Source organism: Mytilus galloprovincialis, chromosome 5 (assembly GCF_965363235.1).
Source record: "Mytilus galloprovincialis chromosome 5, xbMytGall1.hap1.1, whole genome shotgun sequence".
Lineage (NCBI taxonomy): Eukaryota > Metazoa > Mollusca > Bivalvia > Mytilida > Mytilidae > Mytilus > Mytilus galloprovincialis.
The window spans coordinates 54722222-54844117 of NC_134842.1; the positions used below are offsets into that span (position 1 = coordinate 54722222).

The 121896-nt window shown below is 32.4% G+C and overlaps 3 protein-coding genes across 3 annotated transcripts; all 3 read right to left on the bottom strand.

Annotated features, from left to right (window-relative positions):
• Nucleotides 1-56857: 56857 nt before the first annotated feature.
• Nucleotides 56858-70297, bottom strand: LOC143076052 (large ribosomal subunit protein uL10-like; the record flags this gene model as incomplete). Its single annotated transcript, XM_076251680.1, has 9 exons — nucleotides 56858-57111; nucleotides 58756-58896; nucleotides 59613-59689; nucleotides 60065-60173; nucleotides 62084-62230; nucleotides 64478-64565; nucleotides 65311-65386; nucleotides 66493-66592; nucleotides 70214-70297. Coding segments are annotated over 9 exons (978 nt in total), but the record flags the coding sequence as incomplete, so codon positions are not given.
• A 17103-nt stretch (nucleotides 70298-87400) lies between these two features.
• Nucleotides 87401-94628, bottom strand: LOC143074610 (uncharacterized). Its single transcript, XM_076249985.1, has 6 exons — nucleotides 94505-94628; nucleotides 93859-93908; nucleotides 93177-93282; nucleotides 91510-91589; nucleotides 90147-90236; nucleotides 87401-88486 (listed from the first exon to the last, which is right to left on the bottom strand). The coding sequence occupies exons 1-6, from the start codon at nucleotides 94603-94605 to the stop codon at nucleotides 87450-87452; spliced, it is 1464 nt and encodes a 487-aa protein (XP_076106100.1). The 5' UTR covers nucleotides 94606-94628; the 3' UTR covers nucleotides 87401-87449.
• Nucleotides 94629-99782: 5154 nt separating this feature from the next.
• On the bottom strand, nucleotides 99783-116174 carry LOC143074082 (uncharacterized). The gene is made up of 4 exons (XM_076249629.1): nucleotides 116068-116174; nucleotides 109847-109926; nucleotides 109380-109445; nucleotides 99783-100852 (listed from the first exon to the last, which is right to left on the bottom strand). Exons 1-4 carry the CDS (start codon nucleotides 116133-116135, stop codon nucleotides 99783-99785), a joined length of 1284 nt encoding a protein of 427 aa, XP_076105744.1. The 5' UTR covers nucleotides 116136-116174.
• Nucleotides 116175-121896: the final 5722 nt, after the last annotated feature.

The following is a 121896-nucleotide window of genomic DNA, read 5'->3' on the forward strand; positions in this document are numbered from 1 at the left end:
TGTAAACTGTACAATCATTATTAGGGGATCTGTTATGATTAAATCTATTTTTTCATGATTTCCTAAACCAAAGTAGAATCAGGTTAGCGACACGGGCTATTGAGAGCCTCCGATTATTAATGTTTTCAATTTACCACGACTTTGAAAAAGAAAAAAACAACAAAAATGTATCAAAGATTATCTGATATTGTAATGACTAAACTTAATTCTGTATTAAACAATTCGAACACTTATCGTTTTTTAGATTTTCTTTTTGCTGATTCCGCCCTTTCTACAGTCGATTGTGAGTTTGGTTAACCGTTTATCATGTTCATTTTGGTATTGCTCTATTCGATAGTTAGGGTTACATGCAACAATAAGTACTGTCACAATACATATATCTTGTTAAAATGTATGTTACCAGTTTACTCTCCTAGTATTTTGATTGAACAGACATGGGGCCTTATATACTTCAAAACATGCAACATACTACATACCACGAGAAACTTCTACAAGTGAATTGTCGGATACAACATCAGATGTAGTGTATATAAATATCAAACAGTTTAAGTACAAAAAACCCTTACCCATCACTCTCAGAATAATGGGTCTTTTTGAATATGAAACATCGGACATACTTTATTTCGGAATACATCAATAAAACATATTTATCTAGATTGGATGTCTTTGCAAAAACAGGTCTGACAATTCTATTTTTGCTTTTTATATACATCTAGCGGTTGGCTGGTCATTTTAGGGCTCATTTATAGCTGAGTTTGCGGTGTGAGTAAAGGCTCCTTGTTGAAAACATATAAATGCTTATTGACGACATTTGGTCTTGGATTGATAGTTGACTAATTGGCAATGATACCATATCTTCTTATTCTTATACTGAAGAACTTTACTACTGAGTTGATCGGCGACTGCTGACCAATTTTGTGGCGGAAATTGCAGACTCCTTTCCTTTTAAATAGTTTTCAAAGTGAGCATAAAAATATACTTGCTTATATAATGACAAAAAATATGAACATATGGGGAAAAACTAAATTAAATGCAATCTATCAGGCAAAAAAGTGTATCACATTGATCCCGTATACATTTTGCATCCTATGGACCATTTAAGGGTGGCAACTATGATTATTTGTCAACTTACTATTCTTCTGCAACGTCAGGTTTATCCTCATGATTGCCATATTGTGCAGATTACTACATGCAATGATTATTCGACAAGCTATATCTGGTTTCAACCGTATCTGGAATACGTTCTTTAAACATTTAAGTCAACTTTTCAACTGTGAAAGGTGTTATATATTATTTGTAACTACGGTTATGCTATATTATTCATGAATAAGACTATAAGACTATAAAAATAAAAGATGTGGTATAATTGTCAATAAGACAACTCTTCACCAGAGCCAAATGACGTAGAAGTTCACCGTACGGCCTTGAACAATATTGAGCAAAACCCATATGGCATAGTCAGCAACAAAATGTCCCGAAATGACGAATGTAAAATAATTTAAACGATAAAACTAACGGCTTGATTTATGTTAAAAAAAAATGAATGAAATAATGATGTGATATGCAACAAAAAAATCTAGTATGCAAAATGTCCTCCTTTTCTTGAAAGAGGAACATAATGTGACATGTGCCTATTAAAAATGTTTTTAATGACAAAAAGTATCAAATCAGAGAAGTAGCTGAAAAAATAGTTAAACTGATGATATACTGTGTCATTCACCATTTATAAAATTTTAGAAATAAAAAAAAGAAAAATCTACTCGAACCTGACCCCCTACTTCACTGAACTCATATCATAAACTTTCCAACGGGGTCCCTATTAATTGTCTAATTTTAGGGTCAGTTTGGGGTTGTGATCCGTATGAATGTCAGTTGTAGATCATGTTTTTGTCCCGGCTTGATATTTTACATGGTTCCAAGCATCTATACAGGCCCTTATAGAATTGAATTTTCTGTTTTTACGATTTTCTTATGCATCATTTATATTCATATACATATGTATGAAGAATTATTTGTACCTCTGATCCTAAAATATGACACCGCTTCTTTTAAATTCCAAAAGTCCGTTTTATTGTTGATCTTGTTGAGTCATGCCTTTTGTAAACATGGTTAAATCTTGCTTGCTTGAAATATCGTCTTTGGGGATTTTAACTGTGCTTTTATAAAACATTCAAATCGAAAGCTGGTGCATTTTCGAGACGACATAGGAGAGGGACGAAAGATACCAGAGGGACAGTCGAACTCATAGATCGAAAACAAACCGACAACGCCATGGCTAAAAATAAAAAGACAAACAGACAAACAATAACACTAAAGACACAACATATATAAAACTAAAGGCTAAGCAACACGAACCCCACCAAAAAGTGGGGGTGATATCAGGTGCTCTGGAAGGGTAAGCAGATCCTGCTCCACATGATAGATCACATGAGTTAAAAACATATATCGAGAATAGCGAGTTAATATACGTGTGGAGACAGCGATACCTTAAAGACAAACAAAATCCTTTTGTCGGGATAACTCAAGGTCACGAATTGATTATATTTGTATAAGTAGTGAGCTTCAATATAAATCGCAACAGGTAAACATAGTTGATATTCCGTTCAAGAACCACGACGGTGTGTTCATGAAATAAAAAAAATAATGAACCAGAGCGCGGTCCCGAAACGTTGAACATGAATTTTTGGGGAAACTGGATATTTAAAAAAAATCAGTTTGAAAATAATCTTGAATGGTGGGAGGAAACTAGGATAAAAATAAAAATAAAAAAAGCAACTAAATGTAACAGAAACACAAACTTTGGATGGAATAGTGAGGCCGTTAAAATGTTGAAACTTGATAAATATCATGGGGAAGACGGAATGAAACGTATTGGTATTTGATAAGCGACGTCTTTGTGGCGGTTATTAAGGAAATTTTCAACAAAAAAACTCTGTGAATCTCAATGCAGATGTATGATAACGCTTATATTTAAAACTGGGGAGAGAGAGAGGACATACAAAATAGCCGTCCTATGACGCTCTTGAACACAGACTATACAATCATATCTAAAGTACTTGCGGAAAGTTAAAAAGGCGTACTACCGCAAATCATTGATATGGAGCAAAAAGGGTTTGTCAAAGGGCGCAACATTCTTCAAGGCAATATATTACTGCAAGATTCAAAATTTTGTTGTTAATTAGAAAATGAGGAGGTTGCAATCTTATTTTTGGACCATCCAAAAGCACTTGATAGGGCGGAGTGGAAACGGAGAGATTTTTGTTTGTTAAAATTTGGGTTTGGGGAAATATTCAGGAGTTGGGTGAACATGCTTTTCATTAACGCTAAGACGTGTTTCCAAACGATTTGGTTTACTTCTAGATTTGTAAGCATACCTCGTTCAATTCGTCAAGGACGCCCACTGGCTCCCATGTTATATATTCTGCAAGCAGAACTACTTGCAGCTTCAATTAGAAACAACCCGAATATAGAAGAAATACAACTTCCAACTAGAACCGGGGACTATAATGAAACAAAGCAAAATATGTTTGCTGACGATACTCTACTCTATGATAAAAATGAGGAGTCTATCGAAGAAATATTTAAAACTTTAAAACTGTACGAAAACGCTCTAGGGGCTAGAATGAATATTGCAAAGACTGTGGGTATGTATTAATGCAGGCGGCGAAATAAAAAAAATAACCAAATAAAATCGTCTAAGCGGCCTGTGAAAGCATTAGTGGGTTCTACACGGGTATGGGGGGACTTAAATCAAATTTGGTTAGAAAAAATAAATAAAATAAAAAGCTGTATGGAGTTTTGGAAATCAAGAGACCTCACATTTACGGGAACAGTTTTAATTATTAAATCATTTGTACTGTCTATGATTGGATACGAAATTGAAATGTGAGGTATTCCAGAAACATAAATAATATAATATGGTGATTTTTATGGGACAGGAAAACAAACTCACAAGAACAGTGTGCTGTCTACCGAAAGAATAAGGGAGAATATGAATGATAAACTCAAGGGACTTTATTTAATCAAAACAGGTATATGGAGTATTGTAAATTCAGAAACACATTTAATTTAATGGAATGCAATAGGTAAATACTGGCTAAAGTCACTAGACGAAACATATGATACAAACTTTTTATACGTTCTTGTTCGGACACTAGAAGTTTTGGGCAAATAAAAATATCTAAATATTATAAACAAAATTTGACTTCCTGGACTGACATTACATTTTGGATAGCACAATATAGCTGCATTAAAGCATCATTAACGCCTGAACAAATTTACCTTTTAAGAAACGACACTATAGTGCAAAGTCATTCTGATAGACCTATGAAAATAATAAATTCTTGTCAATTTAGAAAAAAATGGAGTTGTCGTTGAATCCAAACAATAGTGCCTTAAAAATATTCGATACTTATATGAAAATAATATAACTCCAAATAGTCAGTTTAAGTGGAATTTACATTTTGGGAAGGAACTGTTTTGGGAATATATTTGGGACAATTTAAATAAGAATTAAGCTAACAGGAAAGCGAAACAACTTCAATGGAAGGTACTTCATAATGTAATTTACACAGAAGAAATATTACAAAAAATGAATCGCTCAAACGGAAAGTGTAACTTTTGTAATGTAAAAGATCACTATTTCATCTGTTTATATACTGTAAACTGGTGGAAGAAGTTTGGCGGGAAATTTTTGAGAAAATATGGGAATTTTGTTCACTATCTAGTATCGGAAAATGCTAAAAATCGGAAATGAGCATAATTTTGGGTGTCATAAATACAGATACATCTTATTTTCAAACTCTAAGTACGGTGAATATTATCAAGAAATGGGTTATTCGGAATACTAAAAACATCGCAAAATATCAAAAAGAAAGGGATAACTAAATCAAGGATTTTGTATATGATAAAACATGAAATGGAATGTTTGTTCAAATCTGTTAAACAAAATACGAACAATGAAGCCTTTTCTACTATGTGTGAGTTTTTTTGTTTATAACTATATGTTTTTGCGTGGCCAGGCCAGTATAATGACCACTTTAGTACCGAATAAATTATCATATACATTGCAATCAGCTCCTTCTATGTACTATGCATTTTCTATTGTGTATATACACTATGTCTATCAAATACGTGTAACAAGGACAAGTTGTATCAACAGGTACATGTTATCAGCAAATATTTATTCACTATATCTTTGAAATAACATCTTCTTGGGAAACAAAATAATAAATCCTACTTTTTATGAATGAATTACACATTTCCTTTCAAAAAATATTAAACAAGTAGCACGTGGCAAAGGATTACACGACCAGAAATTATAGGTAATATAAATTAACATAACAAAAGAACGAAGTGAAATGCTATAAAATCAAAACTGCTTAATATAAACAGGTATAGATGATAATTATAAAGATAGATTTTTTTTAATTGGATTTCCCCCTCCCCAAGAACAAATGAGACTGTAAAAATGCGACTCCCCCCTGAGATGATTCCCTGGGCAACTTAGGGTTGATGTAACATGTGATAACTAATACAATATGTTTAAAAGTTAATAAAAACAAATAAACATCTTGCTTGACCTCGACCAACTGTTTGTATGTATGGTATCAATAAAGCTGTCTGCATGGATAGCCACTGTACACTAACATCATATCGTGGCCAATTCCTTCATATTCATTCTCAAGATGCTTTTCTATGATTTAAGATCTGAGAAAATGAGATCCATATATTGAACCTGACCAACAAGGACTGATGTTGGTACAACTACTTTTAAACAAAAATATAATAAGTTAAAAAGGGGAAAAGGTAGGTCCGTTATGAATTGAGTTGGTCATGTTTATCTTCTCATTATTGTCCAAGTCATGAAAATATTTGCCGAATTTGCAATGTGATGAAAAAAGGATATTTATATTAACAATTCAAATACAAAAATACATCGAAACGACGAGATGCCCACTTGATAAGAAGAAATGTTTATTAAACACTGATTGGCTAAGAACATGCAGGGGGTAATTTTCAGACTTGCAATTCTAGAAAATAGTGTACACTGCTATTTCAATTAAAAAAAATATCATCAAACTTACAGAGTTGGTTATTTTTAGAACTAAGGGTAACCTTTAATTAGTTTTGTATTCAGTTCCTGTAACCAGTTGTTTTAATTAAGACCTGTCTGCAAATTGGAGTATATAAGGAAATAATTGTAAAGGTTTTATTTTTTTTAAATATTATTTTGCTACGTTCTTTAAAGTACCGATTATCTTAATAATCTTATCTGAAACAACATATACTCAATTAAGTACATGTTATACACAGGTTAATTATTCAGTAAGCATGGTAAGTTCTGACTGGATTTATAGCTTTTTGAAAAGACAAAAATCATATGCATAAGTAGGTATCAAATTGTGAAATTGTAAGACACTACATTAAAATACATAACAAAAAAGGATCATCAAACTCATTAGTTGAAAACAAATTGACAAATGCTCGTTTAAAGGGAACGATGATATTTAATAGGAGTTTTATCCCCTCTTATTTTTGAGATTAGAATTATGGTGATCTAAATCATGCATATATTGTGAAGACATAGTGTCCACTTTATTTTTTAGGTCCTTGCTTGATGAACTTGCAGTGTATGTCGAGGTCAAAGGCAAACTTCATGTTTCAGATTTTGACCTTTGCATTAATACCACACTGTTTCACCGAACAATTTTCTTTTTAAGAGTTATATTTCCAAACACTGTTTTCCTGGTGATTGATACTCCTTCGCAACCGTAAACGAATCCGACAAAATTATTTCACCTAATTGCTCACTTCATGCTCAGGTTGTCGGAAATAATTTTGACCGATTCGATCAAGAGACTTCATGAGAGTTATTACTCCTTTCCTTATTGATATAGACGAAATGTAATAGTAAGTCATAAACCAGAAGTGATTTGAGATCAAGGATTTTGGTGCACCAAAATGAAAATAAGGTTAAGTCAAAGGTCAAGGTCAAATTCTATGTTTGATTTCGTCTATTTTTTACTTTTCCTCAGAAACCATATAAGATATCGACAAAACGTTTGATCGTATTGTTATTTAGGACATGTTGTAATAAATTGAAATGGTACGTACACAAATTAAAATGAGTTTTCTCCCCTCTTATGTCTACAATTAGTTGAATGGTGATATAGATCATCAACCATATACAGAGGAGACCAAGGGTCTTTTGATTTTAGGTCCTTGTTTTAAGACCTTAAATTTAAGTTAAGGTCAAGGTCAAATGTAAATTTATGTTCTAAATTTTGATCTTTGCATTAATATCATACTTAAGCAAGATAGAGCTATGGGGTCTCGACGACGAGGGTGGTTTAACGATCCTGACTACTCTTGGGGTCTTCTGCATTAGGCTGGTCGATATATGATCTTGAAGATAAGTCAGAAGTGCACTTTTATAAATCGGGAGTAGTCATTTCCTGTTTTGATTTAACTTAGAATTATCTAAAACCATAATTTTCCTTTGGAATCAGTGTGAAGTGACCAATCCGATTGTTCCGGAAGTGAAATTCTTCAAACCAGAAGTACAATTTATCTCCTTATTTCCAGCAAAAGTATATAAAAGCCCTATGTTTTGGAATCATTGGGACTAAAACTATGAAAATAGAAGTGACATTTTCTAAGCCTGAAGTAGTAAATTATTTCCTTTTGTCAGAAAAAAATACATAGAAAACCATATTTGTTGGTGGACGTTTCGTCCCCGAGGGTATCAACAGCCCAGTAGTTAACACTTCGGTGTTGACATGACTATCAATAATGATGGGGTCATTTTTTTAAATAATTTTCCTGTTTACAAAATGGTTGAATTTTTCGAAAAAACTAAGGATTTTCTTATCCCAGGCATAGATTACCTTAGCCGTATTCGGCACAACTTTTTAGAATCCACAATGCTCTTCAACTTTGTACTTGTTTGGCTTTAAAACATTTTGATACGAGCGTCACTGATGAGTCTTATGTAGACGAAACGCGCGTCTGGCGTACTAAATTATAATCCTGGTACCTTTGATAACTATTAATCACCATTAAAAAATGTTGATTGGACACTAGCTTCGAGTAAACCTTAGCGTAGCTTCTTATGAATTATTTAGCAATTTAATTTAAGAAGACCCTTCAACTGTTCTCTGAACAATTGGGGTTTAATCTTTTTTTTAATTTTCAATCTATTTTAAATTTGAAACAATATTTAAACAAATCAAACAGATTGAATAATAGGAGCAACTAGTAGTTTCAGTCTACACATACTCTAAACTAATTGAGTATTTGTATCATCATTTTTTTTCAACGTTTTGTTTAGTTTTTAAACTTTAAAAGTGACATTAGTGAAAACAAATTTGCATATATTGCTTAACTTAAATCAACTAATACAGATCATATGTTGTAAGCAAATCAGTACATATCTAATACTTGTATACACAATTCTTTTTGTAAACTTAAAAAAAAAAAAGAATTATACAGAAAAAAAAATATGAAAATTAGTTGACAAAAGTTATTTACAATCAAATTCAAAATTTGAACATCAAGTTCACATTTTATGAATGAATGTTCTACTTACCACCTAAAACTTTACATATAGGATGTGCCTCCCTTTGACTGATCAGACTCGCAATAAATTAAAACGTCTCGATGACTCTCATCTCAATCATATAATCAGCGTCACCCTACCAAATCAGTTTTATTTTCTATTATACTAAATAACCATAGAACAATATAAGTTTGGAGGTAGGGCGGGCAATTACCCAGGTGGTAAGTAGAAAATTCATTCATAAAATATCAACCTGATGTTCAAATTTTGAATTTCATTTCATTCATTTCTACTTACCACCTGATACTTTACATATAGGATTAGATTACAAAGCCTTACCTTCCATTGGAGGTCGGATAATTTTTCCATGGCTCTGCATATCTTTTCTTCTCTCTCCTTATCTCAGTAGATGTTCAATTTTCTATTTACAAATGTACATATTTACAATGTTTTTTTTCACTGCTTCCAAGCAGGAACCATACATTTTAAATTGTCCTTTTACAATGTTTTACTAAAACTTTCAAATCCACATTTCTAAAATAAATCTTGGTAAATGTTGTATGCGTCGACCAATCTGCCGATTCTAGAATACTTTTCATGCTTGCTCCATTACATAGAGCCCATGATGGTCCAATCGCTCTAGTGGAATGTGCATTAACTTTAAAATCATCTTCTCCATAGGCCATTTTAATAGTATTTACCAGTCATCTTGCAATGGTCTGTAAAGAAACAGCTTAAAAAGGTTTCACCAGGGATAACAAAATTTTGCCTTCATCTTTTCTAACTTTCTCAGTTCTCTTTAAATAGATGAGGTAGAAAATGATGTACTGTGCAATGTACTGCCTCTTACTCTAGAACATTGATGTCCTTTTGCCCTGAAAAATCTGACCCTTCATGCGACCCCTAAAACCTGTTTTGGAAGCATCTGTGGTTATTGTTATATTTGCTGACCACTGGTGAAGTGATCTGCCCTTGGCTGTGTTGGCTCTGTTTAACCACCATATATCAAATGACTTTTTAGGTGTAATGTAAATGGTATTTAACAAAATAGGTCTTTTGACGAGGGTTTCCTGTAATGTAGTAAATGTTACAGGATAGGCCTCATAAAGAGTCGCGCTTTTGGGATCATTTATATGCATGATGCTATTAAAATCAATAGAACCAATTAATCCCTTACTGTGTTGTGCCCTGTCATTAAATTTTGTATTGACATTTCTAATTTGGTCAGTCTCTCTGAAGTTGGAGATACAATTTCCCTTTTAAAGATGAAAAGTGCTCCTATGTATGTTATCGACTGAGCTGGGATCAAGGGTGAGTTTTCTTAGATTGACAATGAACCCCAATTTCGTTAAAAGATTGAGTGTTTTCTCTAGATCTTATACAAGACTGTATTTCTGTATATTTACTAGTAACCAGTCGTATCGATATGTCGCCAGCCTTTCTTTCTGAATTCTTAAATGAGCGGCTATTACTGTTACAACCTTTGTAAACACCTTAGGGGCTCTCGATTGGCCGAAACATTATGCTTCAAACGGATACATTTTGCCCTGTATACAGACGCGTGGGTACATGTTAATATGCATCCTTCAGATCGAGAGACAAAACCCAATGTTGATTTTTTCTAAATTTCGGACTTTTGTCAAAGTGTCCATTTTGAAGTAATGCTTCACTAGATACCGGTTGAGGGGTTTCAGGTTGATTAAAGTCTCAAGTCTCCTGTTGTCTTGGGGACTAGAAAAAGCGTACTAAAAAAACCTTGACCTATTTCGGATTGCGGTAATGTCTCTATTGAACCCTTTTCTACCAATGCGTCTACCTCTGATAAAATAACAGAAAGACTCTCTGCCTTGACTTGTGACTGCTTTATACCTGTCCAATGAGGTTCTGTCTGAAATTCCAATTTGAGACCTTCTTTTTAGATTTTTGAAATCCATTTGTCGTCTGGTATTTTTTCCCATTCTTTTACAAAAAACCTAAACCGTCCCCCCACCGGTGTCTGGGGAAGCAGTGCTAAAATCTTGGCGTCAGGAACAATACTTATTTTTTGGCATTTGAAGAAAAACTTACCCAAGGTTTATTTTTTGAGTTCTGCTTTGCCGTAGCCTCTGACTTAAAATCAGCCGCTGGTTTCTTTGGTATCTTGAACCCATTGTCAAATTTACCTTTCTTAAAACCATTGCCAGTTGTTTCATTAGTACTGGTTACTGTCTTCTTAATAGGAAGAGAGCTAGGTACCATTTTTAAATTCGGTAAACACTCAGCAAGTTGTATGTTTCTCTATGTGTATTCCTTAAGTTTCTCGTCAAATTGAGAACCAAATATTCCCTCAGAAGTTAAAGGTTAACACATCACAGTATAAGCATAATGTTTCAAATCACTAAGTCCTGTGTCATACAGTGTTGCTCTTCGCCTTTCCATATGGTGAAAAGCACAAGTCCTAGACATTTGATCGAATGTCTTTGTTGATAATGCAAATATGTCTCTCACATTTTGCACAGCACAATCTAAAATTGGTGTATCAGAATTTAAATTGTCCAATAAAATACAAAGTTACTGTTGTAAGTAGCAAGACGCTATCAATCCTATTATTTCGGCTAATTGTTCTGATATGCAATTTTCTCTTAAGACTTTAACTCTTTACTGAACATGCTGAATAAACAAGGAATTCTACCGTACGCCGCTTTAGGTCCAAATCTCTTGACCAACAAACTCTCTACGGTATTGTCAGGAGTAGGAACATTGAAATAATTTTCACAGCTAGAGAATGCAGGAAAACTTTGTCTGTAAAACTAGTTACCTTCTGAGGTGTATCTTATTTTCATGCCCCTTTGTTCTAATTTAAAACTAGTCTTATCTTTAGAGCGATATGCGCATCTTTTCCAAATTTTTCTCCTGGAAAATTATATCTTGCGTTCAGATTTGAGTTTGATGTACTAGTAGCTGTACTTGTATTCTCAGGTTTGTTACCTAAATAGCTTTGAAACCTTTCAGCAGGTTTTACACCTTCAAGATCCAGTAATGATCTATTGGCTATACTAGATGCATATTCTGAATGTTCAGATGCATTTTCATTGAACATAAAACCACTATTTTGTCTTTCATTGTCTGACATCCAATTTGACAAAGTATCTAAATTCACGTGATTTGGCTGCTATTCAGCAGATATCAGGGTTAATATTGGCGAGCTTCACGACATGCCTCGTCTATGACCGTTACAGTTTCTGACCTAGCAATCTCCGCTTCGAGTTCTGTACGTCTTTCAACTGCAAAAGTGTCACTAATTGACAACTTTTCATTCAAAGATGAATACTATTGATCTTGCTCTGTTAACCTTGCATTGATACGACCTTCTTAATCATGAAAATCGTCTTTTTTCTTGGATGACCTTTTCTTACGGCTACGATTTTGTTTCTTTTCGTCCGCCATGTTAGAAGTTTCTGACATAACAGACGCGCTTTATTTCTCTGCTACAATATCAGAACCTTCACTTTTCATTCTGCAACGTTTGAACATGAAGTTATAAATCAAAAACTTGAAACAACAGAAGTTGTTCAAAAACGTCTGAACTCTCTCGCGCAGAAAATAAAACTGATTTAGCGTCTTGGTGACAATGATCATATGATTGAGTTGAGAGTCATCGAGACATTTAATTTTCCCGAGTCTGAACAGTCAAAGGGAGATAAATCCTATATGTAAAGTGTGGTAAGTAGAAAACGAATGAAATGAAATCGAAATTATTCGATCGGAAACAAAACACTTTTTGAAGAAACTTGATGCAAACCTTCTTATCCAAAAGATGAGGAACATAATCTCTTTACAGCTAAACCTGACAGACAACAGATTAATTCATGTGAGGGATAAATAATCTTACTTGAATGCCTTGTTGCCCTGAAAAGTATGAAAAAAATCAGTCACCAGTCAGATACCAAAACAGTTGTTATGAGGTTATTTTTCACGAAAAACAGTTTAATCAGTTTGCTTTTAAGAAGGACTTTTTTTAATAGTTGTTATTGAATTTGAACTAACTGCAAGTAACTGCGAGTAATCTCCGAGTTGTGTCCTCTTTCTTGTTAGAGATGAGTTATGGATAAATACCCTGTCACACCAGGTCTTTGTAAATGTTAAATGTTTTCTGCTTTGTATTAGTCCGACGGTTTATGCCTTTTTAACAAATGTGTCTAGTTATCAGCGGTTTCAACGTTCATAAAGATGTTTAATCCTGACAAATTCTGTATGTGCCTGTCCAAAGTCAGGAGCTTGTAGTTCAGTGGTTATCTTTTGTTAATGTCTGTCACATTTGATTTTCGTAATTTTTTTTATTATAAATTAGGCCCTAGGTTTTCTGAATTGAATTGTTTCCCTTTTTCGGGCCTTTTATAGCCGACTATACGGTTTGGTTTTTCAATGTTGAGGGCCGTACGGTTGCCTACATGTAATGGTGGAAGGTTTGGAGCAGCACCTAAATTCACCCCAAGTTTTTGGTGGGGTTCGTGTTGTGTAGTCTTTAGTTTTCTATGCTGTGTCTTGTGTACTATTATGTGTAAGTTTGTCTTTTTTTTTTGGCAATGGCGTTGTAAGTTTATTTTCGATCTATGAGTTTGACAGTCCCTTCGGTACCTTACGCTCCTCTTGGACTCACTGGCAATCATACCTCATCTTTTATTCAGTGGTAGGTGGTATTTTACATTAATATAGGTACCGTAAATACATGTTCAGATCTATTTTCGTAATACTCTTTTTTAATAGTAACGACCTTGAATTGTCTCGAAATGGTAATAAAAGGGTTGTAATGCACTGTCAATTAAGATCAACAGGACTTTATATACTTTCCGTGTAGATATGTGGAGTTGAAGATGGTCCTCAAACAATTCGGGAGCCTGTACCAAATCTTCCAACAATTGACTAAGGACTTTTCAAAGCCATTATAGCAAACATTTAAGTTCAACTCACACCAATTTTTACATTCATTGAGTTTATACAGAAAGTCAAGACGACTACTCACATTACAATTGGAGTAGTGATACCCAGTCTTTAAAAAGGCACGACAAAGAAAAAAATCACTGCATTGTAAAACAAGCGTAGCAGGTTCAAACTGGTGAAATTTCGCGCCTATGTTGTCTAAAATCTCTGAGGTAAAAGTGCCAAGCAAGGTCTGATTGATAGTTCTCTGTATAGAGCATTCTTTGAAAGTTCCTCTTCAAGAAATCGATACTGTACTTTATTGTATTCACATTCAATATAATCATCCTTTTTTTTTACAATATTGCATAAGATTTAGGTTCTCTGAGTATTAAAGCATCGGTGGACTAAACGTAAAGTAGTATTACATGTTAAAATTCAAACTCACGAAAATGAAAATCCGTTCAGTTGAGCAAGACGTATTAACAAAAATTAGTTTGTCCCATTTCTATGTTCAGATTTCAAGTTTTTAATTTTATTTCTTGAGGCTTGGTTCCAATAGGAAGATAGAAATAGTTTATTTTTTTTTATATTTGGAATAATTGTTGACTCGGTCTTTGGTTTGGTCGGTCCATCTTCATGTTTTTTCTACTTATAGATTATAACATGCCCTTTTCCATATTGGTCCTGGTATCATCCTGAGATTCCCATATATCAACGCGCTGCTTTAACCGAGGTCTGTTAAGGTTCGAGGAATTATACCAGGGCCAATATGGAAAACACATGTTATAATCTCTTTATCACATATTTAATTTCAATTATAATATCAGATTATTACATGGCTTTTTTCATATCGCATGTATTATCAGCCTTAGGTTCAATATCAGCCCAAGAGCCGCATGTTATGATCTTTTTATCATATGCTTCAACAGTGGAGAAAAAAACAGATTCATATATTGATCCTTTAACATGGTTCCCAAATAGGAGTTCAAAGAGTGAAAAGTTCACTGACGTCGGACCCCAAATTTAGTACATTCAATATGGAATCTTTCTATCATATGAATAAACAGAGAAGAACAATATTTAAATATGGACGAATCGACAAAAATATACATAATAAACATGTTTGGAAAATCAACTTTTTAAAAGTAATTTTCTAAATATTGTTTGAAACTTTAAAAATGCATTAATTAATAATTTGTTTGTTTGTTTGTTTTTTATTTTATTATTATTGTACACAATTAACTTTCTGATATCCAAATAATTGTTTTGTACACTACTTTGTAATGTTTTTCATTGAAAACGTAGCATTGAGGTGTATTTTCCGGAATTTGCCGAGTATCACCGGAATGTCATGCGATAACGTTACGGAAAGGCATGTGATAACAATCGAAACATGTGATAAACTTTCATATCAGCCCGCTAAGCACCAATTCGAAAAATAGGGAATTTACGTTCATTTAATGCTATTATCGTACAGTAAAAATCATATGTTATTTGGTCTAAGTATATGATAAAACGATTTATCACATTTCTTTAATGATTTTTATCATTTACTGCATTCACATTTATTGTTACAGTTTCCCCTTTTTTAAAATACGGTAATACACAAAGGCGATGATTTGACATAACTCATTAATAGTTGGTTGACATTGTTATTAGGGGCCATTAAAGCAGAATTATCATAATTTTCAATACAAACACCGTCATTGTTCGCCACTTTTAAAAAGTTGATTTTCCAAACATGTTTATTATGTATATTTTTGTCGATTCGTCCATATTTAAATATTGTTCTTCTCTGTTTATTCATATGATAGAAAGATTCCATATTGAATGTACTAAATTTGGGGTCCGACGTCAGTGAACTTTTCACTCTTTGAACTCCTATTTGGGAACCATTTTAAAGGATCAATATATGAATCTGTTTTTTTCTCCACTGTTGAAGCATATGATAAAAAGATCATAACATGCGGCTCTTGGGCTGATATTGAACCTAAGGCTGATAATACATGCGATATGAAAAAAGCCATGTAATAATCTGATATTATAATTGAAATTAAATATGTGATAAAGAGATTATAACATGTGTTTTCCATATTGGCCCTGGTATAATTCCTCGAACCTTAACAGACCTCGGTTAAAGCAGCCCGTTGATATATGGGAATCTCAGGATGATACCAGGACCAATATGGAAAAGGGCATGTTATAATCTATAAGTAGAAAAAACATGAAGATGGACCGACCAAACCAAAGACCGAGTCAACAATTATTCCAAATATAAAAAAAAATAAACTATTTCTATCTTCCTATTGGAACCAAGCCTCAAGAAATAAAATTAAAAACTTGAAATCTGAACATAGAAATGGGACAAACTAATTTTTGTTAATACGTCTTGCTCAACTGAACGGATTTTCATTTTCGTGAGTTTGAATTTTAACATGTAATACTACTTTACGTTTAGTCCACCGATGCTTTAATACTCAGAGAACCTAAATCTTATGCAATATTGTAAAAAAAAAAGGATGATTATATTGAATGTGAATACAATAAAGTACAGTATCGATTTCTTGAAGAGGAACTTTCAAAGAATGCTCTATACAGAGAACTATCAATCAGACCTTGCTTGGCACTTTTACCTCAGAGATTTTAGACAACATAGGCGCGAAATTTCACCAGTTTGAACCTGCCTCGCTTGTTTTACAATGAAGTGATTTTTGTCTTTGTCGTGCTTTTTTAAAGACTGGGTATCACTACTCCAATTGTAATGTGAGTAGTCGTCTTGACTTTCTGTATAAACTCAATGAATGTAAAAATTGGTGTGAGTTGAACTTAAATGTTTGCTATAATGGCTTTGAAAAGTCCTTAGTCAATTGTTGGAAGATTTGGTACAGCCTCCCGAATTGTTTGAGGACCATCTTCAACTCCACATGTCTACACGGAAAGTATATAAAGTCCTGTTGATCTTAATTGACAGTGCATTACAACCCTTTTATTACCATTTCGAGACAATTTAAGGTCGTTACTATGAAAAAAGATTATTACGAAAATAGATCTGGACATGTATTTACGGTACCTATATTAATGTAAAATACCACCTATTGCCGAATAAAAGATGAGGTATGATTGCCAGTGAGTCCAAGAGGAGCGTAAGGTACCAAAGGGACTGTCAAACTCATAGATCGAAAATAAACTTACAACGCCATTGCCAAAAAAAAAGACAAACTTACACATAATAGTACACAAGACACAGCATAGTAAACTAAAGACTTCACAACACGAACCCCACCAAAAACTTGGGGTGAATTTAGGTGCTACTCCAAACCTTCCACCATTACATGTAGGCAACCGTACGGCCCTCAACATTGAAAAACCAAACCGTATAGTCGGCTATAAAAGACCCGAAAAAGGGAAACAATTCAATTCAGAAAACCTAGGGCCTAATTTATAATAAAAAAAATTACGAAAATCAAATATGACAGACATTAACAAAAGATAACCAATGAACTACAAGCTCCTGACTTGGGACAGGCACATACAGAATTTGTCAGGATTAAACATCTTTATGAACGTTGAAACCTCCGATAACTAGACACAATTGTTAAAAAGGCATAAACCGTCGGACTAATACAAAGCAGAAAACATTTAACATTTACAAAGACCTGGTGTGACAGGGTATTTATCCATAACTCATCTCTAACAAGAAAGAGGACACAACTCGGAGATTACTCGCAGTTACTTGCAGTTAGTTCAAATTCAATAACAACTATTAAAAAAAGTCCTTCTTAAAAGCAAACTGATTAAACTGTTTTTCGTGAAAAATAACCTCATAACAACTGTTTTGGTATCTGACTTACAATATTTTGTAGCACAGTTTTCAAACTTGATTTCCAAGCAGATGTGTATGTATAGCCCATAAACAAAATGACAAAGTAAAGTACTTTTAGTAATTGGATGCAAATTGTTTATGAAATATTATTCATTTCTTTCTGTTGGTAGGCATTCTATTAGGCATACTATTAGTCCTTGTCGCTGATTTTTTGAAAATCTCCATTTCTCAAGGCTCTCATTCAGCTAGTTGGCCAATAGAAATTTAAGGTCAATCCTAATGAATTGATAAAATTCTGCAGTAAAACCATTTATCCCTGGTGACTGATTTTTTTCATACTTTTCAGGGCAACAAGGCATTCAAGTAAGATTATTTATCCCTCACATGGATTAATCTGTTGTCTGTCAGGTTTAGCTGTAAAGAGATTATTTTCCTCATTTTTTGGGTAAGAAGGTTTGCATCAAGTTTCTTCAAAAAGTGTTTTGTTTTCGATCGAATAATTTCGATTTCATTTCATTCGTTTTCTACTTACCACACTTTACATATAGGATTTATCTCCCTTTGACTGTTCAGACTCGGAAAAAATTAAATGTCTCCATGACTCTCAACTCAATCATATAATCATTGTCACCAAGACGCCAAATCAGTTTTATTTTCTGCGCGAGAGAGTTCAGACGTTTTTGAACAACTTTTGTTGTTTCAAGTTTTTGATTTATAACTTCATGTTCAAACGTTGCAGAATGAAAAGTGAAGGTTCTGATATTGTAGCAGAGAAATAAAGCGCGTCTGTTATGTCAGCAACTTCTAACATGGCGGACGAAAAGAAACAAAACCGTAGCCGTAAGAAAAGGTCATCGAAGAAAAAAGACGATTTTCATGATTAAGAAGGTCGTATCAATGCAAGGTTAACATAGCAAGATCAACAGTATTCATCTTTGAATGAAAAGTTGTCAATTAGTGACTCTTTTGCAGTTGAAAGACGTACAGAACTCGAAGCGGGGGTTGCTAGGTCAGAAACTGTAACGGTCATAGACGAGGCATGTCGTGAAGCTCGCCAATATTAACCCTGATATCTGCTGAATAGCAGCCAAATCACGTGAATTTAGATACTTTGTCAAATTGGATGTCAGACAATGAAAGACAAAATAGTGGTTTAATGTTCAATGAAAATGCATCTGAACATTCAGAATATGCATCTAGTATAGCCAATAGATCATTACTGGATCTTGAAGGTGTAAAACCTGCTGAAAGGTTTCAAAGCTATTTAGGTAACAAACCTGAGAATACAAGTACAGCTACTAGTACATCAAACTCAAATCTGAACGCAAGATATAATTTTCCAGGAGAAAAATTTGGAAAAGATGCGCATATCGCTCTAAAGATAAGACTAGTTTTAAATTAGAACAAAATCAAATTGTTATTTTGAAAGGGGCATGAAAATAAGATACACCTCAGAAGGTAACTTGTTTTACAGACAAAGTTTTCCTGTATACTCTAGCTTTGAAACTTATTTCAATGTTCCTACTCCTGACAATACCGTAGAGAGTTTGTTGGTCAAGAGATTTGGACCTAAAGCGGCGTACGGTAGAATTCCTTGTTTATTCAGCATGTTCAGTAAAGAGTTAAAGTCTTAAGAGAAAATTGCATATCAGAACAATTAGTCGAAATAATAGGATTGATAACGTCTTGCTACTTACAACAGTAACTTTGTATTTTATTGGACAATTTAAATTCTGATACACCAATTTTAGATGGTGCTGTGCAAAATGTGAGAGACATATTTGCATTATCAACAAAGACATTCGATCAAATGTCTAGGACTTGTGCTTTTCACCATATGGAAAGGCGAAGAGCAACACTGTATGACACAGGACTTAGTGATTTGAAACATTATGCTTATACTGTGATGTGTTAACCTTTAACTTCCGAGGGAATATTTGGTTCTCAATTTGACGAGAAGCTTAAGGAATACACATAGAGAAACAAACAACTTGCTGAGTGTTTACCGAATTTAAAAATGGTACCTAGCTATCTTCCTATTAAGAAGAAAGTAACCAGTACTAATGAAACAAATGGCAATGGTTTTAAGAAAGGTAAATTTGACAATGGGTTCAAGATACCAAAGAAACCAGCGGCTGATTTTGAGTCAGAGGCTACGGCAAAGCAGAACTCAAAAAATAAACCTTGGGTAAGTTTTTCTTCAAATGCCAAAAAATAAGTATTGTTCCTGACGCCAAGATTTTAGCACTATTTCCCCAGACACCGGTGGGGGACGGTTTAGGTTTTTTGTAAAAGAATGGGAAAAAATACCAGACGACAAATGGATTTCAAAAATCTAAAAAGAAGGTCTCAAATTGGAATTTCAGACAGAACCTCATTGGACAGGTATAAAGCAGACACAAGTCAAGGCAGAGAGTCTTTCTGTTATTTTATCAGAGGTAGACGCATTGGTAGAAAAGGGTTCAATAGAGACATTACCGCAATCCGAAATAGGTCAAGGTTTTTTTAGTACGCTTTTTCTAGTCCCCAAGACAACGGGAGACTTGAGACCAGTAATTAACCTGAAGACCCTCAACCGGTATCTAGTGAAGCAGTACTTCAAAATGGACACTTTGACAAAAGTCCTAAATTTAGAAAAAATCAACATTGGGTTTTGTCTCTCGATCTGAAGGATGCATATGAACATGTACCCACGCGTCTGCATACAGGGCAAAATGTATCCGTTTGAAGCATAATGTTTCGGCCAATCGAAAGCCCCTAAGGTGTTTACAAAGGTTGTAACAGTAATAGCCGCTCATTTAAGAATTCAGAAAGAAAGGCTGGCGACATATCGATACGACTGGTTACTAGTAAATATACAGAAATACAGTCTTGTATAAAATCTAGAGAAAACACTCAATCTTTTAACGAAATTGGGGTTCATTGTCAATCTAAGAAAACTCACCCTTGATCCCAGCTCAGTCGATAACATACATAGGAGCACTTTTCATCTTTAAAAGGGAAATTGTATCTCCAACTTCAGAGAGACTGACCAAATTAGAAATGTCAATACAAAATTTAATGACAGGGCACAACACAGTAAGGGATTAATTGGTTCTATTGATTTTAATAGCATCATGCATATAAATGATCCCAAAAGCGCGACTCTTTATGAGGCCTATCCTGTAACATTTACTACATTACAGGAAACCCTCGTCAAAAGACCTATTTTGTTAAATACCATTTACATTACACCTAAAAAGTCATTTGATATATGGTGGTTAAACAGAGCCAACACAGCCAAGGGCAGATCACTTCACCAGTGGTCAGCAAATATAACAATAACCACAGATGCTTCCAAAACAGGTATTAGGGGTCGCATGAAGGGTCAGATTTTTCAGGGCAAAAGGACATCAATGTTCTAGAGTAAGAGGCAGTACATTGCACAGTACATCATTTTCTACCTCATCTATTTAAAGAGAACTGAGAAAGTTAGAAAAGATGAAGGCAAAATTTTGTTATCCCTGGTGAAACCTTTTTAAGCTGTTTCTTTACAGACCATTGCAAGATGACTGGTAAATACTATTAAAATGGCCTATGGAGAAGATGATTTTAAAGTTAATGCACATTCCACTAGAGCGATTGGACCATCATGGGCTCTATGTAATGGAGCAAGCATGAAAAGTATTCTAGAATCGGCAGATTGGTCGACGCATACAACATTTACCAAGATTTATTTTAGAAATGTGGATTTGAAAGTTTTAGTAAAACATTGTAAAAGGACAATTTAAAATGTATGGTTCCTGCTTGGAAGCAGTGAAAAAAAACATTGTAAATATGTACATTTGTAAATAGAAAATTGAACATCTACTGAGATAAGGAGAGAGAAGAAAAGATATGCAGAGCCATGGAAAAATTATCCGACCTCCAATGGAAGGTAAGGCTTTGTAATCTAATCCTATATGTAAAGTATCAGGTGGTAAGTAGAAATGAATGAAATGAAATTCAAAATTTGAACATCAGGTTGATATTTTATGAATGAATTTTCTACTTACCACCTGGGTAATTGCCCGCCCTACCTCCAAACTTATATTGTTCTATGGTTATTTAGTATAATAGAAAATAAAACTGATTTGGTAGGGTGACGCTGATTATATGATTGAGATGAGAGTCATCGAGACGTTTTAATTTATCTGATCAGTCAAAGGGAGGCACATCCTATATGTAAAGTTTTAGGTGGTAAGTAGAACATTCATTCATAAAATGTGAACTTGATGTTCAAATTTTGAATTTGATTGTAAATAACTTTTGTCAACTAATTTTCATATTTTTTTTTCTGTATAATTCTTTTTTTTTTTTAAGTTTACAAAAAGAATTGTGTATACAAGTATTAGATATGTACTGATTTGCTTACAACATATGATCTGTATTAGTTGATTTAAGTTAAGCAATATATGCAAATTTGTTTTCACTAATGTCACTTTTAAAGTTTAAAAACTAAACAAAACGTTGAAAAAAAATGATGATACAAATACTCAATTAGTTTAGAGTATGTGTAGACTGAAACTACTAGTTGCTCCTATTATTCAATCTGTTTGATTTGTTTAAATATTGTTTCAAATTTAAAATAGATTGAAAATTAAAAAAAAGATTAAACCCCAATTGTTCAGAGAACAGTTGAAGGGTCTTCTTAAATTAAATTGCTAAATAATTCATAAGAAGCTACGCTAAGGTTTACTCGAAGCTAGTGTCCAATCAACATTTTTTAATGGTGATTAATAGTTATCAAAGGTACCAGGATTATAATTTAGTACGCCAGACGCGCGTTTCGTCTACATAAGACTCATCAGTGACGCTCGTATCAAAATGTTTTAAAGCCAAACAAGTACAAAGTTGAAGAGCATTGTGGATTCTAAAAAGTTGTGCCGAATACGGCTAAGGTAATCTATGCCTGGGATAAGAAAATCCTTAGTTTTTTCGAAAAATTCAACCATTTTGTAAACAGGAAAATCATTTAAAAAAATGACCCCATCATTATTGATAGTCATGTCAACACCGAAGTGTTAACTACTGGGCTGTTGATACCCTCGGGGATGAAACGTCCACCAACAAATATGGTTTTCTATGTATTTTTTTCTGACAAAAGGAAATAATTTACTACTTCAGGCTTAGAAAATGTCACTTCTATTTTCATAGTTTTAGTCCCAATGATTCCAAAACATAGGGCTTTTATATACTTTTGCTGGAAATAAGGAGATAAATTGTACTTCTGGTTTGAAGAATTTCACTTCCGGAACAATCGGATTGGTCACTTCACACTGATTCCAAAGGAAAATTATGGTTTTAGATAATTCTAAGTTAAATCAAAACAGGAAATGACTACTCCCGATTTATAAAAGTGCACTTCTGACTTATCTTCAAGATCATATATCGACCAGCCTAATGCAGAAGACCCCAAGAGTAGTCAGGATCGTTAAACCACCCTCGTCGTCGAGACCCCATAGCTCTATCTTGCTTAAGTATGATATTAATGCAAATATCAAAATTTAGAACATAAATTTACATTAGACCTTGACCTTAACTTAAATTTAAGGTCTTAAAACAAGGACCTAAAATCAAAAGACCCTTGGTCTCCTCTGTATATGGTTGATGATCTATATCACCATTCAACTAATTGTAGACATAAGAGGGGAGAAAACTCATTTTAATTTGTGTACGTACCACTTCAATTTATTACAACATGTCCTAAATAACAATACGATCAAACGTTTTGTCGATATCTTATATGGTTTCTGAGGAAAAGTAAAAAATAGACGAAATCAAACATAGAATTTGACCTTGACCTTTGACTTAACCTTATTTTCATTTTGGTGCACCAAAATCCTTGATCTCAAATCACTTCTGGTTTATGACTTACTATTACATTTCGTCTATATCAATAAGGAAAGGAGTAATAACTCTCATGAAGTCTCTTGATCGAATCGGTCAAAATTATTTCCGACAACCTGAGCATGAAGTGAGCAATTAGGTGAAATAATTTTGTCGGATTCGTTTACGGTTGCGAAGGAGTATCAATCACCAGGAAAACAGTGTTTGGAAATATAACTCTTAAAAAGAAAATTGTTCGGTGAAACAGTGTGGTATTAATGCAAAGGTCAAAATCTGAAACATGAAGTTTAATTTGCCTTTGACCTCGACATACACTGCAAGTTCATCAAGCAAGGACCTAAAAAATAAAGTGGACACTATGTCTTCACAATATATGCATGATTTAGATCACCATAATTCTAATCTCAAAAATAAGAGGGGATAAAACTCCTATTAAATATCATCGTTCCCTTTAAACGAGCATTTGTCAATTTGTTTTCAACTAATGAGTTTGATGATCCTTTTTTGTTATGTATTTTAATGTAGTGTCTTACAATTTCACAATTTGATACCTACTTATGCATATGATTTTTGTCTTTTCAAAAAGCTATAAATCCAGTCAGAACTTACTGAATAATTAACCTGTGTATAACATGTACTTAATTGAGTATATGTTGTTTCAGATAAGATTATTAAGATAATCGGTACTTTAAAGAACGTAGCAAAATAATATTTAAAAAAAATAAAACCTTTACAATTATTTCCTTATATACTCCAATTTGCAGACAGGTCTTAATTAAAACAACTGGTTACAGGAACTGAATACAAAACTAATTAAAGGTTACCCTTAGTTCTAAAAATAACCAACTCTGTAAGTTTGATGATATTTTTTTTAATTGAAATAGCAGTGTACACTATTTTCTAGAATTGCAAGTCTGAAAATTACCCCCTGCATGTTCTTAGCCAATCAGTGTTCAATAAACATTTCATCTTATCAAGTGGGCATCTCGTCGTTTCGATGTATTTTTGTATTTGAATTGTTAATATAAATATCCTTTTTTCATCACATTGCAAATTCGGCAAATATTTTCATGACTTGGACAATAATGAGAAGATAAACATGACCAACTCAATTCATAACGGACCTACCTTTTCCCCTTTTTAACTTATTATTTTTTTGTTTAAAAGTAGTTGTACCAACATCAGTCCTTGTTGGTCAGGTTCAATATATGGATCTCATTTTCTCAGATCTTAAATCATAGAAAAGCATCTTGAGAATGGATATGAAGGAATTGGCCACGATATGATGTTAGTGTACAGTGGCTATCCATGCAGACAGCTTTATTGATACCATACATACAAACAGTTGGTCGAGGTCAAGCAAGATGTTTATTTGTTTTTATTAACTTTTAAACATATTGTATTAGTTATCACATGTTACATCAACCCTAAGTTGCCCAGGGAATCATCTCAGGGGGGAGTCGCATTTTTACAGTCTCATTTGTTCTTGGGGAGGGGGAAATCCAATTAAAAAAAATCTATCTTTATAATTATCATCTATACCTGTTTATATTAAGCAGTTTTGATTTTATAGCATTTCACTTCGTTCTTTTGTTATGTTAATTTATATTACCTATAATTTCTGGTCGTGTAATCCTTTGCCACGTGCTACTTGTTTAATATTTTTTGAAAGGAAATGTGTAATTCATTCATAAAAAGTAGGATTTATTATTTTGTTTCCCAAGAAGATGTTATTTCAAAGATATAGTGAATAAATATTTGCTGATAACATGTACCTGTTGATACAACTTGTCCTTGTTACACGTATTTGATAGAAATAGTGTATATACACAATAGAAAATGCATAGTACATAGAAGGAGCTGATTGCAATGTATATGATAATTTATTCGGTACTAAAGTGGTCATTATACTGGCCTGGCCACGCAAAAACATATAGTTATAAACAAAAAAACTCACACATAGTAGAAAAGGCTTCATTGTTCGTATTTTGTTTAACAGATTTGAACAAACATTCCATTTCATGTTTTATCATATACAAAATCCTTGATTTAGTTATCCCTTTCTTTTTGATATTTTGCGATGTTTTTAGTATTCCGAATAACCCATTTCTTGATAATATTCACCGTACTTAGAGTTTGAAAATAAGATGTATCTGTATTTATGACACCCAAAATTATGCTCATTTCCGATTTTTAGCATTTTCCGATACTAGATAGTGAACAAAATTCCCATATTTTCTCAAAAATTTCTTGCCAAACTTCTTCCACCAGTTTACAGTATATAAACAGATGAAATAGTGATCTTTTACATTACAAAAGTTACACTTTCCGTTTGAGCGATTCATTTTTTGTAATATTTCTTCTGTGTAAATTACATTATGAAGTACCTTCCATTGAAGTTGTTTCGCTTTCCTGTTAGCTTAATTCTTATTTAAATTGTCCCAAATATATTCCCAAAAACAGTTCCTTCCCAAAATGTAAATTCCACTTAAACTGACTATTTGGAGTTATATTATTTTCATATAAGTATCGAATATTTTTAAGGCACTATTGTTTGGATTCAACGACAACTCCATTTTTTTCTAAATTGACAAGAATTTATTATTTTCATAGGTCTATCAGAATGACTTTGCACTATAGTGTCGTTTCTTAAAAGGTAAATTTGTTCAGGCGTTAATGATGCTTTAATGCAGCTATATTGTGCTATCCAAAATGTAATGTCAGTCCAGGAAGTCAAATTTTGTTTATAATATTTAGATATTTTTATTTGCCCAAAACTTCTAGTGTCCGAACAAGAACGTATAAAAAGTTTGTATCATATGTTTCGTCTAGTGACTTTAGCCAGTATTTACCTATTGCATTCCATTAAATTAAATGTGTTTCTGAATTTACAATACTCCATATACCTGTTTTGATTAAATAAAGTCCCTTGAGTTTATCATTCATATTCTCCCTTATTCTTTCGGTAGACAGCACACTGTTCTTGTGAGTTTGTTTTCCTGTCCCATAAAAATCACCATATTATATTATTCATGTTTCTGGAATACCTCACATTTCAATTTCGTATCCAATCATAGACAGTACAAATGATTTAATAATTAAAACTGTTCCCGTAAATGTGAGGTCTCTTGATTTCCAAAACTCCATACAGCTTTTTATTTTATTTATTTTTTCTAACCAAATTTGATTTAAGTCCCCCCATACCCGTGTAGAACCCACTAATGCTTTCACAGGCCGCTTAGACGATTTTATTTGGTTATTTTTTTTATTTCGCCGCCTGCATTAATACATACCCACAGTCTTTGCAATATTCATTCTAGCCCCTAGAGCGTTTTCGTACAGTTTTAAAGTTTTAAATATTTCTTCGATAGACTCCTCATTTTTATCATAGAGTAGAGTATCGTCAGCAAACATATTTTGCTTTGTTTCATTATAGTCCCCGGTTCTAGTTGGAAGTTGTATTTCTTCTATATTCGGGTTGTTTCTAATTGAAGCTGCAAGTAGTTCTGCTTGCAGAATATATAACATGGGAGCCAGTGGGCGTCCTTGACGAATTGAACGAGGTATGCTTACAAATCTAGAAGTAAACCAAATCGTTTGGAAACACGTCTTAGCGTTAATGAAAAGCATGTTCACCCAACTCCTGAATATTTCCCCAAACACAAATTTTAACAAACAAAAATCTCTCCGTTCCCACTCCGCCCTATCAAGTGCTTTTGGTTGGTCCAAAAATAAGATTGCAACCTCCTCATTTTCTAATTAACACAAATCTTTTGAATCTTGCAGTAATATATTGCCTTGAAGAATGTTGCGCCCTTTGACAAACCCTTTTTGATCCATATCAATGATTTGCGGTAGTACGCCTTTTTAACTTTCCGCAAGTACTTTAGATATGATTTTATAGTCTGTGTTCAAGAGCGTCATAGGACGGCTATTTTGTATGTCCTCTCTCTCTCCCCAGTTTTAAATATAAGCGTAATCATACATCTGCATTGAGATTCACAGAGTTTTTTTGTTGAAAATTTCCTTAATAACCGCCACAAAGACGTCGCTTATCAAATACCAATACGTTTCATTCCGTCTTCCCCATGATATTTATCAAGTTTCAACATTTTAACGGCCTCACTATTCCATCCAAAGTTTGTGTTTCTGTTACATTTAGTTGCTTTTTTTATTTTTATTTTTATCCTAGTTTCCTCCCACCATTCAAGATTATTTTCAAACTGATTTTTTTTAAATATCCAGTTTCCCCAAAAATTCATGTTCAACGTTTCGGGACCGCGCTCTGGTTCATTATTTTTTTTATTTCATGAACACACCGTCGTGGTCCTTGAACGGAATATAAACTATATTTACCTGTTGCGATTTATATTGAAGCTCACTACTTATACAAATATAGTCAATTCGTGACCTTGAGTTATCCCGACAAAAGGATATTGTTTGTCTTTAGGGTATCGCTGTCTCCACACGTATATTAACTCGCTATTCTCGACATATGTTTTTAACTCATGTGATCTATCATGTGGAGCAGGATCTGCTTACCCTTCCAGAGCACCTGATATCACCCCCACTTTTTGGTGGGGTTCGTGTTGCTTAGCCTTTAGTTTTATATATGTTGTGTCTTTATTGTTATTGTTTGTCTGTTTGTCTTTTTATTTTTAGCCATGGCGTTGTCGGTTTGTTTTCGATCTATGAGTTCGACTGTCCCTCTGGTATCTTTCGTCCCTCTCCTATGTCGTCTCGAAAATGCACCAGCTTTCGATTTGAATGTTTTATAAGAGCACAGTTAAAATCCCCAAAGACGATATTTCAAGCAAGCAAGATTTAACCATGTTTACAAAAGGCATGACTCAACAAGGTCAACAATAAAACGGACTTTTGGAATTTAAAAGAAGCGGTGTCATATTTTAGGATCAGAGGTACAAATAATTCTTCATACATATGTATATGAATATAAATGATGCATAAGAAAATCGTAAAAACAGAAAATTCAATTCTAGAAGGGCCTGTATAGATGCTTGGAACCATGTAAAATATCAAGCCGGGACAAAAACATGATCTACAACTGACATTCATACGGATCACAACCCCAAACTGACCCTAAAATTAGACAATTAACAGGGACCCCGCTGGAAAATTTATGATATGAGTTCAGTGAAGTAGGGGGTCAGGTTCGAGTAGATTTTTCTTTTTTTTATTTCTAAAACTTTTATAAATGGTGAATGACACAGTATATCATCAGTTTAACTCTTTTTTCAGCTACATCTCTGATTTGATACTTTTTGTCATTAAAAACATTTTTAATAGGCACATGTCACATTATGTTCCTCTTTCAAGAAAAGGAGGACATTTTACATGCTAGTTTTTTTTGTTGTATATCACATCATTATTTTTTCATTTTTTTAATATAAATCAAGCCGTTAGTTTTATCGCTTAAATTATTTTACATTCGTCATTTCGGGACATTTTGTTGCTGACTATGCCATATGGGTTTTGCTCAATATTGTTCAAGGCCGTACGGTGAACTTCTACGTCATTTGGCTCTGGTGAAGAGTTGTCTTATTGACATTTATACCACATCTTTTATTTTTATAGTCTTATAGTCTTATTCATGAATAATATAGCATAACCGTAGTTACAAATAATATATAACACCTTTCACAGTTGAAAAGTTGACATAAATGTTTTAAGAACGTATTCCAGATACGGTTGAAACCAGATATAGCTTGTCGAATAATCATTGCATGTAGTAATCTGCACAATATGGCAATCATGAGGATAAATCTGACGTTGCAGAAGAATAGTAAGTTGACAAATAACCATAGTTGCCACCCTTAAATGGTCCATAGGATGCAAAATGTATACGGGATCAATGTGATACACTTTTTTGCCTGATAGATTGCATTTAATTTAGTTTTTCTCCATATGTTCATATTTTTTGTCATTATATAAGCACATATATTTTTATGCTCACTTTGAAAACTATTTAAAAGGTAAAGAGTCTGCAATTTCCGCCACAAAATTGGTCAGCAGTCGCCGATCAACTCAGTAGTAAAGTTCTTCAGTTTAAGAATAAGAAGATATGGTATCATTGCCAATTAGTCAACTATAAATCCAAGAACAAATGTCGACAATAAGCATTTATATGTTTTCAACAAGGAGCCTTTACTCACACCGCAAACTCAGCTATAAATGAGCCCTAAAATGACCAGCCAACCGCTAGATGTATATAAAAAGCAAAAATAGAATTGTCAGACCTGTTTTTGCAAAGACATCCAATCTAGATAAATATGTTTTATTGATGTATGTCCGATGTTTCATATTCAAAAAGACCCATTATTCTGAAAGTGATGGGTAAGGGTTTTCTTTGTACTTAAACTGTTTTATATACACTACATCTGATGTTGTATCCGACAAATTCACTTGTAGAAGTTTCTCGTGGTATGTAGTATGTTGCATGTTTTGAAGTATATAAGGCCCCATGTCTGTTCAATCAAAATACTATGAGAGTAAACTGGTAACATACATTTTAACAAGATATATGTATTGTGACAGTACTTATTGTTGCATGTAACCCTAACTATCGAATAGAGCAATACCAAAATGAACATGATAAACGGTTAACCAAACTCACAATCGACTGTAGAAAGGGCGGAATCAGCAAAAAGAAAATCTAAAAAACGATAAGTGTTCGAATTGTTTAATACAGAATTAAGTTTAGTCATTACAATATCAGATAATCTTTGATACATTTTTGTTGTTTTTTCTTTTTCAAAGTCGTGGTAAATTGAAAACATTAATAATCGGAGGCTCTCAATAGCCCGTGTCGCTAACCTGATTCTACTTTGGTTTAGGAAATCATGAAAAAATAGATTTAATCATAACAGATCCCCTAATAATGATTGTACAGTTTACAGAAATTTCCAATACATTCATTAAAATTGTAGACAATTACTTTATAAGGAAAATTACAAATCAGCTACAGACTAACAAAACTTGGTCAATACACCAAAAGAAACATTCATACCATGCATGGATTCAATCCACAAAGCAGTTTTCTCAGAAGAAGAAATTTGTATATATTTCCCTTAGAGTCCTTTGTTAAACTAACTTCCCCGTTGGCAGCCATCTTTGTTGATGAATTTGCTACAAAGAAACAACATTTGGTCAGCACCTCATAAGTAACATACATGCCATGTTTGGTTTCATTCCATCCAGTGGTTCTTCAAAAACAGAGTTTTGTATGTATTTCACATAGGGTTCTCTGTAAAACTAAGTTCCCCTCTGGCATCCATCTTGGATGATTGATGGCTAATTGTAACAACACTTTTTCAGCACCCCATAAGGAACATGCATGCCATGTTTGGTTTTATTCCTTTCAGTTGTATTTGTATGTATTTCACTTCAACGAAGTTCCCCGCTGGCAGCCAGCTTGGGTGATGGATCGGCTACAAAGTAGCCACATTTGGACAGCAACTCATAAGGAACATTCATGCCATGTTTGGTTTCATTCCATTCAGTGGTTCTATAATAGAAAACATTTGTATGCATTGTCCATAGGTCCTATGTTAAACGAAGTCCCCCGCTAGCAGCCATCTTGGATGATGGATCAGCTACAAAGTATTCACACTTGGTCAGCACACCATAAGGAATATTCATGCAATGTTTGGTTTTATTCCCTTCAGTGATTCTCTAGAAGAAGTTCAATAATATATAATTATATCAGAAATAGTTGATAAATAGTTTTCAACTGAGTTTGTTCTAAAACCATGTCAAATCTAATTATTTAACTTAAACCATCAAGAGTTTAAACCGAATATTTATAAATTTAACATTAAAAAAATAAAACGCATTTTCCATTTACAGTAGTTGCTCTTCCTTTAAAAAACATGTTTGTTCCATGAATCATGTATTTTCTCATTGTGTTTATATATATACATTAAATAATAATAAATGAAATATACATATAGTATAGCAAAAGTTAGTAATACTATATGTTACTTTTTGTTTATTTATTTATATATTTATTTGTCTAATTATTTTTTCCCTCGTTTTTTTTCATATATGATAATCAAATGTTATAATGTGAATAATATAAATCATACGATATAAACATGAGTTAACAACATGAATAATAAATGATTTCATATAATATATAATTGATATTCTTAAACAATAAACTGATAAAAGGCCTTCATTATTTACAATTGTACATATTGAAAATTTCTTATTATCATTGATCAAATGACCACTTTAAAATATACGATAATCGTTATTTAAACGATAATCAATCAAGGTTAAAATGCATTTATATCAAGTTTTTTTTCTATTATTCATGATTTGTTCTGGAATAACAAAGCAAGGAACATGATTTTCCTCATGAACAGGTGCTTCCTGATCATACCATGATAAATCATGTCTGAATTGTGTACATTTAAAGCAACATCACCAAGCTGAAATGTTGACTTTATATTCATGCAAGTATTTTGCGTTTCTATACAAATGCTTAAATTTGATGTAGAAAATTAGAGGATCACTAAATACTGATCAGGGAAGCCTTCCTCTAATTGCTCAACCTTTTGCAATATTTGGATACTGAAAAATTAGATAGCAATGAATAAAGGGTAAAAACGATTGGATATTTTGTATGGAAATATTAAGAAATGGTAAGAATTGCATGAAATTGTCTTCAGAAATGTTTCGAAAAGACTAATTTTTTGAACCGTTAATTCAAATATCTTTATCGGGATGAATATCAAAAATTGTGTAATACATTTTCTCTGAAAATTGAAAGGCATAAAATAAAGATAATTCTACTTTTCTTCGTTAAAGTGCTTCATAGCTTTGAAATATTCAGATAAGTTGATAAACTTATCATCCTAATGAAGTTAAAAGTATTATACTGTTTTAAAATTAACAGCTGATTTCCATTTGATTAATGGAAATATTAATTTGAATTTGAAATGTATAATTGTTTTTATTCATGAAAATAAACAATGTGTGAGCAAATGTCAGAGGATACATCAGGAATATATACTAGGATTATTATAAAAGGTAGTAGGCCCGGGTCCTCCATTATTCTAATGTGACTATACGCATTGTTGCATGTACCCCTAATTATCGTATTGACTTATTCCACAACAAAGGGGTGCGAGGGAGGGGGAACTCACAATCGATTGTAGAAAGGACGGAATCCGCAACAGGAAAGTCTAAAAAACAATAACTATTCGAGTTGTTTTATACAGATTACAATATTAGACAATATTTGATATCTTTTTTTCAAAGTAATTGTAAATAAATAAACAGTTTACAACCTAGTTTGTCCGAAAGTCATGTCAACTCTACTTATATAACTTAAAGCATCAAGAATTTATACCTACTATTTATAAATTCAACATTAACAAAATGAAACACAATGTTTGCATTACAGTATGTAGTTGCTCTATCTTTAAAAAGATGATTGTTCCATCAATCATGCAATTACACATAGTTTTAATATACATCCATCAAATAAAAATAAAGGAAATATAAATATAATATATCATAAAAATTAGTAGTTATATATATATAACCAACAAAAAATCATAACATTTTTTTTTTTATTTATTTATTCATTTATTTTTCTATTTTTTTCATATATGATGATAAAATGATAAAATGCGAATAATATAGATCATACGATATAAACATGAGCAAACAACATGAGTTATAAATGGTATCATTGACATATAATTGATATACTTAAACAATAAAAGGCTTTACTATTTACAATTGTACATATTGAAAATTTCTGATGTACCTTGATCAAATGAATACTTTAAAACAAACGTTTATCGAATTGACCATTTTATTTAATCAATGTTAATATGCATGTATTTCAAGTTGCTGTTCCAAAGTTAATTAACTTTCATCGCATAGCAAAGTAAAGAACATAATTTTCCTCATGAAACGTTGCTTTTTGTTCATACCATGATATATTATGTCTGAATTGAATACATTGAGGGAACGGCAGCGAGCTGAAATGTTAACTTTGTGTTCATGCAAGCATTTTGCGTTTCTATACACATGATTAATTTGAGGTAGGAAATTAGAGGATCAATTCATAACGATAAGTGAAGCCTACCTCTGATTGTTCAATCTTTTGCAATATGTGGATCAGATAATTTTAGTAAACAATGAATAAATTGTAAAAACAATAGGATATTGTGTATCGAAATATGAGAAAATTGTAATAATTGATGGACATTTGTCTTCAGAAATGTTTGGAAAAGATATAATTTCTACAATTTTAATTAAAATGTCTTTATGAAGAGAAATATTAGAAATATATATTACCTTTTCTCTAAGAATTTGAAAGTCAAACACTTCAAACAAAGTTAAGACTACTTCTTTTTCATTAAAGTGTTCTTAAGCTTTAAAATATTCAGATGACTAAAAAAGCTTGTCATCCTCATCAGATAAAAGTTTGTATTGTTTTTTAAGTTATGGCTGATATCCATATGATAAATGGTAATATTCCTTAGAATTGGAAATGCAGGATTGTTTAAATTCATAAAAAAATCAATGTGTATCTAAATGTGATTGGGTACACCAGGAATGTATATACTCGGGTTATTATAAATGGTAGGTCTGCCCAAGTCCCCCACCATTTTATTGTGAAAATACGTATTGTTGCATGTAAACCTAATGATCGTGTTGAACTATGCCACAATAAAGGGGGAAACACTCACAATCGATTGTAGAAAGGTCGGAATCAGCAACAGGAAAATCTAGAAAACAATACGTGTTCGAATTGTTTAATTCAGAATGAAGTGAAGTCATTACAGTATTAGACAATATTTGATATGTTGGTTTTTTTCAAAGTAATTGGTAATTGGTAATTCAAAATATTAATAAAAATGAAACATACATTTTAATTATTCCCTATATAATAAACTATTTATAGTTATTACAATACTTTTGATCTTAAACTTTCCTTAATATGCAATTCATTATTTTAACTACGAAAATTATTTTAAAGATAAAAACGGTTTGTTATTATTTCATTCTTATCTGGAATACAATAAGTGTTCGAATTGAACACATATTATAAACATAGGCTTAATCAGGGTGTCCCTTGGGTCACTTTTCTTTTTCGCCACCACTTTGCCATGCAATACATTGTCCACACTTTCATTTTTTTTTAGCTAACTAACAACTTACATAAACTTAGTTTTCTTTAAGATTTTCCTTCTTTCTAACAAAAAAAAAATAGTTTGCCCAATTGTTGTCTATGGTAATTCTGCAATTTTTTTTTTAATCTACATTGTAATGAATAAACAGTAAACATCAATTTTTTAAAAGATTTCTTCGTCTTCTTCCAAATACTGTCCACATTCAAAATGAAGAATATTCTGGCAAGATACTGTAGTATTGAAATATAGATCATGAAATCATAATTTTTGACTTCTGGAAACACGAAAATAATCTTAAATAAGTTTATCGGATATATATTTTCCCGTCTAGTTGAAGGATAAAGACTAAAGTCAGAGATTTTTTCTGCAGTTTAATTAATTTTTTCGTAGCAACAGTTTTCTTTTCCGGACGAAAAGTCGAGACGTGAAACTATGCTTGAAACACTTGCGTCGCCACAACGGTTGTTAAGTACTGGTACTCACTTCAAATCAATTATTTTAATCAAAGTGGTTTTCATAACAACAGTTTTCTTTTCCGGACCATCGTTGAAATGAAAACGACGAGACGTCAATTTTTGCTTCAAACACGTGCGTTGCAAATTTGTAAATAAATCCTTTGGTGACATGTGACGCCATTTAACAACATCATTTCGTAAAATAGTACAATGAACATCTTTATTAATTAGGCCATTGTTTCCTACAGCTGTATAATGCACTCAGCTAATTATTGATTTTCTGTCAAAGTCGTAACGAGTTCAGGGTGAATTCCGAATATTGTCTGATCAGGAAAAGTCCGAGAAACCCGAAAAAAATCAAACAAGATTCATGAAATCCAATTGGTATATTTTTTTCGCCAAAATCTAATAATGAAATTTATGCGCCGCAATATATTTATTTTCGCAAAATTTGAAAATGGCGACCACCTGCGGTAGCCCTGGCTTGTTATGGACGTTGACGTCTTACCCACTAATGATTGAATATTAAAGTCTATACATAACAAACACCTGTCTACGATAGTTGATTAATTATTATTAAAATTATCTGTGTACTATTTATGATTGTCCGTTAAACAGAAAATAATTAGTTTTGACCATGCAGCATTTGCAATTTGAAGAAATTAGGGATTTTTATTATGATAGAAATTGTCATAAATTCATTTATGTTTTACTTATACTAAATAAGAATTTATTTAACATTCTTTGTGGAACTGTGCAACTCAATTTCCATCCTTAATAAAAGCATATTGATATCAATAATTAATAATTATATCAGAAAAAGTTAGATAAAAAGTTGTCATCCTATGGCATTTAATAATAAACAGGTGGTCTTATGATTTGAAAGATCTACATTGATCCGTGTCTATAAAAGAAATGAATTTCTTTAAAGCGATTTCAGATTTCGAAGATCTACAATTAAAAACACATTTCCAAAAGTGACAAAATCACAAAAGATCTGCATATATACTCCTCATCCTTTTTTTAATTTATGTTACATATAACATCAAATTAAATGCTTTGTGGTTTAACATTTAGTAAAGGGGCATAATCTGTCAAATTAATGTTCACCGATTTGACTCAAAATCTCACATTTGTGTAATAACATACTAAAACTTAAATCAAAATTACAATTAGTCTGAAATAAATAATTAACAATGCATAGACTTGTTAATATATATCAGAATTTCGTGAGGATTTAAAACTAGATGTCATATAATTAACATCCACAGACTGCCGACGGTCACATAACCCGATGTTAACATAAACATAAACATAAAAAGATTGCAACCACGTGCAATTGGATTTTTCTAGATCTGTTTGAGTTCATGTTAAATGCCTAACAAAAATAATGTTATCATCGATTTTAACTTTATAAGTATGTTTTTTGTGGATCGAATCAGTCAACGAAATAGTTCACATTTGTTTCACTTTCAATGTTGACATTCCTTTTATTGGCTGAACACGCATAAGACATGCGTATATAATCTCTAGCTAAGGTGAAAAATTGAAAGTCACATAAATACGGATTCAATGAGGTCGAATTATTTACTTGCAAGTTAATAATTCATCAGCGATGTTTCTTAGCTTATTTTGACAGAATTAAACTAAACTGGCTGCAAAAAGAGAATTATTATTTCACTATTGCACTTCCAGTAATGATCAAACAAAAAAAAGTTTTGTATATCTCGTAGCTATTGCCCCTTTAAGAACTAAATAAATGTCAATAATTGCTTATACGTGTTCATGGTAAAGGAACATTGCTTATAGTTTAAGTCGACTTGTTACATTCTAAGTATTGTATATGTTCTCAAAAGTATTTCTATCATTATCAATTTCGCTGTACATTTTTCAGACCCATATTTTAAACACAACTGAAGAATTTCCAAAATATATAACTATTATAAAAAAAAGTCAAACCTCAAAAAGAATGTGTTTCCCTCATATCTGTATTAAAATTATTTAACACATTAACGATCCAAATCAAAGTTATCGAAAAAGTAATACAATGGTTTGATAAACTAATAGTTTATCTCATCCATATGGCGGAAGGAAAATATAGTCTAAATAATATAGTAATTTCGATATTTGAATATGTAGTTATAAAACTAGTCAACAGAGGATATCATTTCGCCACTAATTAATTGTACATGGAGTGGTCTGCACTACATGTAATCAATGCATTACTCCTTAGCACTGACATGTTTGATTCAAGTAACTTCTGAATGTGTTTTTCTCAATAAAAGATCTTTGAAGAGATTTTACAAAATGCTATACTCTCACGTTGAGCTAGTACGAAAACAACTAATATAGTCATTGTCGAAAATTAACATTGACAAAATGTTATCACTATTAAAATCACTAGTTTCTTCTTCAGAAGCAGAGACTTTAGCCAGGTTAGGCAGAATTATTTTCATTTTGTTTTTTGTTGTTTTAGAAATGTTCAACTTGGTTAGCACCATAGCTGATTTTTATGTATACGAAATTCGCGTCCTTCGTTCTGAAATTGGGAAGTTTGGTTTTTGATATGATTATAATGGCTATGATTCGAGTTTGAGACGATATGCTATGTATGTCAAATATCTTGATGCAAACACATAATATATTCCAGATGATATATTGTTCATTTTCGTATGCATGTACAACACATATATACGCCAACAACACTTATACGAGTAATTATATTTAACTTCTTGTAATTATTCTCGACGAATGGCCAGATAAATGATTCCATTAAATATTCCTCCAAAACAGGTAGCATAAGCGTTGGTTTCATACAATACCCTTGGTGGTTCGGCAATAAATACCCATAATGCATGAATGGCTGGTGTTAAAAACCTAAGAATGCTTACCAAAACGAAGAAAGACATATTTCGAGTGGCAACAACTATTTGTTTTGATGCCATACTTTGGTTTCCTAGGGTTTTCTTTATTTGTTTAACTTCTACATATAGTTTGTACCAGATTAGGAAGTATAATATAGATATTACTGTTATCAATATGACGATAGGTATGAAGATAATCAAAAAGTTCCACAACAGTCCTTTTCCTTCTTTCAGTCCACAGCTAAAATAAAAATTCGTATGTTCTTTAATTACAGAATAGCAAATTTGAATTTTATTTAAGAACACAAATAAAAGGTTATTTGTATATAAAAAATATCGTTGCCAATATTTTACGAAAACAAGGAAAAAATTTGATTAAAAATATTCATTTTCCTGGTTATTTTTGAGACCATTTGCTGTACTGAAATTTTGTATTCGACTCATAAATGCCCTTTAGCAACTTGACATGGTTACGTTTGTGTGAATCGGACATATTTTGGCGATGAACACGTTTGGGGGAAAGACACGTTTGAGGGATGGACACGTTTTGGGGAAGGACACGTTTCTGAGTGTATATTTACGGTGAAAAATTCAAAATTATGTTCATTTTCTTCATAATTATACACCTCATTTCAAACTTAGATTAAGATACATTTCATATTTTACTGGGTACTGCATACAAAATGTTGATGTGTGTTTACATTTCTATAAACAGAGCGAGGTCCTTACAGAATATTACATGAATGCATATGATAGCGACAAATAAACTTACTATACACCATTATAAGCCATTCCTCCATTAAAACTTGCTGTGCCCAATAGAATAGCTGGGTACACAAACATGAATGAAAACATCTTCCAATCATACTTTCCTAAATCAATTTCAGCTTGTTTTAGAATATAATAGCAAGCTGTTGCTGCCGCAATTATGCTCAAGTTGCTCTGAGCATACGCGAATTCTAGTAAAAAAAAACCATAAACTGAACAAATATCGGGCGAAGGCACAAGTCCTGATATCTGAGTATCAATATTCAATATGAATTGTACTCCGTAAAACAACAAATCGCAGACTGATGTTATTACAACGAAACGCTGAGCCCTTTTCCATTTGAAAAATGCTTTCCCGTTTTTCTTAAATGCAAAAATTATTATTAGCACACACACTGAAATGCTACATGTCGCAAGAACAATTGAAACAATATCAAACGGTAGCCAAACTTTTAAATCATCATGGAATTCAATGTCATTTCTTGAAGTAATGTTAAAATATTCCACTCTTGTCGCGTTTTCAGATGTAGATACATTTGTTTGGTTATGACTACTACTCAAATGAGTTTCGTTACCATTAAACATTGTCATTTAACATGGTAATGTTTTTTTTTCGCAGTAAATAAGCTGGTCAATAGCTTGCTGTTGAAGCAAAAAAGTAAACGCAATAATTACAAGCTTGCGGAATCGCCGAAGAGTCACAAACAGATTGCTTCAATACATGTCATAGGTATATTCTACAATTATTAAAAGAACAACCAATGAATATAAACTTATATTTATTGATTGATTTTGTCTGTAATTAACCCAAACAGTGGTCAAATCGAGTATAATTGATAAAAGTGAAAACTACGGACACGAACAATCTTTCACAAACATTTTAACCCCGCAACATTCTATATTTACATGTGCCTGTCACAAGTCAGGAGCTTTCTGTGTTGTAGTTGTCGTTGGTTCATGTCGGTCATATATGTTTTTCGTACATTGTTTAATTACAAATTAGGCAGTTAGTTTTCTCAATTAAATGTTTTCATGAAGTGTCCTTCTATTGCCGACTATACGGTATGGGGTTTTCGCATTGTTGAAGGCCGTATGGTTGCCTGTAATTGCTTACTTTCACTGCATCTAAACTTGGTGGATAGTTGTCTCATTCGAAAACATAGCACATCTCCTTTTTTTAATTTCGAACCTTTTGAAAGAAGAGACAATTGCCCGATGGGTATAATAAGGGAATTATTAAATTATATTATTTCATGCAGTATCGAAGTACTGGTTGCTAGACTAGTAATTCAACAAGTGCTATACATTGTTGTAGTTCAAAGATATTTTCTAACACCATGAAAGAGCAGGGACGTAAAATATCACAAACATTGCGCTCAGACGGAAGAAAATACAATTATCAGACACCGAGACAAAACTCGTGGCAAGTGAATAGTTATCATTTTTTCGGATAAAATAGTTATTTTGAAAAATAAAAACGATAATCATTCATTAAAGTTTTGTATGCATATACACGATTTGCATACCTCTCCAGTTAAATCTAGAATTAATCCTATAGAAATATACGACTGCATTATTTTCTCAATACTTTCACAAATAATAAACCTATTTTTAACTTAATCGGCATTTCCATATTTACATTGTAATGTTTTTAAAAACAGCTGATTTTACGTTACGGTTGACTATGACGTCACTTATTTCATGAATATTTATGACGTAAAGATCACAGATAATGAAATTTTTATCACGTGATATATACCTACCTGAGTAACGGAAGCGTGGACATTTTGTACACCTACCAAGACATATTTCTGCTAGATTTAGTAATTATGATTTAAAAAACTGTCCAAAACAAAAGTTTTTTAAACAGAACTTCACCTGGGGAATTCGATTTTGATCTTATTTTTTTTTTTAATTTTTAGGCTATTTTCGTTTTTAACTTATTGGCGCGACCAATCCCTATATACTAGTATTGTGTATAGTTTCCTGTACTTTTTATGGGGTCCGCTAAAGTAGAAGTAATTCCATAAATGCAACTCAACAACGTGGAATGCAAAATCCAACGTCTAACAATGGTCGCCATTACATGTTGACAACGTCGTCTAGAGAACCGTATCACAAAGCACCGAAATCCTGAGGGAGCTACCATTTGATATCTAGGGGTGGGGCTAGGATGGAATTTGAAAAAAATAAGCAGGACAGGAGTTTTGAGTTAAAAAAAAAAAGGCAGGATCAGAGACACTTTGCCAAAAAATGCAGGATGACAATTTAGGTAAAAAAAAAAGGCAGGACCGGATAGAGTGAAAAAATAAAAAGGCAGGACAGAGATTACAACTAAAAAAATGCAGGACAAAATTGTTCATCCTATTCATGCCATTTACATGTGTATGCCCGGACCTTCGCAAGAGGTCTGATGTGAAAAATTTATATGAATAGAGAAAAATGCCTTAAAATTTGAAGAATACAGAAATGAAGGACTCCAATCCACATTCATCTTCATGGTCATTGTATATGCATGCAGAAATAACAATTGAAACAGTTTCAAGTCGTTTGCATCAGTGAATTTTGAAAATGTGGTTTAAAAAAACGGTAATTTCTGTTGAATACTTCTTCGAAATTAGGACATATTGAGGAAAGAAACTAAGTCCAATAAAGTTTAATGGAATATGAAAAATTACAAACTTTATGTCACAAATAAGTCAACTCCGAACTTTCAATTTAATGAAAATTTTGCTGACATTTTTCGGACCAAATTGAAAAATAAAGTTTCTGTATATGCCAAATTTACGACGAAAAAGTTAACGGTATTTATCTTGTTAAATACAATAAACTCCTAATTGTCAAACATCAAACGATGTAACATTCATTTATTTCTGTTTTTATTAAAAGTGACAAAAACGGGTAAATTGCTTAATTTTTCTGAATTTTATTTCACTAAAGATTTTCAATTACCATAGTCCTATCATTTCAGTTCTATATTATTCAACAATATTTTAAACTGTAGATACAACATTTACAAAAAAGTTTTCAGTGTGCACATGTTCGTCTTTGATAGTTGTTTATTGGATAATTACATTAGATGTATGTTTCATTATAATATATTGTTCTGATTGGCTAACTGCACATCACGTGTTATTCTGTAAGCAGTTGCATTGCTCAATACAACTTTTCATTCATGATAACACGTGCTCCAACAATAAAGTGCACAGGTGAATTAAATAATAAAATATATAAAATTCGTGTTTTCATAATCATAGCTAAAAAATGTAATTATAAGTATTGAATGCTTCTTTTTGTAACTTTATAGGGTTGTAAAAGTGTTGACCGTGCGTACATTTTTAGAATGAAGCGCTTCCGCGGTTCATACAAAATATACTTCGGTCAACGCTTTTACACCCCAATAAATTTACAAAAAGAAGCATTCAATTCTTAAATAGTTTTTAATCACTGTTGATATTCTAGATAATCATTGGCCATGCAAAAGTATGACACGCGCCGATAAAAACATGCAGCGATTACTTCATAAATAGTGCTTGCATATTCGTCAGATAAGCATGCAAAACGAATGTTTTTCGAATTTGTCAATTAATTTTCATTTCTTGTTTATTAGATAACATGTTCTGTAAGCACTAAATAGTCTTGGGCGATGGTAAGACGCTCTTATTAATTAAACGTATGCTCACATTGCAATATGTTAAAAGTTTTTTTCTAATATTTCGATATAGATATCCCGTCAAGACAATATGTTCACATGCAATTAATTTAAATTCTCCCTCATAAATTCGTCCGAATTTAAAACATTTCTTATCTATCTACATGGCTAAATAAGAGGCAAGTGTCCAAATGTAGGCTTGGTTTGCTCGCAGTAACTTCGCAGTACTAACTAAAGACTTATATATAGATACTAATCAAACCAGTTCTTCAAATTTGTTCCACAAACCACAGTTACTAAAGATAGAAATAGATAAGGGAAAATCCAAATATAACGGAATAGAAATAAATTGCATATTTTATTTATGTTTATATATATATATATGCCTTATATATCATGTACTGCAGTACGCCTCTAGATTAAAACTGACGTGGAAAGGTAACACACGGCCATCGAAAGCTCCAGTTTTAAGAGCCCATGTGGTCGTGTGGTCTAGCGGGACGGCTGCAGTGCAGGCGATTTGGTGTCACGATATCACAGTAGCATGGGTTCGAATCCCGGCGAGGGAAGAACCAAAAATTTGCGAAAGCAAATTTACAGATCTAACATTGTTGGGTTGATGTTTAGACGAGTTGTATATATATATATATATATGCTTAGTGCAAATTAGCTGAAATACACATGTATGCAAATTTACAACGCGTTTTAACTTTGCATGACCAACTTTTATACTTTAAGGTTGACTAAAATTGCTTAATCCACTTAATTTGACCTTTGAATGATAGTTGTCTGATTGAAAACAGTACTACATCTCCTTATTTTTATGGTTTATGCATATTGAAAATCTATGTTGCGAGTATTTTGGGCACATGAATGCAGAATTTATAAAAAAGCAACTATGGTGATAACGAAGGTATACAGTTTTTATTTAGGGTGCTCCTAAGTGGGCAAACTTACAATGACACTTTCACCCACTAGTTCATACAAATACCGCAAAATACTTTAAGTGCATTAGGCATAAAGTTTTGACATTAGCGACAATAAAACGGTGTTTTGAAAGTACAAAGATCATAAATATAAAGTTTGATAGCAATAGATACTAGGATTTAGAAGTTAGTTGACTTGTTAATCGGGGGACTGTTAATCGCAGCTATCCCAGGATCTTAGGAAGGAATTAGGATAATTTTAGGACCGACTTACGACATGTCTTAGCATGCACATTGAAGCTATCTGAGGACTATCCTAGCTTGGATGTGCTAACCGCTGTCGTGTTAACGTACAGAAAAAAAGGATTTTAAAACTTGTAAATTTTTAAGAATGCAGCGAATTTCACCTGTAGTAAATAATTACAAGATTAAAAATTAGAAACATTACTAGCATTTTGATTAAGATAATAAAGATAATAAATGATATGTATCTAATAATTATACATTCAAACGTTATGAAAGAAAAACAAAAACGTAACAACCTTCTATATAATAACTGAAAAACATATTTGGTCCGAGATCACCATTGTCGTCCCTTGATTTTCAAATATAGTCCCTAGTGTTGACAGTTGGTTACTTGCCATTAATTTATATACCCCTTTCAAATTTATTTCTCCATGTTTAATGCCTCAAATTGCAAGTAGGGGGATGAAATTACACTGTAAAAACATTTGGGTCCAGAATTTTAAAGGAAAGTAGTGATTTGGTCCAGCTGAAAAAGGTTTAAAATTAGCACTTCGGAAGCTGTCAAAAGATTTCAAGACGCCCTAAACATACAAATGTCCATATTTTGAGTTAGAGCGGATGAAGTTTTCTATAATTTTGATATAATTTGTCCCAAAAGTTGTACAACACACTGTAAAAGTTTCTTTGAGAAAGCGCAGGTGGGATTTTTTTTATTTTCATTTATGTTCTACAAGAAATACACTACGAAATAATTGTGTTCTCGGACCATTTGTGAATAGTGAAAACAAATAAACGTTAACCGGTAACAATCATAATATATTTTAAGCGAGTTAAATTCGACGTCTCATGGTTTCATACTTTACAGAGTTCAAAGGCAAATCTCGTGCATTTTTCATATAAATACGGAGTACATAAATTATTTCATTACGGATCACAGGAAATTATGAATAGAGGTACATCTTATATAATTATATACTACTGTATTTGTAAAATCTTTGTGGATGAGAGCAAGGACATATTAAATAAGTGAATATTTATAAGTAAAAATATTAAGGAATATTTAATTAATAAAGATTGAAAAATATATAATTTGAAATTAAAAATATTTTCAAACTTCATAACCACAATAAACAAATTTATTATGAGTTATTTTTACTTTTTCTTCGTGTGTTACCTGTAAAATGAATGCGCGCAAATGTAATCAAAAGCTGCTCGCAAACGTAAAACATTTCAATCCCCAAATAAATGCAAATTTAATGCGCCCTAAGTATTTTCGAATGTGGTTTTCATTGCATTTGGGAAAACATAGAAATCTGATTAGTTTCAGAAATTTTTAATTAATCAGCAACCTAATTATATATTTCATCTATATTTCTCAACCTTATCATGTATTGTTTAATTTGAAAAAGTTCTATTTTCCAGCGGCTCATCTCTACCACTCATTACATAGTAAGTCCCCTCCCCACGAATAGGTAATAAGCCATAGAATGGCCATTTGTCTTACATTCAAGCAATTTATTGTTAAAACAATAAGAACAACCCAAATAGTAATTAGCTATAAAATGGGTGTTTTCTTTATGCACAATCAGTTCAATGTTTAGACAGTAAAATAACAAATATTCATTAGCTATCAAATGGCTTTTCTCTTTACGCACAATCTGTTCAATGTTTAAACAGTAAGAAAATTCTTATACTTATTAGCTATAAAATGACTACTTTCTTTACGTTCAATCAATTCAATGTTAAACAATTAGAAAAGGTTACCAGATAATTAGCTATAAAATGACTATTTTCTTTACGCCCAATCAATTCAATGTTAAACAATTAGAAAAGGTTACCAGATAATTAGCTATAAAATGATTATTTTCTTTACGCCCAATCAATTCAATGTTAAACAATTAGAAAACGTTATCAGATAATTAGCTATGAAATTACTATTTTCTTTCCGCACAATCAATTCAAAGAAAATTGCCTTTTTAACTTTTTTGATTCGAGCGGACGAAAGATACCAAAGGGACAGTCAAACTTATGAATCTAAAATAAACTGACAACGCCAAGGCTAAAAATGAAAGAAACGCTGACCAATGCAGAAAAAAAAGCAAAATGAAAAGCTCATTAGTAATGGTAATTTGCTGTAGGATGGCTCTTTTCCTTAATCACAATCAATCCAATATAAAACAATAAGACAAGTATAAGGTGATTAGCTATGAATGAGTATCTTCATTACGAAAAATCTATCCAATATTAAGATCTATTATGTTTAACGACACCGCAATACTTAGATACTGCTAAGAACAACATTAAATCCATAGTATTGGTTGCTTTGAAGAATCGATATAATGAAGGAGTCAAGAACTCCTTAGTCTATTCTACTAGTGGCTGCACATCTACGACATATTACCCCCACCCCCCGCAAATAAAACGAACTGGGGATCTCTTTCCTTAGCGCCTGTGTTATTGATGTGATAATATGTACTTGCATAAAATATCAATGTCACCCGAAAAGTTTGAATTGTTATTCCCTAAGTGGTCTATTGCTACATAAACTATTAGGATTGCTCCCTTAATAAACATATATAGGCGGCGATCGTATATATTTACAAATAAACCATTATACAATGTATCCTAAAGTTATGACCATCCTTAGACAATTTTAAGACACCTAAATATGTGTCCTAAAGTTAGAACGATTCCTATGACATTTCCCAAGTAACGACATGTTTAGTAAACCAACCTAGGACTTAGATACGTCCTAAGATAATCTTAGAACATGCCCTAGTCTTAAGAGCGCTTCGATAAACAGGCCACAGGAAGTTGTGCGTACAATATCTTTATCATGCAAGTATAATTTTCTTTGTAAGAATTTAACTTTAAGTTGAATAACAAACCAAGTCATATCCTTTATAATGGTAACATAATTTGAAATTGACCTATTTACATTTTATTTTTGGCATAAACACTATTGGTAATTTCTTCAATCGATTAAAATACTTATCATATAATGTTTACCCAAGAGTTTTATGAGACAAAGATTATTTTCTTAATTTTATAACTAATAAATAATATACTAGTAGTAATTAAGAGTCTATTCTAAAGTCATGTTAATTAATTTATGAAAAGATAATAAATTATGTAAATTGTTAATTCTAAGATAAAATAACATAAAACTGGAAATATGTATTTTAATCTGTTTTATTTATTTTAAGTTATACTTTTTTAAACAACATTCATTTCAGGCTTTTTTAATTTTTTTTTTTTTACTTAAAATATATATATGCTTTTAAATGCATAAAGATGTTTTAATTTTTTTTTTAATTATATGAATTTTACTGTGAAACTATATTGATATGTACATAGCTTTTGTTAAGTGACTCATAAGTCAAAATTGATTGTTTTATTTAATACTTTGATATGTAAATATTCTGTCATTCAATATGTGACACTATAATAAAATGAATATTTATTTATTATTAAAATATATCATTTTGTATATATTGATCTGCTTATCCTTCTGGAGCACATGATTTGATGTTTTCAGTTAATGTTTCACTAAATTAATGAGTTTCATTGCCCATAGAATCGTTCACCTTTTTTCATGTCTTTTAAACATGTTAAAGTAGTGTCCAGCAATCTTGTAATGTGATACGTACACATTACTTTTGTATTTACAAATAACTCGAAGTTCAATCACAATTTACTAAATGATTATCATGATTGGGTTTCGTAATTGAGTATCTTTTATTTCAGATCAAAAATGTCTATGTAAATCAATATTTTAAAAACATAGAATAGTCTTTTAATTTATAATTAAAGGACCGTATACAATTACTTCCTTACGTACTAAAATTTACAGATAGTTCTGAATTCAAACCAAATGGTTCCAAGATTGAAAACAAAAACTCATCAAAGCTAATAATTTAGTACACCAGACACGCTTTTCGTCAACAAAAGACTCATAATAACAAAAATATGAACTCGGATTAATTCAAGGACAAATATTTGCTGATGTACACATACAGTTTATTATGAGATTATCTTTTGATATATACAGTATATTATGATTTAACTTTTGTTTTATAATTGCTATTTGAAAATTTGTAAATACTAGTTCCTTTTAATTCGTCTCTCATAATTCTTTTAGAATGGCATTACTAATTTTAAAAAGGTTTACTTTTATAATGTGAAATGTGTATACTGTATTATTGATGGTGAGACGTTAATAAATTATTATTGTATTGTATTGTATATTGTATATAATAAACACACAAATTGCAGCGAGGTATTCTATATAAACATGCATGTGAATACTTTAACCTATTATAAGGTGTAAAAGTTTATCAAGAATATCGTCATCAAATGTAAATTCAAGGAGGTAAAAGTTCCTTAAGGATGTTCGCTGTCATGTTTTGGATTTTTTGTCAGATTTTTGGAATCATCTGGTTTTATTCATTTGAATGCATATAAAATGTTTGCCCGTTGACACCCATTTTTTTTTTTGTAAATCTTTTACATGTATAATTATAAGCCATCTGTCAAATTCTAATAAAAAACTTTTGGTATTTTTTAATCTAGTTTTTCTGCACTTTAACTTGTCAGTGTTAAAGCAATGAAAAATCACGAGAAAAAATATTTTCCCACCAAAATTTCAATGGCTAATATCTCGAAAACAAATAGTTGATTAATTGCTTATAGTATCTAAGAAACAAACGCAACCATGAAAACTTAACATTGACCAATGAACCATAAAAATGAGGTCATGGTCAAATTATACCTGCCACAGACATATACAGTTTACAATCCTTCCATAAAACAAATAAAGGTGACCTATTGCTTATTGTTAAAGAAAAACAGACTAAAACACAAAAACCCAACACTGAGCAATGAACCATAAAAATGAAGTCAATGTCAAATAAAACCTACAAGACTGACATGTAAATATAGTTGACGTATTGGATATAGTATTAGGAAAAAAGACAAAAACTCAAAAACTTAACTTTGACCACTGAACCATAAAAATGAGGTCAAGGTCAGATGACACCTAGCAGCCAGTTGGACATGAACAGCTTATAATCATTCCATACACCAAATATACTAGGTTCATTCTTATAGTATTCACGATATGGATTTGACCAAAGTATGAAGCATCCAGGTCTTCCACCTTCTACAATACAAAGCTTTTAAGAAGTTAGCTAAAGCCACCACCAGATCACTATCCCTAAGTCAACTTTCTGTAACAAAAGTTGTAGGCTCGTCAAAAATCCGACCAAAACACAACAACAGTGCACACGCTGAAATGTCTGGCCTTCTATACTAATCATTGATATTATGTTGATAGTCCTAAGTATAAAGCTAAGCTTTATAACAACTGTACCATCAACTTAACATTAACCAAGATAACTAAACAAAGACCAATGAACCTTGAAAATGAGGTCAAGGTCAGATGAACCATGCCAGGCAGACATGTACAGCTAACAATGCTTCTATACAACATATATAGTTGACCTATTACTTATAGTTTAAGAAAAATAGACCAAAACACAAAAACTTAACACTGTGCAATGAACCGTGAAAATGAGGTCACGGTCAAATAAAACCTGCTCGACTGACATAAAGATCATAAAATATTTCCATACACCAAATATAGTTGAGCTATGGCATATAGTATTAGATAAAAAGACCAAAACTCAAAAACTTAACTTTGACCTCTGAACCATGAAAATGAGGTCAAGGTCACATGACATCTGCCCGCTAGACATGTACACCTTACAATCATTCCATACAACAAATATAGTAGACCTATTGCATATAGTATGAGAACAACAGACCAAAACACAAAAATTTAACTATAACCACTGAACCATGAAAATGAGGTCAAGGTCAGATGACACCTGCCAGTTGGACATGTACACCTTACAGTCCTTCCATACACTGAATATACTAGCCCTATTGCTTATAGTATCTGAGATATGGACTTGACCACCAAAACTTAACCTTGTTCACTGATCCATGAAATGAGGTCGAGGTCAAGTGAAAACTGTCTGACAGACATGAGGACCTTGCAAGGTACGCACATATCAAATATAGTTATCCTATTACTTATAATAAGAGAGAATTCAACATTACAAAAAATTTGAACTTTTTTTTCAAGTGATCACTGAACCATGAAAATGAGGTCAAGGACATTGGACATGTGACTGACGGAAACTTCGTAACATGAGGTATCTATATACAAAGTATGAAGCATCCAGGTCTTCCACCTTCTAAAATATAAAGCTTTTAAGAAGTTAGCTAACGCCGCCGCCGTAGCCGCCGCCGCCACCGTAGCCGCCGCCGCCGCCGGATCACTATCCCTATGTCGAGCTTTCTGCAACAAAAGTTGCAGGCTCGACAAAAACTTCCAACTATAACCACTGAACCATGAAATTGAGGTCAAAGTCAGGTGACACCTTCCAGTTGGACATGTTCACATTAAAAACCTCCATACACCAAATATACAAGACCTATTGCTTATAGTTTGGGAGATATGCACTGGAAAACCAAAACTTAACCTTGTTCACTGAACCATGAAATGAGGTCAAGGTCAAATGAAAACTGTCTGACAGGCACATTCCTTATAGTTATCCTATTTCTCGTATAAATAAGAGTGGAATTTTTTTTTTCCATCATGAGAATAAGGTCAAGAAATGGTCATGTGACAGATGGAAATATAAAAAAAGAAGATGTGGTATGATTGCCAATGAGACAACTATCCACAAAAGACCAAAATGACACAGACATTAACAACTATAGGTCACCGTACGGCATTCAACAATGAGCAAAGCCCATACCGCATAGTCAGCTATAAAAGGCCCCGATAAGACAATGTAAAACAATTCAAACGAGAAAACTAACGGCCTTATTTATGTAAGAAAATGAACGAAAAACAAATATGTAACCTGGTACCTTTGATAACTATTTACACCACTGGGTCGATGCCACTGCTGGTGGACGTTTCGTCCCCGAGGGTATCACCAGCCCAGTAGTCAGCACTTCGGTGTTGACATGAATATCAATTATATGGTCATTTCTATAAATTTTCTGTTTACAAAACTTTTAATTTTTTCGAAAAACTAAGGATTTTCTTACGCCCAGGAGTAGATTACCTTAGCCGTATTTGGCACAACTTTTAGGAATTTTTGGGTCCTCAATGCTCTTCAACTTTGTATTTGTTTGGCATTTTAACTGTTTTGATCTGAGCGTCACTGATGAGTCTTATGTAGACGAAACGCGCGTCTGGCGTATTAAATTATAATCCTGGTACCTTTGATAACTATTTACACCACTGGGTCGATGCCACTGCTGGTGGACGTTTCGTCCCCGAGGGTATCACCAGCCCAGTAGTCAGCACTTCGGTGTTGACATGAAAATCAATTATATGGTCATTTCTATAAATTTTCTGTTTACAAAACTTTTAATTTTTTCGAAAAACTAAGGATTTTCTTACGCCCAGGAGTAGATTACCTTAGCGGTATTTGGCACAACTTTTAGGAATTTTTGGGTCCTCAATGCTCTTCAACTTTGTATTTGTTTGGCATTTTAACTGTTTTGATCTGAGCGTCACTGATGAGTCTTATGTAGACGAAACGCGCGTCTGGCGTATTAAATTATAATCCTGGTATCTTTGATAACTAACACACAAACAAACGACAACCACTGAATTACAGGCTCCTGACTTGGGACAAGCACATACATAAATAATGTGGCGGGGTTAAACGTGTTAGCGGGATCCCCCCCCCCCTAACCTGGGACAGGTGTATAACAGTACAACATAAGAACGAACTATAAAAATCAGTTGAAAAAGGCTTAACTCATCAGGTGGACAAGTATACAAGTGGACGTTACATTAGGCATCTATAAACAAAGTGGGAAGCACCTCATATGGTTCACCATGGCAATTAGTTTCTCCCAGTACTTTTGTTTAACTGTTAAAGAGCCGGACTGGAAATTAGGCTTGAACAGTTTGATCGCACTATTTGGTCAACTAGTATCAGAGAAGATTTTTGTGAAGTTGAGGGACGAAGGAAGACAATATATGTGTAAATCTACTTTTTGGGCAAGGTGAGCTATTAGAGAATTAAATAAAACTTTACCGAAAGACCAAGGCACTTTTGTTATCATTCTCTTTATAGTTTTTAAACTACTGATTATATGATCATATTATTTTCAGAAACGCACTGAAGACGAGGCTCACATGGTAAAAATTATGTGCATCTAGTTTTTTAAACTTATTAGCTTTTGTATCATCCATCCATTATTGCAATTTAACTTCTTTCCTAAGCTCTGACATTAACACCATCAACCAGGAACCTGTCAAAATGGATATTTGAATCGGAGAACTCAAAACCATCCATATACCAAATATACTTAATATTGCTTATTACAAATGTATCATACGAGAAACCAAATAACAAAACTAAACATTGACCAACCCGATGCTCCGCAGGGCACAGCTTTATACGACCGCAGAGGTCGAACCCTGAACAGTTGGGGCAAGTATGGACATCAACATTTAAGCTTGATACAGCTCTGAATTTGGATTGTGATTAAATAGTTGACACAGCATAGGTTTCTGACACAGAATGAATGTGGTCTAATGAACTTAAATGTTTTTTTTTTGCTTTTGAGCAATTCAGTATATGCTGTTGAATATTAATCCTTGATATTTGAAGAAATTTTCTTTTTCATTTCTGAAGTCTGAAATAAGAAAAATTGAACCCCACCAATTTTTTTCACCTCCCCTTAATTCCAACCAGATGCTCCGCAGGGCGCAGCTTTATACGACCGCAAAGGTTGAACCCTGAACGGTTGGGGCAAGTATGGACACAACATTCAAGCTGGATTCAGCTCTAAATTTGGATTGTGATTAAATAGTTGACACAGCATAGGTTTCAGACACAGAATGAATGTGGTCTAATGAACTTAAAATATTTTTTTTGCCTTTGAGCAATTCACTATGCTGTTGAATATTAATCCTCTCAAAAAATGTTTGAAGAAATTTTCTTTTTATTTATGAAATCTGAAATGAGAAAAATTCCCCCCCCCCCCCCAATTTTTTTTCACATTCCCCTTTCCCTTTTTCCAAAACTGATCTCAATTCAAATTTCTAATGGAGTTTGCAACAATAACTACTCATTTAAATACATCATAAAATATTAAAATGTAACAAAAGTGAATATACATTGTATATTGTATAAAACAATGATTTAAGTTGATTCAACTACTATTCTGGAGAAAGAAAGATAACTCCAATCAATTGAAAATTTCTTGCTATTGCACAATATTGTGCAATTAGATTTTTCTTGCTATTGCACAATACTGTGCAATTGAAAATATTTGCTATTGCACAATACTGTGCAATTGAAGATTTCTTGCTATTGCCCAATACTGTGCAATTGAAAATTTCTTGCTATTGCACAATACTGTGCAATGGAAGATTTTTTTGCTATTGCTGAATACTGTGCAATTGAAAATTTCTTGCTATTGCACAATACTTAATATAATTATTTTGGATCCTGATTTAAACCAACTTGAAAACTGGGCCCATAATCAAAAATTGAAGTACATGTTTAGATTCAGCATATCAAAAAAGCCCAAGAATTCAATTTTTGTTAAAATCAAACTAAGTTTAATTTTGGACCCTTTGGACCTTAATGTAGACCAATTTGAAAACGGGACCAAAAATTAAGAATCTAAATACACAGTTAGATTCGGCATATCAAAGAACCCCAATTATTCAATTTTTGATGAAATCAAACAAAGTTCAATTTTGGACCCTTTGGGCCCCTTTTTCCTAAACTGTTGGGACTAACACTCCCAAAACCAAACCCAACCTTCCTTTTATGGGCATAAACCTTGTGTTTAAATTTCATAGATTTCTATTTACTTCTACTAAAGTTATGGTGCGAAACCAAGAATAATGCTTACTTGGGCCCCTTTTTGGCCCCCTCATTCCTAAACTGTTCAGACCTCAACTCCCAAAATCAATCCCAACCTTCCTTTTGTGGTCATAAACCTTGTGTTTAAATTTCATTGATTTCTATTTACTTATACTAAAGTTATTGTGCGAAAACCAAGAATAATGCTTATTTGGGCCCTTTTTTGGCCCCTAATTCCTAAACTGTTTGAACTAAAACTCCAAAAATCAATCCCAACCTTCCTTTTGTGGTCATAAACCTTGTGGCAAAATTTCATAGATTTCTATTCACTTAAACTAAAGTTATAGTGCGAAAACCAAGAAAATGCTTATTTGGGCCCTTTTTGGCCCAATTCCTAAAATGTTGGGACCAAAACTCCAAAAATCAATCCCAACCTTTCTTTTGTGGTCATAAACCGTGTGTTAAATATTTCATAAATTTCTATTCACTTTTACTAAAGTTAGAGTGCGAAAACTAAAAGTATTCGGACGACGACGACAACGCAGACGACGACGCCAACATGATACCAATATACGACCAAAAAATTTTCAATTTTTGCGGTCGTATAAAAATGATCTCAATTCAAATTTCTTATGGAGTTTTCAACAATAACTACTCATTTAAATACATGTACATCATAAAATAGAAAATGTCATACAGTCATGATTTAAGTTGATTGAACTACTATTCTAAATAGAAAGATAACTCCAATGTAACATTTTATATTGACAAATTTCCCATGAAGTTCATTAAACTAAAGTTTTTGGTACATTTCCAATGGAATTTATTAATAATAAAGTTTTTGGCAAATTTCCAATATACATAATTTAAGAGCAGTTTATGTGAGATATTAAAATGAGTCAATTACCAACCTTACCTTGCTTTTAAATTATGTTTTGTACTCAAGTAATTGGCCATTAATCTGGAAACCCTTTTCCCTCCTTATTCCTTAACAGTTTGAGCCATAACTCTTACCATCCCTTTGTGGTATTCCAATATTCAAAATCTAAATACATGGTTAGATTCATCATATCAAAAAAACCCAAGAATTCAATTTTTGATGAAATCAAATAAAGTTCAATTTTTTACCTTTTAGACCTCAATGTGAACCAATTTGATAACGAGTCCGAAACATTAAAATTCTAAATACATGGTTAGATTCAGCATATTGAAGAACCCCATATATTCAATTTTTATTGAAATCAAACAAAGTTTAATTTGGGACCCCGAATTGGACCAGCTTGAAAACTGGGCCCATAATCCAAAAAACTAAGTATATGTTTAGATTCAGCATATCAAAGAACCCCAAGAATTCAATTTTTGTTAAAATCAAACGAAGTTTAGTTTTGGACCCTTTGAACCTTAATGTAGACCAATTTGAAAACGGAACCAAATTTAATAATCTAAATACAGGGTTAGATTCGGTATATCAAAGAACCGCAATAGTTCAATTTTTGATGAACAGGCCTCGACAGTAACGCTTGTCCGATACCAGAGGGAAAAAAGGTCGGACAAGTAAAAGCTGTTTCAAGCTTGTCCGTCGGGACAAGTTCAATTATTCTGCAGAAAATAAATCTAATCCAGCTTTGATGAACAAAGTAATTATAAACAAAAAACAAGAAAAGAAATATCAATTTGACATGTTTCTGTATTCTGTGTTTATTCAAATGCAAAACCGTTTTATTCAACATGTTTACTTGAAATCTATAATTTTTAACTGGTTCTTTGTTAGGTATGTTTAAAAAGGTAAATGGTATACTATTCTCGGAAACCAGTCTTACTGATCTGAATCAATGATGCGCTTTGTAGATAAGGTAACTCAACAGGACAGTTCGTCACCTCGACAGGATTAGCTCCAAGTTTAGTAGACAGTTTGGCACCGTAGGAGACATATTTAGTACACAAGATAAATAGACATTTCGCAACCAAGACAAATCAGTACCCGACATTGCCACCTTCTGTTCCTCATAATAAATACCATACCGGTAATTTTTTCACAACATTTTTTTGTTTTATTATTTACCATAAATATAAACAAAATTATATTTGATCATAAGTAGAAAAAAAAACAATACTTGCAATATGGTGACCTATAGTTGTAAGTTTCTGTGTCATTTGGTCTCTTGCAGAGAGTTGTCTCATTGGCAATCATACCTCATCTTTTTCTTTTTATTGACTTTTTTCAACTTAAAAAAAACCAACGAGTGTACAAGCCTATCAGATGGTGCCTAATGTGCAGAGTCTGATGAGACTAGCATTGATGAAAACTAGAACCTAAGTCCTGCGACATGACTAGATTCAGTTGTACTTGACTCATATTTTTGAAAAGTAAATTCTTTTCTATTGTTTAAATTCGTTTTGTTCCTTTAATCAACTTAAGATGTAAAGATTATTTTTAATAAAAAAAAATTTGGACAAGTAAGTTATCGTATGTACTAGTCCTATTGGACAAGTTGAAAAAAAGTTATTGTAAAGGCCTGATGAAATCAAACAAAGTTTAATTTTGGCCCATTTTTGCCCCTAATTCGTTGAAACCAAAACTCCCAAAATCAATTCCAACCTTCCTTTTCAGGTTATAAACCTTTTGTTTTAATTTCATAGATTTTTATTTACTTATACTAATGTTTTTGTGTGAAAACCAAGGAAAATGCTTATTTGGGACCCTTTTTTGGCCCCCAATTCCTAAACTGTTGGGACCAAAACGCCCACAATCAATCCCAACCTTCCTTTAGTGGTCATTAACCTATGTTAAACTTTCGTAGATCTCTGTTTAGTTATACTTAAGTTATTGTGAGAAAACAGAGAAAATTGCTTACTTGGGCCATTAATTCCTAAACTGTTTGGACCTCAACTCCCAACCTTCCTGTGTGGTCATAAAACCTTGTGTTTAAATTTCATAGATTTCTATTTACTTAGTACACTAAAGTTATTGTGCGAAAACCAAGAAAATGCTTATTTGGGACCTTTTTTTGGCCCCCAATTCCATAACTGTTGGAACCAAAACTCCCACAATGAATCCCAACCTTCCTTTAGTGGTCATAAACCTTATGTTAAAATTTCGTAGATTTCTGTTAACTTATACTAAAGTTATTGTGAGAAAACCAACAAAAATGCTTATTTGGCCCCTTATTCCTAAACTGTTGGGACAAAAACTCCCAAAATCCATCCCAACCTTCCTTTTATGGTCATTAACCTTGTGTTTAAATTTCATAGATTTCTATATTTACTTATACTAAAGTTATAGTGCGAAAACCAAATGTCTTCGGACGATGACGACGCCAACGTCATACCAATATACGACAAAATATTTTCTCAATTTTTGCGGTCTAATAAAAAGGTATGAATCATATATACACCACAAATAGTCAATCTGCTTGTAGTATTTGATAAACTGACAAAACCATGAAAACTTGATGTTGTCCCAAGGATCCACAAGATCAGGGTGATACAAAACCTACCAGACAGATATACCATACCTTACACCAAATACAGATGATATTTCCTGGATAATATCTAAGCACCCAACTGTAAAATCTACTGAACCATCAACATGAGGTCATATCTGATAATCCTGAAAGTCATTTTTTTTGCGGTCCTATAAAAAGAGACTGGACCATGAAAAACTCAACCACGATCGCTGATCCCTGAAATCATTAAAACAGCTAATAAGGGAAAGCAAATTGCTATTATTTTTTATTTCATGAAAAGCACTGTTGTAACTTCTTTTGCATTTTGACTGTCTTAGAAAGTAAATTCCTAGACATTTAGTCAAAGAGTCCAAATCCCATGTCGTCATCAGATTCTTCTTCTGGCTCTGGCTTTTTCTCTTCCTTCTTGCCACCACCAGCGGCTGGGGCGGCGGCATCAGCAGGTGCAGCTGCAGCAACAAACTTAGATGGATCAGCCAGATACTCCTTAGTCTGAAAAAAAAAGAAGAAAAAAATTGTTAATTTCTTAAAGACAACAATTCTGTTTTAGATTGATCCATTGGTGTTCAACCTCACATTTATCGTTAAGAAATATGTTGTTGTGACAAGCTTTTATACCTTGGAGGAAGTGGTAGTGCCTAATGAACTTCTGACCATTTGCAGGAAAACTTAGTCCTAGTTATTAAGATTAGGTCAAACGTTTTCATTTATAATATATAAATATTCATTTTTTTGCCAAGATTCTCCACACTGCTGGAATTTCAATGAATATGAAACAAGTGAAACTGCGAGCTACTGCTCACTGATGATACCCCCGCCGCAAGTGGATAATATTAATAGTGTAAAAATATGGAAGTGTTCGGTAAACAGGAAGTTGTCGAGTGATGAATCTGAAAACGCATCACACGGTATAGCTGACTTATAAAAATCCTGAAACCAAATTTCAGAAATCCTTGTATTGTAGTTCCTGAGAAAAATGTGACGAAAATTTTTAACTTGGTTATCATGTGTAAAATCATACAAGTGTTCGGTAAACAGGAAGTTGTCGAGTGATGAATCTGAAAACGCATCACACGGTATACCTGACTTATATAAATCCTGAAACCAAATCTAGAAATCCTTGTATTGTAGTTCCTGAGAAAAATGTGACGAAAATTTTCAACTTGGCTATCATGTGTAAAATCATACAAGTGTTCGGTAAAAAGGAAGTTGTCGAGTGATGAATCTGAAAACGCATCACACAGTATAGCTGACTTATATAAATCCTGAAACCAAATTTCAGAAATCCTTGTATTGTAGTTCCTGAGAAAAATGTGACGAAAATTTTCAACTTGGCTATCATGTGTAAAATCAGACAAGTGTTCGGTAAACAGGAAGTTGTCAAGTGATGAATCTGAAAACGCATCACACGGTATGGCTGACATATATAAATGTTGATACCAAATTACAGAAAGGGTGGATGTGTAGTTCCTGAGAAAAATGTGACGAAAGTTTCATGGGACGGACTGACTGACGGACGGACTGACAGACAGAGGTAAAACAGTATACCCCCCTTTTTTAAAGCGGGGGTATAATTACTTTCGATTTAATACTATTATGTGACTGTACCTCACTACGAGGTATATTTGTTGACATTATTTCTGTAATGGACAATTGACAAGTGTTGTCCTGATAAAGACGGAAAAATGACTTGTACATAAAGCTTTTGAGAATATGTTCTTCAAGAAGGTACACCAGTGGCATGAATATAAATTTTACTGGTGGCCCAAACCAGGAACATCATTATAAAATTTCAAAGCAAACATTCACAGTTACATTAATTAATCTCCTTGTAGTTTTTACTGGTTATAATTATTATGTAAATTAGGGCTAAATAAAAATATATTCATGTTTCCCATTTCCCTACCAACCTTATATTTTAATCTTAGAAATACCTGAAAGTTTTTTTGGTCATTTTTCAATAAGCACTGTTATAAAATCAGATTTTTTCTCCCATAGATTCAATGTAAAAAAAAAATATATTGTAAAATAAAAAGAATTCTCTACCTGCCTACCATAATATTTTCAAAGATGTTATAGGAAACACACATATTATTTTATTTTGCCTAGGCTATTAAGATACTTGGATAACTTTACCTTCTCTGCTTGTTTGAATGTGAAGTCAGTTCCTACAGCAATGGCCAAGAGTCTCTTGAATCCATTGACCATAGAATGAGGAGCTGAAGCTACAGTTGGGTATCCAATCATTAGAGATAAGGCAGCAATATTCCTTACTCCCTGTAAAATAAAATCTATATTTAACCAATCATCAGAGATAATGCAGCAATATTTCTTACTCCCTGTAAAATAAAATCTATATTTTATCCAATCATCAGAGATAAGGCAGCAATATTCCTTACTCCCTGTAAAATAAAATCTATATTTTATCCAATCATCAGAGATAAGGTAGCAATATTCCCTACTCACTGCAAAATAAAATCTATATTGTATTTAACGACACGAGATAAAACAGCAATAGTCCTTACTCGCTGCAAAATAAAATCTATATTTTAACCAATGACAAGAGATAAGGCAGCAATATTCCTTACTCCCTGTAAAACAAAATCTATATTTTAACCAATGACCAGAGATATGGCAGCAATATTACATCTAAAGACCAGATAAAACAGCAATATTCCTTACTCCCTGTAAAATAAAATCTATATTTAACCAATGATCAGAGATAAGGCAGCAATATTCCTTACTTTCTGTAAAATAAAATGTGTAGTGTGGTACCTCCAGGTTAGGTGGTGCTGAAGCTTACACTATATTTTAGTTAGGAGTACAGCAGCAAAAAAAAATTTAGTTTAAATAAAAGACTGATGAAGTTTGACCACTCGCCAATGCTATATCTTTTTCTATGAATATTGATCAGATGTACCATTGATCTTAAAAGTTGTGTTGTATCTTGTTGATCCCCCAATAAGTTTTCAGCAATAAATTATTACACATACCAGCACGAATCTTTCACGAAGATCTTCATCTTTAATGTCCAAAATTGTTGGTTCAAAAATTGTACCATTGTCATACACTACAAAAAAATTTAATCTCATTATAAAAGAATGTTTAAAATATTATACCAAAAACAACAAAAAAAATATTATACCATAAACAAACAAAAAAATTGTATCTAATAAAACTGCTGACCATACGTGAAGAATCAACATTTCAAAATGTTGTTATGTTATGTTTGTATATGATGATTTTGTGTGTTTTATTCTTGTTTGGGTTGCTTTCACGTTTACATGTTTTTATTCTAACAAGATTTCCAAGGGCTTCTAGTGGAATTTTGTTCAAGTTAGAGAAAATCTATCGGATGAAATAAATATCATATATCTGCTTTCCTTGTAGTTCTGATATTTGTATGTAAATTTATAAATTGAATAAGAAAACTAATTATACTTACCATTTTGAATCCCCAATCCATAACAGAAAGGAGAGATTTTCAACATGTTGAGTAAGGTGGATTCGGAAAGTCCGACTTTGTCTCCTTCTTTGATCAAGTTCACTTCATTCTACAACATTCAAAAATAATTACATTACACATATAATTCATTATTATAATTGGCTAACATCAATCTGGCGTCATTTTGAAATAAACCTTCATTTCATAAACAATGAAACATTTATGACACAAGCTTCGACAATAAAGTGCACAGGTTAATTATAGAAAAACTTGATAGAAATCATGTTTTTATGGTCCTAGCAAAATAATGTCATCATAAGTATTGAATGCTTATTTTTGTAATTTTAATGTGTTAGAAGTGTTGAGTGTGTCCACATTTTTAGAATCTACTACACTACAAACCATTAAAGTCTGAAATGGCCTATATCTGTACTCGACTGTACTGACTTTTACTCGACCAGTCTGAATTGGTCTGACTTTTACTTGACATGACTCGACCCCAGTCTGAACCATACTTGACTGTACTGAATCGTACTTGACCCTCATCTTTGCCGTTGAAAATAGTCTGAACTATTACTCGACCAGTCGGAAACAGTCTTAACCCATTCTTGACATGTACTCGACCTATTTTTCCAGTCTAAACCATACTTAACCAAAGGTCTGAACAATACTCGACCAGTCTGAACCATACTAGACCAAAAACCCTCTACTTTTTTAACTGTTTAAATAAATTTCTTTTTAACTGACATATATAACAACAACCAACAAAATTTATAAAAGATTTTAACCTTATAAAAGAAATATATCTCTGATTATATTTAGGATAAAAAAATATATTATATATAACTTATATCAAAAAGGGATAAAATTAAATAAATGAATAAAATTATTTTTCTGATTAGTGGTGAAATAAAAAGTATAAACCTCTGCTTGGGACAATCTCATAAATAAAATCACACCTGGTCAGAGGTATTAAATTCTAATTTACATTGATTCAAAATTGCAACATCCTGTTTAAATTAAATAACAAGGCCTTTCGAATATACATGTATGTACTAGATAAGTAATACACGAATTTTAGAAAATTGGGCTTTCTTTTTACCTGACAGTCTGTAAAACACACATATACTGAGTTAATTAGAACATATTAAAGTGCTTTATGTATGCCATGTTAATTTGACAAAAAATCCTTAAACTAATTTAAAAATCTTTTTACTGTTACTTTGGAATACATTTCCTTTTTTAAAAAGGTTATCAAGGATTTGTATAGTAAATATAAATCCTTGGCTTAAGTTAATGGTGAAAATAATCCAATTACCATAAAATACTTCCGAAATATTCATAAAATTTGAATAATATTGAAAATATTAGTCACAATTCATTTTTTTAGATTATTTGATCAGCTTGTTTTATTTATATTTTAAAAGTTGATATATATTATTATGTAAGTGTTGATTAATATTGAGTTGAAGTTATATTATGATTGATTATTGTGAAATTTTAATTTCAATACTGTATTGAATACATTTTTAATTTCAAGTTGTTGTTTAAATTTCATTTTTATAAAAAAAAAATATCCTAAATTGATAAAATTCAGTTAATAGATACAAAGAATAGGTCTAGTTTGGTTAAGACTTGGTCAAGTATGGTTCAGACTAGGTCGAGTATGGTTCAGACTAGGTCGAGTACGGTTCAGACTAGGTCGAGTACGGTTCAGACTAGGTCGAGTACAGTTCAGACTCGTATAAAACGGTTAAGTACTGGTCAAGTACACATTCAGACTGTTAAGTATAGTTCAGACTACAGTCGAGTATTATCAAGTAAATCTCAGACTAATTCAGACTGGTCGAGTAAAAATCAGTACAGTCGAGTACAGATATAGGCCATTTCAGACTTTTAATGGTTTGTAGTGCTAAGTCATGGCTATTCCCATTAATCTTCAAATAAAACTTCCAACAACATTAGTCAGGATTCAATATTGAGAGTATAAATGCCTCCCATGGACATAATGTAACTTACCAGAGTTTCAATGGTTCCTCTGGTAATCTTGGTTGGAATCTGTAAAGCTTGGAAGAAAGAAGTCTTTTCTGGTCCCAACTGTGTAGCCTGTGCTGGGATCTTTACCTCACATGGAGCAACAGCTCCTGCCTTAGCTGGGGCTTTTACCTAAAATTAAATAGTCCCTCCGTATTAATCTACATATATATCTTAACTCTGCAAATATAATGACCTATATTGATTTCAAATTTGTTATGTGACACAAATCTTGGTTGCATCAGCAAGACTATGGGCTGGTCTTGCATGCGACTTTAATAGTTTTATTCCCAATTGTAGACTAGTTATGTCGTTTAAAAGTCTGTCATTTGCCTTTCAGAACTTCTTAGAGGATAAACATCATATGGCAACAAAGATCAAATAAAAAACCCTCCAAAATCATATTTCTGTGCATGTAAAAACTTTTGTTTAAAATATAACCTTCATCTGGGTCGTGTTCAATATCGTAACTTCTATCAATATCTATGTAGAAACTAGGCTAGCTACACGTTCAGTAGTCATAAATCTATGTAGCACTATGTAGCCGTAACGATATTGAACGCAACCCAAGGCTTGATACCAAAAAAAAGTTTTGAAATAAAAAATGTAAAAAACCAGTGAACACATGATTATAAACAGGCTTTAACAAACAGCTAAAATGTTCTGAAGTTATCTTTGACAGAGCATATTGCAACATCAGTAACGATTTTTTCTATTTTAATGAACTGGAAATTTAGTCAGACACCTATGTTATTTATAACATGACAATACTAAAAGCATTAGCTACTGGAGAGAAGATAACCTTTAAAAGAGGCTGCTATTTATCATTTGAAAATCTTCCATTTGCCTTTCAGAACTTCTTAGAGGATAAAGTTATTAATACATCATAAGTCAGATACTACTGTTCATCATTAAAGGCATGTGGCAAGCAATATTTTCACTAACAAGATATTTTTACATTAAAACATGATGGCTTCTAAGTCTGATTGACAAGAAATATAAAATATTTTGGACTCTACCAAAATATTTTTAAATTTAAGAATAATGCTCTCAAAGACTGATAACTGTTAGGTTTGAAAGATCAGAAAAATTATACATATAGATGCATGGTTTTACCCCATTCTTCATTTCTTTAAAAAAAAAAACAATGTAGACTGTATTTTTTAAGGTGTTAAGTAATATGTTTTTGGAAAGTTTGCAACTTGCCTTTCAGAACTTCTTAGAGGATTCAGTAATGAAAACATCATAAGTCAGACAATCACTGTTCATCATTAATGGCATTGTGAAAATATGATATATCATGATACTTTAGTTATTTTTGGCATGGCAGAATTTGGGGCAAGTGTTCAACTGGCCATTATTAGAACATTATAACACATCCATTTTTAGTCAGAAAGCCCACAATTAATCTGACAACAACCCTTTGAAATGTCTGTGGGCAGACCAAGTCACCAATTGCAATTTTTGAATTTCCACATCCATTCCAATAGATTAATTTGTTTTCTACCAGATATAAAATGGCTATATATACTTGAATGTTATTTTGTGACCATAATCCCATTAGAAAGCAAAAACTCAGCTGATACGATTTCATAATTTCCAACATGTAGAAAGACAGAAAGTATTCCGATTATCTAATATATTGATCTTTGTTTTTAAAGAAATTTTGAATCTGGCAAAATAACAGGAATTCCCCTCCCTTATCATTGTTATTCAAAAAAATCTGCTGCTTAACTAGTAATGGGTTATAGAGTACGATAGTATCTCACTCAGACATCCCTATTGGGAGAGTTATTGTTCTTGGCATAATGTCAGTGTCAGTGGGTTCAACCATTGCTGGTTCTAACACTGTTGTACATTACACTCGCAACATGTTATGTCTTCATCATAGTGAGGATGTTAGAGAAGGGAGATAAATCCAGAATGATATATTGTCGGTTAAACAGTCTTTTTTTTTATTCAGTTGTTTCCAAAAGTAAAAAGATACCAAAGGCAAACCATTTGTTTTTACACGATGCCTTAACCAAAAAAACATAAAGGAGGCAATCCATCACCAGCATATATGATCTTTGTTGGTACTCGTGTACATTTTGAAATGAAACAGAATTTGAGAATCAAAGAAGTAAAAGAAGCAAGATTGATATTTAAAAGAGTCAGATGTTTGAAGACAGAATTCAACGGTTTTAGTAAACCCTCATACAGGTACCATTATTTAATGTAAATTCATTCTTCTGTTGTTTTTTCACCCTGTTTTTTTTACATGCAAATTTATTTTATCACCATAAAATCACAAAATGATCACATGCAAATTAATAAGTTAAGAATGTTCTCCATACTTTGCTTTATTTAAATGTGAGTAATTGTGGTAAGTTTACAAACCTTGTTGGCCAGTAAGATGTCTCTGACTTCAATCAAATCACCTTTTAAGAAAACAATTCCTACATTCTGTTTGATACAGGGAAGTAATCTGAAAGAAGTACGATACATTGTATAATCAAAGTAATGCAAAGTCTTATCTAATACTGTAAACTTTCAACTTTAGAGTCAGAACCTTTTGAGTTCTGGTTACCGGTACCATCTTGGTTGATTTCTGAAAAAAATCTTTCATGTTCAGTCTTGCGCAAGAAACATCATATCAATAAATTGGACTAATGGACTACCTTTCCCCCCATTCTTTATCAAAAATGTTATAATGTGAATTACAGAAGAAAAATCAATATACCAATGAACGCAAATTGTTTTAACTTTTTTTCTCCAAACACACAGTTGCATCTACACATTACCCTGTTCCTGTTCAATTGAATGACAGACCTTGCCATATGTATTGTAAGTCACATGATTTCATACAAATTTGTATATCCAAGTACCAGAAAAAAAATATGGTTATACTGACTTCATCCTCTTTTTATATGTAAGACTTGATTCACATTAGCCTTCGCTTTCCGTCTATTAAACTTCAACTTTCTTTGGTTCAAACTTGCGAGGACTTACTTCTTTAAACAAAAACAAGGTTTATATCATAATGCATCTAAAAGTTCTGTATTCAAATGTGATTAAATTTTTACTTACCTTTATCTATCTGATTGGATAATAAATTTTCCTTAAAAAAACCTCTTGGACATCAAGTTTTTAATTAAACCCCTCCTCTTATATTCATTTGTTGAAAAGTCAACAAAATAATGTTTTTTCTTCTTCAAATGCAAAAAAGCTACCTTTCCAAGTCTGGGTTCTTTTCAAGATGAGCTCTGATGGCTTTCCTCATCATGGTGTTCTTACCAATAAGTACAACTGAAAAAAGAAAATTAAATGATGTATGTTGACATCTTATTTGTTAATCTACTGAACACATAGTGCAACTGAAATATACCTTTAATCTGAATAACTTTATTTATAGAATATTACATGCCCGAGCCTCCACGAATGTTATTCGAAATATCGCTCTGGTTTCATATCAATGAGATCCAAGTATTTATTCTTTTTATCTTCTGACTAAATTTCTTGCAAAACATTTTTCAAGACTTATAGTTCATAATCTACCATGCATTGTTATTTTAACTCATCAATTAAGGAATTAATTTCATAATTATTATTACACTAGTTGCAACGAATTACATCGATTTCCCAGTGAAATAAAAACCGATGATTTCACATGCAAAATAAACGTGGTTAGCGAAATAAACGTGGTGATTTCACATGCAAAATAATAGTGGTTAGCGAAATAAACGTGGTTATTTCACTCCTCTGACGTCATACAACAATAGGCGTCATCAAGACGTCGATAATGTTGGATCAAAATAAATAGGGAATGCGAAGCAAAAGATATACTTCCTTACATTTTCTACTTTAATTACATAAAAAAAGCCATTTACCAATGTGATAAAAAATAACTAATCAAAGAATTCAAATATCGTAAAAATATTCAACTCCTGAGTGACCAAAAAAATACTGATAATTAACTCATGCGCATTCGGGAATTAATGTGTTGTTCTGTCACTCATTGAATATTTTTCTCTATTTGAATTCTTCGATTAGTTATTCTATAATTTTTTTTTATTATCCCACTCAGACATCCCTATTGGGAGAGTTGTTGTTCTTGGTGTAATGTCAGTGTCAGTGGGTTCAACCATTGCTGGTTCTAACACTGTGTACACTACACTTGCAACATGTTATATCTTCATCATAGTGGGAAGATTCAAGAATGATCAGATCTCTTGCAGGGGTTTTATCAACTTTGACTGGTTATAAGGCCCTTTCCCTCTTAAATGAATTGGTCCAACTTTGACAGACTATGCAGGGTTTTTATAATCTGTAACACGGCTATAAAGCCATCGCATGGTCAGTGTTATTCTATCTTTGCTGGCTTCCCTCTTATATGAAATGATTCAGTAACCTACCTCCTTTTCCTCGGAGAGCTGCACGGATCAACTGCATCTGTTTGGAGCCGACATTATCTGTATTGACGATAAAGCATTTTGGATATTCATCCAAAAGTTGCTGAAAAATAACAGAAGAAATGTTAATAAGCAGAAATTAATAATCAAAGAGCAGATTGCTCTGAGGGATACGATTGCCGTTGTTTCATTATACACTGATGATTTAGTCCTTATTTCTGAATCGGATAATGGCTTACAAAAATGCCTTGACAAGCTTAGTTTATATTGCACTAGTTGGGATTTAACAGTAAATCTTGACAAAACCAAAGTTATGATTTTTAACAAATCAGGTAAAAAACTTACAAAAGACAAGTTTGTTTTTAGTGATAATATTTTGGAACACTGTACAGAATATAAATATTTGGGTATACTGTTTAAACCATCTGGTAGTTTCACAGAAGCAGTGAGACTTCTTTGTTAAAAAGCCTCAAAAGCTATATTTTGTATTAGAAAACTGTTATTTTCTGAAGATATCAATGTATTACCTCATTTAAAGCTTTTTGATGCTTGTGTTAAACCTATACTTCTTTATTGTAATTTGTAGTGAAGTTTGGTCTCTGTATGTGATAAAAGATATTACAAATCTAGAGTCAAAATATTGGTCATTGGCTACCATCAAAGTCTAAATTAAATTTGCAAAGACTTTAATTGGAGTAAATAAATCAGCTGTCAATTTAGCAGTACTAGCTGAACTTGGTTTTTTTTTTATAGAAGCTTTAAAACTGTCAATTGGCTTCTGGTTGCATGTGATCAAATCTGATAACAATTGTTTACTAAAAGATGTATATTGTTCCAACCTACAATTAACCAATGGATTTGCTAAAAAGATTGAACAGTTACTTGCTACTTTAAATTTTTCACATGTTTGGAAAAATCATGATACTATTTCAAAAAGGCGTTTATTATATGCAATTCATACCAAACTTAATGATAGATATCTTAATTATTGGAAAGAAAATATATTTTCTGATAATAAATCAGTACATGGTAATAAGCTGAGAACATATAGACAGCTTAAAGAAAATTATACATTGGAAACCTATTTATTGTTAAATATAGACAGAAAAGTAATAGGGCATTTTGCTAAAATTCGTATTAGTAATAGTGTTCTTAGAATTGAACAAGCGCGTCACACTAAAACCACTGTAGAAGCAAGAATTTGTCCTTTGTGCCTCTTAGAAGTAGAAAATGAATTTCATTTCACTTTAAAATGTACATAACTAAATATAATTAGAGACCAACTGTTTTCCAAAATTAGTGAAATAGTTCCCTCTTTTTTAAATATGACTAATGAAGCAAGATTTAAATTTTTGTATACGTGTGTTGAGACTGATATAATTAGAATTATTGTAACGTTAAATTTATAAGCGACATGTACATTTTTAGAAATGCTTTATTAAGCACTAAATAACTTTGTGGTACCACCTCCTTATATAATGTTTATGAATTTGGTATGATATATATATGTTTGTATGTTTGTGTATAACAAATTTGTATGGTCTTGGTATCAATCCTGTAATTTTGGATTTTAAACCAAAAAAAATTACTCACTTACTTACTTAACACATGTATACATGTACATTAATATTGTAGCTGGATAATATTATTTTCAAAACTAATTCAACTGCACATTTAAAAAAGTTACAAAATAGCCAATCACGGATAAAAGTGTGTGAACAATGTAATCAGGCCTATGTTTTATTTTTGTACTATCAATTCCAAGTTTACTTTCCACAGCAGTCACTGAGACTCAGACCGAGAGAAGGTATTTCACTTCGTATCTTATCACCTATTTTCCTACGTTAATTCTGGGAGGAACCCCATTCCTAACTCTTTAAATATTTAATTTCCTTTGGGTCAGTGATCACGACTCCTTTCCGTACACATTTATCGGTTTAAAATGCGATTGTTTTTACTATAATACGAGCTAATACTCGACGTGTTGTTTTGATTCGACCCTTTGATTCAGAATTCACGAAAGTTACTGCCGGAAGGGAGACAACTCGAAACGATAATAAGATAACGGAAGACTCCATTTCGCCTGAAGGGGTGTTCTACGATGAGGACTACACGAGTTATAAATTAATTGAGTGGAGAATCCAGAGCAACCATTCAATCTAAAACCCCTGGACGTAAGAAAACAATACACATGCGCATAATTTCCAAAACAAACCCTGGAGCAAGAACGTATATTAAATGTTTATTAAACGACCTAGATGGTTCTCTATTTCTTTATGGAAGTACAATCTCAAATGTCAGTTTCATAACGGTAACATATAAGAAAAACTTCACTTCAGTTCTTAAATGACAGAAATAGATTTATCGGAATTCAGAGAACTCTCGCATTTTATCAAAACTGGGAATTCCCTGTGACGTGTTTCTAAATTTATAAAAATACTAAATATAAATACTGCTTAATTCTGATTTTCTGTGTTGTTTAAAACACGCATATAAGTCAAGGGAATTATCAAGCATGAAGATTATGAAAAAAACATTATAGGAAAGTTGTTTAAGTTCAATCCCTTTGTTTGTTTTTACCTTTTAAAGCAAGTCAATCATAAGAATCTGAGATGTTCCTTAATGTTTAGAATAAAACGATTGACTTGAGGGCAATGCTCTGAGCCACCGGTATAAGTCTACAGATTGCTTGAAAGCAATCGTATCCCAAAAACTAAAGCCAACTTTATTCTTTACATAATCAGATAAACACATTGTAAGCATTTCTTTTTTTATATAAGCATCAGCTGGCATGTCTGGATATAAATTGGAAACATGAACATTGTAGGTCGAATCAAATAAAATAACCTTGAAGTATTAAAAATCTGTAGAGAACTGAAACAATGATGACATGTTTGAGGCCGAGGTTTTTTGTCTTTATTTCTTCTGTGTGAAAATTTAACACTCCATATTTAAAATACTGTGCCCATGGATTCATTATTATTCGTTGGATACCAATTTTTGTGGGAACAGGTGAATCACAAAATTTATTGTTTAGCGAAATACAAGTTTTCTGTTAGGTTTTATGCAGACTTTGGCAAATCCATGAAGTCACATATCCATTAAAAGGTTAGTCTTTTGTAAGTTGATACCCTCAAAAATAAATGTAGAAATCTCCTTGTACTGTGGATTCATTTATTTTCCTGGGTACCAATTTTCGTGGATTAAGAAAAACTTGCATATTCATGGATATATAATTTCGTGGTTTTGCTGAAGTCTGAATACAAACCTATAGAAAAATTATCATTCGTTGAATATTTAATTTCGTGGTTTGACTGAGCCCACGAAATCCACAAAAATTGGTATCCAACGAATAGTAATGAATCCACAGTAATTTGTTTTTCAAGTATGTATATGTTAATCATGCTCAGAACTGTTAATTGATAGGACATTAATTGATCACCTGGAAGTAATTGGGACGGAATCTTGATGACTCAACATCAACAATTATTCTATCAGAACGGACGTTATTTCATCACAGCATGGAAAACTAATACAGAAATAGTTAAGGACTCCTTCTCAAGTCTAGACTAGAGAAATTAGGTCACACTTGAACCTTGCGACTACAGATTCAACTGAATAAGATCCAGATTTTAATTCAGCGCCCTTTGCAGTCTTGTTGTATTCACTGCTCTGGATTTCAATTGGGATACCAGGTGTGATTACTGTACAAATTTATACTTACTGCTATTTTCAAAAAGTAGTTGGACTTCCATGTTGATCTATCTCCTTGACCATCTTGTGGTTCAGGGATTGTACCTTTTACAGTTTAAAGACGGACTAAAATAGAGAAGAAATCATAGACTATAGCTATAGTTTAAAGGTTTGTCATGATATCTATCCAACCATACATGTATTTATTAAGTTAGTTGTACATTGCAATGGCCAATGAAGGACAACAGTTGCATTTATATGTTTTGTAGATTGTTTTAAAGTGCACAGATTGTTTTCCAAAGCTTAGGCCAAATAAAAATATATGTGTGGTTCCAGTAACCCGACCGACCCTAGTTAAACCCCCCCCCCCCCGACCCTAGAACTTTTTTTTCATTTCATAAAAATAAATTTTCAAACGATCAAATTTTGAGGATTGTGAATTAAAATAATTAAATTCATAGATTTCTGTCATCTGAATTTCCATCACAAGTATCTGTTATGGCTAAAATGCAAGAATTCATAACAGAATGCAACAAAATTAACTAAAAACGTATCATGGCTGTTTATTTTACAACCACACACATGTAAAAATGTCGGACTTCCGGTTGGGGCTTGTATAATAAGGGATACAATTTCGGTAAACACACGATTCTTTTCCGGATTTTGACATTAAAAAAAAAAAAAAAAAAAAAAAAAAAAAAAAATTGCCGACCTACCGACCCTATTTTTTAAAAGTATGTAAATGGAACCACACATATATTTTTATTTGGCCTTACTGCATTGCTTAATGAGTAAATGTGTGGTACTAGTTTAGTAGTTACATCCTGAAATAAAATAGCGTTGGTACACTTGGCATTTTTTATATGGTCATTTTCAAAAAAATGTCGAATTTTCAGTACACCCATGCTAAAATTTTTATTTCTAATGGAAATTTCAGTTGTAATGGTTTAAATGAAAGCTTGCCGGATTTTTGATTCAGAACATTAATAATAAATACACCTTACATCTATTTTGATAAGATTAAACTGCATTTAAGTCCGATTTTGGGGGTATTTGTGTGCGTACATTGTCAGAAAAACACATTTCAAATGATTTTTTTTCGATTTTCTGATCGCCTTGATATCAGCAAAAGGGACTTTTTTAGAACGTTAATTATAATTCTAACGAAAAATCGTAGCTTCTTTATCATTGTATGTAACAGATTATCTACAAACTAAATTCAATCAGCGTACAGGAGGTTCATGTCTATCCTGTTACCGCTACTTAAATCAGTCAGTGTTGATTTCAAAAATACAAAGTAATCTTTACATTTAAAACGCCTCGTTTCTTGACTGACAGTGTAGAGAAAAGAAATTTCAAGACATTTAGTGAAAAAAATAGAGCGTAATTTTTTTCATGTCTATGCTGTTACCAACCATTTTGATTAATTACACTAACAGTATGGTTGTAAAAAGTGCACTAACGTGTTGGAAACCAAATTCACAATAGAAAACCATAATCACTTCACCAAAGGGAGTAGTTACTTCACAACAGCAATCAAAAACGAAGAAATTTGTCTATGCTGTTATGTCTATCCTGTTACTATGGTTGCTATGGTTACAGTAACAGGATAGACAATTATAGACAAAAACGTCGTTAATTTGTTTATCTTAACATGTAGGTGGTTAACGAATGAAATATTTCATTGTTTGAACTCATCTTAAGGTTATAACGTTTTAATCTTCCCAATTAAGCATTATCAGGTGCAATACTGATATCGGTAACAGGATAGACTTTTATATAGTGATATATCAGAAACATACGTTCCTGTTACCAACGAAATAAAGAGAAAGAATGGACTGCAATAAATATTGATACTCTGCAATTTTCATTCTCAACATGGATTATTTTGAATCATTGCAAAATGGCTAAAAATCTAGGTTTTTTCGCTAAAAACCTGTGTTTTGAATTTAATGTATGATTACTTACATATATCTTTTTAAAATAACCATTTCATAAAGAGAAACAATTCGCATCTATGTTGAAAAACCTTAATTTCTTTTGTGCCAGAGAAACTGCATTCAGCTTTTCAATAATTCAGCTGAATACAATTTATCTATAAAAGAAACAAGAAAAAACAATTCCGAACTGGTTTAGTATCATCCTGCAATAAAAAGAAAAGAAATAACATGTTTGCTACAACTTTAGCATTCCCTTTTTATATATAATACACAATAAATTTATATATTAAAACTAAATTTTTAGCCTACAGAAATTTTAATTCAAAACTCTTACGGCTAAAATTTTAGATGCCAAAAAACGATTTAATTTATGAAACTAAAATTTTAGCAATCTTCGAAATTTGAACAAGTTCTTATTATATTAAAGTTACATGATATAAAATGCTAAAGTTTTAGTTTTTTTAACGAAATTGTACGATGATACAGTAAATGTAAAATATTTCACATATGAGGTGTTATGTATATTATGTCTCGGGGCGGATTAGGGGGACTCCTGGAACTTATGTTTGTACCCCCCTTTTCCCCCTTTTGAAAATGGCTGGATCTGCCCCTGTATCTTGATTTAAGAGTACTAAGTAACACAGGTACTTATTTACATGTAGGTTTCAAAGAAACACAATAGCTGCATTTGCATATTTATGACACGGTATTATCGCTAAATGTTTGTTATCATCCTCCATTTGTATACTTCAAATTCATATTGTATACCAGGCAGTACTGTTTATTATATGTTGTGTCCACATATATTATACGTCGTTTGTTTTAAAGACAATATATAAACCATTAAGATTAAGTCAAGACAAGACATACCTAAAGAGGGATCAGTTTGGCTTTGGACAGGCGAGTGAAGATGTCCAAAATATGAATAAAAAAATAATTGAAAAAAATGTATAACAATCAACAATTGACTAAGCTGTTTGAACATACATATCAGCTATAGAACTTGTACATGAGCATATGGATCCAGTAGATACTTTGTTTACATTTTCTCATACAAATAAAAACTAGATAAACAAGTCAAATATAAAGAAATACTCACGTAAAAGATTCCTGATGTTTCCTCCTGTTTTGGTATGATTCTTTCTCTAAATAAAATTCTCATTGCAATTTATAAAACAGAAAAATTTGATGTTTTTGCCATTTAACTATAAATAAAATATAAATTTGCGCCATTTTGAAGTCTTCAAAATTCTTTATCTTTCAAACGCTTTAGACAAAGGATAAATCAAGGACTTTTCAAACGTTCAGGTGAGTTCAGCATTAAAAGCGCTTTTATGTTTTGACTTTTGTCTCCTTAATGCTTGAATAATTGTATGACCTTTATATTATTTGTTTTTAAATGGTTTTTCAACAAAGGAAGCAATTATAATATATTTTTAATTTACTTTTAACTGCTCTGATGTTAATACTTGATTTATTTCACTTGACTGGCGGGGTTTAACCGGTTTGTTCATCATGGACCAGTCCGTATATATACAGGTGTTTTGTGATACACTCATCAATTAGTGTTCAACTATTTGTCCCATACTAGTATCATACCGTCAGTTCTTTTATATATCCGTTTGGTGACACTGATAAGTGATTAGAATCAATAATAATTGTAACGGAAATCATCCTTATCGCACACATCTTCAAAAAGACTGTCCATATGAAATTAAAGCGCAAGATCAGTTGAAATTACATTGGTAATTACAGATATAATTTCGATTTTTTTTTTAGAAACCATGCCAGCAAAAAAAAGGAGTTTTGATTCTGCAATTCCTTTAATTCCCTTCAATTGTCCAATTATAAATATTTAAATAAAAAAAACCTAATATTTCAAGTCCACCAAGTGCAGCTGACCGTCAACTATGTTGTCTTATTTTTTTGTTCTTTTGGTCGAACAGCTCTTCAACTGTTTCTGTTTTTTTTTTTTTTACATCCTCGTCTTTCAAATATCAGGCTCTGAGCGTAAATGATTAAGATCAACCCGGAATAGCGCTTCGGACGCATGCAATATATACCTTATTTTCATTTTTTTTACTATTGCAGATAATTTTGTTGTCAACGGTTATCTTAGTCTGACCTCCGTCACAAACTGTTTTCATAAGTGATGTAATATGAAATATATGATACAACGCAGGAGGAGGATATAAGGTAAACTTTGTTTGCAAAAGAGGGGCGAAAGATACCAGAGGGACAGATCGAAAATAAACTGACAACGCCATGGCTAAAAAAAGACAAACAGACAAATGATAGTACACATGACACAACATAGACAACTAAAAACTTAGCAACACAACCCCACCAAAAACTGGGGGTGATCTTAGTGCTCTGTAAGGGTAAGTAGATCCTACTCTACATGTGGCACTCGTCTTGTTGCATATGTTATTTCACACCCGGTAAATAGACTATTCGGTAGGTCACATTTATGCAAAGTGACGGGGATTGATGTTACCACTTAAGGAATATATCCGATATCATCTGTGAAACTTTTATTCCATAACGGCCAACCGGCTCGTGATGGCGTCTGTTAAATTTACGAAGGGATGATTTCAACTTCACCATTGGAACTCTTGGGTTAATAGCTTCCTTGTGAGTAGCAACCCTCTACTAAGAAAATCATATATTGATAGGAAATACAAGATCGGGAAAACCGTATCAATTTGGAGATATATACTCAGTATGCAGGCGCTGCTAGAATGTTTCTACTTAGACCCTTATTGTCAATGTGTAGATGTTAGTCAAGATAATGGCCGACTTAACTGTATCTGTTGTATCCTTTATCTCGTGTTCGATGGGATAGATGCGTTCAACATAGTCACAATAGCAATTGCAATAGTGTAGTATTTGTTAACTCGTTCAGTGATTTTTGGAAGAAAATACAGATGCTTCCGAATGTATATATAATATGCATGATTATTCATTTGTAATTCCGATTCTTCCACTTAAGCATGTTTAGCTCACTTTCTCATTCATTGGGGTAGGAAGAATGTCAACCATTAGAGAAAAGTGCGAAACAAAACAAAAAAATAAGTCGACATTTCAAAATCAGAGATCAAGCGGAAGCCGCAGAAGAAGCATCCATAAAAGCACTCCGGAGACGCATTGTTTATGAAATGTAATGCAAGTTCTACATGCTATCAATGCTAACAAACCCTCCAATTTTCGGCGAATGCTTATAATTTTGTCTTAAGGTTTGTAAACTGAGCTGATGTTTAATTCTAGTACCATATGGCTTATTCACTCGTTGAAATTTATCTTTTATCTCTAGAGAACACTTGTATTGATGACAGAAATGATAGGGTTCTGATATTTTGTGTGATTTGATATGCTAGAATCTTATTCAACATTTACACTTAACTTGATCTCTGCTTTTGAATAATCTCTTTGAACTGTTTCTGAGGCTAAATGTTATTCCTGACTATACAGCTTCTATGTATGTTCAACTTGCCGTTTGTTTTCGTTGTAGTTCAGTGCTTTTGATGTTCTGTTTTCCTCTTATAATTGATTGTTCGGTTTTGACTTGTAACCCAAATTTGTTTTATTGTTTGATTAGATTTATGACTATTGAACAGCGGTATACTACTGTTGCTTTAAATACAATCAAAGAGTTTTTTCATGATGAAGGCTATATTGTAATATTCATATCCTTGTGTCTTTGGCTGGAGAGTAGACCATTGGCAATCATGAAACCTAATTACCTAACTATAAAAGTTATTCCAGGTATAGGGTTAATGACTTTGGAAGGAGGAAAATAAGAAATAAAACTGACACGTTGAGAAACTTTAAAATACCCAATCAAGAGAGTCTAAGTCCCATGTACAACAGTAATTGGAAAAGGACATTCTTTTGTCAAATGAGCTACACAGGTAACAAAGCAACAAAGCAACAAATTCAACAAGCTAAATGAAACACAATAATACATCAAAACAATAACAAACAATAAAAACACATAAACCTGGTTAAACTAAAACATTTTTTTTATTTGTTTTAAATAATGGCCTGTACCAAGTCAATAATTTGACAGTTGTTTATTAGTTGGTCCGTATCTATAAGCTTTCGAGCGTTTGTTTTGGCCAGGCTATTAGCGATTGTTTTACATAGATTTTTTTCTTGGAGTTTAGTATTTCTGTTGTTCCTTTATTTTCTTTTAGCGACTGATGCGTTTCCCTTAGTTTTTGTTTGCAGCCTTGATTTGTTTCCTTTTTATCGAATTATGACTATTGAACATTGGTTGCCTATATTTGGAAATTTAATGAGAAATTGTTTTATTAATACATAAAAAAACACACATTTCCGTGAATCAATAGACCTTGAGACCTTTGAAAATGCTACAATAATTTTGAATGTTCATTCAAAATATGGCCTCTTGAAATTTTTTTTCGTGTTTATTATTTTTTAGTATGTTTTTTCTATCAATAAATCAATTGTGTACTAATCATTTATCATGATCTGTTGTAGTTCTCCTGGTAAATGACGGAAAGGACTATTTGTAATAGGACTATGGTAAGATGTCACATAAGTACATTCTGAAAGCTGATTTAGTCTTTCATGTCTATATTCATTGCATCTCAAACAAATGCAAACTGGTAAAATGTGCCCTAAATAATGAGCATGACAGGTTTTAAGTTCATCCAATAACCTCATAAAATCTTCTGCACCTATATTTCCCTGTGAATTTACTCCTTTGAATTAAGTAAATAAAACTCATTAATGACAGAACGATACATTGGTTTGATGTAAAGTGAATGAATTGCAGCAGCAATTTTTTGCACTGAGTTTTCGGGGCAAAAGCAGTTTAAAAAAGTCTGTTAGAACTTTTCAATCAGTGGAATAAGAAGAGCTGTTCTGCCCTCTCTACATCTTTTTACTTCCCTAGTGTCATTTACTAAGTGTTTTAGTAAAACGTCTAATGTAAAATTGCGATTATATTATCTATTTAAGATTCTAACCAAGTCATTTAAGAATAAGCTACCAAACCAGATACCCCCATGTGCTCCAAAAAGAAGGCTTAAAGTGACATGATGCACAGCTTTTCTGTTTACTTGAAGTATTCGAAAGCTAATAAATAGAGCAACAAAAAGTATAAAGTTAATATGTTCCGCAACGGCTATTAGAGGAGAAACGAAGAACCTAAATGTCGAAATACGCGTGACATTAAGAAATAACTTATTTTAAATAATGGAATGGACTGCTGGGACCCGCAAACCCTTTTTACAGAAAGTTTATTCACCCTTGTCAGCTTGTTGATAGAGGAACAAAATAGATTTGAAGCTATATGTCAAAATCCGCATGAGAATGCCCCTAAATACTCTATTGGTAAGCTTTGGAATGAGGCATATGATATTTTAGTAATAAGGGGCAGCAGTCCATTGGATTTTTCAAAATAAGCTATTTCTTAAAAGAGGGACGAAAGATACCAAAGGGACAGTCAAACTCATAAATCTAAAACAAACTGACAACGCCATGGCTAAAAATGAAAAAGACAAACAGAAAAACAATAGTACACACGACACAACATAGAAAACTAAAGAATAAACAACACGAACCCCACCAAAAACTAGGGGTGATCTCAGGTGCTCCGGAAGGGTAAGAAGATCCTGCTCCACAGGTGGCACCCGTCGCGTTGCTTATGCGATTACAAATCCGATAAAGAGTCTAATTCGGTAGGTCATATTCATGAAAGGGAAGGGGATTGTAGTTACGACGATAGGAACATATCCGATATCTTTTGTGAAACGGTTATTCCATAACGGTCAACCAACTCGTGATGGCGTCCGTAAAATTTACGAAGGGATGATTTCAACTTCACCATTTGGAACTCTTGGTTTAATAGCTTCCTTGTGAGCAGCAAACCTCTATCAAGAAAATCATGATAGGAAATGCAAGCACAGGAATATCGTATCAATTGGGAGATATATACCCCGTATGCAGGTGCTGCTGGAATGTTGCTACATAGAAATGGAAAGTTCACAATTGGAAAGCTGAAATCATCTCTTTTGTCGTAAAGTTTTGTTTTCAACCGACCCTCATTGTCAATTTCTAGATGTAAGTCAAGATATGAAGCCGACTTAACTGTATCTGTAGTATCCTTTATCTCTAGTTCGATTGGATAGATGCGTTCCACATAATGTTCACGCGTATTTCGACATTAGGTTTTCCGTTACTCCTCTAATAGGCGTTGCGGAGCATATCTGTTTTATTCATTTGGTTCCTCTTTTGATTAGCTTTTGAATGAGGTATAAGATATATAAGTAATAAGGGCTGAAGAGTCGCAGCAGTCCATTCCATTACTCAAAATATCTATTCCATTATTCAAAAATGGCTATTTCTTAATTTTATTTTGGCATTCATGCCCTCCGTAACCCCTAATATTGTTATTCAGTCACATATTGTGTATATCCATTTTGTTCCACTATCAACAAGCTTTTTAAAAGTGTATTAACTGTTCTGTATATAGGGGCTAGATGCTCACATCAGTCCATGCCCTTACTCAAAAATAAGCTATTTCTTAATGTTCAGGCGTATTTCGACATTTATATTCTCCGTTACTCCTCTAATAGGCGTTGCGGAACAAATTTACTTTATACCTATATACCTTTTGTTCCTCTTTTGGAAAGCTTTCGAATGAGGTATAAAATACATCTGTAATTATGGCCCGAAGTGGCGCAGCAGTCCAATTTGTTATTCAAAGTTGGCTAATTCTGAATTTTCATGCGTATTTAGGTATTCATGACCTCTGTAACCCCTCTAAGAGTCATGGCGGCACATATTTATCATATCCATTTTGTTCTTCTATCAACACGCTTTCTAAGGGTGTATAAACTTTTCTAATAAAGGGACTAGTGGGTCGCATCAGTCCATTTCATTATTTAAAATAATTTATTTCTTTTAATGTTCACGCGTATTTCGACATTTAGGTTTTCCGTGACTCCTCTAATAGGCGTTGTGGAACAAGTTTTACTATATACCTAAATGTATATACCTTTTGTTCCTCTATTAATTACCTTTCGAATGAGGTATAAAAAATGTTTGTAATTATGGGCTGAAGAGTCGCAGCAGTCCATGCATTCTATTATTCCAAATATCCATTCAATCATTCAAAATTGGCCATTTTTGAATTTTCATGCGTAATTTTGGCATTTAGGTCCTCCGTAACCCCTTATTGTCATTGCGTCACATATTGTGTATATCCATTTTGTTCCTCTATCAACAAGCTTTCAAAAGGTGTATGACATTTTCTGTATCTAGGGGCTGATGGGTCTGTTATATTATTTAAAATAAGTTATTTCTTAATGTTCACGCGTATTAAGCACATTTTGTTTATATCAACTTTTTTTACCTCTATCAACAAGCTTTCAAAGGTAGAATAAAGTGTTCTACATATAGGGGCTGGCGGATTGTAGCAGTCCATTCCATTATTCAAAATAAGTTATTTCTTAATGTTCACACGTATTTCGACATTTAGGTTCTCCGTTACTCCTCTAATCGGCGTTGCAGAACATATGTACTATTTACCCATTGTAACTCTATTGATGAGTTTTCGAAGTGGGTATAATATATGTATGAAAATACAGGCTTAAGGGTCGCAGCAGTTTATTTCATTATTTAGAATAGGTTATTTTTTTAAAAATGCACGCGTGTTTTGACATTTGCGTTCTCCGTGACTCCTCTAATAGGCGTTGCTGAACATATTTACTATGTACCTTATGTTCCTCTATTGGTAAGCTTCCAAATAAGGTATAAGACATATCTGTAATTATGTAGCGTCGCAGCAATCCGTTTCTTTATTTAAAGTGTCCATTCCATTATTTAAAATTGGCTATTTCTGAATTTTCACGCGAATTTTGGTATTGATGTCCTCCATAACCCATCTAACGTCATTGTGGCACATATTGTTTTTATCCATTTTGTTCTTCTATCAACCAGCTTTCAGAAAGTGTATACAATCTTCTGTCTAAGGCTTGGCGGGTCGCAGCAGTCCATTCCATTATTCCAAATAAGCTATTTCTGAATGTTCACGCGTATTTCGATATCTAGGTTCTCCGTAACTCTTCTAATACGCGTTGCTGAAATATTTACTATATACCTTTTGTTCTTCTATTGGAAAGCTTTCGAATAAGGTATAAGACATATCTGTAATTAGGGGCTAAAGCGTCGCAGCAATCCATTTCCTTATTTAAAATATCCATTCCAATATTTGAAATTGGATATTTCTGAATTTTCACGCGTATTTTGCCATTTTTGTCCTCCATAACACCTCCAATGGTCACTGTGGCACATATTGTTTATATCCATTTTGTTCTTCTATCAACAAGCTTTTAAAAGGTGTATAAAGTGTTCTGTCCGTAAGGAATGGCGGGTCGCAGAAGTCCATTATTCAAAATAAGCTATTTTTTAATGTTCACACGTATTTCGACATTTAGGTTCTCCGTAACTCTTCTAATAGGTGTCGTGGAACATATTTACTATATACCTTTTATTACTCTGTTGGTGAGCTTTCGAATGTGGTATAAGATATATCTGTAAACTAAAAAAAAAAGACAATGTATGATATTTTTTATAAATGTTTTGGTATGTAGGTCGTTTATATCGTTTATTATCATTTACAAAGAAAATTCTGTTAAAATAGTTAGGGAAATAAACAAGTTAAAGCTCCGAAACTGAAAAAAAGATAATAAAGAGGAAAATTTCAAAGGGTGATTTTTTTTTCTTAGTATATTAATTTGAATATTTGTTGAATAGCACCAAATCGACGAGTTCCGAAATACGGGATAAAGACTAAGTACTAGTGTCACAGTCATTTTTTTTTTGTTTCATTATGCACTTTTCAACTTGAATACTGAAATATAAACTATATCATTATTTATTATTCATCATTTAACGTTGAATAGTGAATAATGAACTATTTCATTATTCATTATTGAATTTTGAATAATGAAAAATGAATAATGAACGTACTTCAGCGCGGTCATGCAAATATCAAATTAAATTTGTAAACCAGATATGGAAATGTCATTGTTCGTTTATATCTACAGAAACACGGCACTCCAATAACAATTTACGTTGTTTGGAGACTTAACAAAGTTTAACAATGTTTCATTTGGAGATAACTTACTAGACCAACACACTTCTTATTTTTAAGAGTTCAGTAATCTTAATCCAGACAAGAAGTGTAAGAAATGAAAATAGACCGAATTCTATTATGACTTTCTCTGAAAATTGAAATTTTATACAGTTCCGGGCTCTGCCAATAACACCCACGTCTCATTAAGGTCAACTCATTTAGATATAAAATCTAGAACAGTAGTCCGATCTGTAAATGTATCAACTGTATATCACAGTGTAGGAACGGAACTGTACGGTTTTCTAATAGTTTGGTTATTTGGGAGACTGTCTAGCGGGGCTCCGACAGATGAAATATAACAAGTTGCTTGATGAAAACTTTGATGAACTCTTATGTTACTGTTTAACGTTTCTGCTTCAAGTTTCGGTAGCTAAAACATTCAACATGTAAATTCAATCAAATGGTAAAAAAGAAATATCCATCCAAACGTTTTCCTTAGAATGGAGGAGCTCCGAGTAAAACGATCGAAACTGCCACAAAACAGCGATAAAAAATGTCAAATAAACATCGAGAAAACAATCGTTGCTACCAGAATGTTCACGTGTACCATTCCTGGTATATAGTCTTACCTGTCTGGAAGTTTCAAAACCATTATCGCAGTAGAAAACCAAATACATTAATTTTATCCATATCGAATATTTTTGTTGAATGTACAATCGCTTGCGAATTTACTGTACACTCACTTGGGAGCTTTCCTCTACAATCGTTGGCCAACTATACTACTCATACTATACTACTTTACTAGTTCATCAAAGTGTTAATCACGCAACTAGTTATTTTTTGAATGTCGGAGCCCCGCTTGACATGTACAGTCTCCCGAAGTACCAAAAATATTAGAAAACCGTACACTGTGTATATACTTTCCAATGGTTACATTTTTTACTGATAGTTAGATTGTACGGCAGTATGTTTTTCCCTTGTTTTGATTATAGTCGAATTATACCAGTCCTCTTTTTGTTTCAGAATTGCAGGGCAATATAAAGTTACTGATCGTTCATGAACACAACGATTAGAATTTGAATGCACATACACTTGTAGGTAGGAAAGGTAGGAAAAGGCGATCGTCAACTGAACTTTTTTTAAAGTATTTAGGAATGATATATATATATATATAAGAACAAGTCAAAAGGTTTGCTTTATTATGACGAAACAATCCAATGATATAGTACAGGAGTTATTACACATGAAATGATTTACTATAAGGTTAATCGATTATGAATTCATGAGTTCACTATAAAACCATATTTTGTTTTTCAATACACAGTCATACATCTATCATTTGAGGTAAAAAAATTAGTAGCAAAAACAAAACGACAAATATAATTGGTAATGGAAAATTCTTGAGGATGTAACGAACAATAAAAGAAAAAAGAAACTCGTTATTATTTCTTATTAGGGAGGAGATACAATAACCAGAAAAAACAGTTTTAAGGGAGATTACTCTTACAAGTTTAAGTTTAATAATGAGAAAAAGGGCAATGATTAATAAATAGAATCACTGATAATATTCAAATCATCTAAGCGACATCTTGTTTAACCTCTTTCTGCCGCAAGAAAAAGGGTTCGGAGAAAGAAAGAAAAAATTAAAATCCAAAGTAATTAATAAGAGGCGATTTCTAGTTTACCCAAAGTTACTTTTGGCGTCTATATTTTATACTGTTTCGTACAATATATGGTTCCTATATCCTTTTGTTTGAAATCAGAAAGATAAATTCTGGTTTACAAAAATGACTCTTTCGGTCTCATAAACAAGCTTTAAAATTATGTTTGTTTGGAGATACAATAACAAAAAAACGGTACAAAGAGCATGAAGAGAGATAACACTTTTTTTACAATAAAAGAAATCATCAGCTAAAAAGCAAACTCCTATAAGATTTCACCATTTCACTTCGATCAAAATTATCCAAAAAACCATGAACGTTGAACATTTTTTATTGAAATAATAAAAGATATTTCTATTATATTGATCAGGAAATATTGAACACGTTTAATTTGTGTCTGTTCAGTAATAGGGGATGGAACGGAAGGAGTACAGGATGCATCGAGGAAGAATTTGTGAAATGAAACATGGAAAGTATAAAGGTGTCATACCACCAATTAAAAGTCCCTATCTGTTCAACCAAAGTTTAAAATTTTCACAGCTTTCTAAATATTTTACCTTAAGTTTAACTCATAGAAACCAGATATATCCTGAATCGTACATGTATCAGCCTTCTACATGTCAATTTTCAATAGATGTATAAAATCATATAAAAAAGAAAAGGTCTTCCGAATAGAGGTGCCACTAAAAATAACCCCTGGTTTTCTTGAAATCTAAAATTAGTGTACTATGGAGTGCATTAATCCTCAATTTTGAATGCAAACTCATAAACAAGTAAATTTCAGCTCAAAATGGTCTTAATGTATTTCTCTTTCAGCAAAAGTTTCATTTCTGCCAATTTGTTGGTTAGTTTAAGTAATCAATGACATCAAATGCACTATTTTTTGTCCAAGTAGGCCTACTTTCACATACGTTCTAAATTTGAGGGAGTAATTGGTGGTATGACACCTAAAGAGACAAATAGTGGATTAGACATCTTTTATTTTGCTTTATTCTTAATCCTTAGTCAATTTGTAGTTAAAAACAGCCTATCTGAGCATTATGCGACTTATATTAAAAATTTCACAGCTCAATTTAAACTGACTGTAATGTATGACTTTGATAGAAAATACTTGAAAATTTAATTTTGGGCTACAGGAACATAGACTTTCAATATCAAGATCATTTTTTACAGATTTTTCCTTGTGTGTTCTACTTCTTTAAAGACATTCCCTGGCCGTTTTTGGCACAACTTTTTTGATCTTTTGGTCCTCGATGCTGTTCGACTTTGTGCTTGTTTCGGCTTTCAAAGTTTTGTATCTGGGCGTCATTGGTGGATCTTGTGTGGATAAAATGCACTTCTGACGTATTAAAATTTTCAACTTGTTGCCTTTTGTTGGCTGTTGTTCGTGTGTTTCTTTGTCAATTGTATTCTCCAATTTATTTATATTGTAGTCCTGTGGTGTTGAGTTGTCATTTTAATGTTATATTTCACATGGCTATAAAAGGGGAGGTTTGGCATGCCACAAAACCGGGTTCAACCCACCATTTTTTTCTTTAAAAATGTCCTATGTTATATTAAAGTTCGTTTCTGTGTGTGTTACATTTTAACGTTGCGTCGTTTGTTTTCTCTTTATTTTGAGTGTAAATTCACATTGCGATAAGACGTGTCACGGTACTTGTCTATCCCAAATTCATGTATTTGGTTTTGATGTTATATTTGTTTTTCTCGTGGGATTTTGTCTGATGCTTGGTCCGTTTCTGTGTGTGTTACATTGTAGTGTTGTGTCTTTGTTCTTCTCTTATATTTAATGCGTTTCCCGCAGTTTTTTTTTATTACCCCGATTTTTGTTTTTTGTCAATGGATTTATGAGTTTGAACAGCGGTATACTTCTGTTGCCTTTATTTAAATAGAGTATCAAATTGAAGCATATTGTCAGGATGGGAAAAGCTAAAATTATAATTTAATTATAGCTTACCGAAGAAAATAAAACAACAATGTAATGTTATAAATATGAAAGGAGATCACATTCCGTCAATGATATTAGACAATTGTCACAAAACAAATTGGTTTAGACTCAGTTAGGTAAACCCTGGTCCATTTTTTTTTCTAAATAAGGCTCCATAAAGTATTTTACGATATTGTAGAGATTGTTGGGTAAAGCTTTTCTGTTTAACACCACTTTACATTATTATTGATTGATTCCTTCACTTCTTCATGTTGTCTTCCTCATGAATGAATGCAAATATTATGTCCATGGAGAACATGTATTATGAAATATGATGCCACCCTAGACATGTTTTGAATTTTACTTAAACTCTTACTGTCCATATATACTTGTAATATTGCTGAACGTTAAATTTAGTTTCTAACATTGCTTTTGAATTATCACTTTATAGCATAATAACGATGGCAATTTGTTAAAATAAATATATTACTATTCACATTACAGGTTGAAAACTTTCATTATGTTTCAATATTCTGTACAATTTTTCACATTTTAGGATTTTCGATGATTATATATAGTATCTATTTGAACATCTTGGAAGTAATAAGTATTTATGCTTAATGTATTGGTGAAACGCAGCTGTGTCTCTATGAGAGGAAACAGTATGACAATATCTTGAAATCAGTAGGTGAACAAAACAAAATATCTAATAATGGCTATGAATATTAAATATTTCCCAAAAAAGTGGCGTGGTTTGTAAGTGAGTGAAACCTAAATGTTCGTTCGGTATTTTTCGTATTTTTTTACCGGAAAAGTGTATATTATATATCATGTATATGGTATGTACTATCAACTACACACACATTTTGGCGCCTTATATACATTTCATTTGAATTTTGGTGAATAGTTGTCTCATTAGCGATCATATACCCTATCTCCTTATTTTTATTTTGTCCATATAATATCAACTACAAATTATTTTGTGGACGTTATTGTCAAATTTCCTATCAGCTACAACTTTTTTATTGCATCTTTGATTTTTTTGTTCAATTGTGTAGTATATCTGTGGTGCTACTATGTTTATGTTCATACAGTTTTATCTTCTCGATCCCATGTTTGTCAAATTTACATATTAACGTATTCAAATTTTAAGATTTGATATGCTTACAAATGAGACAACACGCAATGTCTGTTTGGGTTGCTCAACCAGTTTTGTAAATGAAACGGAAGTATGAACAAACGCCGTACAAGTGGGAGGCTTATCTATCTATAAAACCATTTAACCTACCGTTATCGTCGGAAACTGTCTGTTACAAATCAGTTGATAAAGACCTACGTTTAATTAGATCAGTTTTTGACGACGTTTTGACAATTTGTCGTACGGTAAAGTTTCTATTCCCGTTAATTTTATTTTAATTTAGCCAAACTAGTCTACTATGATGCTGTTTTTAGTGGCGTTTGAGCTTTTTTCATGAAGTTCAATATAGCCTATGTAAGGGCTGGTTTTATTTGGTCTGATATTTCGATGCCATAACTTACTACTCTTCGGGAAATCGGTTTTTGAAAGTGGTTCATGCGGTTTTTTTTCCCCTAGTTTATAGTGACGTTCTTGGTATTTTTGATATTTCTGTAGTTTATATCATCTAAAGTCTCCATGTATATTATTTTTTGTCATTAAAACCTTGTTTCAATTTGAAAATTTAACACTTTCAGACTTCGAACATATAAGGAGCGATTGTTTGCAAATTCGGTTACGTTCAAAATTTAAATAAAGTTCAACATAGTCTATGTATGAGATAATATGCTAAAAGCTAAATACCAGTCCACTATTGTGTGATGCTTATTCACTTAATAGATCTTTATTACAGGAGTAACACTTTGTTTTCTTATTAAATAATAGTCTCAATATCCATTGGGTATGTTCTGCCTCTCTTCAAATTGTATCGATAAATGCATTCATCGAACCAACTATCTTAGATTTTTAAGTAACGCTGTACCTGTATTTGTTTTTTTATTCAAAACAGGAATTCCCCAACTAATATCTTTTTTACCGGATGTTGTTAATAAATCCCGTAAGGTCATTTAATTTATCATAAATCCATAGAATTAACTTTTTGTTAAGGGATTCAATTCAATGCCGCAAGAAGTTTTTTGAAAATTGCTTAATCGGAACTTACATTTTGACCTACATTGCCTGTTTAATTAAATAAAAACAAAACTACTCTTATAAATAGTTTGGTTCTACATGCTTTCGGGAATATGTCCTTTCATTTTTGCATTCAATCTTGGAGAAAATGATTTTTATAAGTTGTTATAGTTTTGCAATAATTTTTACTAACTGCGGGTACAATAAACGGATCGTAATTTGGTATTTAATCAATCTTACTGACATGGAAATATTTCTGTGAAAATTTTTCATTAGAGTATAAACCTTTAGGTAAAGGCGCAAGCGTGAAACTGCTTGCAGATTGAAACATCGAGCAAACTTCTACTCATCCTATCATTGTATAATGTTTTTACTTCAGGGACGATAACATCATCAGCATTTTATTGCGATTTAGCATCTGTAGAATCATTAACATTTGTGTTACATTCGCTTTAATTTGTCGAAGAATCATAATTTAAACTCTTTACAATGAAGTGCTTTTACTTTTTAAATTGTTTGGTATAATCCAACGATTATTATTTGTACTCTCTGAAATGTCTTGTATTTTCTTATTCGGTGATATCGAGATAACATCGGTAACATCAAATGCACCAATTTTATGTTTGCTTGAAGTCATGATACCTACAATATAATCATTGTGAATAGGTTGCTTCAATTTTATTTTGTCGGGACTGTTTTGCATTGAAATCGATTGATGACAAATTTCAGACAGCTCAGTCTTGTCCGTAGATGACCGAGAAGGATAAATATCATGTTTACCCTCCACCGTTTCACGCTCGTCCTTGTAAATATATTTAATTCCTTTGGGTTCCTTATTGGATGAGAAAGGTATCAATAAACTTTGCTGGCATTGGTGAACCGTCACAGGAGCTTCGTAACTGTGTGACAGTTGTTTCCAATCATCTTTCAGAGGTTGGTATGGATTCAAGTATCCATCGCTTATCATTTGCGTACTAGAATCAGACGAATCGTCCGTGTCCTTGTTTGAGACATGTGTTATATCATACTGGTGAGTTTTCTCTTTCCAGTCTTCATCAACTGTATGGTAAGGATGTAGATAACTTGTTGTGTCGTCATCTCGTTGAGACTGATCAGAATGGGTGTTTTGATCCGATTCATGAAAAGATAAATAACTGTTGTTAACACTTTTGACGGAAATAGACGTACTGCTGCTTTTGTCCTCTGAATGAATAACATGCAGATAGCTAGTGTTGTCAGTATTTTTGTGTGTCTCATCACTAAAACTACTATTATTAATATGCACCATATTTATATTTAAATTTTCTACGATCATATTTTCGTCAATTTCGTCGTATATACTATGGTTGGAATTGTTTAAGGAATGTCTTCTATTTGAATGTGTGTTCTCTATGGTATTAGAAATATCTATTTTTTTTACAGTCTTCTGTTTGTATTTAAAAACCAAATACGACAGTCCCAATATTACTAAAATGCAGGCAGCTACTACTGAATATATAACTATTTCCCTGTCTAATATCCCTGAAAGCATAACAAGCATTAATGATACAGTGTTGACATTTCAATAATCGACAAACAACAAAATAATTTACAATAACAATGACTGCATCATACACGTATTTCTGTAATAAATATCTCCTCAGAAAACATCAGAAAATGTTTAATATTTAAAACCTTTTCGTACGTTGAGGAACTGTTGCAACTGAAATTAAAAGGACAAAGAAAAAGCAAAGCGCGGAGAAGAAATCAGAGCTTCACATAAGGTAGATTTATTCCTTGAATTAAAGAAAATAATACCGGGTTTTATAACCACTAGGTATATGCTGCTGATATTGGAGTTTCCTACTCCTATGGTATCATCATAATTAACAACTTTTGTGTTGACATGAATTTTCATATATATATATATATATATATATATATATATATATATATATATATATATATATATATATATATATATATATATATATATATATATATATATATATATATATATATATATATATATATAAACCAACTACGACTTTTTCCCCAGGAGCAGATTGTCTTAGTTTTATTTGACAATACATTCAAAATTTCATGTCCATTATGCTGCTCAACTTCGTTCCTCATTTAGCCCTTGAATTTTTTATTTTTTCGAACGTCTTTTGTAGACATATACACGCTTGACGTATAAGATACAGCCTCTTATCTTTCACGTGTTTTCTTTTTTTTTTTAAATATTAAGATTAAATAAGTTATATTCGCATTTTCATGCCAGTACCGAAGTTTCGGATACTTTGCTTGTGGAACCAAAAAAGTCGCAATATAGTTTACAATGGAACTGAAAACAGTTAATAATTAAAACGATGAATTACAAATATTTCGTATAATATGTTTTGCGTGCGATGAAGAAATAATTGAGTAATGTATCCACTTCGTCAAATAACATAGTTTGAAAAAGAGACAAATAATATAAAAATTCTTTCCATTTCAAATGAAATAGTTATCAAAGGTACCATGATTATAATTTAGTACGCCAGACGCGCGTTTCGTCTACATAAGACTCATCAGTGACGCTCATATCAAAATATTTATAAAGCCAAACAAGTACAAACTTGAAGAGCATTGAGGATCCAAAATTCCAAAAAGTTGTGCCAAATACAGCTAATGTAATCTATGAAAGGTAATGGAAAGCTAGGCAATAAAAAACGAGATCCTATTAAGTCAAATACGTTTAATATATCATCTTTTAATTTTTTTTAAAGATACAAACGTCAACATATTGTTGAAAAGAAAATGGTTGGCAACATATATAATCTATATACATAACAGTAATAAAACTACAAGTTTATAACAGTTTCATTATTATCAAAAGTATCGAAAGATCATCTGAATTAGTACCTTTTTCATAAATCTTACCTAACAATACCAGCATGTTTACATAACAGGAGAAATAATTATGCACATAACGGTCCATATGAAGACATTGAAATTTTTAGACTAAAGATGTTGTGCTTGTAAGAATTTAAGCTATAGCATTTGTATCGAATCTAGCCATAGTTCTAGTTTGAATATATATTTAAGATAATTTTTATCTAGCTTGCAAACACAGAATTCTTGTTTTCATTATATGTATACACGGTGTGCTATTGCAAAAAAAAGAAATGTACAAAATGATACTCGTCTAGATACAAACCATAGTTATTGTTTTTCGTCGTAGTTGGGTTTGTAATTTTTTGTTCCTCAACAGTTTTGAGTAGTGTGGCTCTTGTTTGTGTTACATTTTCTGCAATTACAACAAAAACATTTATATCATGTTCAAATTACAATCGATCTCTTAGATAGTCGATATATATTTATTTTTAAGCTCCTGAGGTTGTCCTTATATACTGTGTGAATCATATATGTATCCAGGTTTCCATTAACAAATACTGGTTTGTGTTACACATACATGATATACCTTTATGCCCCAACTACGATAGGGGCATTATGTTTTCTGATCTGTTCGTCCGTCTGTTCGTTCGTCCATTCGTTCGTCCTTACGTCAATCCGTGCGTCTGTTTCATCCGTCTGTCCCGCTTCAGGTTAAAGTTTTTGGTCAAGGTAGATTTTGATGAAGCTGCTTTCCAATCAACTTGAAACTTAGTACACTTACTTGTTGCTTATGATATGATCTTTCTAATTTTAAAGGCAAATTAGACCTTTGATCCCAATTTTACGGTCCACTGAACATAAAAAATGAAAGTGGGAGTTTAAGGTTAAAGTTTTAATCAAGGTAGTTTTTGATGAAGTCGGATGCCAATCAACTTGAAACTTAATACACATGTTCCCTATGGTATGATCTGTCTAATTTTAATGCCAAATTAGATTTTTTACCCAATTTCACGGTCCATTGAACATGGAAAATGATAGTGTGAGTGGGGCATCCTTTTTCTTTGGACACATTATTGTTCTGTATATATCAGGATAACTCGATCCAATAAACATTTTGTTGACACAAAAAGCTTTCTTTTTAAGACTTACCGCGCCAAATGTTTTTGTAAACATATCCTCATTACCCTCTTTAAAATAAGTAATTCTGATATTTGTAATTTTATCTGATCAACTATATGATTAAAATAAGTATCAAATATTAACGAGTTTCTTGACGAGCAACACGATAGGACCAACATAATGAGCAGGTTCTGCTCACCCATCTGCGATTATTCCCAGTTTTTGATGGGTTCGTGTTGCTGAGTCTTTAGTTTTCTTTGTTGTTTTTTATGAAATATTGTTTTGACTATTGTTTTTCTGTTTGTCTTTTTTTCTTTTCTATTCATGGCGTTGTCAGTTCATTTTCGACTTATGCGTTTAAGTTTCCCTGTGGTCTCTGTTAAACCAAATTGAAACTTTCACTCAAATATTTAGAAATTTCTTGTACGGTTCTCCGCATCTACATGTGCTACATTAACTAGGATTCATGATTATCATTTTTGAGAAATGAACTTATTAATTAGTTATTGCATTTAATACATTGTTAAATTGGTGGAACAATCTTTGAAATTATACCATACTTTTACCTGTGCTCCAAATGGTCTTCAATGTTGATTCTGGTTGTATAATGGTGGATCCATTAACACATCCCAAAACATGATGACACCTAGGATAAAAGAAAAAAATACATCTTTTATACTATAACTATATATATGTTTCACATCTTCTTTAGACAAGCCAGAAATCAATTTAAAGGGACAACACAACTAATAAGTTAGCACTTGCTATATTATAATTGGAACTTCAAGACCTTCTCTTCATCAATGTTATGTATGAAATTTTTGGTCTCAATGCTCTTCTAACTCGTACTTGTTTACCTTTTTTTATTAGCCATAAACATGGACACAAACTGTTATATTTTTGACTTGATACAGGCATTTTCTGACCAACATGGTGGATTAAACCTAATTTTATTGCTAGCCCCTTCTAACTTTTACCTCATGAAGTGCGCAGCCAATCAGCCATAAAAGGTCAATACAACAATGATTGGGATCCAGTGGCCAAAACTGTGTAAAGGTACTTTTCAGGCGTTCATAAAAAAGGTAATGTATTAGTGATATGGAACAAGAATTGTAGCTGATAATATATTTGACAAAGACTGCGACAAAAACTTTTTGTAGTTGAAAATACGTGAAGTATAACATGCATACTGGACAGACAAAGTACACATTAAGTAAAACATGAATACAGGCTTAGGCAGAACAAATTGAAAATAACACTTAAACACCAGAACAATTCAGATCACCCCCAGGTTGGTGGGGTTCGTGCTGTATCTTGTGTACTATTATTTTGTCTGTTTGCTTTTTTTCACCAAGGTGTTGTCAGTTCATTTTCGATCTATGAGTTTGACTATCATTCTGGTATCTTTTACCCCTCTTTTAAATGTATATTTCGTCCTTACCGCATCTCTGAACCCACCATCATTAAGAATGCATAAATACCGAGTCACTTGACCGAAAGATACAGTAAAAAGTCAAATAAAAGGAAAAATGTAAATTAAGTAAAACATAACACAACTTAAGCACCTAGAATCTTTAACGCAAGACCATATTGTATAATTTCTGATAAAGGACACTGAACATTTAACTATTGATATTAGGTCTTGTTACTATCCGATGAACGTTATGAGAAAAAGGACGAGAAATTACTGTTTGAATATCCACAGCATACTGCATATCACACGATACAATATTATTATGGGACATTCCAAAGCTATAAGCAGCTAACAAGAATGTCTTGTTACTATCCGATGAACGTTATGAGAAAAAGGACGAGAAATTACTGTTTGAATATCCACAGCATACTGCATTTAACACGATACAATATTATTATGGGACATTCCAAATCTATAAGCAGTTAACATGGTTAAGGTCAAGTGGTTTTGTTGAATTAAAAGATGCAACCAGTATTTTTGACCTGCAGGTTGATAAGCGTCCATGGCAAAAAAAAACCATAAAATGATCAAAGGACAAACACCAGTATACAAAACACAACATAGAAAACTTAGCACTGAGCAAACCAAACCCCACCAAAAAAATTGATTTCAGATTTTCCGGATAGGTAGGCATATTGTTTTCACAGTTGGCATCTCTTGTGTTTTTCATGTCATGTTAATTACTGACTTCTAAAAAATATATTGTTAAAACAAAAGACAAATAAAAAGTTAAAATAAATAATAATATATTTTATATACCTTTGATCATAATTACAACTACATTTTAAAAGGCATTGATCGCCGTATGTATTCATCCTACAAGGAACACATACATCGTCTTCCATTATGTATCCAATAGAGCATGCTGTCAAACGATAGCAGTTAAATAATTAGTTATAATAGAAAAGTTTCGTTTCGTTTACTCATCAATGTTGAATGAAACAGACTTTTTTTTTCGTAAAATTACCAAAAGCGTTTATCAACAGAATAAACGTACTCACAAATTAAAGTTTAATGTCGTCGCTTTTAGTTCCTTTTTTGAAAACGCATTGATAATGGAAAAGAAAAAAACACAAACTGTGACCAAATGGAATACAATCTAGCATTTTAGTATATTAAATATTTATTTATGTATTTTCATATTAGCAAATAATACATTCTTGCTATAAGATATTCTTTTACTTCATAAACATATCAATAATGAGTTGATTCTAAACTTTCAATTAACGGTACAACATTTATATAAGTACTGTCTAGAGACACTGAGGTGAAGAGGCCAAAAGGGTAAATACCATTCATACCTTTGAAATAATAAACGTAATTTAACTTAGTTTCATTTTGATAGCAGGTAATTCAAATATTTTTTTTGTATGTCAAACTGCTTACTTCTGTCGAAACAAAGTTATTTTTTTTAAATGTAGAATAATAACAATATACATACCAACGCAGATACCATTATGTAGCCTATAGTTAAAGCAACATGACAGATTTCTGAAAAAAAATTGACATTTGTAATATTAATGAAGCACACATATAGATATATATTTTTCACAGAATATTGAACAAATATCAACTAATATCTAGTATAGTCGTAAGTGTACTAATCTTATATCTACTAAAGTTTTAGTATAGACTAACTATTTCCTAATGTTGATACCAGTTGTAAGGATATTGATCAAACTTCCAGAACTTGTTTAAAAGATGCGAAGAATCCCGAAGGGATAGTAAAATGTATAAGTCGAAAATAGTCTACCTACGCTATGTCATTAAAAAACAACAAATAATAAAAACAAATAGACAGAAAGCACAGCTACATACGACAACCACGGAATTACAGGCTCCATGCTTGGGACATGCACATACAAAATTTTGCACAGTTGGCTCGGTGGCTTAATTATGTTCATAAACAAACCAAATTGCGTTAATATCGTTTGTTGATAGAACACGAATATGAACATCAACGGTAGAAAATGTTCATTATACCTTACTGATAAAACTTCAAAGGAGGGCAAAATTCAGCAAAGTTTACATAATAAAAGTATGGTTCAACTTATACCACATTAATAACTAAATATCTTATCACATACCCGCTATGACCGACACAGACACCATCATCATGAAGTTGTATGGTCGCTATTGTGCTACACATGTTATACAATATAATACCGAAAATCATACATTTTATCATTTTGAATTTACACTATGTCCAATCAGGAAATAATTGATAATATGTTTAAATTGAATTAAAAAAAAACGGAAAACGTACAGGATAGCCTTGGATTCGACGAGGAAGTTTTGTATAAACAATCAAAACTAACATTGTTCAATACGTACTTTGTTTTGTTAAAAATTTAGTTCCATTTTTCCAAATACAGGAATAATGTCAACAAATAAAAGTTGATATGATAACATGAAATCTTATAGTTAATGTTCCTTTCTTTTCAAACATTATCTTATCGTGTATCAAAATGTATAAACAATATCATTTTTTAAGATTATAAAATTAGCTAGTTGATAAGTATTGATTTCTTCAGTGAGGTTAAACAGATCATTTTTACACGGAGTGCAATACGAAAAAATGAAAGAAAATCTGCGTTAATTTTAATTGACCTATCCATCATCGGGAGACGATATTTCAACATTTGTTAAGGGTATACGTTAAGTCGTTGACAACTTGTGAAGGTTAATGCGATGCAAAAGTTGTCCATGGCAACGGACATATACGATTTATTCAATAACATACAAACCAAACACACTGTTCATTTGGGGGTTTCCGTTTAACAAAATATTATAACATTCTGAAACAGACAAAAAATATCAAAATATCCGATGTCAAAGTTTGACTCCGGAAAAGGACATAAGACGTCGTACTGGAATGTACACAGAGGTAGATCAACGATTCTTTAGTTTTTGTTTATTTAACACAATAAGAGGTTTGATCATAAGAGAAATAGGTTTTCAAAACTTTGAATTTTTCGAAAAACTAAGGATTTTCTAATCCAATTCATAGATCACATTAACCGTATTTGGCACAACTTTTTGGAATTTTGGATCCTCAATGCTCTTCAACTTTGTACTTGTATGGCTTTATACATATTTTGATTTGAGCGTCACTGATGAGTCTTATGTAGACGAAACTCGCGTCTGGCGTACTAAATTATAATCCTGGTACTTTTGATAACTATTGAACATCTCGTAAAAAGTTGATATTTCTTGAGTGTATTTAGTTTAAAAAGAAATAACAAAAATCGACGGCGGCTAGTTTATTATTATAGTGAAATCAAATAACACGAGTTGATATGAAGCGATTTCCAATTTTCCTTCGTTATGATACCCATAATTATCAAATGGACGTTCATCAACCAACAATCAATCAAACGAAATTAGCACATTCTTCTTTAAACGTCATTAAGCTGGAATGCGCTAAAAATTATTGGCCTCGCCAATTAGACAACACGCATAATAATCAATATTGCTATGTAAGTGCTCAAACATTATCGGACTGAATCAGAAAGTAATATATAAATGGGTTTGTTTTATCTGATTTTTTTTTCTTTCTTAAAGGTAATATGAAATAAATGAAAAACAATATTAAGTGAAGAAATCAACAATGTTAAATTTTCAGTTATATATTTTTGAAGAAAAAAATGTGGATAAGAGAATACTGTATATTCGATTGTTCTCTAGTTTAAAGTAGATACTAATCGATTTTCTACATAAGAAAGTCAGAAATATGACAGCTGTTATACATTTGTGTGTTTTATTTTGCCATTTGATTAGGGACTTTCCGTTTTGAAGTTTCCTCGGTGTTCAGTATTTATGTTAGTTTTCTTTTTATATCAAAATCGAAAAAATATTAACGCAAAATAAAAAAATAATTTTGAAACTTTCCGATGAAAGTTACATCCATTCATTATAAAACAGGGTTGATTTTGTAGCTTTTTTTAATCCGGACAGGATTAGGTTAGAACAAACACATTTTGAAAAAATTAGTACTCTTTTGAGTGAGTCGTTTGTTTTTCGTTATGACGACAATGTGTAAAGAGTTATATATTTTTGGCATAAACCCTGTAGCAAATGGAAGTTAATAAAGGGAGAATGTTGTGCAACATGGGAGTTAAATATGGAGCAGATTTTTCTCTTCAGTTCGATATTGAATTTTGTCTCGATTGCTTTAGCTGGTCAACATTTGCGTTTGTGGGTTGTTAGTTATATTTTTGGTATATTAAGTGTCTATTTTAAACAGAGTTATCAAAGGGAAAAAATAGATGTGAAAGATAATTAGTGCATCTATTAATCGTGTATTCTTATTATCAATGTGTCAACGTTCTATCCGAATAAACAAATGAATGAAAATAATTATTATTTTCTCATCAACAAATTATAACTCTACATGGAATTAATGAAAGATAATACAATTTTTTAAATTGATCAAATATCTACATAATTAAGGATCAATGACAGACACAACCACATTTTCTGGCACCCAATTGTGCAAATAATTTTTATTTAGAGTACATGGTAATATCTATAAAAAAAACAATAGCGACTGATTTCCAACGCCGGTATATTTTCATTTTGATATAAAGCACCTAATTCCACATTTCATATAAATTATTGAATTAATGCAAAACGTACTGCGAGCCTCTCAGCTATTCAAAGACAATTGTGACCGTCAGAATAAGGCTTATCACAAGATATGTACTTACATTAGCAACAACGCGGGTGCCACATTTATAACATGATCTGCCTACCTTGCAGGAACACCTGCGATCAAACCTTTTCTTATTGGTATTTTTATTCTTTGTTTTCTATTGTGTTGTGCATGTTTCTTAGACTTTATTTTCTATTGGTGGTTTTCGTTTTTGCTATGGAATTCTTATTTCACTTTTTTGCATTTTTTTAATTTGATAAGGCGATCTCTAAACACCCGAATGCGATATATCTTGGAGGTTGGATCTTTCTAATTTTACAGTTAGATCATATCAATTAGTACGAAACTGTCTAGTTTTCCTCCAACAGCTGGTTTGCAGTTTATAGTTGTTGTATTCATATCGTATTCCACTTTATTTCTATTAATATTGATAATCTGTTGCTATCCACAGTGAATGTAAACGTCCAATTACGAAGTGTATGTTGTAGAAATTTGTAACTTCTCAAACATGGCACTTTATGTTTAATTTTAAAAGGTGCGAATCGTGTATGATTAAAACGGGAAAGTCAAAAGAGGATGTAGATAATTGTTAAGTATCCATTTCTAAACAACAAAACTCTCATTGTGCTATCGTATCTTCATTATTTATTCCATTAGAAACATTACGCTCGTGTCTGTTCACACTATATAGTCACTACTTACCTGACACAAGAACTAAAAAAGAGTTATGAGAAAAAATGACTCAGTAATCTTAACTGTATGCCTAAATTCACAAGCGATATATGTCTGCAGTCTTACAAATTAAGATAGAAGTATTGTCGTCAACTCTATGTTTTACTTCTTGTGGTCTTGTCCCGATTTTGGTCATTTGACTCTGTGTGTTTTCGTAAAGCAGGAGATGCATGTAAGAGAGGCTCCATTTTTTACGACCATAGTCATAGCCATTGACATGTCGAATTTTAATAGTTTTTCGTAACCTTGCGTTGTCTTCTTAATCGGGTTCACCGCAGAGAAAGCATCGTATTTTGTGTGCGTAAATCACATTACATACTACTTGATAAATGAATAAGGTATTGATAATTGACATGGAAACTCAACATATACCCTATGTCACTTTCCTTAGTGAAATCAAGGATAATTGAATTTTGTTTTTATCTTCCTTTGGAAGTTCAACCAAGGATTAAGAAATGTATCTCCCCAACTGTTGATACCTAATTTACATAATTGACCTTCCAGGCTACTTTGTATTGTTGTGTCTTCCAAGTGTTCCACGAAACCATGAAAGTGGGGCATCAATTTATTTTGAAACTATCTACTGTAGAGGCGAAGAGAATCAAATGTTAATACTAAAAAAATCCAAAGATCTGATAAAGTACATATATTTTTATACTCTTTCGTCATGCAAATGTTTTAAAACATTTGACTTTTCTACACTTTATATAAGTCTCTAATAAAAAGACAAATTAAAAAAGAAGGCACAGAACCTAGCATTTATCGTTAACTTCACTTTCCGCTTTACAGATGATGCCCTCTCTCTGAATAGTTAAGTTTAAAATGTCCTCAAATTGTAACTGATATGTTATTAATCAGGATATAGAGCAATTTAACAAAGCCCAATTACAAGCAAGAGATGATTTGTCTAAATCAGAGAGTGTTTTTTTGTTTACAAACTAATATGATTTATCTATTTTTTAATAAAAAGAGTGGTATCGCCTTCGCCATTTAATCATATTAAAGATAGACCAATTCTGTCAATCTGTCTCCTAGTTTGGAATTGGAAATTCTGGTGTTAAAGGTAGAACATTTAAGTGTGCTGATTCTATTGCAAAATCAGGGAGACTAATATTGTATGAAGTCTTAAAATCTTTAGAATTATTTAGTATTCACAACTGATACACACCATAGCAAATTTTACAATGACTATAAACCCCAACTAAGTTGGCTGATATAATAGATGTTAATATATGGACAGAGTGTTTGTGAAGCACTTAACATACCCAGTGGTATTACGTTGATTATAAGAACGTTCGCATAGTTAATATACCAAATGCTAAGCTAGTTGAAATCTAAACATAGATAGATCGATGATTATTTCCGATTTACACGATATATAGTGAGTGTCGTTAGGTATATATAAATAAGAAGTTGTGGTATGAATGACAATGAAACAACCCTCCATCCATATGTTTATTGACTAAGGTAATTGTCAATAACTTTTTCAATATATACCAGGTTTATTTTATAGTTCGTTTTTATATTGTATTGTTACAACACTGTCCCAGATTAGGGAAGGGTTGAGATCCCACTAACATGTTTAACCTGGCCACATTCTGTATGTATTAGCTAGTCCCAAGTCAGGAGCCTGTTATTCAGTGATTGTCGTTTGTTTATGAGTTACATATTTGTTTTTCGTAAATTTTTTGTACGTAAATTAGGCCGTTAGTTTTCTCGTTCGAATTGTTTTACATTGTCATTTCAGGCCATTGTGTAGCTGACTATGCGGTATTGGATTTGCTCATTGTTAAAGCCGTACAGTGACCTATATGTTTGGTAACTTCTGTGCCTGTTGGTCTCTGTTGGAGAGTTGTCTCATTTGCAATAATACCTAATCTTTTTTTTATACACACAATTGTTAATACAGCGTCATCACATGTATATAAAGAAAAGCATTTGTTACATTAAACAAAGTACAGCGTCAACAATGTATCCATTTATTGAGATTTAGCATCAGTGTAATCATGTAAGTTTGTGTTTTGATCGGTTTGAATTGAGAAAACAGTTTGTATCGTAACGTTTTTCAATAAATTGTAAGCATGCAGATTATCCTCATTTTTATCAAAAACTTTAGTATCACTTTCAACAACCGGAACTAATGCATTTTCTTTTTTTGTACTAGGAGGATAACTTGTAGAGATATTTTTGGTATTTTTCAATTCTTTTGATATCCCAAGGTTGTTTCCTATGCTCGATGAAATATCCTTCATTTCATCATTCAAAGATATACCATCTGCCATTCCTTGTTTATTACAGGTCGATATAGCTGCTTCTCTGATTTGTACACATTTATTGTGCTTAATAATCGTTTTTTGATAATCATCATTCCCCTTTTCTTTAAACTCTTCATCTGATAGAGAGGGTACTGCTGAATTTCGTTGGCAATCATGAACCATCACCGGTACTTCATAACTATGAGATGTTTGCTTCCAGTCGTCATTCAGAGGCTGGTATGGATGCAAGTATCCATCGCTTATCATTTGCGTACTAGAATCAGATGAATCGTCCGTATCCTTGTTTGAGACATGTGGTTCATCATACTGGTGAGTTGTTTCTTTCCATTCTTCATCAATCGTATGATAAGGATGAAGATAACTTGTTGTATCATTTTTGTCTGACTCATCAGAATTGTGGTTCTGATCTGATTCATGGATGGATAAGTAGCTATTATTTACACTTTTTGCAGAAACTGACGAGCTTCTTTTGTCATCTTCTAGATGAATAGGATACAGATAGCTTGTGTTGTCATTGTTTAGAGATATTTCATTCTGTAACACATTGATATTAGCATTTTCAACTAGCATGGTTTCGTCAATTTCATCGTAAATGCTTAAATTAGTGTCAACTAAAGAATCGCGTCCATTTGAAAGTGTTACGGGCACAGTAATATGCCTGGGTTCATTTTTAGTTTTCTTTCTGTATTTCTGGACTACATAACTTAGACCTAGAATTACTATTATGCAAGCAACAACAATGGAATAAATAACTATTTCTCTGTCTAGAAGACCTGAAAGCATTAAAGACATCAATTGAAAATTAAGTTTACGGAATATAAAATAATTGCTATTATTGAATTTGATCTAATTGAATTATCGACACTAATAAAACTGATACTGTCATTAACAGAAATTCGTCATATCGGCTAAAAAGTAAAATCACAAAAAACACTGAAAATTCAAAACGAAAAGTTCCTAATCAAATGGCTAAATCAAAAGCTCAAATACATCAAACGAATGGATAACAACTGTCATATTCCTGACATAGTACAGGCATTTTCATATGTAGAAAAAGGTCGATTAAACCTGATAAATTGACTTTGAAGCACTACATACAACTTATTTTCTATGGGAGATAATAAGCAATTAAGAAGGAAATGATGAATGTCGATATGTTTACAAATTTGTTTGTTTTACTAAACGATAGAATCAAAACTTGGAAACATATACTTTCTACATATTAATTATATTTTCTACTCAATCGTTGTCGAGGATATCATCTTATTTTATTTCCACTGATGTTTAAAAGACGATAAAAATGAAATTATTCGTATTTCGTTGTGTGATCTACCTTAAATATACATTATTGCAAGGATTTTTTTTTATTATTATTATATATATAAGTAGATATATAGATAAAAGAAAATGTGACTGAAAACAAACAAATGAATGAAATAAATTCAGTAGAAATGTTTTTCTGCTTTGACCAAATGATAATTAAAAAAACGAAACTACAGAATCGACTTTCAACCATCAACTACCGTAAATTGGGAAATTTTGGCGTCGGGATATTTTGGCGTTTTTCACTCAAAAGGCATGTATTCTATTTTGGTGTGTGTAATTTTGGTGCTTCGCCCAATCGATGTGTTTAATTTTAGAACAATAGAAGTGTACAAGCTCATTCATATTTCCCCTTATTTATCCATTGATCCAATGACCTCCACAAACTAGAAACACGACAAAGTTAACTAAATGAAGGATCCGGATACGAATGCAATTGCAAATAATTCCGTTTCTCAGGGTTGAACGCTTAAAGAAAGTGATTTTAAAAACATTATCTATTTTTTACAAAAATCATATGAAATAAATTTAAATCATTATGTCTATCACAACTACATGTACATGTTAATGATTATCAATTTAGGATTTAAATTTTAATCCTTATGCCTCTGGCAGTACATGTTAATTAATAGAAGATAACGGATAACAAGAAGTTTTTATATTATAATTACCAACAACGGTGTCTAATTAGCCATGTTGTCAGCAGTAGCCTGGCATATTAATGACATATGTGAATACAAATTCCAATTTTGTTTTCTTAACAATTTCATAAAATTGACAATTAAATAAAAATGTAATATTGTCGGAATTTATTTTTCAGATTTGACTATGTATAGAATTACAGGAAATATACGGAAGATATGATAACATAAGATATTCCCCCCAATATTAACATTACGATATCGTCGACCGGTCCTCGATTTTGGCGTTTCAATATTAAGTGTTTGATTTATTTTCGTGTGTTTAATTTTGGCACTCTAATTTGAGGCACCAAATAAACCAAAATAAAACTACAACTAAAATAACCCAATTAACGGTATCATATTAAATGCTTTTGTAGGAGTGTATTATGGACGTCAAGTTGGTTACTTATTCCCTATTCGTTACCTATTCCCTATTCCCTATTCGTTACCTATGTGTTACCTATTCTCTATTCCCTATTCGTTACCTATTCGTGACCTATTACCTATTCCCTATTCGTTACCTATTCGTTACATATTCCCTATTCCCTATTCGTTTCCTATTCGTTACTTATTCCCTATTCCTTATTCGTTACCTATTCGTTACTTATTCCCTATTCCCTATGCGTTACTTATTCCCTATTCCCTATGCGTTACTTATTCCCTATTCCCTATTCGTTACCTATTCGTTACTTATTCCCTATTCCCTATTCGATACCTATTCGTTACTTATTTCCTGTTCCCTATTCGTTACCTATGCGTTACTTATTCCTTATTCCCTATTCGTTACCTATTCGTTACTTATTCCTTATTCGTGACCTATTCGGTATTTATTCCTTATTTCCTATTCGTTACTTATTACTTATTCCTTATTCGTTACTTATTCGATTTTTGATATCCTTCTCCCTTTTTAATTGTTTATATTCTTATCTCTGGTTATAGTTCTAAATTTGTTAGATACTTATTTGTTTCTTATTTGATTTTTATACGTTCTACCTTTTAAATGTTTTATATTCGTATGTTTGAAGATCTGGTTCTTGGTTCGAAGAGGTGAAATCACCTTTTAGCGCTGGTATAAAAATGAAGATGTGGTATGATCGCCAATGAGACAACTCCCCACAATAGACAAAAATGACACAGAAATTAAAAACTATAGGTCACGATACGGCCTTCAACAATAAGCAAAGCCCATACCACGTGGTCAGCTATAAAACATGTCTCTGGCGGTAACTATGTGTTCTTAGAGATGAAATAACCCTATTAGCGCGGAAGTACCCGTTCCAGCGCTCGGTTTATTCCCTGTTACTTATTCGTTCCTTAATCGCTTTTAATACGCTTGGTATACGCTGCACCTTATTTAAATTGTTTTCTTGTTTCTAGTTGTAGATTTTGTTTCTAAGAGGTGATATAACCCTATCAGTGCGTAGCAGTTTCAGCGCTCGACTGATACCCTGTTACTTATTCGTTCCTCATTCGCGTATAATACGTGTGTTATACGTTGCACATTTTGAAAGAAAATGATTTTCAATTGATTTCTTGTCACTGGTGGTAAATTTGGGTTCGAAGGGGTGATATAACCCTATAAGCGCGTATGTACCTGTTTCAGCGCTCGACTGTTACCCTGTTACTTATTCATTTCTTATTCGCGTCTCATACATTTGTACGTTTATTAAACGTTGCACCTTTTAAAATAATGATTTTCAATTGTTTTCTTGTCTCTGGTGGTACCTATGAGGGGAAAAAACCTATTAGCGCATATGTACCATTTAAGCGCTACACTGTTATCCTGTTACTTATTCGTTCCTTATTCGCTTATAAAACGTGTGTTATACGTTCCAATTTTAAAAAGATATATTTTCGTGTCTCTGGTGGTAACTGCCGGTTCTGAGAGGTGAAATAACCCTATAGAACATATGTTCCCGTTTCAGCACTCGACTGATACCCTGTTACTATTCGTTCCGTATTCGCTTTTAATACGCGTGGTATACGTTGCACCTTGAAATAAATCGATTATCGATTGCTTTCATGTCTCTGGCGGTAATTATTTGTTCTCTGAGGTGAAAAAACCCTATTAGCGCATATGTACCCGTTTCACTGCTACACCGATACCCTGTTACTTATTCGTTCCTTATTCGCATATAATACGTGTGGTATACATTGCACCTTGAAATAAATCGATTTTCAAATGTGTTCATGTCTCTGGTGGTAATAATGTGTTCTTAGAGATGAAATAACCCTATTAGCGCGTATGTACCAGCGCTCGGATAATACCTTGTTACCTATTCGTTACTCTTTCGCTTATAATACGTTTGTTATACGTTGCACCTTTTTTTGGTTGGGTTCGTGTTGTTTGTTCTTTAGTTTTCTATGTTGTGTCATGTGTACTATTGTTTTTCTGTTTGTCTTTTTTATTTTTAGCCATGGCGTTTTCAGTTTGTTTTAGATTTATGAGTTTGAATGTCCCTTTGGTATCTTTCGTCCCTCTTTTAGAAAAGAATTTTCAATTGTGTTCATGTCTCTGGTGGTAACAATGTGTTCTTAGAGATGAAATTACCCTATTAGCGCGCATGTACCCGTTCGAGCGCTCGGATATTACCCTGTTTCTTATTCGTTCCTTATTCGCTTTTAATACGCGGGATATACGTTGCACCTTGAAATAAATCGTTTTCAACTGTGTTCATGTCTCTGGTTGTAATAATGTGTTCTTAGAGATGAAATTACCCTATTAGTGCGTATGTACTTGTTCCAGCGCTCGGATAATACCTTGTTACTTATTCGTTACTCTTTCGCTTATAATACTTTTGTTATACGTTGCACCTTTTAGAAAAGGATTTTCAATTGTGTTCATGTCTGTGGTGGTAACAATGTGTTCTTAGAGATGAAATCACCCTATTAGCGCATATGTACCCGTTCTAGTGCTCGGATAATATCCTGTTACTTATTGGTTACTTATTCGTTTTTAATACGCGGGGGATACGTTGCACCTCGAAATAAATCGTTTTCAATTGTGTTCATGTCTCTGGTTGTAACAATGTGTTCTTAGAGATGAAATGACCATATTAGCGCGTATGTTCCCGTTCCAGTGCTCGGATAAAACCCTGTTACTTATTCGTTCCTTGTTCGCTTTTATACGCGTGGTATACGTTGCACCTTGAAATAAATCGTTTTCACTTGTGTACATGTCTCTGGTGGTAGCAATGTGTTCTTAGAAATAAAATAACCCTATTAGCGGTATATACCCGTTCCAGCGCTCGGATAATACTCTGTTACTTATTCGTTACGTATTCGCTTATAATACGTTTGTTATACGTTACACCTTTTAGAAATGGATTTTCAATTGTGGTCATGTCTCTGGTGGTAACAATGTGTTCTTAGAGATGAAATAACCCTTTTAGCGCTCGAATAATAACTTGTTACTTATTCGAACTTAGCAACGAATAAGTAACAGGGTATCAACCGAGCACTGAAACGGGTAAAAAGTTCTAATAGAGTTATTTCACCTCTAAGAACACATAGTTACTTTCAGAGATACGAAAAAAAATCTTTTTAAAAGTACAACGTATAACAAAGGTATTATAAGCAAATAAGGAACGAATACGTAACAGGGTATTATATATAACGTGAGTTCAGTACAGGGGAAAGTAATGAAAAGTATAAAGGTAACCAAAGTATATCTTTTACAAATCAGCCAAATACCAGTCGAGCGCTAGAACGGATACATGTGCTCTAATAGGGTGATTTCACCTCTTAGAACCCCTAGTTACCACCAGATTCACGAATGTCTTCTTTTTTTTAAGTGCACGTATTTAAAGCGAATAAGGAACGAATAAGTAACAGGGTATCTGATGAGCGCTGAAACGGGTACATACGAGCTAATAGGATTTTTTCCCCTTCGTAGAATACATAGGTACCACCAGAGACAAGAAAACAATTGGAAATCCATTTCTAAAAGGTGCAACGTATAACAAACGTATTATAAGCGAATAAGTAATGAATAAGTAACAGGGTATTATCCGAGCACTGGAACGGGTACATACGCGCTAATAGGGTGATTTCATCTCTTAGAACACATTGTTACCACTAGAGACATGAACACAATTGAAAAACGATTTATTTCAAGGTGCAACGTATACCCCGCGTATTAAAAGCGAAAAAGGAACGAATAAGTAACAGGGTATTATCCGAACGCTCGAACGGGTACTTCCGCGCTAATAGGGTCATTTCATCTCTAAGAACACATAGTTGCCGCCAGAGACAAGAACACAATTGAAAATCATTTTCTAAAAGGTGCAACGTATAATACGCGTGTTATAAACAAGGTATTCCTCAAGCTCCGAAACGATGTACACCCCGCTAACATGTTTTATAGCTGACCATGCGGTATGGACTTTACTTATTGTTGAAGGCCGTATTGTGAACTATAGTTGTTAATGTCTGTGTCATTTTGGTCTACTGTGGGGAGCTGTCTCATTGGCGATCATACCACATCTTCATTTTTATACCAGCGCTAAAAGGTGATTTCACCTCTTCGAAACAAGAACCAGATCTTTAAACATACGGATATAAAACATTTAAAAGGTAGAACGTATAAAAATCAAATAAGAAACAGAATAAGTATCTAACATAGAGCAACAGAATCGGTTGAGCACAAACACATGTACATATAAATAGGTCATAAAAAGGTCATTTTACCTCAACAAATTTAGAACTATAACCAGAGATAAGAATATAAACAATTAAAAAGGGGGAAGGATATCAAAAATCGAATAAGTAACGAATGAGGAATAAGTAATAAGTAACGAATAGGTAATAAGAAATAAGTAACGAATAGGTCAAGAATAAGGAATAAGTAACGAATAGGGAATAAGGAATAAGTAACGAATAGGGAATAAGGAATAAGTAACGAATAGGGAATAGGGAATAAGTAACGAATAGGTAACGAATAGGGAATAGGGAATAAGTAACGAATAGGTAACGAATAGGGAATAAGGAATAAGTAACGAATAGGGAATAGGGAATAAGTAACGAATAGGTAACGAATAGGGAATAGGGAATAAGTAACGAATAGGTAACGAATAGGGAATAGGGAATAAGTAACGAATAGGTAACGAATAGGGAATAAGTAACGAATAGGTAACGAATAGGTAACGAATAGGTAACGAATAGGTAACGAATAGGTAACGAATAGGGAATAGGGATAAGGGAATAGGTAACGAATAGGTAACGAATAGGGAATAGGGAATAGGTAACGCGTAGGTAACGAATAGGGAATAGGGAATAGGTAACGTATAGGTAACGAATAGGGAATAGGTAACGAATAGGTAACGAATAGGGAATAGGGAATAGGTAACGAATAGGGAATAGGGAATAAGTAACGACTAGGGAACTAATAGGGAATAGGGAATAAGTAACGAAAAAGGTAACGAATAGGGAATAGGGAATATGTAACGAATAGGTAACGAATAGGGAATAGGGAATAGGTTACGAATAAGGAATAGGGAATAGGTAACGAATAGGTAACGAATAGGGAATAGGGAATAGGTAACGAATAGGGAATAGGGAATAGGTAACGAATAGGGAATAGGGAATAAGTAACGCATAGGCAACGAATAGGGAATAGGGAATAAGTAACGAATAGGTAACGAATAGGAAATAGGGAATAAGTAACGAATAGGTAACGAATAGGGAATAGGAAATAGGGAATAAGGGAATAAGTAACAAATAGATAACGAATAGGGAATAAGTAACGAATAGGTAACGAATAGGGAATAGGGAAGAGGTAACGAATAGGTAACGACTAGGGAATAGGGAATAGGTAATAAGTAACGAATAGGGAATAGGGAATAAGTAACGAAAAGGTAACGAATAGGTAATAGGGAATAGGGAATAGGTAACGAACAGGGAATAGGTAACGAATAGGTAACGAATAGGGAATAGGTAACGAATAGGGAATAAGTAACGAAAATGGAATAGGTAACGAATAGGTAACGAATAGGGAATAGGGAATAGGGAATAGGTAACGAATAGGGAATAGGGCATTAGTAACCAACTTGACGTCCATGAATTTATTGTTGTTTGCTTTCTGTAAAGTGTCAGACAGATATTTTTGTTCCGAAAGAGATTTTATTATAATCAGTATTAATTCAAAACGCCTTTTGTGAATGAAAGTTCATTGGAAAGGGGCATTTTTTTGGGCTTTCATCAAACCACCCATAAAGAGTTGTTACGGGGTACTTAACATTTAGAGAACGTTGCATTCTCTATAGATTAACTATATGTATCAGATTTAATCCCGCATTGTGAATTTTGGTGCAAAATAATGTACCCTCTGAAAACATTTAGTGCTACAATCTTACGATTAGTAAATTGCTTCTTTAACTCCCCTCCCCTCATAATAACCACACATCGATTGAAAAATATCACAACAAATAATTCATATGCATTTCGAAAAAATTAAAAATGGCAAAATTTGAAAAAACAAACCAGTTTTAATGATATTTTCAATTCTTTTTTTTTGTAATGGATTTTAATGTACAGTTAAATTTGTCTTATATCTTGACTTACGTCTAGAAATTGGCAGTGAGGGTCGGTTAAAGACAAAACTTTACGATTTAAATGATGAATTCAGCTTCCTTATTGTGAACTTTTTATTTCTATGTTGCAACATAGCAGCAGCGCCTTTAACGGAGTATATATGTCCCAATTTATACGATATTTGCAGGCTTGTATTCCCTGTCAAGATTTCCTTGATTGCGGGTTGCTGCTCACAACTATTAAATCAACAGTTCAAAATGGTGAAGTTGACATCATTCCTTCGTAAAATTTACGGACTCAATCACGAGTTTGTTCACCGTTATAGAATATCCGTTTCACAGATGAAATCAGATATGTTCTTTATGTCCTAACTATAATTCCGGTACTTTTTACGAAAGTAACCTACTGAATTAGACTAATTACCGGGTTCGTACATGTAATAATTTGAGCACCACGACGGGTGCCTCATGTGAATCAAAATATGCTCACCATTCCGGAGCACCTGAGATTATCAATTTTTGGTGTTGTTCGTGTTAGTAGGTCTTTCGTTTTCTATGTTGTGTCGTAGTACTATTATTTTTCTGTGTTTTGTTTTTCATTTTTTTTCAGCCATGGTGTTGTCACTTTATTTTTGATCTATGAGTTTGAATGTCCCTCTGGTATATTTCGCCCCTCTTTTATCTGTCTTTGGTATAAATTTAAAAATGCAGTTGGAAATATTCAAACTAGTTCTTAAATAAAAAATATATTTAAATACACCAACCATCGCTACTTTTTGTTATTTCCGATTCTTCAGACAAGTTTGGCGCTGTTGTTTGTGCATAATTCTCTACAAAAATAAAACAATTATATGAAAAGTATTAAACGTATATGCTGATCATTCTGACGCTTTCCAAGGTTATGGCAAATGCGGCTACAAAATGCACAAAGTTGTGAATGTATTGAGGATTTATTGTGCAGAAACGGACGAGCTTCTTTTGTCATCTTCAAGATAAATTAGATACAGTTAGCCTGTGATGTCAGTATTTACAGATATCTCATTCTCAAAGATATTAATATATGCATTTTCAACAAGTATGGATTTTTTATTTTTTTTTACATTATATTACCTACATGTAGTTCTTTTTCAAAGAAATCCTGCAAAAGAACATTTGCAAAAGATTGCCAAAATCACGTTTTTTGGTATTCTGCACTTTATAATATTTGCAAGTACACATTCTTATGTTTTACCTGTGTAGCAAGTTGTTGACTGCGAAGACGCTGGTTCAGTTAATATCGATTCATTCACACATCCAAGAGCATTATCACACCTAAAAAAATAAATAAGCGTCTTTGAAATAGATGTTCTGTTATGGAATGCTGACATCTCTTTAATTCTCTCTAACACCGCTTTGATATTCTTTAATTTGACTCCGTTAATTGGTCAATGTGACTCCTTCAGATGCATTTTGTTTTTTATGTTCATCATCGTAAAAAATCGTGCAACTGAGTTAACAGAAATATTTCTCATATATAATTTAGAACTATTATGTTATTGATCAGATTATTTTTAAAGACATTAAACGACGTTAAACTATGTGATTTAATATGAAAATGGAATATTAAATGATAAAGCATTTTGGATTTGTGTTTAATTTCTTATTATAATGTTGTTGTAATATATTACTCCTCAACACATACTTTTAGTTGGGTAACATCTTTAGAAATACGGCATTTCATTTCAGATATTAATTTTTGGGGATATGTAAACAAACAAAACTAAACGAACAAAAAAAACTAGTCCAAATAATTATGACGTCTGGCAAGGCTCTTTTATCATTTTATGGGACGCCTTCCTACGACGGCATAACGCTGAAGCCATTTTTTTACATCTTGACTTTTTGATCAAACTTAGGTCGCAAAGTTCCCCCCAAAGTTTGCTCTCAAAGTCCAGACGTAAAAATGGCTTCAGCGTTATGACGTCGTAGGAAGGCGTCCCAGAAGAAAAATAATAGTCTTGCCAGACGTAATAATTATTTAGACTGGTAAAATACATGCATACATTCTCAATGTTCTGCTCCCCTACATACATATTAAATATGACATAATAACAAAATATGATACTAAACTTTTAGTATAACTAAACTTGATGATTTCTGCATGTTCAGTTGTTAAAATGGTGGCCCTTATCACAAGCAAGTCTATTCGTAATCATGAACATTCATCGTGTTGTGCCTAATTTTTTACCATTGCTCTATTCCGGTTTTTGATAAGAATTTGAATTAACAATCTCAATGCCAGTCTCCCTTAAATCTGGATCATCCGGTCAGCACAAGTACGTAAGTTGTCAGCAGATTTATAAATTTATAAATTATAAAGAAACTAAGGTTTCAACTCCCTCAGGCAAAGTTGGCTTTAGATGAATTTGGCTATTATTTTAGGTATTTTTTGACATACAGCTCTTCAACGGTTTCGGTACTTATACATCTTCGGATTTCAAATATTTGGCTTTGAGCGTTCCTGATGAAGGTAAATCCAGAAAAGCGCTTCGGACGCAAGAAATTAATAACGTGTTGTTTTCAATATATATCATGACAAATAACGTTTTTGCATATTTGTTCATTTTTGCGCCTGTCCCAAGTCAGGAGCCTCTGGCCTTTGTTAGTCTTGTATTATTTTAATTTTAGTTTCTTGTGTACAATTTGGAAATTAGCATGGCGTTCATTATCACTGGACAAGTATATATTTGTTTAGGGGCCAGCTGAAGGACGCCCCCGGGTGCGGGAATTTCTCGCTACATTGAAGACCTGTTGGTGACCCTCTGCTGTTGTTTTTTATTTGGTCGGGTTGTTGTCTCTTTGACACATTCCCCATTTCCATTCTCAATTTTATTTCAATGACTAAACATTTTAGTGGTTCGTAACATATTTTTTTTTACATAATTTAAAGACATCTTTGATTAAAACAGGGACCTTTTCCTTTCCCAACGAAAATGAGATATTGTATTCCTCTATTAACACGTCATGCACACTTATTCAATTTTAAACATTCCATTTTTTTACCCGGCCACATTTATAATGTACCTCCTTCAAGTCATTAGCCTGTAAATCAGTAATTGTCGTAAGTACATGTTTGTATTTTTTTTCCTCAATTGTTTTGATATAAATGCTGGCGTTATTTCTTGCTTTAATCATTTTACTAATTTTAAAGCTGACTTTACATTATGGTCGATAATCACTAACGGTCGAAAGGTGGATTATTGTCTAGTTGGCAGCCATGCCACGTCCACTTTTCATATTGTAAATTTAAGATAATCAGAGGAAACATAGGACAGCTTGGTCACGTTTGTTACGCAAAGCATAACATTCATATAAAAAATTGCCTAACTGGTAGATTGAAGATATGTCACAAGTTCGTTAAGGGAACAGATAGAAACAGAACATCCGTATTTTGACTTTGAGATTAAGAGATTCATTGGTATATATTTTACATTACCAACCAACTATTAATTCTTTTGCTTAAGGTTTTTAAGAAACATTGACAACAGATGCATATATAAAAAGATTAATTTAAAATTGAAGGAAATTCTACTGTGAATTTAAAACAGAGTTAGTTCCAACATACTATGACGCGAAGCAGATTTTTTTTGTCATGAAGCAAAATGCATATTTGCCTGGATTTACGTGAAATTTTACATGAAGAGTTCGCAGGACCACCTCAGTTGATTTATTGATAACCAAGCAATGTAGTAGAAAGGAGTATAAAAAAAGGAAAGAATGAACCTAATATTCTTATTACAGTTTTTGTTTTTAGGTTAAACATATGTGCATCCCTTATTGATACGACGAAATACGTAATCATAATAAAGCATTGGAAATTGCGTCATACATATAGGTGTTGAAAATATTCTTAGTACATATCTTATCTGCTTTTGGAAATCAGAAATACTGTACGTCAGTTAGTATCTTTCAATCGTTTGATTTAAGATCACGTTGTTATGTCTTTGGAATAAATAATGTTATAATATATGATAAAACAAAGTATATGACCAGGAAAAGTCGTGATTTCGTGTATCAATACATACGCTGAAATATTATTAAACAATTACCAGAACTAAAATCAGATGTATAGCGCACATGTCGATGTTATTCACCAGTTCATTTATCTCAAATATACAATGAGACATTCATTTTAAGACTCAAGATATCACACCTCATTGCAATATCAAGACTGTCTATTGAATTTAAAATACATTAAATGTATAAGAAGCATCGATTAGAAAACAATTAACTGCTAAACATCTACAATACTATCTATATATTTTAGGTGTGAATAGTTGGCGCATTTGCTTTCATTCAACAGAACCTGATCAGTAAACATTAACAGTCTATAATTACTTGCAATATAGTAAAGTTAAGCTAATTTTCACAGTTATGTTTGACCTTGGATATATTGGCTAAAGCTTTTATGTCTTAGAAAAATATTTCAAGAGCTGAGTTCATCTTCCCAATTACGAACTCTCCATTTCTATGAAACAACATACCAGTGTCCATATCATCAGACCTTTATATCTCTAAATTGATACGATATTTCTGAGCTATCATTTATTTTCTTTCAAGACTTTCTTGATAGAGGATTGCTGCTGACAAGGACGATATTCAACAAAGAGTTTCAACTGTCGACGTGAAAATCAGCCATTCGAAGATTTTGCGGACGCCATCACGAGTTGGTCGAAGGTTGGGGTATCTGTTTCCCATATATGTCGACGAATAGGTTCCACAATGTTTGCAATTCGTCTGTCCATTTTCCTCGGATGTGACCGACCGAAATAGACTCATCATAGCGTCTGTTCTTACAAGAGAACCAAAACGGGTGCCTTATGTGTATCAGGATCTGCTTACCCATTCTAAAGCACATAAGATCACCCAATGTCTTGGTGGTTTTCGTGTAGCTAATTTTGTAAACTGTTGTTTGTATTTTGATCCTTTATAATACATTTTTGGCATGAAATTGTCTGTTTGTTTTCGACGGTTCCTTTTAATCTTTTTAGCAGCTCTTTTATTGGCGAGATCATGACATTTTTTTGTACGGTATGGGTTTTTCATTGTTGAAGGGCGTATGGTTTCATATAACGTAACGGTACCCAAATTGCACCGAGTACCCAAATTGCACCTATTAAGCCAAAATAGTAAAAATAATCTAACAAGATTTCCTAGAGACCGTAAACAATTTGTATTTTTATGATTTGATACTATGCACATCTTTCAACATAGGTAAAACTATTTAGATATGCACAAAACGTTCACAGAATTTATCAACAGGTGAAAAGTTTGCTAAAAAAGCAAAATGTACTGAAACGTCGCCATGCGACGTCATCAAAACGTCATCTTTTTAAAATGATCAAATACAATATGTTACAAGTATCCATTTAAAAAAAAATAAAGAGTAAGCATGGACTAATATCCAATTGTTCAAAATATTTGAAGAAATTAAACAAAAGCTCTGTTATTAGAATTCTGACAGTGCGAATTTAAGCATAGATGCAATTTGGGTACTCCTCATTTCAGAATCATTAATGGTTTGGAGGTCAGTTTAGACCAATTTTTCTATGATTCCATATGGATTAAAAATGAAATTGGTGTACTTCTATAATAAAGAAGGATACGGCTACAAAATAAACACAGAATGGAAATTTTTGTCTTTATCATAAAAAAACGTAGGTGAAAAAACTGTCAAAATAGGTGTAATTTGGGTACCGTCACGTTAACTGCTTAAATCAACTTAGTTTAAACTTAAGTGGTTAGTTGTCTCATTTGACAAGCATACCATCTCCATTTTTTATAAAGAATTATTGTTGTTACAGTTAATTTAATTATACAGTGTATATTGATATTTGGAACAGTGTATTTAAACAGAAAATCAGTTGTAGTATATATCATGCCTTTGTAATGATTTTTAATAGAAATCTCGACATTTTCTATTTAGGTGGTGTCAATTGATTTTATCTAACTTATTCAGCGTTGCATTGAAATTGCAAATTATGTGTTCTTTGTATTTAAAATAATTTTGTTTTATCAGTGTTGTTTTTCAGCCTTATTGATTTATTTTGTTATTCATAATTGTCATCCCTACGCTTTAAAATGTAGGTTCGTTTGCACAACTAGATACTAGAACAAACCCGCGAAATCTGCGGGCATGAAGAGCGTGGCTGAAATTATGTAAAAAGTATTAGAATTCATAGAGACAGGACAATTTTATTTAGCCCTCCCCCTTTTTTCCAAAGACCTTTATTTATTTTTATTGTTTATTTTCAATTATTTTTATGGTTGTTTTTTTTTTTGTATACTATGAACATAGTACATATATACTATAAATAAAGTGTATTTGATATCAATTCCAAGTTTACTATCCATGGCGAACAACCACTGATATATTTTCATTTACTATATAAAGAGTCTTTTTATGATATATATATATATACATCAGTGACCGCTGTGGATAGTATATTTTGAATTGATAGTCTTTATACAATATATCAGTGACCGCCATAGATATTAAATTTGGAACTGATAGTCTACATACTATATCAGTGACCGCCGTGGATAGTAAAAATGGAATTGATAACAGATAGCAAATAAACTTTATTTTATGTATATTCATGATCATATTAAAAATACGCGAAAATAATTGTCCTGTCCCCAATGACCCCAAGTACTTGTGGAAATTATGAGTAATTTTAAAACTGTCTTAAACGGAAGTCTTGACTAGGACTTAAAAGTCCGTCCGATGACGGAAACCATATCCGGACGCCTTTATTTTCGTTTTCCCCCCGAAATAACTCAAACTGAATAATCATATGTGAGGATGACAAATGCGACTATGCATGGTACCTTAGTGACACAGAGGCATGATGACTAATTGATTGTGGAAGGAAGAGAAGCGACACACAAAATGAGGTCTTCTCATTTAATAGTATAGATGTTATCACCAGCCCATTAGTCTAAACTTCGGTGTTGACATGAATATCAATTATTTGGTCATTTTTTTCTTTATAAATTTCTTATTTGCAAAAGTATGAATTATTCGAAATACTAAGGATTTTCTTATCCCATGCATATATTACCTTTATCGGATTTGGCACAACTTTCTGGAATTTTAGGTTCTCAATGCTCTTCAACTTTCTACTTGTTTGGCTTTATAACTATTTTGTTCTGAGCGTCACAGATGAGTCTTATATAGTCAACACGCGTCTGATGTATCAAATTATAAGCCTTGTACCTTTGTAAACTGTTTATGATATATTGTTTTTATATGTATATACGTTTTGTTATATATATATTTCAACAAACAAGACCATCCCCAACATGAAGAACACACTAAATGTATATGGGCTACATTATTGTAATATCTCAACGTTGATAACTTTAGCTTTTTTCCATTTATTAAATGCACTTGAAATAAAAGAAACGTACCTTTGATGAAATGCACAGGCACATTTCCGTAAACATAATTTGCCATACTGGTTTGTCTTACAAGGCATACATGAACCATCTTTAAATCTGAATCCAATTGTGCATCCTATACAATACAAAATACTATTCATACAGGTTCATAATTGTCCAAAAAACACTTTTTTTTTAAAAGCGAAAGTTCCCAACGTTTGGCCGCTTATGCATAAAATAACATTTTAATCTGGAAATCTAAAAAAAAATGATAAGTGTAAACTTTAAAGTTTTCTATATATATACATTTCTGTTTTGATTTTCTATATACTTATAACCGGACATATTATATGTTCTTTCACTTCCCTTGAAATCGCGGCTTGCCTCCTCGTGAGAATACTTTAATAGTAGATTACAATTAAATTAGAAAAAAGTGTTGCATATTTATTTTTTCATCGTATGATTTTCGTATAGACACTTTATGGTGTATGGTCTTTATGTAAGAACTTTTATATAATGACCCCAAAAGACGCAAACCAATTAATCTAATAGCGATTATATTCACATTACTTTGATTGACGACATGCACAGTTTGCTATGACAGAAAATTATAACCCACTCCTAAAATTCATTTTTGTTTCACACAAATGCAGTGATACGTACCAACACATTTCCCATCGAATAGCGTATGGTCATAGCAACATGAAAGATTTCTAAAACAAAAAAAGAGCAGTGCTATATGTTTATCATTAATAGGAAGTCATAAAGGTCATATGTATGATAAATTAAGTAAAGTAGTAAACGAAAAAACTTATCAGAAGACGAAAGACACAACCATATAATTTATTCACTTTTATTATCAGAAAATACACGTATAATAATTTGACAACAACCAGCAAATATGGGCATATGTTACATGATTTGGTAAGTATACAACGCTGTCTTTAAGAAAATAATTATGTGTTATACAAACATATATTTTCTTTTCCTGTAAGATAAAAATGTTAGAAATGAAATAACATAAAAACAAAACGGAAGTAGGAATACTAAACGTCTTTGTTTTTATGAGTTATGCCTAATTCAATTACTGTATATTATGTAGTTCACAGATAAATCTGTTAGTTTTAAACTAGCATTTCATCTGAATAGATATAAGTTCGTCGTTTTTAAATTAAATGGAGGTTTAACTATAGTTCTAGTACGTAGTGGTTTAAGAAAGCACTGATTTGAATATAAAGCATGCAGTCCTATCTATAATTCACTACAATCACGCAATAGCTGATGATGGGTGTGAACATAGAAAAATAATTTCAGATACAAATTAAATAAAATTGAGAATGGAAATGGGGAATGTGTCAAAGAGACAACAACCCGACCAAATAAAAAACAACAGCAGAGGGTCACCAACAGGTCTTCAATGTAGCGAGAAATTCCCGTACCCGGGGGCGTCCTTCAGCTGGCCCCTAAACAAATATATACTAGTCCAGTGATAATGAACGCCATACTAATTTCCAAATTGTACACAAGAAACTAAAATTAAAATAATACAAGACTAACAAAGGCCAGAGGCTCCTGACTTGGGACAGGCGCAAAAATGCGGCGGGGTTAAACATGTTTGTGAGATCTCAACCCTCCCCCTATACCTCTAACCAATGTAGTAAAGTAAACGCATAACAATACGCACATTAAAATTCAGTTCAAGAGAAATCCGAGTCTGATGTCAGAAGATGTAACCAAAGAAAATAAACAAAATGACAATAATACATAAATAACAACAGACTACTAGCAGTTAACTGACATGCCAGCTCCAGACTTCAATTAAACTGACTGAAAGATTATGATTTCATCATATGAACATCAGGCACAATCCTTCCCGTTAGGGGTTTAAAGCATTCTATTGAAGTGACAGCTCAGAAACTCTGGTTACAGTGATATTGTTTGCCTTAAATTAATGGAGAATAAAGGCGTTTTCCCCTGGAAAAGAATCCCAATTTGAAAAAAAATGGCTTAAAATATTTCCAAAAAGACAACTTTTTTCCCAAGCAGTGCAGTCTCAGTAGTAATTGTGCATGAATTCAAACTGAAACATACTCATTTATACATTTGTCATGCTTAAAATTACTATATGAGCAATTTTTAGGGTCTATTTATGTATCATCACTGACAAAAAGGGGTCTTATTTCAAAGCAGGGTTTGACTCTTGAAAGGGGTCTGTAAATTGAAGTTTCAGTCAAATTCATGGTTTATTCTAAATTTCCCAAATTTGATGAAAATTACGCATATTTTCGCAATAAAAAGGGTAGAGGTAGTTTTGAAAAAAGCCAACAATATCACTGCGGTTAGAAAACATCTATTAAAGTACTTGTCATCAAATGCTGTTAAAGGCTGTGTGATTTTTTAGGAAGAAAGAACTAGACCATGTTAATATTTAGGTACTGACATGATTTAACAAACTTTACAAAATTGTCCGTTAATAAATTTTTAAATTATTTAGAAACTAAAGTTTCAACTTCCTCAGGCAAAGTTGACTTTCGATGGATTTGGCTATTTATTTTAGGCATTTTTTACATAAAGCTCTTCAACAGTTTCGGTACTTAAACATCTTCGGATTTCAAATGTTTGGATTTGAGCTTTCCTGATGAAGGTAAATCTAGAAAAGCGCTTCGGACGCAATAAATTATTAAACGTGTTGTTTTCAATTTTTAGTATTGATTTTGTAAGCCACGGACAGGGCTAATCTTTATCACTGGCTGTATTTTAATAAGTACGTATTGCTTTCGTATTTCAAACGAAATACGTCAATACCCCAAAACAATTTCTGACTATTATAATCCATACGATGTATCAAAAACAAGTTGCTTTCTTTAAAAAAGAAAAGCAATACATGAACCTAAGACCGCTGACTGCCGGGTCACCAAAGGATTGTTGCTGAATTTGTGTTTGCTTTTGAATTGAAATAATTGACTGTGAATAGAAGAAGCCAGTTGAAAGTGCATATTTACAGCTTCTATTTGAATAGTTCTTTTAAAGCTCGACTATTTTATTTATTACTTGGGAATGTACATAATTTTTCCGATAACATATTTTTGAACATCCTGGCACTTAAAATTTCCAGGAGGTGAAATTATCGGTACTTTACCTCAAACTCTATGGGAAAATACAATTTTTAATTCCAATTTAAAACCAAAACGGTAAAAGATATCACAAAGATTTTTAAAACACATGTCTAATATGATAAGGAGATTTGAAAAAAACGATCTCAAATTAAATTTATGTGATTTAACAAAAAAGAATTGAGTTTTAAGTTTGTGTACCTATATATGGTAAAACACTAGGATTTGCCACCGCTTCAACTCCAATATTCAAATAGATAAACGCAATCTAATTATCTGATTGGTCAATCTTTAGCTGTGATCAAGCATGAAATTACCATTTTGCAAATCCTTGTTTCTACAAACCGGATGACTTATGCAAATTGCACAAACTAATCGCAATAAGAATTTATGCACTCAGTTTGATTAATAATCTGGAATTCTGGATGCATTTATTTTATTTATCATATTTTTATATTTTGTTTCCTACATGAATGCCTTTATATTCTCAACTCGTATTTGAAGCTGTCTTTACTCATGGTAGATGTTGTATTCGTTGAAACCTGTGGCATGCAATTGATAGTAACCTCTTATGAAGAGATTTATTTTGGTCTCATAAAACATCTCAAATTTTAAGGATTTCCTGATTTTACTTAAATCAATTCAAACATTCTACAGGGAAACTTGGTTTTTGCCAAAGAATTTATTAATTCAGAAGTTTATGAAAACCTGTACACACTTTCAATCAAAATAATCAATTTATATAAAAAGGTATGTAGATATAAAAAGATACCAGCATTAAAATGATGTATGCCAGACACGAGTTAAGTCTACAAAAAAAAAAGCATCAGTGACGCTCGAATGACAAAAGTTAAAAAGCTCAATAAATTACAAAGTTAAGGAATCTATTCCTTAGGTAGACAATCCTTAGCTTTTCGAAAAAGGTCAAAGTTTATAATAGGACAGTGACTCAAAAAAGAAACATAAGAGAAACAACTCGAGGTCAGAATACCGTTAGTAATGATGACCGTGCTTGAAAGTCACATGGTAAGCTCTTTCTGCCGTGTCCTGAATTAAGATATAACAAAAACGAAAATGCGCTTTCACGAGTGAGTTTGATATTATTGCAGGCGAGCAGTATTTTAGCACACGAAATAGTAAATAGAAAGCATACTGATACTCAGAAAAAGAATACGCATTTGCGTCATCACATTTATTAATCTAATAGTTGAATTCGAATGTCAAACGGACTACATTTAATGTTTTGACTCCGGATTCATTTACATTTTATCCGGAATTTTTGAGAACGCAAACCGATAGACTAAGTGTGCTTTTCAAATGTTATCTATAATGTGAATGAACCAAGACGTTCAATGTTTTATTCCTTTTGATATACACTATATAAATATATCAAAAAGGGATGAAACATTAGAAATTATTAAAATAGTTCTTCTGATTTGTGGTGATTTATAAAGCAATACCTTCTGCTTGGGGCAAACTTATTAAAAAGATCACATCTACCAGAGAGTTTTAAATTCTAAATAACATTTATTCAAAGTTGCAACATCCTGTTAAATCTAAATCGCAGGGCTTTTAATTCACTAAATAAGTAATACACGAGTTTAAGAAAAGTAGGGCTTTCTTTTTACCTGTAAAACTCACGTGTACTGATGTAATTAAATCATGTATAGTGCCATGTCATTAAATTTGACAAAAAAATATTTTAAAACTTCATAACAACCAGGGATTTAGTAAGATCACCAAGGTAGCTATATAGTTTTCATAAAATCCAAGTTGATTTGAAAAAGTTATTAAAAAACTTAAAGTATACTATCTCTATTTTGTTCGAACTGCAAATTCTAGCTTTTTTGACCTAGATTAATTCAATTCTTAAATTTGACAGCAAAACAACAAAAAACAAAATAACCTGGGATTCAGTAAGCTTAATATATATCTAAGACAGCTGCATAGTTTGATGAAAATCCAAGTTGATTTGAAAAAGTTATAAAAAAAAATAAAGTGCTATCTCTATTTTGTCCGATTTGCAAATCCTAGCTTTTTTTACCAAGATTACTTTAATTCTTTTAAAATTTTACAGCAATACAACAAAAAACTAAATGAAATGAGATCCATTAAGCTTGATATATATGTAAGATATCTGCATAGTTTGATGCAAATCCAAGTTGATTTGAAAAAGTTATTAAAAAAATTAAAGTGTACTATCTCTATTTTGTCCGAATTGCAAATCCTAGCTTTTTATACCAAGATTACTTTAATTCTTAAATTTTACAGCAATACAACAAAAAACTAAATGAAATGGGATTCAGTAAGCTTGATATATATGTAAGATAGCTGCATAGTTTTATGCAAATCCAAGTTGATTTGAAAAAGTTATTAAAAAAATTAAAGTGTACTATCTCTATTTTGTCCGAATTGCAAATCTCTCTCTCCTTCGTTTCGCTAATTTAAAAAACATCTTGAAACCTTAGCTATATTGTATTAATAATTGTCATAATAAGACCTTTTGACAGTAAACATTTAAACAATCGATTGTTTTCATCAGATTCAGGCATTTCCCATTATTGTTTTAAATTGTCAAACATATCATAGGTTGTAACGATCTCCACCCCTTAGTCGTACATAATACTTCCACCATTAAACATTTTAAACGCACCGAGTGTTTGCCAGTACACCAGACACCTTTATTTAAAAGATTGATAACGTATTCTAAGCTATTTACAATCAAAAAACGTGTATCTTGGGTTTT

What these genes read in the sequence shown, in the direction of transcription:
- LOC143074082 (XM_076249629.1), bottom strand. Translation starts at nt 116,135, where the DNA reads ATGCCTTGTAAGACAAACCAGTATGGCAAATTATGTTTACGGAAATGT. An exon ending in GCCTGTGCATTTCATCAAAG is followed by an intron (nt 109,927 to 116,067) that starts GTACGTTTCTTT and finishes TTATTTTTTTAG; the next exon opens with GTGTGATAATGCTCTTGGAT. An exon ending in AATAACAAAAAGTAGCGATG is followed by an intron (nt 100,853 to 109,379) that starts GTTGGTGTATTT and finishes TAATGCTTTCAG; the next exon opens with GTCTTCTAGACAGAGAAATA.
- LOC143074610 (XM_076249985.1), bottom strand. Translation starts at nt 94,605, where the DNA reads ATGATAAAATGTATGATTTTCGGTATTATATTGTATAACATGTGTAGC. An exon ending in AGTTGTAATTATGATCAAAG is followed by an intron (nt 91,590 to 93,176) that starts GTATATAAAATA and finishes CTTTTATCCTAG; the next exon opens with GTGTCATCATGTTTTGGGAT. An exon ending in GACGAAAAACAATAACTATG is followed by an intron (nt 88,487 to 90,146) that starts GTTTGTATCTAG and finishes TTATGCTTTCAG; the next exon opens with GGATATTAGACAGGGAAATA.